This window comes from Macaca mulatta, chromosome 11 (assembly GCF_049350105.2).
Source record: "Macaca mulatta isolate MMU2019108-1 chromosome 11, T2T-MMU8v2.0, whole genome shotgun sequence".
Taxonomy (NCBI): domain Eukaryota; kingdom Metazoa; phylum Chordata; class Mammalia; order Primates; family Cercopithecidae; genus Macaca; species Macaca mulatta.
The window spans coordinates 103,318,655-103,462,833 of NC_133416.1; the positions used below are offsets into that span (position 1 = coordinate 103,318,655).

Genomic DNA, 144,179 nt, shown 5'->3' on the forward strand with positions numbered 1-144,179 from the left:
CTGTTGGGAAGAGAGACACGGTGGCTCACGAAAAACACCCAAACTCATACCCAGAGTCCCTCTCATCCGCTGACAGCTTCCCAGGAAGCACACAAATAGCTACCCTGCCTTGAGCCTTATTGAAACTTGCTCTTCAGCTACCCACACCATTGCTGCACCCTGAAATTTGTCATGACCTGAATTTGACACACTTAAGAAATCTGAGACGGAGTCTCGTTTTTTGTTTTTTGTTTTTGTTTTTGTTTTTGTTTTTGTTTTTTTGAGACGGAGCCTGGGCGACAGAGCGAGACTCCGTCTCAAAAAAAAAAAAAAAAAAAAGAAATCTGAAATTCCAATATTCCACCTTCTGACCACAACCTTCCAGCTGCCCCCTTCCTTTAGTCACCGCCAGCCTTGGACCTGACCTCCAGTCAGTCCCTTCGTCCCTCCACTTCCCACCAGCATCCTTACTTACTTTCCTAGGAAGCTGGTCCCCTAGTTGCTCTCACTGGACCACTCTTTCTTAAGCACTCTGAGATTCCTTTGCATCCCTAAACCTGTGTCTACACTTGGAGTAACACCCATCCCCTTAGTCATCACAAAAAATAGCCATCTCTTGGGAGGATTGCTTAAGCCTAGGAGGCTGACGCTGCAATGAGTTATGATTGTACAACTGTACTCCAGCCTGGACAAGAGCAAGACCCTGTTTAAAATTTAAAAAAGAAACTGCCATATCTGTTCACCCAGGCAGAAGACACTGCTAGAGAAAGTCCTGTGATCATGTAGACTGATGGTATTGCCGTCTTATTCTGTCCACCCCACAGTGACTTTCCAAAATTTTGACCCCTCTGCCAGGACCTTCTCAACATCCACCTCCTCTAATTCTCAGAGGGAGACCTTACCTCCCACATCTGTAAGAAAACTGAGGCCTGCACATGTGAACCATCTTAACCTTCCGTCCCCCTCCATTCATTCCTTGACTCATTTAACAAAGATTTTTTCAACACCTGTTATGTAACAAGCTCTATGCGAGGTGCTGGGGATGAAATAAATAACAAACACACTCTACCTTCATGGTGCTTACTGTCTGGTGATGGATAAAGCTGTATAAAGATGACTAATAAGAGGTCTAACTATCCTCATGCTGCAAGAAAACCCAAACTCCTGTGTGCCCCAGTTGACAGTCACTGCTGAGTCCAGCTTCTGAGTAATTTCAGCCCAGACATCAGACTAGTGAGGGAAGGAGCTTGCAGATGATACCAGCTCCCAGCCATATAAGTCACCCCCAGCAGTTTGAGGATTCTAAACTCAGGCCCTACGCATTGTGGAGCAGAGACTTCCATGTTATTCTTTCTCCGGGAACACACTTTCCAACTTCCTTTGCCTGGCTAGATCTTTCTTACTTCTTACGCCTGTTTAGGCCTTTCTTCTCCAGGAAGCATTCCCTAAATTCTTGGGTTGGGTTAAGTGGCCCTTCTCTGGGATGCCTTGGCATAGCTCTTCTAGAAATTACTTGTCTGTGTTCATCTATAATTACGTATATATCCGACCTGGCACAAAGACACTTAGCAAGTGCTTACTAGCTGAACTGAAGAAATGTGAAATGCACTGAGCTGGCCCGTAGGTAAACCAGCAAGAAGGATTAAGTTTGTCTTTAGCGCCCTCTACCTTCTTCACAGAGCCCTTCCACACTACCCCATCAAGCATCCCTTGTCCCAATTCACTTTCAGTATCACTAAGTGATAACTAAAAATGACATTAACTTAGAGCTTGTCTTGTAAGCTCATAGGGCAGAAGCCTTTAAGAGCAGTATTTGGGTAAATGGATTTGCTCAAGTCTAATCTTAGACTGTGATCTTATGCCAGTGATTGGAGCTGAACTCCGTTCTCTGTATTCCTGACAAGGAAGACAAGTGAGAACAGAGCCTGGAGAAAGAATCACACTGCAGTGTAGATAAGTGACCAAGAGGACAGAACGAGGCGGGCAGATGGCTTGAGCGCAGGAGTTCGAGACCAGCCTGGGCAATGTGGCCAAACTCTTGTCTCTACGAAACAAAACAAAAATTAGCCAGACATGGTGTTGCATGCCTGTAGTCTCAGCTACGCCAGAGGCTGAGGTGGGAGAATGGCTTGAACCCAGGAGGCTGATGCTGCAGTGAGCTGTGGTCATGCCACTGCACTCCAGCCTGGGTGACGGAGTGACACCTTGTCTCAAAACAAAACAAAACTAAACTGCTAGGGAGAGTGAGAGCCAGGGAGAAGTCAGGATTCTGGGAATAGGCAGGAATATGTCTCTTCCATACCTGCCCCACCTTGGGTGTTCCCTCCTATTGTAACTTTAGTGACTGCATTAGCACTTTGAGGGATTGGACACCGCCCCCTGCCCCCACCCCATGCCAACAATTATACTCTTAAGACACCATTCCTCTTACACAATGTATTTGACCGTATCAGTGGACTCAACCTGGGTCAGAGTCTCACCTCTGGGAATTTGGAATTGCGATAGCCTCTCCCTGTCGTCAGAGCTATTTGCAACAGTAAAGCTGGAGAGTGGCCAGCCTGTATGTGGACTAGAGAGGCAGAAGTGAGGGACAATGGTGCTGCAGGCCTGGGCAGACCCCTTCTGTCCATCCCAGGTTCTGATAATCTCCCCGTACCTTGTATCCTTAAAATAATCTTCCTTTTCCCTTTATGACTTCTGGTCACTTAGATTGCTGTTACTTTCAATCAAAGAATTCTAACACAGCTATGGTTCTAATTAATTCTAACTAATAGAGCTAATACACTAATAATTCTACCTAATACAGCTATGTGTGCTGAGGTGCCCTGGGGCACTATGTTGCATTGGCAGGGGCGCTTTGTTATGTTTTTTATTTGGTTCAAGTTATTTTGTTGTCTTTGAACAGACTGTCAGAGGGATGGGAAGGACCGGTGCTCAGGGTGGCCATCTGACCCCTGATGGACAGGAGACCAGGACAAGACCACTGGATGAGCCGGAGGGGTCCAGAAGGAGGGAGTTGAGAGTTCCCACTAAGGTTGACACATTCTGGTAAGGAGTTCATCTGCTGTCCACCAGGTAGGTGGTGTGCAAATACAACTGAGCATTCATGTTTAAGGTTTTTTTTTATTTTTTATTTTTCAACGCAAAGTCTCCCTCTGTTGTCCAGGCTGGAGTGCAATGGCGCCATCTTGCCTCACTACAACCTCAGCCTCCCAGGTTAAAGTGATTCCCCTCCCTCAGCCTCCTGGGTAGCTGGAATTACAGTCGTGCCACCATGCCCAGCTAATTTTTGTATTTTTAGTAGAGACGGGGTTTCACCATGTTGGCCAGGCTGGTCTCAAACTCCTGACCTCAGGTGATCCACCTGCCTCAGCCTCCCAGAGTGTGGGATTACAGGCATGAGCCACCGCATTCAGCCTCATGTTTAAGGTTATTTAAAAAGCAAAGCAAAATCCTAATCATGTTGAATTTTTGAATCTGCAGCAGATTCAAATTAATGAATTTAAATCATATATCAGGTAAAATACTACCTTGACATATTTTGTGATCATACTGGGAGAAAATTAATATAAAGCTAATTTAAAATCTTTAAATTTGTAAATCAAAAGATTAAACCTTGTTAAAATTTACAAAGAATATGCCACTATAAGAAGAAGTACCTCAACTTTATTTTAGTAAAATCACCAACAAAACAATAAAAAGTCAAAACTAAAAAGACAGTTTTAATTGTGAGCCGAAGTTTTATATTTCTTTACGAATTCCATTTAAAAAAGAGAAATCTCTAAAATCATCGATATGCAGGTCTTTAATCCACTTTTAAGTCTTTCCCCACCAGCATTGCAGTCACGGGATGCATGCTTGCTTTGTGCTCTTGGTAGGTTCGGACGGCTTGATCATGGGATTTGTCAAAGGCAGTAAGATCCCTGCCAAAAAAGAAAAAATTGAAAAGAAAGAAAGGCGAGAAAGAGACAGAAGAGGAGAAAGGGAGGGAAGAAAGAAAGGAGGGAAGGGGTTCAGAGGAGGGGAAAAGGAAAGGAGAAAGAGAATAAGAACATAAGTCAATACCCAAGATTAAATTAAAGGATGTCAGCAGGGGTGACAGCCAATGTCACCCAAATAAGGTACCAGTCCCAGCCAATCAGATGGGTATGGTCCTGCCACAGGGTCCCAGAGGCCTCCTTCTGTACCAGAGACTGGCCCTTATACTGGCAGATCAGACATTTTGCAGCGAGTTACAGGGAAGGGCTAGAGTGGCTGGGACCAGTGGCTATTTACCAAGCAGCATGGAAGTATTTTATTATTTGAACAGTGTCCTCTAATCTACTGGCTAAATATCGGCTTTCTTTCTAAAAACTGCTTTAAAAAAATTTTTTTAATCAAGATTTTAAGAGTATGAAAACACTAAATTTATAAATAGAATTTCTGAAAACTTCAAATAATTGAGAGTAAAAATCCTGATCACAGTGAAATAATAAATAATAAATACATAAATAAACAATAAATAATAAATAATAAATACACTAAACAGGACCTACCATACAAAAGGTAGGATTAGTCATTTTTAATGTTAACTACTATAAACATCATAAAACAGAAATATTTATTTTTCCCACAAAAGCTGTATTCTTATTTATTTTATTCATTTTTTTTTTTTTTGAGACAGAGTCTTCCACTGTCACTCGGGCTGGAGGGGATGGAGTGCAATGGCGCAATCTCAGCTCACTGCAACCTCCGCCTCCCAGGTTCAAGCGATTCTCCTGCCTCAGTCTCCCAAGTAACTAGGATTATAGGCACCAGCCACCACACCTGGCTAATTTTTTGTATTTTTAGTGGAGATGGGGTTTCACTATATTGGCCAGGCTGGTCTCAAACTCCTGACCTCGTGATCTGCCTGCCTTGGCCTCCCAAAGTGCTGGGATTACAGGCGTGAGCCACCGCGCCCAGCCCAAGTATACTCTTATTTAAAAACCTATTTAAAGTATACTTGACTCAATTCAAAGCTAGATGGGTTTTAATTATGGAAAGCATATAAAATATACTTAAAAATTAATTTTGTGGTCACATCAAAAAAGAGATAATGACTTATTTTGCCAAGTTTTATGATATTATTATTATATTGCCATCACTTTTGATGGCCAAAACTACAATTACTTTTGCACCAATCTAAATACTTGTGAAGTAAATGAAAAGCAAACAAAAGTAATCATGGATATTTATGGAATGATTTTTTTTCCCAGAATTTGGACAAAATTCATAGATAAAGAACTTCACTGAGATATTCTTTTTTTTTTCTTGAGATATTCTTAACTTGTATCTTGCTGTCAAGATACAACTTATCCCCCCCTTACCAAGCATTCCTTTACTATGTCAAGCAACCTACCTTTGACCTCTATGCAACATTTGAACACAAAACAGTTAGCTTTATTTTTTTTTTTTTTTTTTTTTTTTTTTTTTTTTGAGACGGAGTCTCACGCTGTTGCCCAGGCTAGAGTGCAGTGGCGCGATCTCGGCTCACTGCAAGCTCCGCCTCCCGGGTTCCCGCCATTCTCCTGCCTCAGCCTCCTGAGTAGCTGGGACTACAGGCGCCCGCCACCGCGCCCGGCTAATTTTTTGTATTTTTAGTAGAGACGGGGTTTCACTGTGGTCTCGATCTCCTGACCTTGTGATCCACCCGCCTCGGCCTCCCAAAGTGCTGGGATTACAGGCTTGAGCCACCGCGCCCGGCCAAAACAGTTAGCTTTATCTGCTTATTTCTCCTTACATTTAACTTCAGACTCTCTTTCTTGTCTATACCTACCTACCAACTATCTTCTAGTTGCCTTTAAAAATCTTTGTGTATATAAGCCTATCTTTGATTTATTTCCATTTCATCAGTGTCTAACTCTATTTGGCTCAAAATAGGTAATCCATATATAATGTTTCTACAAAAAGGAATGAAATTATTTCAAATTTCAACTATTTGTAAGTGTGAATCCCTATTCCAAAATTATATTGATAAACTTTAACAAAAAATATCTGCCATATAGATTATGTTTAAACATTTGAGAGTTTTCTTCCTATTTCTTAGATGAATTCAAAGCACAGTCTGAGTGGGTTCTTACTTGAATAAGGGCCGGGTAAACTTCATTCTCCCTTGTTCAGTTGCCATCTTTAGCGCCAAAGGAATTGCGTCCTCCCACTTGGATTGAATGCAGAGCCGCAGCCATCTAAAAGGAGGATTTAGGGGGAGCATGGGGTAGAAAATGAGGAAGGGGCAGGATATGACAGGTATATCTTAATATTACTTCTGTAGTGATGAGTAACCCCACTATAGTTATACTGTACACCACTTTATGGTATGTCTTGATTCTGAGACTCTCAAATCCTTATATATACAATTTAATAATTGGTGAAGAGAAAGAAGAGGAGCCAGTTCTTGAAAAAGATCATATATTTTAAAAGGTCTGGATCAGTAGGTGCTCACATACCTTGTAAATGCAATTTCTGAAGGAATTAAACTTTGGTTTAAGCCTCACATTACAAATTTGAATTAAGAAAGATTAACATATAATAGAATAAAATATTTCTAACTATTCCCATTTCAAAGTAGATTTAGTTGGTTGTGGAGAAAGCCTATTTACCACAGAATCCTTCATTCTAATTTTTTTTTTCTTTTAAGGTAAGAGAGGTTTAGAGCAAAGTCTAATGAAAAGATTAATACTATCAGCTTACACATTGCAACTATTCCTTAAATATCACTATAAGTATTTACACAGAAGCAGTCAGTTTGACAAGGACTTCTCAAGACTCAAGTATGTCTCATACTCTGCATTCCCTTTCTCCACCTTTCAAAGGAATTTTCTGCTTTCTTCCACAGAGACAAGTTAAAATGATGTACCTGAATCGTATTTCAGAATTGTTAATGGCATTGAAGTTGTACACCTCTTGCATTCGCTTTATGTGCCCCAATGGAAGAGGTGCCTAAGAGCAAAATAAAGAAGTATACCGTATCATTTCAACAGGATTCCTTGGAAGAAAGGAGCTGGAGAGAAATGCATAGCCAGATTAAAATCCTAAATATTTCATAATATAGAAATAAATTAGATAAAAATAAAAGAAACAAATTGCACACTAAAGTAAATTCTGTGCAAACTTATTCTGGATGAGGATATTCTACTGGGAGCACAGGGATAATTTACTTTGTGAAGTACTCAGAATTAAATGAGAATTGCTCTTCTTAGACTTTTTAGCATGTATAAATATTATCTTTCAGACTTTTCCTAGACTTTTTCTAGTTATTCTCCATACCTTATATATCTTAAATGCATTCCATTCTCCAGATTAAATCATAGTTCCTTAATTTTTTGCCTGATTCCCCCTAGCTTTATCTTTGTATATTTCCCCTGAAATCCCTCTCAAATTATCTACATCCCTAGCACTTCTTAAATGTTGATATTATAGACCTCTTTGGGAATCTGATGAATAATGTGGACTCTTTCCGTAGGGGTGAAAATACACTTACTACACGAATACAAACTTCTGTATACAATTTCAGGGGTTTCATAAGCATCCTATCCCTACCTTAACTCACCCTAAAAGGGAGGACAAATTTGGGTGAAGGAAAGAAAAAAGATGAGTTCAGTTTGGACAAGCAGAGAGTTTGCAGTGCCTGTGAGTACAGGCAGAGGTGCCTCTAGGTAGATGATAACTCTCCCCTCCAACCACGACCTCCTTACCTTACAGGACTCCACGCTCACTAACCATCTGTGCTCTCATGAACTACTAACCCTGATGCAAATAATTTAGTCCATTAGCCCCTTATGGACACATGCAACTCCAAGTCCACCCTGGTAGACCAACTGGTTAAGGTCATCTCCAAGGCTCCCCGACTTGCCCTAAGTTTTGCCATACCCATTCCAGAATCACCCTACCATGTTCTCTCTGTGACCCTAGGCCACCCACCAGTGGTAGAGCAATTTATGAAACCATGATGATCCGATGCACTAAAAATAGATTCCCTCTTACTTTGATGTGGCCCTTGTTGCCTCAAAATCCTATTCCTAATTTTTGCATCAATTCCACAGGAAATTCCGCTCCAAATCTTCCTTCTCAAGGTGCTTAGACCGAAGACTTCCCTTTCATAGAAGTCTTTAAAATCCAGTCATTGGTTTATCTCAAAATGCAGCATCTCCTTTCGGTTTCTTCTATTCTTTCAATTTTCTAGATTCAAAACCTTAAAATCTGCAGGATTCTTTACTGTTAACCCCTATATCCCATCAGTCATAGAGCTCTGTGCTTTCACCTTATGTAACCTCTTTCTCACGTCTCGTTCTCTCCTCTCCCTGCAACTCACTCTCTCAAGTCCAGTACTCCTGCCAGTCTCCCAACTAGTATCTTCACCACCATGCAGCCTTCATGGCCCCAGATTAGTTTTCACAACCCAGCATTTCATCCTGATCAGTGTAAGATCTAAAATTTCTTAGCTTAGCATTCAAGAGTCATCACATCTGGTTCTACTAGCTTTTCTAGTGTTACCTTCACTGACTTCCTTACTCAGTGCTACTGTTTACTCCAGCAATGCTGCAGACGAATTCCAGCCCTTGCTGATCCTTCCACCTTGAATTTCTACCTCCTGCTAGCCCTAGGGGTGCAAATCAAGTCTCCTCCAAAATTCCCTCTCTGATGCCCCCAGTTGGAAGAGAGTCTTTCACTAATTAAGTTTTTCCAAATGACACCTAAAGTATACCTCCTTTTATTGCTAATTTAAAAAAAAAATTTACGAGATGGAGTTTCACTCTGTTGCTCAGGCTGGAGTAGACGGGTGTGATCTCAGCTCGCTGCAACCTCTGACTCCCAGTCCAAGTGATTCTCCTGCCTCAGCCTCCCAAGTAGCTGGGATTACAGGCACCTGCCACCATGCCCAGCTAATTTTTGTATTTTTAGTAGAGACGAGATTTCACCATGTTGGCCAGGCTGGTCTCGAACTCCTGACTTCAAGTGATCTGCCCGCCTTGGCCTCCCAAAGTGTTGGGATTACAGATGTGAGCCACCGCGCCTGGCTTATTGCTAAATTTTGCATGTGTTCCCCTTCCTACAAGACTATAAGCTATTTGAAGATAAGGTATATCCTTTCTTACATATTTTCATATTTAGCACAATATAAAACACAGTAAGCTTTTTTAAAGAAATGAATGAGTTTTATAAATGATTTTTTCCCCATTAGTTTCCACATTAATAATCTTTTTGCCAAGTTGGGTAGAACATAAATGCTGTGCCTTTCTGTCCATTTTAATTTCTAAGCTTTTGAGCTAGTACTTACCCTCTGGAGCATCTGTGCTAAAAACTCATTCAACTGATGAGAGGACAGATCTTTCAGGTCTGTGGCATTGAATGAATTTAAATCTTCTTCTTTGGCCTAAAATAAATTTAGCTAGTTATTTTTGTTCAAGTACAATTTAGTAATACTTATTGGTTTATCTAACATACAAGTAAAAATTGAGAAAAAGAACCATATGAATGCATAAGATTATTCAAAATAAATTTATGCCTGAGTTACTTAAGTAATCCTGAGATTGAGTTACTATAATTTAAATAGCTGATATGACTCCTAGAATCTATATTACTTAAGAAAAAGTAGATTATGGGTAGGAAGAGTGGAAGAAACTGTTAACATTCATTGTACCATTTGAGGTATAGAAATTTCCAAAGCAAAGAAACATTTCAAAATGTATGCATGTTGACTAATTTATAGACCAATTCAAAAATGTAAAGAATGAAATTGTGTATTTTTAAATATTACATTAATAAATTCATAAGACCATAAACTAATGTTTTCCTCCATCCCCACATATTCTGTTTTCCCCACTCAATCTAGAAACCATCTAAGAAAAACAAAAATGAGTCTGCACTTTTCAAATTTGGATTTACTCTCAAAAATCTTTGAGATGATGATTAAGCAATATTAAATAAAGCTGATCAAAATAAGGATTTTAAAATATTTTAAAACTAGTTTTATATTCTTCTAAAGTAGGGCTTTTGTTACTTTAAAAGAAATACATGCAAATACTAAAAAATCAAATAGGACAGAAGGAAAAATTCTTTTGGTTTTGCTCCCTGTTTCCAAGTACTACTCCTCAGTAACCAATATTCATAGTTTCTATATATCCTTCCACTAAATTTAATGCATAGGCATATACCCTTTTAAAGAAATATTTTGCATCTTCCCCTCTTCAGAATTCTCCTTAATAGCAATACTTCTTTTCCCTTTACAACTTATCCTTAATATGAGAATGTACAGCTCCAGCTCATTTTCTGTGCAAAACCCTGCAAATCTAAACTATATATTAATTAAGGATATGTTTATGTTGTAAAAACATAAAAAGCAAGAGAATGATAAACCAAAATTCAGGACAATGGTTACCTGGATGGGTCAGCAAGGAGGGTGGAGAAGGGAATAAGATGGGGAGGGATGCTACAGAGGTATCGGCAAGATTTGACTTCTTATGCTAGTGATGCGTCACACAGGTCTTGCTTTACATTGTTTTTTACACTTAGAAATATGTTATAAATATTCTTTTGCATGTATTTACTATTTAAGACAAACCATTGAGAAATAAAATACATAAGGAAAAGAGTGCACTAGTGAATACAGTGTCCTGAATCTGTTTCTAACACTGCCTGTTTCTACTAATATTGAAGAGTTGATCATTATCCACCTTAACTGCTGGGCCCAAAGGAATATTTGAGCAGAAATTAGTAGCAGTTTTATCTAGCACCAAATAAGCTGGAATACATTTTTCAAACTAAAACAGAGGATTCGAACACACACTGTTAAAAAATCCTGTTTCCCACAGGAATCTCTTATACTTTTCTTCGTGACAAGTTTGTCAACTACACAAAACATAAAGTTCAAGACACAGGTATTATAGAAGAACAAAGCATTATCTGTGGCAAGATGTGTTACCAGACGTCTCTCTTGGACAGAAATAAGCCTTATTTGAAAAAGCACACAATGAAACCATTCCTCCAATATAAACTCAACACTATTCCAGGCCAAGTATTGACAGGTGAAGTATCTATGGACACAACCAGCCTACCTTTCTGATAGGTAGCTACTAGAAGATTTTATTACTTTCTTCCAAAAAAAAAATTCCGCAACAAACAGACTTGACCTTAGATCCGAATAGTAATTAGTAATGCTCTATCTTTGTTATGATGTTATAAAAGTCTCCAAAAAGATGCTTATATTTTATTTTAAATTGGAGTGTTGCTTCCCTTGGTTTCTGGTTCCATTTTTCCTGATTTGCCTTACTCCTGATTTCGTTTTTCTTCCGTCTTCTGGCTCTAAGGATGTTCTGCCAATACCTGGAGATTTCTACTCCGTTTTCTTCTTCTCCACGTCTAATCAGTTCTCAAGTTCTTAGTTATAAAATTAAACTTCAAAAGTCTCTCAACTCTTTTTTTTTTTTTTTTTTTTTTTTTGAGACGGAGAATTGCTCTGTCACCCAGGCTGGAGTACAATGGTGTGATCTCAGCTCACTGCAACATCTGCCTCGTGGGTCCAAGCAATTCTCGTGCCTCAACCTCCCGAGTAGCTGGGGTTATAGGTGTGCACCACCACACGTGGCTAGTTTTTGTATCTTTAGTAGACATGGGGTTTTGCCATGTTGGCCAGGCTGGTCTCGAACCCCTGGGCTCAGGTGGTCTGCTTTGCATTTGTTATTTCTGTGTGAATCTAATGTCTTAATTAAACAATAGATGCTTCAAAGGTAAGTCCATCTCTGTATTTTTCATAGTGTGTGATGCAGCATTTTGTATATAGAAAGATGTGAAGAAATAATGGTCAAGTAAACTTTAGAAACAAGTTTTAAAAGGCAATTGCTAAACTGATTGCACAGTTGGAGGCCATTATCCAAGCAAATTAACACAGGAACAGAAAACCAAATACAGCATGTTCTCACATATATGTGAGAGCTAAACGACGGTGTACTCACGGAAATAAAAGTGGCAACAATAGATGCTGGGACTACTGGGAGCAGGGCAAAGGCTGAAAAACTATTGGGTACTATGTCAGTACCTGGGTGATGGGATCATCATACCCCAAACCTCAGCAGCACACAATATGCACGTGTGACAAACCTGCACATGTGCCCCCTGAACTCAAAAGTTGATATTACTTAAAACATTATAAATCTGTTGCAAATTAATAGGAATAAAAGTATTCCTAAATTTTCTGTTATTCTTCATTAAAGAATTATCGAGGGCACATTCTTACTTTGGCTTCAGTAAAGGATTATATTTTAGTACATATATGAAGAAGCTCCTCTTTAAGAAGCTTCATAGAAAGTGAACAAAGTTATTGACAGAGCAAAAGTGCCTCGATTCTTTCTACCACTAATAGTCAGCAGTTGGTCACCCAAGATCATTTTAGATGTACCTGGTATGTGAAATTGCTGTATCGGAAGCAGTATCTTATAAATGATTTAAAAGGAAAAGAAGAAAGGTAAGATGCAAATATTTTTGCATACTTTTTTTCAAGAGTTAAGCAGCAAGAAAATCAGGATTAATGCCTTTAACATCTATTTTTTCCCCCCATAAAACTTAATTTTCTAGGTTGGGCACAATGGCTCATGCCTGTAATTCCAGCACTCTGAGAGGCTAAGGTGGGAGGATCACTGGAGACGAGGAGTTTGAGACCAGCCTGTACAACATAGACTCTGTTTGTACAAAAAGTTTTAAATTAGGCAGGCATGGTGGCGGATGCCTGTAGTCCCAGTTACTCAGGAGGCTGAGGTGGGATGACTAACTGAGCCCAGGAGGTTGAGGCTGCAATGAGCCATGATCACGCCACTGTACTCCAGCCTGGGCAACAGAGCAAGACCCTGTCTCAAACCCTTAATTTTCTATATTGAGAGTAGATACAATATCACCTTAGATAAACCTGACTTTCAAATAGCCTTTCCAAATATAACTGTTTGTGATTTAAATACCCTCCCTGCTTCATGAGTAAAGACATATTTGCACAATTCAAAAAGGAATCAAAATCACACATTATTACTTACAGTAATCCATCTTTGACTTAAGGCAATACAAGCATTTGTCAGAGTCATATCATAACTGCAAAGATAAAAGGTAAAGATTAAATTGTATAAAAATGCACATGCTTTTGCAGAAATGCAGTTTTAAAGCTACGGTACATACTTAAATTTCAAAGTCCTTTTTAAATAAGGAAAACAAACTCCAAAGTGATGAAAACAGAAAATACTTTACCTAACTTACATACTACTGGCATCATCCAAGAACTCACAAATCCAAATGGATACCACATTAATGAAACACTCATCTATCTTTTAGAAAGAATGCCAAAGCACCTCAGCAAAAGACTGTCATGTGCTCAAGTAGTCTATGTGAAAGTAGTTGGAATCAGTTGAGCATATTTACTATACGGCAGGAACAGTTCTAGGCACTCAAGACAACAAGACGAACAACACAAAGTCCTTGCTCTCATGGATTTACTGGAGCTCTAGTGTGGAGAGTGGCTGGAAGAAGTCAGAACAGATACAAGTACACAGTTTGGGTGCCAGAACCGCCTTCCAGGGTGTGAAGACGTGATACTGAACTTGAACAGTGGTCGTAGAAATGGAGAGATGTGGATAGACTCAGATATTTAAATCATATACAAATGATGAGAGCATTATCAAAAGAGGATTTTCTGTGGTTTGAGATTTTCTAAGATACTCTTTTACAGAATCCCGGGTACGGGAATGATTCCAGGGTTCCTCCAGCACTTTGGTATTACTTGAAAGTAATCGTAAGGGATCTAGAATGAACCAAGGCCCAAAAAAGATCCCTTAGCAGTGGTGATATCAAAGAAACACTTTTGAAGAACGAATTTTCCACCCAGATTTCTCTAATTTTAAAAGCAACCGTCAGAGACTTCTCCACTCCTAAACTTCCTGGAACTGTCTTTTGACTTTATCAGGCCCCTGAAGTTAGAGTCCTTGAAAGACTCCAAACTCCAAATTCTATGCTTTTATTCTCAGGCTCCTCATAGTTGTACAGCACACCGGACTGCTGACCACTCTCCATACCACTTTTAAATTATTTCTTCCCACAGCTTTCTTAATGAATTAACCTTTGAAAGCTCTTTTTAGTTTTCCATTTATTTTGCTACCTTTCCTCTGTCCCAGCTCTAAAATGAAGATCCTCTAAGGTTCTAAACTTTACTTCTTGTATTCTTCTTTGTAAGTCATCTCCACGACAATGTCCAAATCCATCACCATTAAAATTAATAGTTTCCTCACCTGCAATACTTAATATTTTTTAAAAAAATACTTTTCATTGTATTATAATTACTTGACACATCCAAGTTGGCTCTGTGAGTTCCTTATTCATCATATTAGTGCCTGACAATAAATGTGTGCTGGATTGAGCTGAATCTTTACTACATCTCTGCTCGGTCATTTTTAATTTCTTCTTTTCTCACCACAGCCAATCAGTGGCCAATAGATTCTAGCCCGAAAACGTCTTTCCTCTCAGTTACGCCTTTCTTTTCCCACTGCCTTTTTATTACTTCAGGTCCTCATAATCTCTGGTAAGGCTGTTGTAAGAATTAACGAGATAATGTATGGCACTTCTTAATGAAGTGCTAGGAGCTGCTACCTTTTTTAGACGTTAAAAGGGTTTACTGACGATTTGTGCCACCTGTTTCCAAAACAAAATTCGAAACATTCTATTGTAATCACCCCTCCCTATCTGAGCTCCTGTTTCCCACCACAGCCTATGATAACCAGAACTGCCCAGTCAGTGGGGCACTCTGACCACATCTGTTCCATACTCAAAACTCCCAGTAACTTCTCAACCAAACACTTCTCAGCCTGGCTGTTTAAAGTGCTGTACAAACAAACGTGACCAGGCCTCATCTTGTTTCCTAGCTTCTCTCCTGCTGCTCCCTGCAAATCAATTAAACTGGCCTGTTTAGTGTAAGAGAAGCTGGTAGGCAATTTTGGTGATCCAAAAGAAAGGCAACAAGAGACTGGAACATGCCATGGTCAGTGTCCTCACACAACTCATGAAAGACCAGGGTTCAGGTCCAATTGAAGGAGAGGGTTCAGTATAAAAAAGCAGTATACTGAGGCCAGGCACAGTGGCTCACACCTGTAATCCCAACACTTGGGAGACAAAGGCAGGTGGATCGTTTGAGCTCAGGAGTTTGAGACCAGCCTGGGCAATGTGGTGAAACCCCACCTCTAGCAAAAATACAAAAACTTAGCTGGGTGTGGTAGTGCATATCTGTGGTCCCAGCTACTTGCAAGGCTGAGGTGGGAGGATCACTTGAGCCCAGGAGGCAGAGGTTACAGTGAGTTAAGATCACATCACTGCATGCCAGCTTGGGCCACAGAGTGAGACCCTGTTTCCAAGAAAAAAGAAAAAAGAAAGAAAGCAGTATACCAGAGGCAATTAAGACTGCCAGGGTTTGAATCTCAACTTTTACTACTTACTAGCTGTGCAACCTAGGGCAAGCCACTTTACCTAGTTAATCCTAACTTACCTCCTTGGGAAAAGGGGATAATAACTTATAAGTGTTGTAATTAACATAATACTTATAAAATATTTTTATTGCAGAAGTTTGAAGGAAGATACAATAGCTTATTCTTTTCTAAATCCCTCACCATCCTTGTGCAGAAAGGAGGCACTCAGTTACTTAAAGTAAAAAATCATATTTGCAAACTGTGGAAATTATTCTTTTGGCCTCAGGGTGAAGGCCAAAACACCTAAGAACTCTGCTCTCATCATTAACTAGTAACAGTTTCAGGAAGGCATACTACTCTTTCAGATATTTTGAGGCTCTCTAGGAGTTAGGAGAATGAGAAGGAAAGCATTAGCAGGCAACTACTTACTTGGGTTTTATGGGAGGCAGTCCAGGAGAGTAGAGCCAGGCATTCCAATCAACTTGATTGAGAACATCAACCTATGAATAGTAAGAATTCACAGTTTACAACAGAATGCCCTTTCCTGTTGGAAAAAAAACTTAAACTTATAAGTCCTTAGATATATAATTTTGTCTAATCTGCCAAATCAAGATAATTTCTAAATCACTTTTTTAAACATTAATATTTTAAATGGATATATCATAATTGTGTATACTTATGTGACACAATGCGATGTTTTGATATATATATTCAATATGAACTAAGTCAAGCTAATTAATATATCCATTACCTCTTCTAGCTTTATCTTCTAAAAGTTATATTAATCACTAGTGTGCTGTTAAATAATTAAAACAGGAAAATTAAGCACTTGTAAAAAATCAAATTCTGAACCATACTATTGATGATCTCTCTGAAACAGGAAAATTCTACAGGTAGTTCATGTGGTTAAGATCACATTTAAAACAGAAAAAATAGGCCGGGCGCAGTGGCTCAAGCCTGTAATCCCAGCACTTTGGGAGGCCGAGACGGGCGGATCACGAGGTCAGGAGATCAAGACCATCCTGGCTAACACGGTGAAACCCCATCTCTACTAAAAAAATACAAAAAACTAGCCGAGTGAGGTGGTGGATGCCTGTAGTCCCAGCTACTCGGGAGGCTGAGCCAGCAGAATGGCGAAAACTCAGGAGGCGGAGCTTGCAGTGAGCTGAGATCCGGCCACTGCACTCCAGCCTGGGCGACAGAGCCAGACTCTGTCTCAAAAAAAAAAAAAAAAAAAAAAAAAAACAGAAAAAATATGCAATGAGAGGTTGAGTCCTAAAACAAGTTCTGAACCAATACTACTATTAGATAATTCAAGTTAACCTAATCAGTCAATAAATAGAGATATATTGAGAATGAAAAATAGAAAAGGTTTTTAAATCCAACCTTATCTTTAAAATAGGAATACAGGAAATCCTTCCAGTCATCAGTAGTTATGCTCTTATAGGAAAACTTCTCAACATAAGCTTTTAAGAATCCTAGGAAAAGCTCTAAGAGTAAAAAAGAAAATCAATTCATAGAAAGGTAATTATTTGACATTTTGTGTGTGTGTTTGGCACTGTACTATTAACCACAGAGAACAGAGAACATTCAGAGAATAGGGAAATCTATGAGGACTTTCAGAGTGAAAGAATGTTCAGAAAAGGAGGTGGGACTTAAGTTGGGCCTTGAAGAATATATGTAATTCAGTGGAAGGGAGAAGAGAAATTCTAATTATAGGTAAGGGGATAACATATGAAGACACAGAAAAGGAATGCATAACCCAAGTTCTAAAAGCTATAACCTTCATATGACTAGAAAGAAAAATAAGACTGGACAGGCAGAATGGATTCAGGTGACAGACAGCCTTCCAAGTCAGTCAACCAACCAAGGAGAACACCTCAATGTCTATCAGTGGGGGATGGGTACATAACTCAGCATAGCTTTATCGTGAAATAGTATGATGTCATTAAAAAGTATGAGGCAGATTTATATGTATTGACATAGATGGGTGTATGTGAAATACCGAGCAAAACAAAACACAAATGTTGAGCCAATATATAGCATGATCCATTTTTGTAATTAAAATAACTATATGTATTTATGTGTCTGTTTGTTAATTTACACCTAGAAAATGATCTGGAGCCATATACATTAAACTGCTAACAGTGGTTACCCCTGGGGAATGGAAAGAGGTTGATGGACTTTCACTTGTTACTCTTAAAAACTTCTGTACCATAGAAATGTTTTCAGGGAGTACATACTATTATCCTCATTTCAAAAACTGATGAGATTGTTTAAAAAATGAAGCAGCATAATTTAAACCTTAGAGGTTATTAATGGTTTTAAGTCAAGAGATAACTTAGAAAACAATACAGATTTCTTCAGCAGCTACATCCAGAATGAATTAGAAGTATTAAATGGAACAAAACAATAGTTTACAATTCTTCCTAATTTTCACATTGCCCTCAAAAAGAAAACAAAAATCATAAAATACCAACTACTTACCTGGTCCTCCAAGCAGTTGTTCAAGGTAAAAAAGTAAAGCAAAGCCCTTCTCATAGGGAACTGAAGAATAAGCTACATCAGGGTCTACATCTGTCAGATCAACCACAAGTTTGGTGAAAGGATGTGTCTCCCCAAATGTCTTTACCTGCAAGACATGAAATAACATGGAGAAACATATAGAAAGACTGCTATCACCACACAAATAAGCTAATAAGAAGTATTACTTCACTCAGTGGTGTAACTTTAGGGGAATCTAAAACTTGGAGACTGGAATACTAGGACATGTTGGCATAAACTTCTGGAAGTTTAATAGAATGCTTACTTACACAACATTCTCTGATGTTTCTTGCTCAATAATACAGGCTTTATTCTTATAAAAAGACTAAAAAAATGATTTAATGCCTAGTCAGCAAATTTGGCTTTCAGGAGACAACACTTAAAAATGACATAAATATACCAAATAAAATTCAAACATAGTAAACAGCCATATTAATAGCAAAGGCCCAGTGAGGTCCCATAGCTCCCTATTTAGACCAAGTCATCAAAACTACCTTACATAGAACAATGAATGGTGCAGATCAATACAGTGTTATACCAGCATCGACTTCACTTTCCACACTTGTAAAAATGACTTTTTGGTTGCTACACAGTAAAGATGCTTTCATAAAAACTCAGTTTTTAACACCTATACAACTTCAGATGAAGGTTTTTAAAACTTTGACTCATTTACCGAATTCTGTAGTTCTCCCCATCCTCCCAGAGCATTAAAATGTCTGAACTTTTCACCAAACAATCGTCCGCAAATGTGGCGTTCCAAGTACACAGTATGTCCCTCATTTAACCTGAAAAAAAAATGTTTTTAATAAAAACACGGACACAGCTGAGAAGAAAAGATATTTCAATCAAGATATTTTCTTTTTGGCTTTTCTACAGAGGAAAGCAGTTGTAAGGCATGACCACTACACTCTAAGCCCACTCTGGCTCCCAGGCAGTCAATCCAAAGCAATGGGAAGCCCAGTCCAGCAGATGGCAGCACAGAAAGTTAAGCCCTGGTTCTGCTCTTGCATGTCCATATGTTAAAAGTGTGGAACTTTTCCCCACTTTCATCAGGAACTAGATAAACAACACCTAGACTGAACCTAACACTGTAATAAGTGTTAGAGAATTTTTTAAAACTATCCTTGTTGCCCGGGCACAGTGGCTCATGCCTGTAATCCTAACACTTTGGGAGGCCAAGGCGGGAGAATTATCTGAGGTCAAGAGCTCAAGACCAGCCTGGCCAACATGGTGAAACCCCATCTCTACTAAAAATACAAAAATGAGCTGAGCATGGTGGCGTGCACCTGTAGTCCCAGATACTTGCGGGGCTGAGGCACAAGAATCGCTTGAATAGGAAGGCAGAGAGATTGCCCTACTGCACTCCAGCCTGGATGACAGAGTGAGACTCCATCTCAAAAAAAAAAAAAAAAAAATCCTTGTTGGCTGGGCATGGCAGCTCATGCCTGTAATCTCAGCACTTTGGGAGGCTGAGGTGGGCGGATCACTTGAGCTCAGGAGTTCGAGATCAGCCTGGGCAACATGGTGAAATCCCATCTCTATAAAAAATACAAGAATTAGCCAGGCATAGTGGCATGTGCCGATAGTCTCAGCCACTTTGGAGGCTGAGGAGGGAGGATCGCAACCCTGGAGTTGCAGTTAGTGGAGATCGCACCACTGCACTACAGCCTGGGCAACAGAGTGAGACCTTGTCTCCAATAAAAAAAAAAAAAAATAGCCGGGCGCAGTGGCTCATGCCTGTAATCCTAGCATTTTGGGAGGCCAAGGCGGGTGGATTGTCTGAGCTCAGGAGTTCGAGAACAGCCTGGGCAACATGGTGAAACCCCATTTCTACTAAAATACAAAAAATTAGCTGGGCGTGGTGGCACGTGCCTGTAATCCCAGCTACTCGGGAGGCTGAGACAGGAGAATCACTTGAACTTGGGAGGCAGAGCTTGCAGTGAGCCAAGATCGCACCATTGCACTCTAGCCTGGGTGACAAAGTGAGACTCCATCTCAAAAAAAAAAAAAAAAAATTCTTGCCTACCAAAGAGATGATAACAAAGAAAAACAAGAGATACACACAAAACAATTCAGAGTGGTAGGAGGCAGGGGAAAAAAAAAATCAGTAACAAGAACCAATAAAGACATAATAACAAAAATCTTACCAAAAGTGATCCCAAGTTTTGTTGGTCACTAGATTCCCTGTCCAGCTATGAGATATTTCATGTGCAATGACCTAAAGAAAACAGTGTGATCAATAGTAAGACTGATTATCTTAACCTAAAACAACCCATTCTCTAAACACTCCATGTTATTCAATTTTTTGAAAACATTAGCTGAGGTATTCAGGGAGTTACTCAGTTCAGCAAAATCTTTAACTTAACCAAAGACACACACACATACACTCAAATGTGGCATAAAGTAATTAGAAAACAAAAATTACTTAGAAAATATTAAATAGATACATCACTGCATTAAAAATATTTCATAAATATATGAAAAGATCAAACCATAAATTTTTCTTAAATCTATTAAATATAATTGTTAATATAATAATACGACAAGAGTCCCCAAATTGTCCATTATAACCATCTCTTAAACATAAAAATACAAGGGCTATTTTAAAATCAGTTGAACTAATACTTCTTGAAGATAAGGCCATAATGAAAAAGTTTAACTTACATTGGAGAGTGACTTGTCGCCTGCCTACAAAAAAAAGAAAATTATCTTAGTATTTTAGTAATCAAATTACACACTATCTAAAAGACTGCCTACCTAAACACTTAGCATACTGGCACTGGTGGTCCACTGTATTTCTACTACAGCACTTCAAAGAAGGTAAAAGAGACCTTAATTGAAAAAGCAAAAAAATACGGAACTAAAAATTAGCGTCATTCTTTCTTGCCCTAATTCTAGGGAATTTTTGCAATACAATGAAAGCCAGTCTATTTGTGTCTAACTTCCATGAACATTTCTTCTACTTCCATTTTTACATCTGCTCTTATTTATCCCTCACTTTCTTTCTCACCTATTACCCAAAATATATTTAATAAAACTTTAGAGGGTCCTATGTGTCCTGTGCTGTATTTTATTTATGTTTTTGCTAGTCCATCACTCACTTAGGTTCTAGGAAGAATTTAAAGTAGCTCACAGGCATATTAAACATAGCAGTGTACTATGGCCCTAATCCTTTCCTATACATGGTGTACTGATTTTTTTTTTTAATTGTACCTACACACCAAGTGTAATTGGTATAGTCTGTCTAGATACATAATTTATCAATGAATTGTTACACAGCACCCCCATGCTCAACATCCCCAAATACCGTGAACATAATATTCTCCTTCCCCAAATGGCCAGATTATTTTCCTTTCAAAAACGAGATGGAGGCCTGGTGTGGTGCTTCATGCCTGTAATCCCAGCACTTTGGGAGGCCAAGGCAGGTGGATCACGAGGTCAGGGGATCGAGACCATCCTGGCCAATATGGTGAAACCCCGTCTCTACTAAAAATACAAAAACTTAGCTGGGCATGGTGGTGCGCGCCTGTAGTCCCAGATACTCAGGAGACTGAGGCAGGAGAATCGCTTGAACCCAGGGACAGAGGTTGCAGAGAGCCAAGATTGCACCCCTGCACTCCAACCTGGGCAACAGAGCGAAACTCTGTCTCAAAAAAAACAAAAAAACAAAAAAACGAGATTGTGATAACCACAATAAACAATACAATTAGAAACAAGGGTTACATGAACAAGCGAAAAGATTTATATATATACACATTATTAGGACTCTAAGGTTCTTTACATATATATTCATATTATTAGGACTTTTAAGGTTTTTTCTAGCTAAGTTTATTTTTGAAAGACATCAATTTCAAATGAAGAAATATTTACACTTACCAGTAGAGTAGGAGTTACAAAAGTAAGGCAAGGATTCTCCATGCCACCATAAGGGAAGGACGGTGGCAGGACCAATAGGTCATACTGTCCCCATACATACGGTCCTCCCAGATCTTCTGCAATTTTAAGCATAGATTCAGTCTGAAAAATCAACACATATATTTGTATGTCTTAATTATCACCATTGTACATTTCTTAAAATTGTATATTGCTTTCTATGAAGGTTACAAGTTAATGACTCTAATTTTAAATGAAAATGATAAAAAGAATGTAGCAACTGCACATCTACATAAAAGACAATCTGATTCTTTCCCAGTATCACTTAAAACCATCACATTTCACACTCAAAATCTTCAATCTACTGTCTATCACGGTGACTAAAAGGAAAACTGCATGACCAACCTCAGAAAATTCGTAAGCAGACTTTTCCACCTGCTCTTTCTCAGACCACACCAAAGTTCTTGGGCCAATTTGCCTGCAAGATTAAAAAGCTTAATAAAAAAGAAATTCACAGCAAATGATTCGTCTGGTTCTAAAAAGTATGTAATGTCTTGTAGACAAACCTCTACAGTGAGAGTGCATTTACCATGTGCTTACGGGAAAGGGATGAGGTTACATGGCCTGAGCTGCAAACCTGCTGTTGTATATGCAGCAACAGATATGCAGCTCTCTAAGGAGGTACAGGCTGGGCCAAAGGAAAAAAACCAAGACACAAAGTGTCCCCAATTAGTTTATTGCCTCTTGTAAGACCTCTTGAGGGTCCCATTTCATCTCTCAATTTCATAACTATAGAAACCCAGTCACAACTCATAAGAAACTATTCTATTTTTTTTTTTTCTTTTTGAGATGGAGTCTTGCTCTGTCACCCAGGCTGGAGTGCAGTGGCGTGATCTCGGCTCACTGCAAGCTCCGCCCCCTGGGTTCATGCCATTCTCCTGCCTCAGCCTCCCGAGTAGCTGGGACTACAGGCACCTGCCAGCACGTCCAGCTAATTTTTTCTTTTTTTTGTATTTTTAGAAGAGACGGGGTTTCACCGTGTTAGCCAGGATGGTCTCAATCCCCTGACCTCGTGATCGTGATCTGCCCGCCTCAGCCTCTCAAAGTGCTGGGATTACAGGTGTGCGCCAACGCACCCGGCCTTTTTTTTTTTTTTTTTTTTTTTTTGATACAGGGTCTCATTCTGTTGCCCAGGCTGTGTGCAGAGGGGCCATCACAGCTCACTGCAGCCTCCACCTCCTGGGCTCAAGCAGTCCTCCCACCTTAGCCTCCTGAGTTGCTGGGACTACAGGCATATACTACCATGCCCGACTAATTTTTGATTTTTTTTGTAGAGACATGCTCTCACTTGTGTTGCCCAGGCTGGTCTCGAACTCCTGGGCTCAAGCGATCCTCCCACCTTGGCCTCCCAAAGTGATGGGATTACAGGCGTGAGCCACAGAGCCCAATAATCTTGTTCTACAAGATTATTCTAGAACAGGAATGGGTATAAACTTTGTTATGCACTTAAAGGTTGAATACTCTTATATAAGAAGAAACAAATAGAAAATGAAGGAAATACTATCAGATGCTATAACACGGATAAACCTTAAGGTCATTATACCTTGAATGAAATAAGCCAGACACAAAGAGATAAAATCATACTGTATGATTCTACTTATGTGAGGTATCTAAAGTAGTCAAATTCGTAGGAACAGAAAATAGAATGGGCATTACCAAGGACTGGGGGGTGAGGGAAAAGAGGAGCTATTGTTTAATGGGTACAGAGTTTCACTTTTGCAAAATGAAAAATTTCTGAAGATCTGTTTCACAACAATGTGAATATACTCAACACTACTGAACTGCACATTTAAAAACCGCTAAGTGTGCTTAAAACTGAGAGTGAACAAAAAATTAAGAAGAAGGAAGGGTACTCTACTGGTAAAATATTAATAAAATATATTACATTTATGTAATATTTGTAGGCTTCCAAGTGCTTTAATATATTTTATCTCATTTGTTTCACATAACCACCCTATGAGGTAGAAAGTCAGACATTATAAATTCAAGGATAAGGAAACAGAGATTAAGAGAGTGACCTGTTCAAGCTTACATGAGAATTCAGATCTCTAAAGGTAAGAGCATGCTCATTTTACAATACTTGAAAAATCTAAGGGGTAACTGGTCAAGATTTTTAAATGTAAAATTAATTTGTTGCCTACATTTTATATTTAGATTTGAATTTTTCTAGAGCTTTCAGCTCGATATCTTGAGAAATACGCAAATGATCGACCAATTAACCTTGAGAGAGGTTCAAGATGCCTCAGTTTTGATCTTTCCACAAACCTGAAAATTTTTCCAAAAGCTCACCTGCTTTCTAAAGCTCCAACAACTAAAGCAATCAGGTAGCAGGGTATCGGAACCTAAAGAGGGCAAACACACACACACACCACGTGCTTGCATTAGTGTTCACAAATGTTACACAGTAAGACAATTCATATTTAAGTAAATTCCCTTTCAAATCCCCTAATATTAGTAGTGATAACTTTGCTTTTATACTTCTGAAATAGTTCTCATCTTTAACATATAGCTTGAAATTGTGATACAAAACATTGTTCAAAACATCTATTTGCCTTTTATTCTGCTAGGAACAAAAAGCTTCTCACACGTGAAAAACAAGATCACACATGCTATTAAAAGGTGCATTTTAAGCATTTCTCAAAAAGTAACCTACAGGAAGTGCTTTCCCCATGTGTTTGCCTTTTTCCTCCTGACTTTTAAAAGGTTTTGGTTTTCTTTTTTTATTCCTTTATGTTTCAAAGCACTATTGGCATGTTGCAGAGACACACAGAGTAACCCGGCAATAAGTAGATGCCAAAGTTATGGGAGCTTGGAACCACAGAAGCTGCAGTGGAAGTCAAATTATCCATTGTGAGGTCAATTAAGAAAACACACACACACACACTCTCTCCCGCATGCATACACATTGAAGGTCAAAGATACATGTCTAATGACCAGGACGGTAATTGAGTGGTTTTTTGGTCTTGACTCCTCCCTTTGTAACACTCTCAACAGCCACTTGCCTCCACTGTAGCACCAGGGCAGGTGAATGCGTAAGAACACAAAAGAACAGGAAGCCAGCCCCTGACTGGAGTGAGGGAAAATGAAAACAGGCACACTCCCTACTCTGTCTCTACAGCTCCCTACTCTTCAATACAACAATCTGTAAGTAGAACAAAACCCTTTAGAAGCACAAAAGAAAAAGAAATGAAGACAAAAACCAAAAGCTGTTCTCAAAATTCTGAAATATTTCAAAAGTAAGTTTGCCCTCTGGATGTGTACAAGCTAACTGTAGTTTACCGCCAATAAAAACAAAAATCTAGACCCTAGGATCTTACTTTTTGGATGAATTTGTATATTTTCCTGCTTGGGTCTTCTGGGTCAGGTACTTCTCCATCACGAATAGCACTCATAAGTGCCACCAGCTCTTTAGGGACAGACACCTAATCAAGGAGAAAAATCATTTCTAGTCATAAATAAAAGCTTCTATGTGTCTTAAACTATATACGTAAAATAACCTTTTCCTCCCCTTCTTGATCGTCTAATAAACAGACTATGAACACAAAAGGTATATACATATACAAAAAGTATATATATACACACACACACAGACACAATGTGTATATATGTGTATATATATGCACACATATATATAAACACAAAAAGTATATATATACACACACATTCACACATATACATATCAGTTTTGTAAATAAAATTAGCAATATAGGAAACTGGTTTCTTTAAAAGTGAATGTGAAATTTCTATCCATTCACCCATGCACATTAAGAGCAGAGTTTTGGCAGAAACTGGATTAAAATCCCAGCTCTGCCACCTAATAACTAACTGCACAAACTTGGGCAAATAAATATACCCCCTGAGCCTCAGTTTCCCCATCAAGTACGTGTAAAACTTCAAAGGCTTGTTGCAAGGAATAAATAATATAAGTAAAGTACCCAGCACCATCCCTGGCAATGGCAGCCACCATCCCTGCTCCCCCTACACTCACAAACCAGATTCAAAAGGATGTTATATACTCACTATAGGACAGAATGGTTTTGAACAATTTTGTTTTGAAAACACACACTTGGAGTTACAAATGGAGGAACGCTTTAAAAGTAGTAACTGAAAAACTAAAATTTATTGCTAAAAACTGTCAAATAATTTTCTCTGGAAATCCATATGGAAAAGACCCCTATGGGGCAAACCATATGGTCATTAAACTGTGTATCCTAGCTCCATGATTCTGAAAGTTTGATTTCTGACGAATGCCAGAATTAAGGACTCTCCCAAGTATTAATGATCAAGCAAGAATACATTCCAGCAGGGGCTAGACTTTCATGTTCTTCTTGCATGGCTCAGGACTCAAAGCTATGACTGAGGCAGGCACAGAATTACAAGCTCCTGAACCAGGGCTAAAACAATTATAGATTCTAAAGCATGAAAGTGTTCAGGAAATAATTTGGTTCGGCCACCTCCCTTCATTGAGGTGGTGATACGTTATATACATGTGCCAAATGAGGTTGTGAAGTCATAAAACTTGTTCAAGGGTCACATCATTATTTATTTATATTTTTAGAAATGGGGTCTCACTATGTTGCCCAGGCTGGCCTTGAACTTCTGAGTTCAAGTGATCTTCCCACCTCAGCCTCCCAAGTAGCTGGGACTTCACACAGTTATTAAGTGGTGGACAAGAGCCAGAGCCCTGGGATTCTTTGCCTCCAAGTATAATATATCATTGCACTATCCTAGGTGTAATTTGGTTGTGGAACTATTTGGGAAGCAAGAAGGCCCCATAAATATGGGTTGGTCCTCATTCTATTTGCTCGGTCTAAGTAGGTCTAGCATCTGGGATAGTGATTATTTAGTAATTACAGTCCACCTTTTCCAAAAAGGATTAGCAGTACCCACCAAGGGAATAAGTTGGAATTGCATACAGACAAGTCTGGAATATATGCCCACTAGGCTTATATGGCTACAGAATGCATTTATAGAAACTTGAATCCTGCAAATGTCAACTTTTAAAAGTTAAGTAAAAATTGTTCCTAAGTTCTTATTTTTAAATCCAGGATTCTGAATTCCTTTTTTTTTTCTTTTGTTTTTTGGGGTTTTTCTTTTGAGACAGAGTCTCACTCTGTCTCCCAGGCTGGAGTGCAGTGGTGCAATCTCAGCTCACTGCAAGCTCTGCCTCCTGGGTTCACGCCATTCTCCTGCCTCAGCCTCCTGAGTAGCTGGGACTACAGGCACCCACCACCACGCCCGGCTAATGTTTTGTAATTTTTTTAGTACAGACGGGGTTTCACCATGTTAGCCGGGATGGTCTCCATCTCCTGACCTCGTGATCCGCCCATCTCGGCCTCCCAAAGTGGTGGGATTACAGGCATGAGCAACCGCGCCTGGCCCTGAATTCCTTTTTAAAAGTCAGATTGGTTTCCATTTCCTTTTTTTCACAGTTAAAATGTTTAAAACTGCCTTTAAAGTAGAGATTCAGAATGAGTGCCACAGCCTCTTCTTTTACATATTTCAGGTAGAATTTCATTAAGATAAATAATTCTAGCTCTAGGAATTCAATTATCATCTCTGCTTATCATTTACACCATATTTACTGATATGCATCATTTAATTCAGTTAATAATTTATAATATTTACCTCTGCAGTATAGGTTAATTTCACAGAAGGAGTGTCCTGACAAGGAAGGACTGCTCTGCAGTGGATGGCCTGAAAAAGGGAGAAACAGGAAGAAATAGCTATTTATCTTTCTGATACGGCATTAAGAAATCATTAAAAATTGCAGCATTGTTCTTAGACATATTTTTTTAAAAATAAAAACAGGTCTCATTTCTTGGGAATTTTTTTTTTTTTTTTTTTTTTTGAGACGGAGTTTCACTTTTGTTGCCCAGGCTGGAGTTCAATGGCGCAATCTTGGCTCACTGTAACCTCTGCCTCCCAGGTTCAAGCGATTCTCCTGCCTTAGCCTCCTGAGTAGTTGGGATTACAGGCATGTGCCACCACGCCCAGCTAATTTTGTATTTTGAGTAGAGATGGGGTTTCTCCATGTTGGTCAGGCTGGTCTTGAACTCCCAACCTCAGGTGATCTGCCTACCTCGGCCTCCCAAAGTGCAGGGATTACAGGCGTGAGCCACCGCGCCTGGCCTCTTGGGATCTTTTAAAGTCTAAAAACAGATTCTTGGACTTTTGAAAATCAGATTTTCCACTTTAATCTATGGTTAATCCTCACATTTCAGTTGAAGCATGGAGAAACTGTTAAGCAGTGTTTCCTACTCTATCTTCTGGGCGACAACAGTGCCCAGTGAGAAGCTTTTAGAAACCTGAGAAAAAAGGGCTCTGTAGCAAAACAGACCTGAGAAGTGTGGCATACTGCACCCCTGTCTTGCAGAGCCACGAGAACATTAGCCTCCTGAAGGCTCTGAACAGACCTACAATAAAGAAACCTGTTTGATTTCTTACACTTATTTTAACACAAAACCCATTTCTCTCTGGTTTAACAGCTAATGGGATGCCAGTGTTCTAATGAACACAGCCTGAGAAATGTTGCTGTAGTCTTGACACTTCAATCTTGCAGCAAACCTTGTAAGTACAAACAAAGAAGCAAAGAAAGGAGAAAGAACAGTCTCTCTCAATACCATCTAGACATCTTCATTCATATCATATGCAAAGTGTTTCTCTACTGCCACACCAATCGTTATTAACATTGGTTCCATCCAGTATGACCAGAGGCCGGGTGCCGTGGCTCACTCCTGCAATCCCAGCACTTTGGGAGGCTCAGATGATTGCTTGAGCTCTAGAGTTTGAGACCAGCCTGGGCAACATAGTGAGACCCTACCTCTACACAAAAAAAATTAGCTGGGCATGGTGGTGCACACCTGTAGTCCCAGCTACTCAGGAGGCTGAGGTAAAAGGATCGCTTGAGCCCAGGAGTTCTGGGCTGCAGTGACCCGAATTCACACCATTGCACTACAGCCTGGGCAACACAGCAAGACCCTGTCTCAAAAGTAAAAAAAAAAAAAAAAAGAGCACCTACAATCTTATAACCAGTCTGTGTACAAATAAGTCTGTCTACTGCTGGTGAGCAATGGAATGGAAACCCAGCCTCATTGAGATAGTCTACTAACTCAAAGGAATTCTGATATTAACACCCTTCTCTGAAGCTATTACAAATCCTAAACATACTTCATTCCACCACAAGCTTTCTTAAAACCCCCAAACTCCAGGTCTTTTCATTTTAGTTCCAGAAAGTTCTCCAAAGATATAGGCTCCCAAATGACCTCTAGATGGATTAAATAGGACTAGCAAAGCCACCTGGTTCTCTCTCCCAAAATAGAGTTCCAAGACCATGCCTCCAGAGTTCCTTGATGGTTTCTAGTTAGGTGACATGGCAATACCAAAGGGGTTTTTAAATGCATTTCACTGGATAAGGCCAAACCCAGGCAAATATGCATACAGAACAACCGTAAGCAACTTCATCAAACAAAATCATGTCTACATGTTTTCTATCAGCTGCAATAATTTATTAATTTAGCTGAAATCTGTTTCCCGTATTCCCAACATTGCTGCCAATAAGAAATGGAATAATATATTCAAAATTAACATTTTCATGACTCACAAATCTTGTATTTCTTGCCAACTTTGGTTAATAGACATTCTATTAAGAAATACTGCCTGAAAATCAGATATTCATGAGATAGAGATTGTGCAATTTGTACACTCTTACGTATAACATTTCATGTCTTCTAGATTATTAAACTGAGGGTTTCTTAGATTAAAAAGATGTTTCAAGTGGCCATAGAAAGTAAACAGGTCTGATTCATATGCTAATTCCTTTTTTAAAAGGACTTGTATTGAAATTTGAACCTAACACACAGGAATATTGGGAGGGATGAAACATGTAAAGAATCTAGCACAATGCCTGGAAATAGAGCAAATGCTTAATGAAGTCAGTTCTCTTAATTGTGCATTATTTGATTGCTATGAAAAGTAGGTATTTTTTCTTTCAGAAGACAGTTTGAAAAGCATTATCCTTGTGACAGGTTATCTCTAATCGTATGGCTCTTTACCTTTAGTTTTAAAATGGAAAACAGAGGTACAGTTAATATATTGATATGATATATGTTTGTAAATGTAAGAAAAATATGGAAAAGTTACATTCCAAACTCAGTGGTGGTTACCTCTGGGCAATGGTGTCTGGAAAAGGTTTGGAAATTAAATCTTTCACTTCCCATTTCTTTACTATTAGCATTTTTCATAACCAGTACATATTATTTATTAATTTTTCCTTTCATTTTATGACTATTTACTGAGTACCCACTCTCTGCCAAGTTCTAAGTCAGGCCTAGAAAGTCCAATCTAGGTGGACATATTTCCAAACTGAAAGAAGCTTCTTATTTAAAGTAATGCATGAGTGTATTAATAGTGAAAGATAAAATGAAAATAAATAATTTATCTTATATGTTTTTATAGATCAATTAATATATTATATTAGGTAAAACCCACATAATCCATAAAACCACTGTTCATTTTGCTTCATTCAACCCTGTGTGCTGGGAGTTTTCTGCATCAGAAATCATTCTGGAATCCTTTTTACCTGGCACTGACTAAAGAGATATGGGTGTTCCTTCCCAGAAGTCTGTTCAGGAGTGAGCCACTGGAGAGCAGAAGATTTTGGAGAGGTCTCAAAAGAAATTTCTATAACGATTTCTTGATTTCTGTATGAAACAAATAAATATATTAGTAGAGTATGATTCTATCTAGTGAAAATTTAAACTCGTAATACATACACTGAGTAATATAAATAACATAGTATGCATTCTCATCACTGATTGACAGTAAGCTCTAGGAATGCCGTATCCTCAGTGGGTAAGTCTCCTCTCAGTTTTCCTACCTAATTGCCAGCCTGTGGGTCCTTTTACCTCTCCCAGGCTAACTGCTAGCGAAGGCGTAATGGCAACTAACAGTGGTTGAGTACCCCATTGTGTGTCACGTACTTTGCATCTGTGATACCATTTAATCTTTTATTAGAGTGGAAAAGTGAAAGAAATCATTTTGGAGCTTCAACTACCACAGCAGCAGGTGCCACAGCATGACACAGAGCAGTGCTGGTCTGCAAACTGTTACTGGCCCAGGACAAGACAAGACCAGAAGTTGGGAGTCAGCATTGCAAAACTTTTAGAGTCATTTTTATGTCTGTTGAATCTAATAATAAAAAATGTGTGCTTGTATTTCATCTCTTCTTCCTCATATTTCATTTTTATTGCACTTTATAAAAGTATCAGTCTATGACAGATTGAAGAGGATAAAAATTGGTCCTTTACCCCAGGGAGTTTGAGAAGCACTGATAATAAGGGAACAGCAGAGCTTTAAGACCAGCGTGTTCGAATCCCGACTCTATCACTTACTGGTACCGTAAATTTGGAGAAATTACTTGACCTCCCTATGCCACAGTTTCCTTGTAGAATGGGGTGAATACCATCTACCTCACAAGTTAGACTTAAGCGTTTCCCTTCTCTTAAAGGGAAAGAGAAAGCATGAAAACACTGGCCACTGAACAACTAGGGTAGATCACCCTTGTTCTAGGCCAATAATTTCCACCATTTTTCCCCTCCCCAGTATATCAAGAGGTGACATATACTCCCAATATGACAATTCTGGTTGCCACTTTCTTGAATAAGTTATTTATCTAAGGTTCCCTTTCCTCATCTTTAAGTGTAGATTATACCAGCAGGGTTACTGTAAGGATTAGATACAAGAATGCATTTAAAGCACTTATCCCAAGATTGCTGCACTGTAACAGTTCTATCTTTGGCATTATCATTGTCCCGGTAATAAATGCAGCTGGCCTCTGGGGCAAGGGCAAGGAATGTGTAGCTTGTAAAAGCTGCCCAGGTTATCTTGAAATGCCTTCTTAGGATGGCATGCCCCCACCATACTCTAGATAATAGTAAAAAGATGAATCGTGTAAAAACTAACAGTTCCCCAAGTCCTTGTTGTATTATATACAAACAACATTTTTAGTATCTTAAGTATATATAATTTTAACTGCTGTATCAACTTTAATCTGAACAGAAGATGAGGAGAAGTAGTGTACCAATCGTTACATATTTACAAACTAAAATTTAAAAAGAAAATATATTTTAATTAGTTAAAAATATTTTTCCGGCCGGGCGCGGTGGCTCAAGCCTGTAATCCCAGCACTTTGGGAGGCCGAGACGGGCGGATCACGAGGTCAGGAGATCGAGACCATCCTGGCTAACACGGTGAAACCCCGTCTCTACTAAAAATACAAAAAACTAGCCAGGCGAGGTGGCGGGCGCCTGTAGTCCCAGCTACTCAGGAGGCTGAGGCAGGAGAATGGCGTAAACCTGGGAGGTGGAGCTTGCAGTGAGCTGAGATCCGGCCACTGCACTCCAACCTGGGCGACAGAGCGAGACTCCGTCTCAAAAAAAAAAAAAAAAAAAATTTTCCCCCATTATTTAGCTGTAAAAGAGAAAGATCATAACATTCATACTTGCTCAAAGCGATAGGAAGAGAGATTTCCATTGGCGATCCCTTGTAACTTTGTCTTTCTCCAAGAGCATATTTGACTTCTTGTCCATTGATCACTACTTTTTCTATTATAAGGTCCTTTGTATCCAAAACCTAAAATTAATATTTTTAAATAGTAAGAAAATAGTTTCATTTACCAGAAAAAACTTGTATTAGATATAGGTTACAACAACTAGTTGCTTGTGGAGAGTAAAATACAGAGTGAAATTAGAAGAAGTAAAGAGTTAAAAGCTAGTCTAGGTCTCATTTTTTGAGACTCTAAGCATCCTGAAAATTTTTGGGTTCTAAGACTTGCATACATATTGTTAAGTAACCCTAGGACAGTCACGCAAATTTTGGGCTTTAAGTAAAAGTCAAATCTAAATCAAAATATGTTTGCTTCTGACTCCTAAAATTTTCTCTATTATGAAAAACTTTACCTATAACTTAAGTTTCTTTCACTCTGGCTCCTCAATACATTACACAATATATTTCCTCCTAGAACTCGTGTAGGCCAACTCCCATGTACTTTCAAACTTCATGTTCGTTAAGCAAATCAGCAGACTGTATATCACTATGGTTGTATATCTAGAAAAAGCCCAACCTGTTATGGCAACTCGGACCAAATGATTCTGCAGAGGATTGGGAGGCCATATCTACTTGCCAGGGCCAATTAAGGACAACTGCTTTGGGCATGAAGGAGTGGCAACAAGTGTCAGAGTATTTTCTATCCACAAAATCCTGAGCCCTAGAAATCATACTCTTTAATTATCTCTCAACTAATCTCTTGTCCTAGAATCTTGAACCTTCCTATATCACAAGACTGTTTCCTAACAACATAAACAAAATTCTGCTTGATGGATCTACCCACTAACTATTCTAGTTTTCCTCCTTCCTTCCTTAAACTCCAAGGGAGTTTATGACTGCTATGACTGCTACTTCTACCTCCTCATCCATCATCCTCCCTTTCCCCTTCTTCTATCGGGCTTCCAGCTCCTTTGCTATTGAAAGGGCAGCCCCTACCCTGATCAACAAAGTCTTTTCTGTCCAATAACCTTGACCTCTATCTACTTACAGCCCTTACGGACACGTCATCTGGTTAAAACCCCTTCCTTCTCTTCTTTGCCTTGTCTAATGTTTTCCTTTCCCCTCCTTTATTCCAACTCAAAAATATGGATATGTCCCAGTGTTCCAGCCCTGGTCCTTCGATTTTCTTGCCATATCCTTCACTCCCTAGCTCTTACTCATGCTCACATCTTCAACTAGTATCTCTGTGAAGATGCCTGCCATTCTAGTTCCACAGTTGTATTCCCTCCCCAGGACCTCAGTCTAATTGTCTGCTCAACATTTCCATGGGACATAGCACCACACATTGAATAGGCTTCTAAAAATTCCAAAAATGACTTTTATACTCCCTGAATCAGGTTTCTCCCCAGATTTCTTGATTCTATTCAAAGAACTCTTCCAGTTCCCTAAGGTTTGATCCCATTTCCCAATCCCACACAGCCACTTAAAAGTTGTTCTTTCACAGTGTCTTCATACCTTTCCTTTCTTTCCACTACTAACACAGGTGGGGCCCTGGACTGGTAGAACTGCTTTCTATCAGATCTCCCTACCTCTGGCATTATTTTTTTTCCTTTTCTGAAATCTGGCTTGGCTACATGTAAGGCTAAGAACCAGCCATTTCCCAGCTGCCCCGCTTTTATATTAGTTAACCATGTGTGATAAGCTCAGAAATCATCACAAGGACAATCACTAAACTTTATTCCCACCTCTCTGGAGTCAACAATTTTTGTTTAGGAAGAAATTTCCATCTTGGTTTGTTTTCCTTTTTTTCTTTTACTTTTTTTTAAGAGCAGCCAAATTTGTTATGAGAGTACCATCTTTTTCCCTCCTAATGGCCAATTATTTCAGGCTACTTTCTTTTGGGGGCACGTCATCTGTTATCCTTACTCTGAATTAGTAGAAGATATGGTTTATATCTTATTTAAAATAATACGGTTACTCCTTCATATTCTAGTACCTCTCTAGTCTCTTCACAGTCTAGTACCTAGTTCTGAATAGCTATTCAGAATAGCTAACTTGTTTTAAAAACTTGATTTGAGTATCTTGTGTTTATAACAACACATGCTCATATAGATGAATTAACTGGGTCATTTCCCAGTGGAACATATCCTGTTTTCTATATTGCCTATATTTTCCAAATCTGTTTAGAATCATGAACAGTTTCATGGTGACAACTATTTTTTGTGAAACCTTTTGATATCCCCTGTGTTTGTTACAGCAGTTGGCCCTACCCTTTCCTATAATATTTACTGTACTGCATTATAATGGTTTCTTTTTCCATTAGACTAAGGGTTCTAAAACAGAGAATGTTACTTAAGTCTGTATTCCCAGGGTTTAGCACTCTGCCCCAAAAACACTAGGTGTCAATTAATGCATGAAGCAGGTCCTAGACCAAGAGAAAACAAAAACTGCAATGTTTAAGCTGTATATCTCAAGTCCTAAGCCTCAACTATCATTTGCAAACTACTTTTTAAAATTCCCCTTCTTTCAGTGATGTTATTTTTAAAAAATAACAAAAACTGTAATAAGAAAGAAAAAGAAAACTGGATCGTTGACAAGTTGGATTTAGTACTTTTTAAGAAACGTGGTAAGCATCAACAGCTTTACTAATGGTAGGATATAATTTATTATGTTTCACAGTATCCTCTTTGAACAGTACCTCTATCCCCTCAAAAAACAGTTGTACTTCTCAGTAGCTGGTCAGTTGCCATGGAATAGATATCTGATTCCTTTTTTGCACAGGCCAGTAGGAAGCTCCATGTCAACCTTGTGGCCCACTTCTTTTAAAGTACAGAGGGCTTTATGCCATGGATTTTGTTTCTCCTATCCTTATTCTCTCTTCCTCCGAATTATTTAATTATTTTTAATCTTATACTATATATGTTGCTTCAAGCAGTCTCAATCCTTTCTAGAACAAAGGAGAGTTTTTTTTAAAAAAAAGCTTTATGCCTCATTATGATGTCTGTATTTACATTTTCTACCTGCTATGTGCAAGGATATGATGGAAAAGAAAAAAAAGCATAGGTTTATGTGTGAAACACAAAACTAAAACTAAAAACCCACCTTGATTTGATTCCCAGTTGAGCCATTTACTTAGTGAAGACAAGATGGTTTGCAGTCATAAATACCTATTGTTAACTGCTGGCTTCTGCCTTGGCCATGGCACTAAAACCTCGAGCCACTAATCAAAAGAATACCTAAACATTTCTGAAAGTTTCAGTGAAAAGAAAAAAAATGTTTGAAAGTTATCATAAATTTGGAGGATCAAACTTCAGTGTAAGTAAAACAAAACTTGAAAAGAATTTTAGAAAGCTGAGAATTTGTCCAATTAAAGCTCCTTCAGCATTCCTCAACATCACAGACTCCAAGAATGGAGACGAAGAGAAGACATGATGCCTCTGCTGACTCAGCACTGGCACTGGGTCTTCCCATCTCACCTCTGAAATTCAGCTGGCACTATTACCAATGTAGCCCATGTTAGGCTTAGGCACTGTTTTCTAATCTGTTTTCTAATTGAAATCATCCATTAATCAACCTTTTGAATGTCCTCTACATGCCAGACATAGACTATACTAGTTGAAATACAAAGAGTTATGAAACACAGTCTCTACATTCAAGAGTCCACAATCTACTGGAGGAAAGAAACAAGTTAACTTTAAATAAATATTAATTAACTAATGAATAAGGTTAAGCTCCTGGTCTAAGGCTTTTGTCATAAATAAGCAATTATAAACAGATGTCACTTTGTACTACAAATTGCCTTCCTTGTATAACATCTAACATTATTATAATTCCAGGCTGTAATTTGCTAAACAGACATGCCAACCAGAAATCACAATTTTAAAATCTTACTTTTCTCTAGATTTGGGGAATGTGAAAACAATGAGCAGATTTTTAGATTCGGACATTCTTCTCAAAATTTAAACATCCTGACTCTTGCTTACTTATAGAATAGAGGTAAAGTTTTTATTTTACAAAAGTGATGAGAACACATGGACACACGGGGGGAACACACACGGGGGCCTACTGGAGGGTGGAGGGTAGGAGAAGGGAGAGGATCAGGAAAATAACTAATGGGTACTAGGCTTAATACCTGGGTGACAAAATAATCTGTACAACAAACCCCCATGACACAAGTTTACCTATATAACAAACCTGCACATGTACACCTGAACTTCAAATAATTTTTTTTAAGTTTTTATTTTACAAAACAGAGGTAAGTGTGACGTCATATTAAGCAGCAAAAAGCTATAAAATTTTTCATTTTTTTCAGCATAGTTTATAATTTAATTTTTTAAAATAAAGGTGAAGAGCAAGAATTTTCCAGTCGACTGAGAGCTCTAAGTGGGTTTGGGGCTTAGTCAAGGTTTTATTATATCTTAAACTAACTGGAATATTTCTTCTGAAATATATGTTGCAGCTAAAGATTCAAGGAAGAATTTGCTGTCCATATATTAGAAAAACCTCTTTAAATTTCTTCCACTAGCAACCTCGGTTTTGGTTTGGAATCATTCACATCTGAACACAAGTTTCCTGAATTGCTTAACTTTTAAATCTCTAGTACTTTCGAGTGTAGGACATATAAACACATGTTCAAATATGGCAGTCCCATAGTGCGGTTTTTCTTCTTTTTATTATCATACTTTAAGTTCTGGGGTACACATGCAGAACGTGCAGGTTTGTTACATAAGTATACACATGCCATGGTGGTTTGCTGCGTCCATCAACCTGTCATCGACATTAGGTATTTTTCTTAAAGCTATCCCTCCCCTAGGCCCCTGCCCCCGACAAGCCCTGGTGTGTGATGTTCCCCTCCCTGAGTCCGTGTGTTCTCATTGTTCAACTCCCGCTTATGAGTGAGAACATGCGGTGTTTAGTTTTGAAACTGCAATGAAATAGGACTTCAGCCCTGCCCAGGCAAAGTTGCTACTACAATTAAAGATAGCATGGTACTTCAAGAAGACCAAAGTGCGATCTACAAGGAAATAGATGCCTTCTTGCTTATCTTTCTTTCTTATAGTACTTTTGGTGATTACGTATCAGTACATACAGGAATCGACCTATTTTTCAAATCAATCAGTTTAGCAAAATGTTGAAGGCCAAAGAGTAAGAAAGTTAAGTACTTATTAGTTCATATTAATGAAATCAAAATGCAGATCTTTTCTACACAAGTAGGAAAAAGAGGCCTGAAACCCACCAATTCTTATCTGCCCGATCTGATCTGATTGCTTACTGATGTGCTTTAGTAGATTTCACCATGCTATACTGTGTAAAATACACGTGTAGCATCCCGCCCTGGTGAAGAAGCCGAATTTGGCTGTCTTTTCCTGACCCTCTTATTTCTAAAATGCTCTTCTGTGAAATTCTTCCGGTGAAAGGTACAAACCAAATACTATCGGGCAATTTGAGCAAGAACATTAAATATAGGTTATATGATACAGATAAAATCACTGAATAATATTCCATGAATCTACAACCTTTCTTCATTCCAATGGTTACAGAGTTTGTAGAAGTATGTGTTTTCTAAGTGAAATAACTACTTGGCTCCTTGGAACCAACTATTAATAAAGCGTATTGAATCATCCTTAGAAAACCTGAATGTCCCACCCGTCCTTAAATTACTAGAAGATAAGAAAGTTGATAAGATTAAAAAGTAGAAAGGACCCTGAAGAGAGCTGCGCCTAGAGTTAGCAAGACGGGACTGTTAGTTTCAAAGTAGCGGGGAGAGAAGAGGCCTGCCTGGCAGGGGCTGGGAATCCTAAGGGGCTTGAGAACGACTAGCAGGGAGATCCAGGGAACTGGGAGAGAGACGGATGGGTGGTGCCCTGCAGACCTGTGGATCGAAATAAGGGTTCCTGGGAGGCAACTGTGGGATCAGGGATCGACAGGACATGGGATCTGAGACTTGGGTGAGATTGTTGACTGAGGAAGGTGCGCTGGGGGCTGGGAAAAGTCTGGGGCCCGAGGAAGGGGGTTCTGGGCCGCAGGCCGAGGCAATGGGGAGGCCATGGGGTAATTAAGAGCCGGGAACTAAAATTATGGGGGCTATTGCAAAGATGACACCTAGGGCTGGGTGAGTTGAGAGGTGTGGACGAGGCGCGGGATGTGCCCAGGGACCTCGGAGAGAGGATCGGGCCGAGGGGCGGAGGAGAGAGACGTGTAAGTGCGGGGTGAGGGAAGGGATGCAGAGGCTAAGTGGGGTTGAGAGGGGGTGCTGTGGCAGATCTGGGGGGGCCGAAGAGAAGTGCACAACGTGAGTTGGATGGGGGCTACAGAAGAGCAGACGGGGACGTGGGGCTAGGCAGGGGCCGCGGCGGGCTGAGCCGCAGATCCGCAAGGACTAGGGGCGTGGGGCGGGGAGCCCGGGAGAGGCGGGCACTGGGCAGGCGCCCCACTGTACCAGGCTGCGCAGATTGTCCTCCTGAGACTGGACCGTGAGAGCGGCAGTCCCGGTCAGCGTCCGGCGAGTAAAGTCGACGCTGCAGCGCAGGTGCAGGTGCTTGGTCCGGCAGACGGAAGCCGGAGAGGCCAACGAACAGGTATCCACTACCTCGGGCATGGCTCTGGGGGATCACACCGCACTACGACCTACACCCTAACGCTCAGCTACCAGACTCGCCGATAGAGAACCTGAGGAGGAGGGATAGAGGTAAAGAAGCAGGGGAGGGATTTGCGGTGCACGCCGGGAAAGGAAGTTTCTTAACGTCAGCCGAGCGTTGGGGGATGAGTGAAGGAACTACAAGTTCCATGGTGCCGCGCGGAAGCGGGCGCTTGGCTACCTGGGAGCGTGTGTGTTAGGGGTGTTGAGGGGGACCGAGAGTGCTGCTGGAGCTGGGGAAGAAGAGCAGGGGAGTCCGGACAGTTAGAAGAAGGGTGGCCTGAGGGAAATGATGAGAAGTGGAGGGGGAGATAAAACAGAACACTACCATTTTGGCTCCGTTCAACCTCCGTGGAAGTTGTGGTGGCAAACATAAGAAAATCAGGTCATCGGTGGGTGCATGCAGCGAGGGCCGGGCGGAGCAAAAACGTAGAAAAGGCCTATCAGAAGACAGTCTTTTGTGCAGTTCCTCGTTAGTATAGTGGTGAGTATCCCCGCCTGTCACGCGGGAGACCGGGGTTCGATTCCCCGACGGGGAGGCATAAGAGTTGCTTTTGTTTTAGCAATTCAAGGTTTAAACATGTTTCAAGCAATTCAAGGTTTAAACGGTTGTTTTGTCAGTTTGAATGTTTATTATGTACATCCCTAGACCCTGCAGCTCTCAAACGGAGAAAGCCAACATTCCCATCTTAGAAACTAATGAATTTCTATAAAAGTTATACACTGGCCGCAGTGGGAGTGCAGAGCTGGGACGTCTAGCTCAGCTCTGGGGCCCTTGTGGCAGGTGAAGGAGGATTGAAGGATGCCTTGCCTTTAGGGTGGGGCCTCAAAATTAAAACTGGAAAAATTGGAAGAGGCTAGGTTTCGAAGGACCTTAAACAGGTGGCCTTTTAATCCTGGATGCATTAGTGGGGGACCCATTGAAGAGTTTTCAGCAGGGGACTGATAACGCATGGTTAGACTCATGTCGTAAAATGTGGTATCAAAACCATTAGCAGGAGATTTAGGAAACTATTAAAATGGCTCAATCAGAAGATGCTGGGAGCCTGACATAGGTAAGTAGTAAGTTAGGATAGAGAGGAAGGAATGAATGGTAGGAATACTTAGGTAAGTGGATTCACAGATTGAGAGGAGACTAAGGGGGCCCAGTCTTTCGGCTTCAGTGGCTGGCTAGTCATTAACCAGAGGTAGTAGTCTATAGGAAGAGGACAGTATGTTAGGCTGTACTTCCATTGCTATAAATACCTGAGACTGGGCAATTTATAAGAAAAGAGGTTTAATTGGCTTACAGTTATGCAGGCTGTACAAGAAGCATAGCTCCAGTATTTTTCTGGGTAGGTCTCAGGAAGCTTACAATCATGGCAGAAGGTAAAGAAGGAGCAGGCCTCTACATGGCCAGAGCAGGAGCAAGAGATTGGGGGTCCAGTGCCACGCTCTTAAACAATCAGATCCTACAAGACACTGTGGCAAGGACAGCACCAGGCCATGAGGGATCTGCCCCTGTGACCCAAACACCTCCCACCAGGCCCCACCTCCAACACTGGAGATTATAATTCAACATGAGATTTGGTAGGGACATATATTCAAACTAAATCAGACAGATTTAAGGGGAAGACGCTAAATTCAACGTTGGACAGATGAAATTTGAGAACCTATGAGAGTTGAAGCGGAGATGTCCATGAGTCACTTGGATATTTAAGTCCATAGCTCTGGGGAAGTGTCAGGTAGACATGACCACGTCACAAAACGTGGTGGATCAAATTATGACAGTGGGTAAGCTCAACCCAAGAAGAGTGTGTAAAGATAAGGGTAATGAAAACAGGTTGGAAGGTGAGAGAACACCAGAATTTTTTTTTTTTAAAGGGCTAGAGGAAGAGAAACTTATGAAATAAACCAGGAAGAGCCAGCCATCAATACCAGATGCAGTCCAGAGGACCACCGAAGTGAGAAGTGAAAATTCTCTAGATTTGGCAGTGGGGTGAGAGTGGGCAAGGTGGTGGTTTTGTTGACTGTTGTGATTTGGTTGAAGATGGAAGCCAGAGAGTAGTGGATTGAGCAATGAAGAGAAGAGGGAGGTGGAGCATAAACCACTGTCAAGTTGCTTGGCCAATGTGAGAAGGGAAGATAAAGGGGCAGCTAGAGAGGAATGCAGCATTGAAAAAGCTTTTTTTTTTTTTTGAGACAGTCTCACCCTGTCGCCCAGGCTGAAGTGCAGTGGCGCAATCTCGGCTCACTGCAAGCTCTACCTCCCAAGTTCACACCATTCTCCTGCCTCAGCCTCTCGAGTAGCTAGGACTACAGGTGCCTGCCACCATGCCTGGCTAATTTTTTTGTATTTTTAGTACAGACGGGGTTTCACTGTGTTAGCCGGGATGGTCTCGATCTCCTCACCTGTGATCTGCCCACCTGGGCCTCCCAAAGTGCTGGGATTACAGGCGTGAGCCACCGCGCCCGGCCAAGAAAGTATTTTTTAAATTTTTGCTTTTTAGGGCAAGAGAAATTTTAACATGTTTAGATATAGAGGTGAAAGAGCTTCTGGAGAAGAGGAAAGTTTCTGCAGAAGGATCGACTCAGAGGCAAAAAGGTAGAGAAGAAGACGAAAGTAAAAATTTCAGAGGTGTGAGGGATAGTTGCTGGATTGAGGATGCTGGTATGGCTCAATTCTCTATCAAAACTGATGAAATTTGGCTCCAGCAACAACAACAACAACAACAAAATAAACGGCAGTATTTCTGGATATCCTTGTATTGGCCTCTGCAAGCTAAAGCAAAACAAAATAAAACAAAAACATCCCAAACTATGAATTCTAATACCTTACACCTGCATAGGTCCTAATTCACAGGATGTAAGAATTTGTGATCAACATTTGCATTTTGGGTTTTTTGGGCAAGATTTTGTCCTGTTGCCCAGGCTGGATACAGTGGCGTGATCACAGCTAACTGCACATTCAACCTCCTGGACTCAAGCAATTCTCGTGCCTCAGCCTCCCAAGTAGGTGGGACTACAGGCACCTGCCACCACGCCTGGCTAGTTTTATATTTTTTGTAGAGACGGGGTTTTGCCACGTTGCCCAGGCTGGTCTCAAATTTCTGGGCTCAAGGGATCCACCTGCCTTGGCCTCCCAAAGTGCTGGGATTACAGGTGTAAGCCACCACGCAGAGCCACAAACATTTTTTGAGGTCACCAAATCTAGGGTGACAAATACAATAGATGCCATAGAATTCATTTATTCAAATAATACACAATCAAATCATCTTCTTTATCTAGTATGGAGAAAGGGTAGTTTGTTTTAATAAGAACATCATTATCATCTTCTATCATTGATTACCAGGAACCCACAGAGTTTATGCCACTTGTGTTTAAATGAGAATATCCACAGACAACCACAAATAAATTCCTCCATTAATATATTCATCAAATAATAAATACATAGTAGGAATTGTTTTGTGAGATGCCACTCACCCCAAATATAGAATGTACAAAATTCGCAGTTTACAAGCAATTGGAGTATTATTGATCTCCAATGGGAAATTGAGAATGCTTCAAAAAATGAAGCTTTCCACTGCATCTATAAAAGAAGGGTAAGGCTGGGCACAGTGACCCACACCTGTAATCCCAGCACTTTGGGAAGCTGAGGCAAGCAGATCGCTTGAGCCCAGGAGTTCAAGTTCAGCCTGGGCAATGTGGTGAATCCCTGTCTCTACAAATAATAGTAATAACAATAATAAAAGAAGAGTAATATCAGGGTCTAGTTACCAAAGGAGACTTAAAGATGAAAAGATAATCTATATAAAATATTATGAAAAGAAATAATACCTATATTTATAGAGCCATATGAACAGGAAGAATTCCAGCCCTGTTGTTCACCTGGAAATGTTACTTAATCCCTCAATCCCCTCAGGATAATTGAGGAACCTGTGGCCCATGGAGTTGTTGGAAAGATGAAATGAGATAAAGTATGGGAACTGCTTGGCATTGTGATTGGCACAGATTGGGCATTTGTTACATGTTAGCTAATATGATTATTGCAGTTGGCTTTTATTTTGTCTATTTTAACCACTTTAATGTTACTTTTCCTTGTTGTGTTAGCAAGAGCTTTTAAGACAGCCTGGGAAATGAGAAGCAACCATGGTTTGTACAGCAAAACAAGTCACACCAAATTAGGCCTCTAAAAAGGAATGGCAACATTAGCAAAGATCATATGTTTTGAAATGCATTTACGGGGAATTTCAATTGTTGCACAAATGCTTCCCTTAAAAGGGCAAAAAGACTTTACATTGTTTTCTCCCCTTCCTTTACATATACCTTTCCTTTCTTGAAATAGTCAGTGTAATTTGCAGATATTTATTAAATGCATTCTACTACATTGTGCTACCTAGAAAATAATTGGGGAAGGCTCTGTCTTACCTCTTGGATAATTTATACTCTAGTACCCAGCTATACTAATGACCTAAGACAACATGGTGTTAAGAGGAGACTAAGGCCCAAGGAAAACTATACATGAAATTCTAGAGGGACAAGTTCTATCCCTTTGGGGAAGGTCAAGAATAACGTCATGATTGACATAGCATTTGAGATGGGATTTGAAGGATGAGCAGAATATTAATAGGAAAAATGGTAGGATTGAGTATGGGGAGTGGGAGGTGGGCAGATTTTCAGATGGACTTAGCAGGAATCAAGGCATGGGGCCAGAAGTAGAGATGTGTTTGGAAGAGAACAATTCTGAAGGTACAAAATCCTACAGGTTAATGCAGTGCCCTCACACACTTCTCAGTAATCTGTCTTTCTTCTTTCCTCTCCAGGTTATACATCTGGCGTGACAAAGATCATTAGTTGTCTTCTAATACCTATATATCTTTTCATCCTTAGTAGTAAAACCTTCCATGTTTAGCTGGACACATGGCCACATGGAAGTAGATCTTTCCCTTCTTTGCAATTAGACCATGTCATTAAGTTCTGCCCAATGGGATGTAAGTGGAATTGTCAGTTACAACTCCTGAGAAGTGTCCTTAACAGTAACTTTATTTTTCTTTTTAGCCTTTTCTCTATTCTTTTCCTGGAAGGTAGATAAGATACATTGATGGCTAGAGCTCTAACTACCATGTTGTATCATGAGGTTGGAGCTGTGTGCTGAGAGTGGTGGAGGAGCAAAGTAGAAGGAGCCATGAGCTGGAAATAGCCAGGTCTCTGGGGATCATGGAACCCCCATGTGAACTGCTCTGAATTTCTTATCTTTGAGAAAGAAAGAAATATCTACTTTGTTTAAGACAGTGTTATCTTGGGTTTTCTGTCCTCTACAGGGAACTCAATCTTTCCCAAGACTCCTGGTCTCAGTTGGGTGAGTTTATCAGTTTTGCCCCAGATACTTGCCCTTATCTGTTGGTTTTCCACCACATTATCGTGGACAGATCTTTCTTCCTTCTTGCTTGTGTTATCTGCTAGAGCATTCTTTCTAACGTAATCATCTCACTCCCCTGCTGAAAATCCTTCAAGGTCTTACTAACATTGCCGGTTGATATTATCTACCTTTTTGATTTAAGGCCCATTTTCAAATACTAGAATTTTTGGCGTAAAATCCAAGGGATTAAAAGATGAATGTGGGCTTTTGTTTTTTCAAGAAAGCTTTGGCAAACTTTTTTAAATAACCAGTTATTCACAGTATATTATAATACTATTATATTTGTATGCTTTTATGATTTTTTAAATCTGAAATTACATTAAAATGAAAGATGAGTCTCATTTCTTGTGTAAGTTCACTTTTTTGTTGTTATTTTGGCATTTGTTGTTTGTAAGAGTTGAGAATCCTAATTTTCTGAAAAATGACATGGAAGACTGCAGCACTACTTCTGGACTCCACACTTGGGTGCTCTTCGAGACCATGTTGCCATTTAAACAGAATGGCTTTCTCCCTTTGCTCTGCCTGCTTATGTGGTCTAGCTAGCTCCTGATTAAACTCTGCCTCTTGCCTCCTTTTTGCAGAATTGTGTATCCTCTGCACGCATCAAAACATCACACTATACCCCATAAATACGTACACTTTTTATGTCAATTAAAAAAAAAACAAAAAAAGAAATGTGTATCCCCCTTTACACTAAGTTAAATCATTCAGTTTATTATCTCCAAAGTAGTATAAACCCCCAGTTTTAAATCAAACATTTCTTTTTGTTTTTCTTTTTTTTTTTTCTTTGGTTTTTTTTTTTTGTTTTTTTTTTGTTTTTTTTTTGTTTTGACCAGGTCTTGCTCTGTCACCCAGGCTGAAGTGCAGTGGCATGATCTCAGATCATCGCCACCTCTGTCTCCTGGGCGTGCAAGTGATCCTCCACCTGAGCCTCCTGAGTAGCTGGGACCACAGGCACAAGCCACCACACCCAGCTAATTTTTGCATGTATATATATATATACACACAATTTTTTTTTTTTTTTTGTAGAGACAGGGTTTTGCCATGTTGCCCAGGCTGGTCTCGAGCTCCTGAGCTCAAGAAGTGTGCCCATCTCAGCCTGGTGTGGCAGGCCAGGTCTCATTAATGCAGGCCTCCATAACAACTGTTTCAGTGCTGACCAAGTGGTTAAGTTCGACATTAAAAGCCGGTGCCCCATACAAAGGCTGGGATGTAACAAAAGCCCACCAAGAGTTGTGCCCAGGCCTTTCCTGAACCTTAAAGCATGGTTAAACAAGTTCATTGGGAGTCTGAAGGAACTCCCCAAACCTCCCTGATTTAGCAGGAGACAAGATCAGGGTAATCACCCCAGCATCTGCACACATTCAGATTAAGTAAATTTACTGACGCTCCACAGAAAGGTCTTCAAGACTCAGACCTTAGTCACAGATGAAAAGAAGTTAATCATTTATGTCTTTTGATGAATGCACACTTCCATGTAGACGTATAGCTTAGAAGGTATATAAGCTCTGGAAAACTTTGTCATTTTGAGTTGGTCTGGTGATAATCTCCAGGCCTTCTCCTTAGGAAAAAAATAAAAGTCACTATTCCTGTAACCGGTTACAGGACTGTACCTTCACGTCAGCCTACCTCACAACTCCACGTCTTTCCTTATGTGTTATTTCTCCAGAAATATGTTGCTCCTCTTTGCTTTCTCCACATTTTGCCTGGAAAATTCCCTGACTGGCAACCTGCAGTAGTTGGCAAAGTGAGAACATGTCGGGTAGACCCGGGAGGTGAATTGAAGGGGAAGGCATGTGAGGACTTGAAAGAACCTCACATGCCTTGGGAAGGAGCTTGGAACTTACCTTTAAGGCTGCAGGAAGTCGACAACTCTTAACCAGAATATGCATGGTCGGTACTTGTCTTTTAGAAAGATTGCTCTGTGGCAGCATGGGAGACAGATTAGAGGAGGTGTACACAGGAGGAGAGAAAATAAACTCCCAAGCCCATGCATCCTCTTGCCCTCTTCCTTTGTTGCTTTAAAAGGCAAACATGTAGGTCTTTTCCATTGAGAAAGTTGTATTGGTAATTATTATAGGAAAACAGACTGGAGAGCGAACAAAAGTAGGAGCTGGGAGAGCAATTCTCAGGTGAGAGATGATGGTGGCTTGGACACAGGAGTCAGCAGTAGCATTAGTAAGAAATGATCAAATTCAGCATAAATTTTGAAGGCAGACCTACTAGGATTTCTTGGCAGTTTAGATATGGAGTATGAGGGAAAGCGCAGAGTCAAGGATAATGCCAAGACTTTTGACCTGATAAACCAGGAAAATGTAGTAGGATTAGCTGAGAAGGAGAGATCGTGGGAGAAGCAGACTGGAGTGGGGGAGGGTAAATTCAGGAGTCCAGTCATTTTTTTTTCCCTAATTTTATTTACTTATTTATTTAGAGACAGCGGTCTTGCTATGTTACCCAAGCTGGTCATGAGGTCCTGGCTTCAAACCATCCTCCTGCCTCAGCCTCCCAAAGTGGTGGGATTACAGGTGTGAGCCACTGTGCCCAACTGTCAATCTTTCACATATTCAATCTGAAGTGTCTGTGACTCGAGGGGAGTTGCCGAGTAGGCAGTTGGACATATGAGTCCAGAAGAAAAGCTGGAACTGGGTTGGAGATACACATTTGGGAGTTCAGCATGTGGATGGCACAGGGAGAAAAAGAGACACTAGCCATGTGTCTCTTTTTGGAGACTGGAGACTGGAAAGGAATGGCCTCGATGAAGAAGGAAAACCAAGGAAGTCCGTGTCTTGGATGACAAGTGATATCTGGAAAAATAAAGGAGCGGTGTGGTCAGGAAGCCTGATGAAATTCTGACTATGGATGACTCACTGTTTTGTGTAGAAAGGGGGAAGAGAATTTATTCTAAAAATTTGTTCATAACTTCATAAAATACTTCTGGAGGGATGCTCAAGAAACTCATGGTATTGTTTGCCTGTGTGGACAGAGAAGGAAGGCCAAGGATCTGAGGTGAGAGGTAGATATTTCAACTGAATAATCTTGTAAGCCTTTTGAATTTTAATGTGAATATATTTCTCAGTCAAAAGGTTATTTATTGATATGAAAAAAATAAAGGTCACTGGAGTCCCCAACCACAAACAAAAGCAGCCTTTGCTGACTTCCTGTGGACTACATAGTGTCTACCACTGGCCCCGTGGGGCTCTGCAGCTTCCACTTGAGTGGCTGGACACACCCTGCGTCAGCCATGCTGAATCAAGGTGTTTAAGCTCTCTGCACTCTCTTGCCCTTCCTTGAGCCTGCATGCCCTTCCCGCTCCCACTCTTCCCACAACCTTGGCAGGGTTCTCCTCCTCCCCTTCAGGACTCTGCCCCCCACCCTCCAGTCTGGGCTAGAGTCTAGTAGAATCTCCATCGCCAAGAGAAAAAGGTACATATGACACCCTTCTCTTCCTCCCTTCGGTGTGTAAACAAATAGAAGGAATTATTTCAGCCACCTTTTTAATGTTCACCTTACAACATAGTTGAGGCAATCCTGACCAGTTTCTCCATCCTCTGTGAAATTTCTCCTTCCTTGTGCAGCCATGCACGCGAATTCTATATTTATTGTCACATCTCCAGTCTGTTGTGCTTGTCAAGAAAAGGTTTGGGACAGGGCGTGGCAGCTCATACCTGTAATCCCAGCACTTTGGGAGGCCAAGGTGGGCAGATCACCAGGTCAGGAGATTGAAACCATGTTGGCCAATATGGTGAAAACCCATCGCTACTAAAAATATAAAAATTAGCCAGCCTTGGTGGCATGCACCTGTAGTTCCAGCTATTTGGGAGGCTAAGGCAGGAGAATCGCCTGAACCTAGGAGGCAGAGATTGTAGTGAGCCGAAATCGCACCACTGCACTACAGCCTGGTAACAGAGCAAGACTCCATCTCAAAAACAAAACAAAACAAAACAAGGTTTGGGCAGTTGGAAAAGCCAAAATGAAAGAAGCACGAGAAAAAGTTCTGCAAATTTTGTAAAATAGCGTAAGTGGTCTCCTCCCAGATCCCTTTCTGGCACCCCACCCCACCCCATGGTTGACCACAGACAGTCTGGAAAGCCTCCCCAGCCACCCATGTCTCCTCCCACACAGTTCTGTCTTTTATTTCTCTGTTTGTGTCCTTGGGAGGGACTGGCCTGAACCAAATAGGCTGTCAAGCTGTCCTGAGTTGGAGCCAGACAGTGCCCACCATAGCATGGCCTTCTCTCTTAGGCCTCATAAAGTGTGTTTGAAGAGCAGCAGCGTCTGCGCCTCCTAGAAGCCTCATCGGAAATGCAGATCTTGGCCCGAGGCAGTGGCTCACGCCTGTAATCCCAACACTATGGAAGGCCGTGGTGGGCGGCCTCACTTGAGGTCAGGAGTTCGAGACCAGCCTGACCAACAGAGTGAAACCCCATCTCTACTAAAAATACAAAAATTAGCTGGGCATCGTGGTGTGCATACCTGCAATCCCAGCTACTTGGAAGGCTGAGTCTGAGGCATGGCATGCAACTATAATCCCAGCTCCCTGGGAGGCTGACGCAGGAAAATTGCTTGAACCCAGGAGGTGGAGTTTGCAGTGAGCTGAGATCACACCACTGCACTACAGCCTGGACAACAGAGCAAGACTCCATCTCAAAAAAAAAAAAAATGCAAATCTCAGGCCTGCCCTGACCTACTAGATCAGAATCCACATTTTATCCAGATTCCCAGGTGATCTGTGTGCGTTTTAAATGAGCTCACTGCCTTAGAGGCTCAAGAAATACTTGGGGCATTGGAGAAAATTCAATTCAAGTGTTAATCAAACATGTCAGGACTCCTTCTCTTGGGGTCCACTGCCCTGGACCCCCAAATCAATAGTCTCTTAATACCCTAGTGTTATCCTCAACAAAGAAGTTACCACACTGCATCATTGTCAGTTTACTTGTCAGCCTTCCCTTCTAGATGGTGTGTCTTTAAGATCCTGACTGTATATTCTCCCTCTCAGCACATGACTGCTGTATGAATGAACAAATGTATAAATGAGCAAATGAGATTTCACAGGAGGTTCCAGGCATCCTTTTATTCAGTGTTTCACTGTGTTGACTTTGCGGCAAAGAAAAATCCACCTTCTGCACCTGCCCTTGTCATCTGATGCCACCAGGCAATATGTATGTTTGCGATACAGAATGCCCACCCCCCAACTAATGGTAAACACTTTCAAAAACATTGTTATTGAAGCATACTATGCATTCATAAAAATGCACATAAGTGTATAGCTCACTCAACTTTATAAACTGAGCATGCCAGTGCAATCAGCACGCAGATCAGAAACAGAACATTACCACCACCGCACTAGATGCCTCCCTTAAGTTCCCTTTCAGTCTCTATAAAATCCTGCTTCCTAGGGGTAACTGCTGCCTGACTTCCAATAGCATATTACCTTGACCTGTTTGGCTATTTATCTTTCCTTTGCATAAACAGACACATACAGTATATTCTGTCATGCCTGGCTCCTTGGCTCAACATTCCTTTTGCAAGATTTCTCCATAATGTTGTGTGTACATCTAGGTTGTGCATTCTCACTGCTGTACAGTGTTCTATGTGTGGATATACTATGATTTACTATTCCTTTCAACCATGGATAGACATGTGGGTGATTTCCAGTTCTGAGTTATTATTATGAATGGTGCTGCTCCATAGCAGTACATGTCTTTCGGTAAACAGATTGTAGCCAGGTTTTGACATGCAGCTTTGAAGTTTAGACAGTTGTACCCTGCCAGAAGATTTCCTTTAAGACCCCTGCACCAGTCCGGAAACATTCACTGCATTGCAGCAACCTGGTTCTGTAGTTGTTGACACAAATCCAACACCCTTCTCCCTACCCCAGCTTGAGTAGGAGTTAAAAGTAGATGAAGTAGGGAGGGAAGCTGTTTTCAAGTTACGAGAAAAAGTTCTTTACAACTGCTGGCCTTGGTCATACTTGATTTTCCTCTCATTCACTTCCATTTCTTTTCCAGGTAAGCCTGATTGCAAGCTTTGTTGGACCTGTTTCTTTCTGACTCAGAGATTCCAGCTCAGCTTCCATTTTTCCCACTAAGTAGGCAGTGACATTTCATCACAGCAGGTACTTATACCTTTTGTTCTGTTGACTTAAAGCACAAGCAGGTTTTGATAAGAGTTTGCAGGGTTTCATTTTCAAAAGTCCTATTTCTGTGTCATATTTGTTGGCTTTGAGCCCAGCTTCTCTTGCTCTGCCAACAGAGCAGGTTATCCCCATTTGCCCGTGGAAATAACATTTTCATGAGCAAAGGCCAACCCAAAATGCTTTCCTCCTAAATGTTCTTCTCATCTACAAATCCATGTTTGAGGAACTATTATTTTGTAATTTCTTACAAAAGGCTTCTTTTATTTGAAATTCAGAGTTGAGTAAACCCGTGGAAGAGACTCACATGGTTCACTCACCCTCTGCCCTCTCCGGCACATGTGTCTCAGGATTTCTTAAACCCAGCCGACCACTTCCGCATACCTCTGAGACCTGGCCTCCTCCTCCCTTCCAAGCCGCTTCCCCTTGGCTTCCAAAGTAGCCCCCTTCTCCTTTCTTCCTCACACACACCCTACACCCCGCTCAGTTCTATCCAACCAATGCACAGTCCTGGAAGGCCCTCCATACCTACTTCTCTCACTTCTGCTCACTGCCCCGTTCTCCATAGATATATTCCCAGTGTATTTTTCTCTCATTTGGTCATTAATTGTTCTTGACCATGAATGTCACATACCTATGTATGTATGTAGATGTATATATCATATATATATATGCAGTTAATCCTCATTATTCATGGATTTGGTGTTTACAAGTTTGCCTACTTGCCAAAATTTATTTGTTATCCCAAAATCAATATTTACAGAGCTTTTGTGGTCACTCTTGGACACACTCAGAGCTGTGAAAAATTTGAGTCTCCAGAGGCACACAGTCTCAACTGAGGTTAAACAAAGTGACCCTCTGCCTTCTTGCTTCTGCGCTTATACTGTAAACAAGTGTCCTTTTTGCAGTCTAGTGTCACTTGTTTATACATTTTTGTGCTTTTCGTTGGTGGTTTTGCAGTTTAAAATGTTCGCCAAGTGGGTGCTGAAGTGCTGTCTAGGGTTAAGCACAAGAAGGCAACGATGTGCTTTAGGGAGAAAGTATGTGTGTTAGATAAGCTGCATCAAGCATGAGTTACAGTGCTGTTGGCTGCGATTTCAATGTTAACGAATCAACTACATATTACAAAAGTGTCTTTAAACAGAAAAACATGTACAATGAGATTTTGTATTGATTGATTGACGAAAATGTGAACAGAGGCTCTCAGGAGCCCCCACTTACTGTATTTCCCCTGGGAGCAAAGGTTCAGCATTCACTAATGCAATGTTTATGGTAACTTTCTAGGATGTAGTTACTGCAAATCATGAGAATCGACTGTATATATTTCTTGTCCTTCTGGTTAGTTTGTATTTGTTTTTTTATACCTCTCTCACTCTGTTCCCAAAGAAGTGGAGGGGGCAGTTTCTTCCAGGTATACCTTACAATTCTGTTGTCTCTGTTGCGGCCCCCAGCTCAGTACAAACAACAGAGCGGTCCTCAGAAGATTCAAAAGTAATAAAAGACAGGAATGGAGAAAGGAAGGAACAAAAGAAGGAAAGATGGCAGAACAAAAAGGCACACCATGGAAGCTGAGGGTGCTGCTTATCTAAGCGGGCATGGCTTCCCGGAACTTCTCATCTCTCACTTCTTAAATGTTTTCCTCTTTATTTCATTGAATCATTGAACTAGAATAATACAATATCAGAAATCAAGTTATATTTTGTGATAGATTTGACTTTTTCTGCTGCTCTTTGCAAAGTCTAACAGAACAAACCTTCTAGGTTCTTTGATTTTTTTTTCAACCTTTTCTTCTCCCTCTCCTCATCCTCTACTCCTTGGTCTTCACTTGGAGAGGAACAATTCTAGAACTCCCAAACTCTAGGCCAAAAGGAAGTAGGCGCTCATGGCAGGCATAAACACACTTATGGTGAATTATCACACACCTTTTGTGGGTAGTAAACAGCAGGGACACGCACTTGTCCCTGGGAAGTTTGCAAACGTACTGGGAAAATGGGGACGATAAAATGAAACCACGAAAGATCAGTGTGGGAGACTGAATAATTAAAGGGAATCCAGGTGGACCAGTCACAAATGCTGCAGGAGCTCAATGGAGACATCAGTGGGCATCTTCCTGGAAGCAGTGAGGCTTGCATGGAAATAAAAAACAGGGGGTTCTAATTTTTGTTATTGTTCACCAATATCAGCAAAAAAGGTGGGCACACCCTCAACAAATGTTTGCAAATTCTTTACATGTGCTAATTAATCATATCTCAAGATGCAAAATACATTGAGGGCAAGGTTTACTCTTAACAATGGTCAATGTAAATCCTTACTTTAAATAAGCATCTTATAATTATGATTTGCATGGGGAGCACCTTTTGTCAGATCTTATTTGTCATCATTATTTTGTTTTGTTTTTTTAATGCACTCATCTTATCTTGGAGTAGGAGAATTCTTAGGTCTGCTAATCTTTCTTGTTGCTCACTGTTATTTTGCTATGGCAGCTCAAGCTAAGACAGAAATTGGTACCAGGATGGGTGCTGCTATAACCAATGTATAAAAATAGCAAAGACATGAAATCAACCTAGGTGCCTATCAATAATGGATTGGAAAAGAAAATGTGGTACATATACACAATAGAATACTACACGGTCATAAAAAATCTGTCCTTTGCAGCAACATGGATGCAGCTGGAGGCCATTATCTTAAGTGAATTAACACAGAAACAAAATTAAACACTGCATGTTTTCACTTATAAGTGGGAGGGAGATAAACGTGAGGTACACACGGGCATAAAGATAGAAACAATAGACACTGGGGACTCCAAAAGGGGAAAGGGAAGGAGGGAGGAAAAAGAGCTGAAAAACTACCTATTGGGTACTATGTTCATGTTCACCATTTGGGTGACAGTTCAGCAGAAGCCCAAACCTCAGCATTATGCAATATAGTCATGTAACAAATCTGTACATGTACCTCCTGAATCTCAAATTAAAATAATAATAATAATAAAGGTCAAAGTATTTCAGAGGGAGGAAGAATTTGCATGGTGAAATTTGCATGGTGAAATTGACATCCATATGGTGCATAAGGGATATCTTTGGATCTTCTGAATTACATTATATACTTTTTTAATTAAAATAAATTCTAAAAATGTGGAAGCAGTGATGATGCAGGGTGAGGGGTGAAGGCTAAAAGAGTTTTGAGATACATGCTAGAAAAAGCCAAGGTTGCTGTGAAAAAATTGCTAAAGATGATTCTGGTGAGGACTCAAAAAGAACTTCCGTCTTCTTTCTTTGAGGATGCATAAATAATCATGAACAGAATACTAGCAGAAATATAGGTGGCAAAGGCTATTCTGTGAGGCCTCAGATGGAAATGAGGAACATGTTATTGGACAATGGAGAAAATCCTTTTTATAAAGTGGCAAAGAACTTACTGAATTGCATGTTCTAGTGTTTTGTGTACAGAAGAACTTTCAAGCAATGAAATTGGATAGTTGGCTGAGGCCATTTCTAAGCAGAGTGTTGAAAGAGCAGCTTGGTTCCTCTTGGCTACTGATAGTAAAAATTAAGAAGAGAGAAATGAATTGAAGAAGAAATTGTTAATCAAAAAAGAACTGGCACTTAAAGATTTGGAAAATTCTTAGCCTGTCCTTATTCCAAAAAAAAAGAGAAACCATGTTCAGAAGAGTTAGGCCAGGCATGGTGGCTCATGCCTATAATCCCAGCACTTTGGGATGTCAAGGCAGGCAGATCACTTGAACTCAGGAGTTCAAGACCAGCCTGGGCAACATGGTGAGACCCCATCTCTATTTTTAAAAATAAAAGAAGAAAAGAAAAGAAGATATTATTAAGAGTGTGGCTGGTCACCCACCTGATAAGGAGAGTAGTGTGAGTATGAACCATGGACCTAATCAACCATCTCAACAGAAGCCAGAAATAGAGTTGGGATTATTCCAGGAGAAATAATGCTTTAGTCCCCGCAGTTGGGACTAAAAGGAAAAGAGAAAACAAGATGGAATGAAGTAAGGCTGTGAATATGCAATATCCTTCAGGAAAAGAGAGGAAGGATCCCAAAGGCAATTCAGACATCATCAGGGCTGCTACTGCCACCACAGGCCCAGAGTGCACAGGCCCCTGGGAACAAGGCTGCCTCCATCTTGGTTTCAAAGAGTGGGACTGCTACTCAGCAGTCATGTGGGTGTGGCACTCACAGAGAGCCATGGGGGTAGTGCTACACTGAGCTGAAGAAGCAGGGACACCCCACTGAAAGATGGGGGTAATACCTTCCAGTGGTTCTGGAAGGGAGAACCACCACCTCAGTTGGCCTACACCCAGAGCATTCTTTGAGCTAAAGAGGATTGTATTTCAGTTTTAAGGCCCAATGAAGTTTGCCTTCTAGATTTTGGATTTCCTTGGTGCTTGTCAACCCTTTCTACCTTTCAGTTTCTCCCTTTTGGAATAAGAATATCTATCCTGAGTCTGTTCCATCATTGTATTTTGGAAGCACATAACTTGTCTGGTTTCACAGATTCACGGTTGGAAAGGAATTTTGCTTTAGGGTGAATTTTGAGTCTCATTCATGTTGGATTTAGATGATATTTAGATGAGACTTTAAACTTTGAAGTTGATGCTGGAATGAGTTGACTTTTGAGACTGTTAAGATGGAGTGAATGTATTTTAAATGCAAGGGGAATATGAATTTTGAGAGGGACAAAGAGCAGAATATTATGAACTAAATGTTTAAGTCTCCCCCAAATTCATGTATTGAAACTCTAACCCCAAATGTGAGGGTATTAGGAAGTGAGGTCTGAGAGATAATTAGGTTTGGATGAGGTCATGAGGGTAGATCCCTTGGGATGGATTCAGTGCCCTTATAAGAAGAAGAGAGACTAGAAGAGAGACTTCATCTCTCTGCCATGTGAAGATACAGTAAGAAGGTGGCCATCTGCAAGCCAGGAAAAGGGGCCGCGTCAAACGCTGTATCTTCTCACAGTCTGAACTTGAACTTGTCAGTCTCCAGAACTGTGAGAAACAACTATCTGTTGTTTAAGCCACCCAGTCTATAATATTTTGTTTTGGCAGCCTTAGCTGACTCAGGCACTCACTTATGCTTACATTCTAACTTCTAAATTAAGGCTGCAATGTATGAAACATGATCATAGAACTTGTAATTATCTGAGGATCCAGAAAAATCATGAGACTACACAAGGTTTATCCAGGGGCAGAGGAAATATCAGTTCACTGAGAAAAATTAAAGGGACAGTAGAAGAATAAAATATAGTTGTTTATAATTCTATCTTACAAATTATGCTTGTGAAGCCAAGTACATAAATAATCTTAAAGATTTAGTAGTTTCCACCTGCATCCAAATAATTGCTGTGTGCCTATGTCTACACTACTTTGGAAACCTCTAATGAATGAATGTGTCAAGTTTGGATGGGTATTTGAGAGAGAAAATACTTCTTATGAGGTTGACAGTTATAAGCAAAGTTAGGAACAAAAAGCAAATTCAGAAAAAATCTCATCTTTTGTTACGGGCTAAATGTTTGTGTCACCCCCTAAATTTATATGTTGAAATCCTAACCCCCAAGGTGATGGTATTGGTAGACGGGGCCTTTGATGAATGGAATTAGTGCTCTTACAAAAGGGACCCCAGAGAGCTTGTTTGCCCTTCCACCGTGTGAAGACACAGGAAGAAGGCACCATCTATGAACCAGAAAATAGGCCCTCACCAGACATCGCATCTGCTGGCATCTTTATTGTGGTCTTCTCAGCCCCCAAAATTATGAGAAATAAATTTCTGTTATGCATAAGCTACCCAGTCTATGGTATTTTGTTATAGCAGCCTGAATGGACTAGGACACACTTCTTGAACCCCCAGGTGTTTTCTGAAGAATGAATGCCTCATATTTTACACAAGATGTCTGTGTGCACTGGGGCCGTCTAGTCTACCCTGGCCTGGTTATCAGGGCAGGGAGTCATTGAAGTTTCCCATTCTCTAAAAGTGGAGGAAATGGCAGCCATGGGGAAGTTGCCTTTTGCTAACACAATTGAACCTTGAAAATAATATACAACTATTTTTGTCATGTTCGACTGGTCACACAGAGCAACCCCAATACAATAGGAGGGCACTCCACAAAACCATGAGTACCAGGAGGGGTGATCACTGGGAGACTCCTTGGAAACTGGCTGCTCCTGTCAAGCAGGCATTATCATTATCTCTGTTTTACAGAGGAGAAACAAGCTCTGATAAATAATTGCTCAAGTCACTCAACTTGGAATAGGCAGGTCTGGGGTTCAAACCCAGACAATGAGACCCCAGAACACATCCTTTTAGAGCACTGCCTTATACCCTGGCTTCACCACATGCCTTTCTTTCTAACTTCCTCTCTTCCCCTCACCGCACAAAACATTGCAAATGAGATTTTTCCTTTTGCTTAGACCATTTCAAAAGTCATTGTTACTTAAAGGTGGAGGTTGGAGGATTTCCAAAGAATAAAATATACAGAGAATATCTAACCAAAGTTCCTAACACATACACAATTCAGAAAATGTAACGCACAGACAAGGGGTGACAAGACCATTGACCCAATTTCAGAGCTTGACGTTACAAAATGAACACAAGGCAGTGTGGGTTGCGTGCGTGTTCTGTTCAGTTTCTCTCCTTCGGGGCTGTTTGGGTCAGTCTGTTGTCTCATGAGACTGGGTGGGCTAAATTGAGCAACATTTTGCTATAATAAGGCTGCAAGATTAGACCTTAGGCAACAAAAGCCGGAAAGAGAAACTACATTTCCTATAAAATGTGGAACTGTGGGATAACAGTGTGACAACACTATGACTACAAAGGGGGAAATTTATATGTGAGAAGGAACTGGATTGCATGTTACCTATGTAAATGATCGTGAGAAAGAGAAAGTCGCGTTGTCCTTTTGTTGTGATCTTTTAAACCAAATGTGTAGTGCATTGAACCAAATAATTGTAGGCCATTATTTTAAAGTAGGTTATAGCACAGCATGAATTAATAATCACACCAATTTTATTTTACTTCATTGGATTTATTTAGCAATTGTTTTTAGCACTTCCTATATCCCAGGCCCCCTTCTAAGCACTTTAAATGTATTAACACATTTCAATTAATCCTTGCAAACAGCCTGAGAAGTAGGTACTATTACTGTTCCCATTTTACAAATGGGGAAACTGAAGCTTGGTGCAATGAAGTAACCAACCAAGATTCAACTGGGATTCAAACCAGGCATTCTGGCTCCACAACCTACCTTTTTAATCTAGCTCTCTGCCTTGTACAAAAAGATGGTGAGTTAGTCCATTCTCACACTGCTATAAAGAAATACCTGCTGGGCGTGATGACTCACACCTGTAATCCCAGCGCTTTGGGAGGCCTAGACGGGTGGATCACGAGGTCAGGAATTCAAGGCCAGCCTGGCCAAGATGGTGAAACCCGTCTCTACTAAAAATACAAAATTTAGCCAGGTGTAGTGGTGGGCATCTGCAATCCCAGCTACTCGGGAGGCTGAGGCAGAAAATTGCTTGAACCTGGGAGGCAGAGGTTGCAGTGAGCCGAGATCGTGCCACTGCACTCCAGCCTGGTGACAGAGGGAGACTCCGTCTAAAAAAAAAAAAAGAGGCTGGGCATGGTGACTCACACCTGTAATCCTAGCACTTTGGGAGGCCAAGGTGGGCGGATCACGAGGTCAGGAGTTCAAGACCAGCCTGGCCAACATGGTGAAACCCCATCTCTACTAAAAATACAAAAATTAGCCGAGAGTGGTGGCAGGTGCCTGTAATCCCAGCTACTTGGGAGGCTGAGGCAGAAGAATCACTCGAACCCAGGAGGCAGAGGCAGAGGTTACAGTGAGCCAAGATTGCCCCACCGTACTCCAGTCTGGGTGACAGAGCAAGACTCCATCTCAAAAAAAAAAAAAAGAAAAGAAATACCTGAGAGTGGGTAATTTATAAAGAAAGGAGGTTTAATTGGCTCATGATTCTGCAGGCTTCACAGGCTTCTAATCATGGCGAAAGGCGAAGGGGGTGTGAGGTGTCTCACATAGTGGGAGCAAGAGCAAGAGAGACCTAGAGAGGAGGTGATGTACATTTTTTTAAAACCCAATCTCACAAGCACTCACTCACTATCATGGGAACAGCACCGATGGTATGATGCTAACCCATTCATGGGAAATCCGCCCCGTGATCCAGTCACCTCCCACACAGGCCCCACCTCCAACGCTGGGGACTACAATTCCACATGGAGTTGATGGGAACACACAACCAAACCGTGTCCGATGGACACATAGTTTATTTTCTTTTGTGACTCTGCATAGGCCATTCTTGCCACTGGGACCTCTTCCCTCCCAATCCTCATGGCTTTCCCTGCCTGTCAGCAAACTCCTGCTCCTTTTTCAAGTGTCAACTCGGATTTACCCTCTGCTGTGATGTCTTCTGTGACTCACACACAGATTTAGGCACCTGTTTATTGTGTTCTCAATGTGTCTTACCCATACTATAGAAATATTTGTTGTTGTTTATCTGCCTAGTGTAAAATTAAATAAGCATGAGGCCATTGGCCAGAAGCTCTCTCCATTTTTTGAGTTTCTGTGGAACATACAGCAACCTAATAGCATGTAAACAAACTGAAACCTAATTTAGGAGTATGTTTTTGTAACATATAGCCTGGTTTCAGCCAATCACAGAGGAGCTTCAGCCAATGATAAGCACCCAATTGATGAGGCCGTGCCCAATAAGGCAGATGCCTAGCTGTAGCCAATCAAGTGGTTTCTCTACATTGCTTTTATGTTCAGCCTAAAAAAGCTCACTGCTCACACTGCCAAGTGGAGTTTTCTGAACCTCTTCTGGTTCTGAGTGCTGCCTGATTCATGAATCATTCTTTGCCCAAATAAACTCTGTTAAATTTAATTTGTCTAAAGTGTTTCTTTTAACACTAGCTTCCATTCTGCCTTCTCTGACAACAGTTCAGTAACCCATCCCACCCCCACCCCCTACTTTGGTTGTAGCCCATGTGATTTAAGTCTAGCCAATCAGAGCACTAAGGAGCTACAGTTCAGAGGTGATCATGTGACCCGGGTCCATCTAACTAGAGTGAATCCTGGGACTGGGCATGAGCAGCTGGGAAGAAACACACAAGTTTTTATTGTAAGCCTGGAGCCACCAGCGGACTTCACATACTGCCTGAGCATGAAGCAAAAATAAAGAGAGTGAAAGGAATGACAGGGAGTGGGAAGGAGTCTGCTGGTGACATTATTTGATCCTCTGAATCATGCCTTACTTAAATACAAGATATATTCTTGGATTTTGTGCATTAACAAATTCCCTTTTTGAGCTTAAGCCTGCTTGAGTTATCTGTCATTTGCAACCAAAGGAACATTAACCAATACATACATTTCGCTGTATATCTATGTCTATATAGCTATATGTATTCCATTTTACCAAGGTGTCTCCCTACTAACCATAATTCTTTGAGGGCAGTAGATGCTCAATATTTGTCAAATGATTTCAGCTGAAGGGTGTTTTCAAGGAGACTGACCCTAGAGGAGGGACATTTTAGGGAGGCTAACGGACTTTGCAAGATGTGATCAAGGGACTCAACCAAGTTGAAGAGTAGGATTGAAACAGAAGGGACAAATACCAAAGAAAGATTTAACGGCCGGGCGCGGTGGCTCAAGCCTGTAATCCCAGCACTTTGGGAGGCCGAGACGGGCGGATCACGAGGTCAGGAGATCGAGACCATCCTGGCTAACACGGCGAAACCCCGTCTCTACTAAAAACACAAAAAATTAGCCAGGCGAGGTGGCGGCGCCTGTGGTCCCAGCTACTCGGGAGGCTGAGGCAGGAGAATGGCGTGAACCCGGGAGGCGGAGCTTGCAGTGAGCTGAGATCTGGCCACTGCACTCCAGCCTGGGCGACAGAGCGAGACTCCGTCTCAAAGAAAAAAAAAAAAAGAAAGAAAGATTTAACAAGGCAGTGATACAGAGTGGGGCGGAACAATAGTTAGATTAAAGCCTGAGTGCTACCCTGTTCTGCATATTTGTGTCTTTTGGTGTCACTTTAGCAGCCAGCCTAAATTAAAATTTTATTGTACTGGCTGATTATTGCCTGTCTAAATCGTCCATCTCTGCTAGTTTATCACAAGTGAAAAAATTAATGATAGAGAATCAGAGACTCACATATGAGCAAAAAAGCATGATTATTACAAGAAAGAGCTTTTATTAAACAATACCTTCAGGTCTTCATAAGAATAGGGGTGGAAGTTCAGAGACCCACATAACTCAGTTTGCAGTAAAGGCTGCTTCCTGGGCAACTTAATGGAGCATGAACTACCTGCAACGGTCCCAGTTGAAATGGAGACTGGAAGATGAAGTTGTCCTTCCTTTCTCTAACCACCAGCCAAGAGGACACTTGGAACGTGTGAGTAGCAGCACCCAACAACCAGCTGCAGGACCCAGTGGAAGGGAGGCATAAGGTCACTCTTAAAATCCTATCACCTCACATAGAAAAGTAGCTAAGTCCTAATTAAGCTCAACATCGCCACTCTCAGCTTATCCCTGAGACAGGTCATAAGAAGAGGGACCATTTGCTTTGCTCTGGGATTGTTGCACTTCTGCTCTCTGACTTTGTCAAAAAAAAATTAACTTAAACAGTTGCTACCATGTTGGATAGTGTAGCTCAATGGTTTCTTTCTCTCTCTCTTCCCTCTCCTCTTCTGCCGTCTATGTATTTACCATCCCTCTTGCAGAAATGCTCTTGTGGAATATGGCTTTTTTTTTTTTTTTTTTTTTTTGAGATGGACTCTCGCTCTTGTCGCTCAGGCTGGAGTGCAGTGGCACGATCTCGGCTCACTGCAACCTCCGTCTCCTGGGTTCAAGAGATTCTCCTGTCTCAGGCTCTCAAGTAGCTGGGATTACAGGTGCCTGCCACCATGCCCAGCTAATTTTTATGTTTTTAGTAGAGATGGGATCTCACCATGTTGGCCAGGCTGCTCTTGAACTCCTGACCTCACGTGATCTACCCGCCTCGGCCCCTTAAAGTGCTAGGATTACAGATGTGAGCCACCGTGTTCAGCCGGCTTTCTATTTTGTTTTCTTTTTCTTTTTCTTTCTTTTTTTTTTTTTTTTGAGATGGGGGTCTCACTCTGTTACCCAAGCTGTAGTGCAGTGGCTTGATCATAGCTCTCTGCAGCCTTGAACTCCTGGGCTCAAGCAATCCTCCCATCTCCACCTCCAGAGTAGCTGGGACTAGAAGTGCAAGCCACTGCACTCGGGTAATTCTTTAGTGTTTTGCAGAGATGAGGGTCTTGCTCTGTTTTGGTCTTGAACTCCTAGGGTCTCCCTTTGTTGCCCAGGTTGGTCTCAAACCCCTGGGTTCAAGTGACCCTCCCACTTCAGCCTCCCAAAGTACTGGGATTACAGGTGTAAACCACTGTGCTGGCCAACTTCCTATGTTTTAAAAATCCTCCCAGTCGGGTCCAGTGCCCTAACCTAATGGATGCCAGTTGAATGTGGCCTCTTTTAGTCAAAGGGAAAGATTCTTTTTTTTTTTTCCTCCAATTATTACTTTATTTATATTACTAGGCTTAAGTTACATGAAAAAAGACAACTAAGCGGTTTTGCCCATTTCAGAAAAAGTTTCCAATCAACACCAATTATGTGGCGACAAATAACTAGGAATGGTGACAGCTTTGGGTCAAGACCAACAAGGAAGAATGGACTCTCGTGCTGCAGTACATTTCCAACAAGGATACGGCACACCAGCCAGCACAGCCATGCTAACACTGGGCCTTCAGCGCCAAGCACAGATTCAGATCTATTCTCTGAAGTTAGCAAATCAAGTGAAATAACTGGAATTTTTTTTTAAGTTTAAAATGAAGCCCAAGTAAGTTTAAAACCATACTCTTGTCATATTTTCCTTTCAAAATTCACATGAAACACACTTTTCGTGCCAATAGCCCAGAGATTTCTTCTTACATAACCCACCATGCAGCTGCAGACAGACTCTCCTACCTCAAGATGTAAACATAGGGGAAAAATTAATGGCATTTGTCTAATATTCTCTCTATACACTGCTGTTGGATGGAAAATACAAAAAAAAATTTTAAAGGTTCCATCTCAGATTCTCGCAACCTTCAGGTCATGCATCTGACTCTGATGCTAAGGTGACAGTGATTGTCACCTGATGTTTGTTTTCAGTAAGGAGGACCTGGGAAAGACGAATTTATCTCTTTTTCTTCAAGAATTATCAGATGGTACATGCTCCTCAGAGCCCCCACTCTCTTGAACTAGAGCACTCTGCGGGATCACACAGCCTTCCGTACAACACAGCTATCTCCAGTGACAAATGCATAAATCCATCCCGGTTTGCTATTGCAATTTTTGCAGCTCATATCTGAACCCTGTGGCCGCCAGTGAGCATGACCAGATCTTAAAGTTCACTGCACAGCAGATTAACTACCTTGTTAAAAGGCCAGTGGCACCTGTGAACTGAGCGGAGATGAGTTCTGAGCAGTTGGTCAGGATCCTGTCAGTTTGCACAAGAACACAGACGGGTACCACCGATATGATCAAGGAAAATTCTGCCCGTTTTTATAGCTGAAGTTCTACAATCTCTGAGTGGCGATGAGATCCATGGCTGCCAGATCTCCTCAGCTGGGATGAAGGCCCCAGGATTCTTGACAGTTAATCAAAACCAGAATTGATACTGAAGCAGGAAATTTTCCCTGGCCCCTCACAGGCGGGGGAGTGCAGGTGAGTGAGTGCAGGAGCTGGGGCGAGTGCTTTGGGGCACTGGCAGGAACAAAACTCCATGCAGCCCTGCAGCACGGTCTAGGGGGGTGCCCATGACCCATGAAGCCCCAGAAAGAGTGTTACAGTGCTCTTTTAGCATTGCCATCTGTGGATAGCTTAAGTGTTAACAACTCAGTGGAAAGTCAGTGTGACAGCCTTTTGCACTCGCACCCAAGTTCTCATTCACTATCCAGGAGGAATGAGGTCACACAACAAATTGGAGATGCTATATGTGGGGGATTTTATTGCCAGTGAAAGCGGCTCTCAGCAGAAAGGGGAGCTGAAAAGGGGACGGAGCAGGAAGGTAATCTTCCCCAGCAGCCGTCCCTGCTGGACTCCTCTCCAAAGCTACAACGTCAAGCTGTCCGGTGTCCTTATAAGAAGACAGCCTTGCTGGGCGCAGTGGCTCATGCCTATAATCCCAGCACTTTGGGAGGCCGAGCAAGAGAGAGCTAAGGTGGAGGTGCTGCACACTTTTAAGTCAAGCTGCTTCTCCTCTCTGCTGGCTGAGTTTTGGTGTTATTATAGACACAGGATGCGGGGCAGGGCAGGCTGTGGGTGGTTTTGGAAAACGCAACATTCCAGCAGGCAAACAGGGATGTAAGTTTTCACTTTGGGTCGTGGTATTTTCACTCAAGGTGAAAAACCTCTTCCCAGAATGTTTCTGCATCCTGTCCTTGTCATTACGGAATAAAATGGTACACTGCCATTTCATGTTATTCCTTTTTTAAAATACAAATCCTTTAAGCTGGTCGTTTACCTCTTTTTAAAAGGAAACTGTAAGGTCCTCCAGGGCAGGGAGTATGTCTGTAAAGCCTTCTAGAGCTGGGCTCCTTGCTTCCTGATCTCACTCTCTCACTGTCTGTAGGCTCTTGGGCAGGTTATTTACTTTCTTAGTGTCTCAATTTCCTCCTCTGTAAAACAGAGATAATAGTATTTAGCCCAGAGGGTTGTGGCGAAGTGTGAATCATTTCTCCATGTAAAACACATAGGACAGGCCGGGCAAGGTGGCTCATGCATGTAATCCCAGCACTTTGGGAGGCCTAGGCGGGCAGATCACCTGAGGTCAGGAGTTCAAGACCAGCCTGGGCAACACGGAGAAACCCCATCTCTACTAAAAATATAAAAATTAGCGGTGCATAGTGGCACATGCCTGTAATCCCAGCTACTTGGGAGGCTGAGGCAGGAGAATCGCTTGAACCCGGCAGGTGGAGGTTGCAGTGAGCCGAGATTGAACCATTGCACTCAAGCCTGGGCAACAAGAGTGAAACTCTGTCTCAAAACAAAACAAAACACACATAAGACAGAGCTCAGCACAGAGTAGGTGTTAAGCATGTTCACCACTATTATTTCCTTTGCTTAGCACAATACCTTGCACAGGGCAGACACGCAACAGCTGTCTCTTGAATGAAGGAATGAATGAATGAATGACTGGGTTAAGCATGTTGCCACCAGGTGGCAGAAGAGCCTCACTTATAAAGGCAGAACCCAAACACCAGATTCATGAGAACTCCCTCCTGAAGTCCAGGTACACATTGCCAAATAAAATAAAATAAAATAAAAAGCACTGAACCTCATTTAGGCCTTGAAGTGAAGTTCCTCTTTTCTCTTGCCCTTCCTGTCTCTCCCATCTCTGCTCACTCTCTGAATCATTTCTTTCTTTCCCACTTAATACATATCAGTCAGTTTGGGCTGCCCAACAAAATACCACAGACTCGGTAGTTTAAACAACAGATATTTAACGCATCACAGTTCTGGAGGTTGGAAGTCCATGATCAAAGTGCCGTGATCAAAGGGCTGGTTTCTGGTGAGGCTTCTCTTCCTGGCTTGTAGATGTCCACCTTCCCGCTGTTATTGTCACAGGGCCTCTTCTCTGTGCCACACAGAGAGGAAGGAAAAGGAGTAGGAGAGGGAGAGAGATCAGATTCACACAATGAAGCCCTAACTGCCAGTTTGACTATATTTGCAAATGGGGGGTTTTTTTTGTTTGTTTTTTGTTTTGTTTTTTTTGAGACAGAGTCTTGCTCTGTTGCCCAGGCTGGAATGCAGTGGCCTGATTTCAGCTGACTGCAACTTCTGCCTCCCGGGTTCATGCCGTTCTCCTGCCTCAGCCTCCCAAGTAGCTGAGATTACAGGCACCCGCCACCACACCCGGTAAATTATTTTGTATTTTAGTAGAGACAGTATTTCACCATGTTGGTCAGGCTGGTCTCAAACTCCTGACCTTGTGATCTGCCCGCCTTGGCCTCCCAAAGTGCTGGAATTGCAGGTGTGAGCCACTGCACCTGCCTGCAGATGGGGTTTTTAGGGAGGGAGAGAGAGAGGGAGATCTGGAGTGTCTTCTTATAAGGACACCAGTCCTGTGGGATTAGGCCCCACCCAAGTTACCTCATTTAATCTTAATTACCTCCCTAAAGATCCTGTCTCCAAATACAGTCAAACCAGGGGTTAGAGTTTCATTGTGTGAATCGGGGAGGGACACCCTTCAGTTTATAACACACACCTTTCATTTTTTAATTCCTGATTCTCACATTTCCTACCAATGTGGTTTTTCATTCTTACTCTCTATTATTCCCGCTCCTCCCCCGGCTCCCATCCGCCATCCCTCAATCTTTATATGGCTTTTCTAGGGCTAGTGGTATTTATTGTAAACTGAACAACTCTAGGGGGCACCATTCATACCATAGTCAGCACAGGTTTGCATATGTATTATGACAATGTTGAGGCTGATGGCAGCAACATGTCTTGAGGAAAGGAGTCTTTTTCTTACTCACACAAAGGTGCTGGCCCCTTCATTTTCCTCTGTTGTTGTCCTGTCCTCCTCCCCATCATTCTCTTTCTTCAGCCTTCTCTCTCTTTCCTTACTCTCCTCTTCAGGCTGAACCTGCTCTGTGTCCGTAGAGAGATGATTTAATTCATTGCACCACACCTTCATCCTGTACTTTTGGTCAGCCAGGCCCTTTGTGGGTGCCAGATGGTTCACCCTATTCTTTTTGTTTGTTTGTTTGTTTTGTTTTGTCTTTATTTTTTATGTATTTATTTATTATACTTTAAGTGCTAGGGTACATGTGCACAACGTGCAGGTTTGTTACATATGTATACATGTGCCATGCTGGTGTGCTGCACCCAGTAACTTACATTAGGTATATCTCCTAATGCTATCCATCCCCCCGCCCCTCCCCACAATAGGCCTCGGTGTGTGATGTTCCCCTTCCTGTGTCCAAGTGATCTCATTGTTCAATTCCCACCTATGAGTGAGAACATGCGGTGTGTGGTTTTCTGTTCTTGCGATAGTTTGCTAAGAATGATGATTTCCAGCTGCATCCATGTCCCTACAAAGGACGTGAACTCATCCTTTTTTATGGCTGCATAGTATTCCATGGTGTATATGTGCCACATTTTCTTAATCCAGTCTGTCACTGTTGGACATTTGGGTTGATTCCAAGTCTTTGCTATTGGGTTCACCCTATTCTTGCACCTTTAAAGGAATCAGTCTATTTACACCCTAGAGGTCAATACCCAATGAAATGTGCCTCCAATATCCTTGGATCATTCATCGTCTTCATTTACCTTGGAGCAGACATTAAGACTCAAGCATGGAGGAGAAGAGAAGAGAATATAATCCAATAACATAAACTAATGTTTATTGAACCCTTGTGTGCTGCACACAGTTCTCATCCCTCTCTATGCATAACATTTAATCATCAAAACTGCCTTCTCATTTTGTAGATGAGAAAACTAAGCTGCAGAGAATGAGGCAGAGACCCCTCCTTGGTTTCCTAACTTCCATTTTCTTTTCCTTTATTTAAGTAACAGGATCTCATGAGTTTTGGCTGGGCACATGGCTGCCCAAGGAGAGCAGACATTTCCCAGCCTCCCTTGCAGTTTGATGTGGCCAGGTAACTACATTCTAGACCCCTGAGGTGTGAGTGGAAATGATGTCTGCAATTTCAGAGTTCCGTCCTTAAAAGGAAGCTGCTTGCTTCTATGTCTTTTCCTTGTCCCCAGGCTGGGATAGGGATAGGGGAGTAGTGAGCCAGCTTTGACAGGAGGGTGAGGACAGGAAGCTGGGGAAGAGCAGAGCAACCACTCAAAGGAAGCTTCACATCCACTTCCCACCCACTCACTACTCACCCAGAGCAACTTCCCATCCTGCAAACTCCAATCACAGGAAGTGTCCTATAGAGGGGTATCCTTTTTAAATAAAAAAAACCTTTGATACCATATTTTTACTGTATTTTTTCTATGTTTGTGTATGTTTAGATATACAAATACCTTTGTGCTGCAATTACCTACAGTATTCAGTACAGTAACGTGCTGTACAGATTTGCAGCCTAGAGCAATAGCCTAGGTGTATAGCAGGCTATACCATCTAGGTTTGTGTAAGTACTGAACACTCTATGATGTTTGCACAACGGTCAAATTGACAAGTGACACGTGTCTCAGAACATGTCCCTGTTGTTAAGTGATACATGACTGTATTTCTATTTGGGGGAACAGAGCATTGGGAAAGAAAACAGAAGGACTCATTGCCTTGAAGGAAGGATAGTAGATGGAATGTAATGTCCACCCTGGCCTCCCAAAGACATCCAAGTCCTCATTCCTGGAAATGTGAGTCTGTTACTTTACTTGGCAAACAAGACTTTGCAGATATGCTTCAAGTCAGGAAGTTGAGCTGGGGAGATGGTCCTGGATGATTTGGGTGGACCCCATCAAATCTCAGGGGGCTCTCTAAGGGAAAGTGAGAGCCAGATAAGACACTGTGATGATGGTAGCAGAGGAGAGACAGAAGATGCTACACTGGGGGCCTTAAAGAGAGAGGAAGGGGCCCTGAGCCAAAGAATGCAGCTTCTAGAAGCTGGAAAAGGCAAGGAAATGGAATCTCCCCTAGAACCTCACTAGGAATGAATCGCGGCTGGCACCTTGCTTTCAGCTAAGTTAAACCCATTTTGGACTTCTGACCTCCAGACCTATAAAATACTACACTTGTGTTTTTTTAAGCCATCAAATGTGTAGTAATTTGTTAGAGAAGCAACAGAAAATAATACAGAGTGTGATAGGGTCCCTGTGGGGAACAAGTGGCGCACATATAGGACATAACTGACAAAAGTTAAATGAGACACTGTGTTTTACAGAGGCTTGGCCAGGGTTAAAGGCGCACAAACAGGATGAGACATCACCAAGGCATTAGCAGCAGCAGCGAGCCAGCACCTCTCTGAGGCTTGAAGGGCACGGGGAAAGGAATGGTGTTACTGGAGACTAGGGAGTGGAGTCATGGCAGAGGCCACCCACCAGAAGTAGTGGTCACAAAGGTGGGACTGTGGGTTGCACAGATCCCCCAAAGGTGTCTGTGATGCACAGTAAGCTCCAGTGGTGAAAAATCATTTTATAAAGGGCTGGGGACAGTGGCTTGCACCTGTAATCCCAGCACTTTGGGAGGTCAAGGTGGGCAGATTGCTTAAGCCCAGGAGTTCGAGACCAGTCTGGGCAACATGGCAAAACACCATCTCTACTAAAAATTTAAAAAATTAGGCAGGCTTGGTGGCTGGCACCTGTAGTCACAGCTACTTGGGAGGCTGAGGTAGGAGGATCACTTGAACCCAGAAGTTTGAGGCTGCAGTGAGCTGTAATCATGCCACTGTACTCTAGCTTGGATGACAAAGCGAGACCCTGTCTCAAAAAAAAAAAAAAAAAAAGTTGTAAACGACTTTTGCCTCTAAGAAAATATTCACAATGGCAATGGCTTCCTTACTGAATTTCTGAGGTCAAACCAGAAAATATTAGCAGCCGACTTAATTCAAGAAGAAGGAGCTTGAGTATACCTATTTCTTGGTGTGTCTTCAGCTCTTGTTCTAGATTTTACTTTGTTTTAAATATGTAAAAATGCTTTTAGTGATTACAACTTATGCTTCCCATTTCAACAGGTATTTTAAAGGGTAAAACATATAATTGGATCACAGGATACAGAAAGAAATGCAGTTTTCTAAATGCAAAAGCCTAGCTAATTGATAAAAGCAATAAGTTGAGTCCTGCCACTCACCTTGGGGCAACGACCCGCCTCCCAGGTTCAAACAATTCTCTACCTCAGCCTCCCGAGTAGCTGGGATTACAGGGTGCACCACCACACTCAGCTAATTTTTGTATTTATAGTAGAGATGGGGTTTGACCATCTTGGCCAGGCTGGTCTCGAGCTCCTGACCTCATGGATCCACCCACCTCGGCCTCCCAAAATGCTGGGATACAAGCATGAGCCACTGCGCCGCGCCCAGCCAATGACCCATTTTTTCAGGCAAAGTAGCAACGGGAAAATATAGTTTCTCTAGTTTTAATATAGAAGCGGTTAACCTAATCACACAAGCCATACACAGGATCATTTGGGAGAATGTGCAAGGGGGATTGGGTATTTTTTATCTTTTCATAGTTTTCTTCTTGATAAATAAGCTTCTATTTTCAATCCAAATCTCATCTTGCGATTTCCTGCCAACTTTACTTCTCTACAAAGTTTACCTTTGCTTTTCCCATCTCTGCCCTCAGGCATTTAACAAACTGTGTGCCTTTTCATTTTTCCAGATTTAAGTGACCCATTTTGCAGAAATGAGGAATGTGATAATGGTCACTGAAGCCCTACCCGACAGCATTACATTAATTTGGGCCTCTGTTTTCTCTCATACTTTTCAATTGCTCCCCAGTTTATATTTAATTTATCACAGGATACAAAAAGAAATATTATATTTGATTTATATTAAATACATCTACATTAGGAGAGCTAGAGGTTATCTAAGTGAAAACAGCTTGATTATCTAAAAAAAAAGTCAGAATAAAATAATTACAAGCAAATTGGAAGAACAGCCAATGTTGTTACCAATAATTCTTTAGAGTTTCTTCAATTATTGTTTGTTATATTCTGTTTCCACTTCTTTAGCCAAAATAAGTTCTAAGCAAATTCAAATCTGTTTTTATAGATGAAGTCTATGAATTTAACATGGTAACTTGAAAAAATTTAAACCCTTGGCTAGGCGTGGTGGCTCGCACCTGTAATCCCAGCACTGTGGGAGGCTGTGGCAGGTGGATCACCTAAGGTTGGGAGCTCGAGACCAGCCTGGCCAACATGGTGAAACCCCATCTCTACTAAAAATACAAGCATTAGCCAGGCATGGTGGTGGGCACCTGTAATCCCAGCTACTCAGGAGGCTGAGGCAAGAGAATCGCTTGAACCCGGGAGGCGGAGGTTGCAGTGAGCCAAGATCGCACAATTGCACTCCAGCCTGGGCCACAAGAGCAAAACTCTGTCTCAAAAAAAAAAAAATATTAAAACCCAAAAAAATTCATTTGGATCTTACTCATATTTCCCATTATTTAGATAGGAGTTGGTTTAAAGTTTATTTTTCCACTCAATGGGGGAAAGAGTTTACTAGGAAAATAATGTAAACAATCTATTTAAGAAGTTAAATGGCTTTTAAGCACTTAAAAATCTTTGATATTAGCAATTTATCCATAAATCATTTTTTTAATTACAAAAGTTTTTTTCTTTTTATAAAATATTTCTTCTTTCTTCTTCTCTTGGCTAAGCCTCAGCAGCCAAATTTTTTATTTTACTTTATTTTAGTTTACTTTTTAGAGACAGGGCCTCCCTCTGTTACCCAGGCTGGAGTGCAGTGGTATGATCATAGCTCACAATAACCTCAAACTCCTGGGCTCAAGCCATCCTCCCTCCTCAGCCTCCCGAGTAGCTAGGACTACAGGTATGCACCACCACACCCAGCTAATTTTTGTAATTCTTGTAGAGATGGGGTCTTGTCATGTTGCCCAGGCTGGCCTTGAACTCCTGGGCTCAAGCAATCCTCCTTCCTCAGCCTCCCAAAATGCTGAGATTACAGGATTACAGGCGTGAGCCACAGCACCCAGCCTACCAGGTATGTTTTTAATACATATATATTGAATAAATAAATTAAAGATCATCTGACAAAACCTTCATTGGATAACGTTATTTTTTCTTTTCCTTTTTTTTTTTTTTTAATTTTTTATTTTTAAATCAGACAGAGTCTCACCGTGTTGCCCAGGCAGGTCTTGAACTTCTGGCCTCAAGTGATCCTCCTGCCTCGGCCTCTCAAAGTGCTGAGATTACAAGAGTGAGCCACCGTGTCCAGCCTTCATTGGATAACACGTTATTGAACATTTGTTCTATCATTGTACATTGATGACTGCTGGCTGCCTGCCCAGCAGTCATTGCCCCCGTCACTCCTGTTAGAATAACCCTGATTTTGTGTTTGTCATTTTATTTTATTTTATTTTATTTCATTTCATTTCATTTCATTTTATAGACAGGGTCACACCGTGTCACCCAGGCTGCAATGCAGTGGAGTAATCATAGCTCACTGCAGCCTGGAACGCCTGGGCTCAAGTGATCCTCCCACCTCAGCCTCCTGAGTAGCTGGGACTACAGGTGCGCACCACCACGCCAGGCTAATTATTTTATTTTTTTCAGAGATGGAATCTCACTTCGTTTCCCAGGCTGGTCTGGAACTCCTGGACTCAAGTGATATCCTCCCGCTTCAGCCCCTCAAGCACTGGGATTACAGGAGTGAGCCCACCACGCCCGGCAGTGTCCGTCTTTTAAAAACGACTCAGGGAAGGGGGCATCCTATTCCTGCTCCAGGGCAAAATCCTGGTTGATGTAATGTAGTGATTTTCAACTGAAGGTAATTTGGCAATATTTGGCAGTTTTTGTTGTCACAGAGGGAAGGGGATTGTGCTACTGGCATCTAGCGGGTAGAGGGGAGGGGTGCTGCTAAACATTCTGCAATGCACAGGACAGCCCTCACAACAAAGAGAATCATCCAGTCCAAAATGTCAATGGTGCTGAGGTTGAGAACCCTGATCTAAACCAATCCTGTTGGTCTCATTCCCTAGCTGTTAGTGGTTTAAATCTCATGGTGTTAAGTGATTCTGACTAGTGAAACATAAGCAGGAATTGACAAGGGGAGTATGGCAGAGAATGTTAATTTCTCCCCACATTCACTTTCTTTTCAGCAGAAGTTACATTCAGTGTTGGCCAGGCACATGCCCAGTTATAGACTGTAATTCCCAGCCTCAATCGCTGCAAGGTGTGGCCAAGTTTTGGCTAATGGAATGTGAGAAAAAATGATGAGTCTAATTTCTAGACCATGTTTTTAAGAAAGAGAATGCTTGTTTGTTACTTTCTCTCTTAATTCCTTTCTGCGAATTGGGTCGTACTGCTAATCCAGCTTCAAGCAAGCACATGACTCCAGAGAATGGCAGAGCAAGACAGAAAGACACACACTGGGATTGATACATGAAATGAAAATAAATCCCATCCTGGCTAACACGGTGAAACCCCGTCTCTACTAAAAAAAATACAAAAAATTAGCCGGGCGAGGTGGCAGGCGCCTGTAGTCCCAGCTACTTGGGAGGCTGAGGCAGGAGAATGGCGTGAACCCGGGGGGGCGGAGCTTGCAGTGAGCCGAGATCGCGCCACTGCACTCCAGCCTGGGGCACAGAGCAAGACTCCATCTCAAAAAAAAAAAAAAGAAATGAAAATAAATTGCTTTCTTCTTTGAACCGTCATATTTTTTAGTTTTTTTTTTGTTTTAGTAGTTTCAGCTGCATGTATATGAGGTACTCCTAGGGAAGGTTTTCTTCTGTGATCACACACACACACATACACAGAGGGAATATTCATCTAAAGGATGTTGTAGGATTTGTGTGGGATGACTGGAACCATGGCGGCTATCTTGTGACCATGAGGGGAGGTAGCTGGTGGTTCAAAACTGCCCTGCTAAGTGAAAATGGAATAGGAAGGCTATAAACAGCCCATATCTTTCTTAACCTTGTTGAGCCATTGAATTGACGAACTTTGCATCTATCCTGTCTCAGGACTTCTTGTTAAGAAAGATGGTAAATTTTTCATATCGTTTAAAGATTTGACCTTTAAATTTTCAGTAATAGTCCTTACAGTGATGGCTTCCAAACAGAAAATTAAAATTTTAAAAAATGCTATCCTAACTGATTCTGTCAATGTACTCAAGTGCAAAGAAATTACATGTTTAACCTCTCATAGAATTAGAAGAAAAAAATTTCATGTTATTTTAAGTATGTTCAGTTCTTTTATTAACTCATATTGATTTCCCCCCTCCTCCTTACTCTTGCAACCAAGATAATTTGCATCTAAGAGGTTTTATTTTATTTCCACTGATATGTTTAGAAATTACTATATCTGAGGCAGGTACGTCGGGAAAACATACACTACCACCCCTTTGCAGAAATGAGGGCTTATTGCAGCAGCTACTCGCCCTTGTAATGCTTCCTGCTTGGAGACTCGAAGGACTACACTGAGCAGGTGGAATAAAGTTGGATGGAAGGCTCAACTTCCAAGCAGTCAGGAGTAGGACTGCTCTGAAGCACTGTGCGGACTGGGACCTGCAGCAGGGCTGGGAGCCGAGTGTGGAGGAAATGCCTTTTGCAGGTCAGTGGTGCCCCCTTGCTGTTCTGTGCTGCACAGCCACATGAGGCCATCCCAGATTAGAGGGCGCCCATGTCCAGTATCTTAAACCAATTACTTCCATCTCCATTGCTTCCTCTAAAGCCTCACTCTTAGTTCTACACAGTAACACCGCCTGGAAACTCCCCAAGGCCACCGAGCTCAAACTAACAGGTTTGTGATGTGGGCAAACTCCTTAGATGATCTCAAAATGAAAGAAGAGGCTGTTCACTGGAGGTAATAGCAAATCCCCTTTGTTCCTCTCTTGGCAGATGAGGGCCTTTGCTCTCTCCCTAAGGGTTCCGCCTGTCACCATCTGTGCACCCGCTGTGGAAGGGCCAGCGCTAAGGTAAATTTCCATTTATTTCCTGCCAGCAGATGGCTCCTCCTTTTGGTCTCATCTTGAATTGTTTGCCAGACCAGCCAATTAGTCTCTTCACCCTTCCTGAAGCGTCCCAGGGAAGCAATATCATCACCAGCAACCTATCATTATCCCACTTCTTCTAAGCACTGTGATTCTAAATGGCCGCCATGGAACAGAAGCTCATTTGCACATGGCTCTTTAACCCTTACTTGAAAGACCTCAATTTGACATTCTCTCTCTCTCGCTCTCACACTCATATACAAATGCACACTCATACACAGTACCTGCAACCTGATCCAGGATAGGAAACAAAATGACAGTATGCGGCATTCAAGAATAAATTTAAAAATAAGATATAATTTCAGACAAACTGCAGAAGGAAAAACACAGTAATTATATTTTCTGATCCCCACTGAGGACACAATAAAAACTTTTTTTTAGGCAAGGCACGGTGGCTCACGCCTGTAACCCCAGCACTGTGGGAGGCCGAGGCAGGTGGATCACAAGGTCAGGAGATTGAGACCAGCCTGACCAACATGGTGAAACCCCAACTCTACTAAAAATACAAAAATTAGCCAGATGTGGTGGCGGGTGCCTGTAATCCCAGCTACTTGGGAGGCTGAGACAGGAGAATCTCTTGAACCAGAGAGTCAGAGGTTGCAGTGAGCCGAGATCGCACCATTGCACTCCAGCCTGGCGACAGAGCAAGCAAACAAACAACCACTTTATTTTTATTTTTAATTTTTATTTATTTAATTTTATTTTATTTTTATTTTTATTTATTTATTTATTTTTGAGACAGATTCTTGCTGTGTCGCCAGGCTGGAGTGCAGTGGTGCGATCTCGGCTCACTGCAACCTCCGACTCCCAGGTTCAAGAGATTCTCCTGCCTCAGCCTCCCGAGTAGCTGGGATTACAGGCACCTGCCACCACACCCGGCTAATTTTGTATTTTTAGTAGCGTCAGGGTTTCACCATGTTGGCCAGGCTGGTCTTGATCTCTGGCCTCATGATCCGCCCACCTCCGCCTCCTGAAGTTCTGGGATTACAGGCATGCATCACCGCATCCAGCCAAAAAACATTTTTTGTTTTTTTTTTTACTTTGTGAATTTGTTCGTATGAAAGAAATCTTTTAAGGATATAAAATCAAATTGCATTGAGTTACATTTAATAAAGTATCTTTATCAGAAAAGAGTGTATAGAATGACACTGGCAGGATTCTTCATCCCCCCAGTCCAGGATGAATGATGACCTTCCAGGCTAGGCCAAGGAGATTCTCCCAGCGCTATTCTTAGAAACATCAACAAGGCCCTTGTGCACTTGTTTTAAGGTTTTTCACCTTCAGACATTCCTGCCTGATGCCTAAAGAAGACATGTTATTCAGGGCATCCCATTTGAATACTGTATCTCCTTGGATGCTTAAGCAAAGTGTCTGTAAAGCTAGACGGAGGGGACAGCTGCTTCCATCCATGGAGCAAGGGAGCAATGACGAGATGATGGAGGTTAAAGGTATTTGTGAGGCAGACACAGCATCTGTGCAGAGGGGTAGAGGTATTCGTTTTTCCACTTTTCTGCTCTTGTTACCACAACTTCCTTGTGTCCTGTGATTATTGCACATGAGCTAGAGTAGCAGGGGAGGTTCAGTTCCTCTTGGTGGTTGAGGTGGCAGGTGAGAAGGCATAGACATGGGACGAACCCCACTTTTGGGCAACCCCCACTCTGAGGCAAGGGTGGGAAGAGCTCACTTTCCCATAAATAATCGCTGGGCTGGTGTCCTTCAGTATAAGTGAATATAAGCAAAGTCCCAAGAACAGTGCCTGGCACATAAAATGCAGTAGCTCAGGGTGGGCTATAACCACTTGCATCTTTAGAACAGTGCCGTGTGCCAGCATGCCCTCAACAAACATTTGCTCAATGAAGGACTGTACAGCTCTGTGCCACCTGGCAGCTCCAACTGTCCCAGCAGATCTTCCTCTTCCTTTGTTCTTTTCCTTGCAACCTTTGCAATAAAGGGGGGCATTGGCCCAATAGTTAACTCCCAAATCTTGAACAAAGGGGATTACCCCTGTTCCAAACTGGGAAGCTTCTAGCTTTGTGGTGAGCTAGGGACTGCTGTCAACAACTAGAGATTAAAGGAAGCTGAAACCAGCTGGAGAATAAAGAAAACTGCTGCAAGCAAGTCACTGCAGGAAGTACCAGTGGTCTCCAAAAATGCAGTTGCACCAGATTTTACATACAATAGGGAGGCTTGGTCTCTCTAGAGAGGAGAGAGTCAAGTATTCTTCTGAGAAGGAACCAACTCCTGTAAATCAGGAAACCTCAGGCTCTCACTGGCCAAGGGGCAATGGGACACCTCCCCAAGGTGATTCATTGGCTCCCTCTGAACCCAGAAGTTCAAGCCTATGGTGCACCTTTTTTGGAGCCTCTTCTCTTACCCTAGTCCCCAAGAATGTGCTCTGTGAGCAGGTTACACCCTTCACAAGACCCTTTCATGCCCTGTGACTCCCTTCCCCATTGTTTGCATAGTCTGGCAGCTTCTGCCACTTTCCCTGGTAAGCCATCCCTTAAAGTGAACCCTCTTCTGTCAACCACCAGGGACTCATTTCACACACACACCTGTCTTTCTGGAGCCTTTTAATCCACAGCCTTCAATCCTATAAACCAGTGGGAGATCTGCAATTAGATTTGGGAACCAGTCTTGTCCACTGACTCAACTCGAGAATTGCTCTTTCCATTTCTCTCGTTCCCCTCACTTCAGCCTCACAAGGGGCCGTCTGAGGGAGAGCTCTCTATTTCTAAAGAGACAAGTTTGAAATTAAATTTGCTTAATTAAAAATGTGAAAATTTAAAATTAAATTTAAATTGCTGGCAGCCAACTGCTTCATGGGTACAGGGTTTTCTCTGGGGGTGAAGGAAACGCTTTGTAACCGAATAGAGGTGGAAGTTGCACAATATCATGAATGTACCAAATGCCAATGAATTGTACACTTTAAAATGGTTACTTTGGCCAGGCCTGGTGGCTCACACCTGTAATCCTAGCACTTTGGGAGGCCAAGGTGGGCAGATTGCTTGAGGTCAGGAGTTCGAGGCCAGACTGGCCAACTTGGTAAAACTCCAACTCTACCAAAAATACAAAAATTAGCCTGGCATGGTGGCACACGCTGTAATCTCAGCTACTCGGGAGGCTGAGGCAGGAGAATCACTGGAACCCAGGAGGCAGTGAGCTGAGATCGTGCCACTGCACTCCAGCCTGGGCGACAGAGTGAGTGAGACTCTGTCTCAAAAAAAAAAAAAAAAGTTAACTTTATGTTATGTGAATTTCACCTCAATTAAAAAAATTAAATCACTTTCCCCGCCAAATATTGGCTCAGATGCTCAAGCAAACAGGTTCAGGGAGATGCTCTGAATCGTGGAATGAGGAAATACCAAGGAGGAGCTGATGGGGTTTGGTCTTCTTACAGGCCCATTGCAGAGGCTGAGAGGGCAACAAGGAAGGGAGAGGAAGAATAGGCCGAGCCACCCACCTGGCAACAGATTCTGAACAGGGGAGAAAGGGTGAGTTTCATCAGCTTGCCATTGAGAATGGAACTACCTGACATTTACCTATTACAGAACAACAACATTACTTTTTTTGTGGAGTCCCTTTGGTTGGGTTGATGACAACTGGCCATTCAGGTTCCCTGCATTAAGACATTCATCCCATAAGCAAACAATGCTTTGAGTCTGGCAGCCAGCCCCTAGAAGAGTTCAAAGACTAGTGAATAAGACATCAGCATTCACAGTGGGTTTCCTTTGGCCTCTGCCTTCAGTAGAAACTTCTGGAGGCAGGCCAGGCACGGTGGCTCACGCCTGTAATCCCAGCACTTTGGGAGGCTGAGGCGGACGGACCATGAGGTCAAGAGATCGAGACCATCCTGGCCAACATGGTGAAACCCTGTCTCTACTAAAAATACAAAAAAAATTAGCTGGGCATGGTGGCGCACGCCTGTAGTCAGCTACTCCAGAGGCTGAGGCAGGAGAATTCCTTGAACCGGGGAGGCAGAGGTTGCAGTGAGCTAAGATCAAGCCATTGCACTCCAGCCTGGCAACAGAGTGAGACTCCATCTCAAAAAAAAAAAAAAGAAAAGAAAAAGAAACCTCTAGAGGCATTCTGCAGCTGGGGTGTGGTAGTCAGAGAAAATAGATGAAGATTTGTTAAATGTAAAGTTTAGATAAAGGGCAAGTGCTTTTGAAAATAAATTTTAATTGACCAGTATAAGGGTATATATTTATGGTGTACAACATGATGTTTTGAAATATGTATACATTGTGGAATGGACAAATTGAGATATACATTACCTCACATACTTACTTTTTTGTGGTGAAAACACTGAAAATCGATTCCCTTAGTGATTTTTAAGTATATAATACATTGTTATCAATTATAGTCATTGTTTGTACAACAGATCTCTTGGACTTACTCCTTTTATCTAACTCAAATTTTGTATCCTTTAGCCAACATCTCCCCAAGCCCAGTCTTTGGTAACCACCGTTTGACTCTGCTTTAATGAGTTGGGCTTTTTTAGATTCTACGTAAAAGTGAGATCACATGGTTTTGGTCTTGCTGTGCCTGGCTTATTTTACTTAGCACAATGTCCTCCAGGTTCATTTGTGTCGTCACAGGTGACATAATTTTCCTCTTTTTATTTTAAGGCTGGATAGTATTCTATTGTATACATACATTTCTTTATCCATACATCCATGAAGGACACTTACTTTGATTCCATATCTTGGCTACTGTGAATAATACTGCAATGAACATGAGACGCTGATATCTCTTTGACATACTGACTTCATTTCCTTTGGATATACAATCAGTAGTGCGATAGCTGGATGGCATGTGCCTTCTTCATCCATTTGTCCTGCTACCACAAAATACCTGACACTGGGTAATTGATTAAGAACAGAAATGTATTTTCTTTTCTTTTCTTTTCTTTTTTTTTTTTTTTGAGATGGAGTCTCGCTCAGTCACCCAGGTTGGAGTGTAGTGGCGTGATCTCGGCTCACTGCAAGCTCTGCCTCCCAGGTTCACTCCATTCTCCTGCCTCAGCTTCCTGAGTAGCTGGGACTGCAGGCACCTGCCACCACACCCGGCTAATTTGTGTGTGTGTGTGTTTTTAGTAGGGATGGGGTTTCCCTGTGTTACCCAGGATGATCTTGATCTCCTGACCTCGTGATCCACCTGCCTCGGCCTCCCAAAGTGCTGGGATTATAGGCATGAGCCACTGTGCCTGGCCAGAGATGTATTTTCTCACAGTTGAGGAGGCTTGGAAGTCCAAGATCAAGGCTCCAGCATTTGGCAGCTGATGAGGACTGCTCTCTGTTTCCACGATCACGTCTTGTTGCTGTGTCCTTGTGGCAGAAGGAAGATGAGAGTAAAGCCTCTCTCTCAAGCCGTTTTATAAGGGCCCGAATTTCATCCATGAAGGTGGGGCCCTCATGACTTAATCACTCCCCAAATGGTCCCACCTCTATATATCACCACCATGGGGATGAAGTTTCAACATGAATTTTGGAGGGGGCATATTCAAACCACAGCAATATGCCGCCACAGCAATATGCCAGTTCCAGTTTTAATTTTTTGAGACACCTCCATACTCATTTCCATAATGGCTATACTAATTTACATTCTCACCAACAGCATACAAGGAAGAACAAATACCTTGTAAACATAAGTATATCCTCCCATGCAATATTTGGGACATAGTTATCCTTAAAAAAAAAAAAAAAGTGTTCTTCAAACTTAATGGAACACCCTGAATTTTGATTAGCCAAATCTGGCATTTCTGACGTTTTAGAAATTTCTACTGATAGATTTTCAGACTTTGTGGGTTCATAGAACACTTGGTCTCTTCTGGGACATGCACTGCCCCACCAGCCTTTTCCTCTGTGGAATACTCAGTCTCTTGAATGACTGTGCAGCTTCAAATACCACAAGCCTCAAATTTGTAACAAATGGCCTCAGGCCTGGTTTTATTTGCTGATACCCTGCTGGTGGCAGCGGTAGCCCCTGCAATTTACACCAGGTGGGAAACAGGCTGCAGCATCCCATCGTCCTAATGGAAACAGGCTGTGATCTGATGGCGTGTGAAAGGTGCTGAGCTCCACCCACTCCTCAGCACCACGGTTCCTTAGGAAGAGCTCTCTGCTGGCAGGACCCTGTTCTGGGAGAAAACTTCCCGGAGTCGCTCAGAAGTTGGCCCTTCTGGATTTTTGACATTTCTTCCCACCTTTGTTCTCCTGGGTTTTCTTAGGTCAAGGAGGGCTATGTGAGGAAGGAGTCAGCCCACAGCAGGGAGATCTTTCATAAACAGGAACCCAACAAGGCCGGATTATATTCCCATGGTGTCAAACTGGACTTTTAAATTATTATTATTATTATTATTAGAGACAGGGTCTTGTTCTGTCACCCAGGCTAGAGTGCAGTGGTGCTGTGACGGCTTATTGCAGCCTCAACTTCTTGGCCTCAAGCGATCCTCCCACCTCAGCCTCCTGAGTAGCTGGTACTACAGACACGCGCCACCACACCTGGCTGATTTTTAAATTTTTTGGAGAGAGAGGGTCTTGCTATGTTGCTCAGACTGATCTTGAGCTCTTGGGCTCAAGGGATCCTCCTGCCTCAGCCTCCCAAAGCATTGGCATTACAAGTGTAAGCCACTGCGCCTGGCCTGGACAACTATTATTAATGCCCATTTGCCTCTGTTGAGACCTAAACTCAAATACTGGACGAAAGAAAGAAAAGAGCTCTCTATTGACTTCTAACCCTGGGAAATACCTGGCAAGAATGGTAATAAACTGCCCCTTTCCACTCCTCAAGTCCACCGGTCAGTTCCTTTACTTCATTTGCTTAAAGATGTAGAGGAGTGAAAAAAAAAAAAGGCTTGATCCTCATGGTGAGAACCACACACCCACACCCATCCTATCCTGCAAAGTTCAAACAACTGTGCTATAGGCTGGGATGGCAAGCTCGTTGTGCATGTCTCCCTGGGTGGAGGCAGTCTGCCAGACCCCCAGAAACACACAATACTTTGGCTCTTGGTCAAAAACACCAACATTCATTGCTGACGATATCCCCACCTACCACCCGTCCCTAGCCACCCCTTCCTGGAAAATGTGATGGAGGAGGGAGAGTCGGCCAACTCCAACACCACCTGGCCCTCAGCAGCAGACCTGGACGCTGGCCCGGAAGCAGCCCTGGCCCGTCCGTGGACAGGTCCTCAGGGGTGTGCATGGAGCAGCATATCCTTCTTCTCACAGCTTCAGCTTCCTGCAAGGCTGCGGAGTCACCTCTGTTGGCCTGGGCCTCTCTCTGACCTCAGATGACATGGGAAACGGAGGCCAGTGGGTGAAATTGGGAGGCTGAGCTGTGATCTGTCACTATCCGGCATAGGGTGGGACACATTGTCCCTGAAAAGGGAGGCTAACTTCCCACCCCACCCAGCCACAGCACAGCCTTTCCGGGGGGAGCCAACCCACCCCCGGTCCCCATCTGGCTCTGAAAATGTGTGCCACATACTGTGGCCCAGTTGCTGTCGGAGCCAATCTGAACTCAACCAAGGAGCTGACACTCAGTTCTTCGTCTACTGCTTTAGGAAGTCTTAACTCCCTTTAGAATAGCTGGGTTTTGGAGGCTTGTTGGGGAGGGGACTGGTAGATGTAAAAGCATACTTTCGGAGGTTTTCTCACTAAACAGTGTCATGCTGAACACTCACAGTGATTCCAGCAGCTGCTAACTGAAATCTTACACTTGAATCAATTTTTGCTAATCCAGAAATCTGGCGGCCTTGGCCAGATCCAAAGGAATAAGAATATAAATGAAATTTGGCTCATTCAACACGGTTCTTAAAAAGACTAAACAAAACAACCACTTAAGTAGTAGGAGAACCTAATAATAAGACAGACCTTCCTTCTTTGATAGACTGAGTAACTGAATTTTCCACTTGCATGTAACTGTGTGGGACCGTCAAGATCATCAAAGACAGAGAGAGACACTATTTCTTCTCAGCTTTTCTCAGAACCTTTGTGGAGGGTCTCTTATGTATGAACATACATCTGTCAAATTTCTTCTCAGCCTGGGGCCCCCTTCAGTTTTGCTCTCCCCCCAAGGAACGCTCTAGGCTTCAGGTTAAGTGTTCCTTCTTCAGAAAAACTTTTCCCAACCATCCCCTTCAATCATGGCTTAGCTTCTCCTGTTATGATTTCATTTTTTTTAAAGATGGAGTCTCGGTCTGTCACCCAGGCTGGAGTGCAATGGTGCAATCTCAGCTTACTGCAACCTCCGCCTCCCGGGTTCAAGCGATTCTCCTGCCTCAGCCTCCTGAGTAGCTGGGATTACAGGTGTCCACCACCACGCCCGGCTAATTTTTGTATTTTTAGTAGAGATGGGGTTTCACCATGTTGGTCAGGGTGGTCTTAAACTCCTGACCTTGTGATCCTCCCACCTTGGCCTCCTAAAGTGTTGGAATTACAGGTGTGAGCCACCACGCCAGCCTTCCTTTTTCTTTCTTTTCTTTTCTTTTCTTTTCTTTTTTTTTTTTTTTTTTTTTGAGATAGGGTCTCACTGTGTCGCCCAGACTGGAGGGCAGTGGCACGATCTTGGCTCACTGCAGCCTCAGCCTCCTGGGCTCAAGCGATTCTCTCATCTCAGCCTCGGTAGCACGAACTACAGGCTCACTCCACTATGCCCAGCTAATTTCTGTACTTTCTGTAGACTCAGGATTTCGCCATATTGCCCAGGTTGGTCTCAAGTTCCCAAGCTCAAGAGATTTGCCTGCCTCAGCCTCCCTAAGTGCTGGGATTACAAGTGCAAGCCACCATGTCCAGCCCACCTGTTACAATTTCTTGTTGTTCTCGTTACTATTGGCACTTACTACTAATGACATTTTCATCTTTAATTGTGTGATGATGCCAACCTCCAAAAAAGATGTTAAAATACTAACCCGTAGTACCTCAGAACATAACCTTAGTTGGAAGTAGGGCCATTGCAAATGTAATTAGCTCAGATGAGGTCATACGGCAGAAGAGTGGGCCCCTAGCCCAATGTGACTGGTGTCCTTATAAGAAGACAGCGTTGCTGGGCGCGGTGGCTCATGCCTGTAATCCCAACACTTTGGGAGGCCAAGGCAGGTGGATCACCTGAGGTCAAGAGTTCGAGACCAGCCTGACCAACATGGTGAAACCCCGTCTCTACTAAAAATACAAAAATTAGCTGGGCGTGGTGGCATGCACCTGTAATCTTAGCTACTAAGGAGGCTGAGGCAGGAGAATCGCTTGAACCCGGGAGGCAGAGGTTGCAGTGAGCCAAGATCGCACCACTGCACTCCAGCCTGGGCAACAAGAATGAAACTCCGTCTCAGGGAAACAAACAAACAAACAAACACGACAGCCTTGTGAAGATGCAGACATGTAGGGAGAATGCCATGTGATGACAAAGAACAGAGACTGGGGTTACATAGTTGCAAGACAAGGAACAGCAACAAAAGTTAGGAAGAGGCAGGAAAGATTCTCCTATGGCTTTCAGAGGGAGCATGGCACCGCCAACACCTTAATCTTGTATTTCTAGTCTCCAGAACTGTGAGACAGTACATTTCTGTTGTTTTAAGCCACCCAGTTTATGGTACTTTGTTATAGCAGCTCTAGGAAATTAGGAAAAGCAAGGATGGTGTCTATTTCGGTCACTACTATATCCTCGGCGTCTAACCCAGTGCCTAGCATGCAGTAGGTGCTCAACAAATATTTGTGAATGAATGAACAACAGCCTTGAGGATTCACTGTTGAAAAACAAATCATTTCACTTTGGTTGCTGACTGTTCCTGAGAACCATTCACATGGTCTTAGTTTTTTTGTTTTGTTTTGTTTTGTTTTTTTGAGACGGAGTCTTGCTCTTTCGCCCAGGCTGGAGTGCAGTGGCATGACCTGGGCTCACTGCAAACTCTGCCTGCCAGGTTCAAGCGATTCTCCTGCCTCAGCCTCCTGAGTAGCTGGGATTACAGGCTCGCACCACCACAGCTGGCTAACTTTTCTATTTTTAGTAAAGACAGGGTTTCATCATGTTGGTCAGGCTGGTCTCAAACTCCTGACCTCACGATCTGCCCACCTCGGCCTCCCACAGTGCTGGGATTACAGGCATGAGCCACCGCACCTGGCCGGTCTTGTTTTACATTTGTTGGGACCAAGTGAAGTTCCCCTTCACCCTCAGAAGTTTCACTGAAAATTCAGCTCACAAAAAAAGGCAGATTAATAAGATGAAAGACTTTACAAATTTATTACTATGGTGTACAGAGGGAGAATCACAGAGTGTTTGCCCAATATCCCAAAAGGTACAGATGCTTATGTGCCCTACTTCTTAGGGGAAAGGGAGATGGGGAAGTGTGGATTACTTTAGGGATCTGGTTAATGTTTTTTTAGGGGAATTCAATGGGCTTGAAAAACATACACGAGTCTGGGGCAAAGTCCATTAGACCCATAGAGCAGATGATGGTTTATGATGACAGTCTGTCCAGGTTTCTTGGCAGACTTCCTGTGATATGGGTTCAGTTGATGAAAACTCAGGGAAGGGACTGGAGGTAAATGTTTTCTTCTTTGGTAGGTCCAGATTTTAGGCAGATAAGGGAACTTCAGCCTGTGCTTTGGAGAAGTAAGGGATTGAGAAACAGGAAGTGGGGAGGAAAAACAGTTGTGCTCCTTGGTGGGCCTGTCCAATCTTTATGTAGATAGGGGAAAGTCTCTTCTGGCATCTGTTAGCCTTTGAGAGCCTTTAACTCAAAAATACTCATTGGCCAAGTGCAGTGGCTCACACCTGTAATCCCAGCACTCTGGGAGGCTGAGGTGGGAGGATTGCTTGAGCCCAGGAGTTCAAAACCAGTCTGGACAACGTACGGAGGCCTCGTTTCTACAAAAAATTAAAAAATTAGGCCAGGCATGGTGGCTCACGTCTATAATCCCAGCACTTTGGGAGGACAAGGCGGGCAGATCACTTGAGGTCATAAGTTCAAGACCAGCCTGGCCAACATGGTGAAACCCTATCTCTACCAAAATTAGCCAGGCATGGTGGTGGGCGCTTGTAATCCCAGCTACTCAGGAGACTGAGGCAGGAGAATCTCTTGAACCTGGGAGATGGAGGTTGCAGTGAGCCGAGATTGTGCCATTACACTCCAGTCTGGGCTATAAGAGTGAGACTTCGTCTCAAAAAAAAAAAAAAAAAAAAAATAGCTGGGTGGTAGAAGCTACAGTAAGCTGTTGATCAAGCCACTGTACTACAGCTTGGGTGACAGAGCAAGACCCTGTCTCAACAAGAAAAATACTCATTATCCCACGGAGTCATATTTTGTGGTAAGTTCCCTGCACTCCTTCGCATTCGTCAGTGATATCATAACATCAGCAACAAGCAAAAAAACCAGCAGAACTTCCCTTGCTTTCCTTCCCCTGACACCTATCCATGGGAGGAACACTGCAACTCTTGGAGGAATCCAGCTAGGAGTTGAACAGAACTTTACCTGAAGGTTAACATGTGTCAAGTGTGTGCTTCGTGAGCGAGTCGGTGAGCGGGTGGGTCTGTGTCACCAGCATTTATTAGGAAATATCTAGGACAAGCCACAAGTTAGTGTTGGTGGTCAGGGTGTTATAAAGAATACCGTCTTTATCCTCAAGGGGCTCACACAGCTGAGAGGTGTGTAGGTTGCCAGTATTAGCAAACAAACGACTCTCATGTTGTACAGAATCCATTCAGCACACACAAATGGTGCCTACTCTTGTTTAGTATAATTTAATGTATAATTAGTGGCATGGAACCACAGGTGTGTGTGGGGAAAAAAGAGAGATCAGCCTGTTACTGTGTCTATATAGAATGAAGTAGACATAAGAGACTCCATTTTGTTCTGTATTTGAGATGCTGTTAATCTGTGACCCTACCCCCAACCCTGTCCTTGCAAGAGACATGTGCTGTGGTGACTCAAGGTTTAACGGATTTTGGGCTGTGCAGGGTGTGCTTTGTTAAACAAGCGCCTGAAGGCAGCTTGCTGGTTAAAAGTCATCACCATTCTCTTAATCTCAAATACCCAGGGACACATACACTGCCGAAGTTCACAGGGACCTCTGCCTAGGAAAGCTAGGTATTGTCCAAAGTTTCTCCCCATGTGATAGGCTGAAGTATGGCCTCGTGGGAAGGGAAAGACCTGATCGTCCCCCAGCCTGACACCGTGAAGGGTCTGTGCTGAGGAGGACTAGTACAAGAGGAAAGAAGGCCTCTTGGCAGTTGAGATAGAGAAAAGCATATGTCTCCTGCCCGTCCCTGGGCAATGGAACATCTCAGTGCATCTCGGTGTATCTCGGTGTAAAACCCGATTGTATGTTCTGTTTACTGAGAAAGGAGAAAACTGCCTTAGGGTGAAAGGTGGGACGTGCTAGTGGCAATGCTGCTCTTTATGCACTAAAAAGGTTTATGGAGATGTTTACATATGCATATCAAGGCACAACACTTTTCCTTAAACTTATTCATGTCACAGAGATCTTTATTCATATGTCTTACTGCTGACCTTCTCCCTACGATGATCCTATTATCCTGCCACTTCCGTTTTTCTAAGATGGTAAAGATAATGATCAATACATACTAACGGAACTCAGAGACCGGTGCAGGCGTGAGTCTTCTGTATGCTGAGCGCCGGTCCCCTGGGCCCACTTTTTCTTTCTCTATACTTTGTCTCTGTGTCTCATTTCTTTTCTCAAGTCTCTCGTTCCATCTAACGAGAAATGCCCACAGGTGTGGAGGGGCAGGCCACCCCTTCAGGTGTGAGAACAACAACCCCTTCCTGAGGGAGGCAGTGATGTTTTTACAGAGGTTGTCAGAGGCGTTTGAACCAGAGTAACTCCATCTTGAATAGGGGCTGGGTAAAATAAGGCTGAGACCTACGGGGCTGCATTCCTAGAAGGTTAGTCATTCTTAGTCACAGGATGAGATAGGAAGTTGGCACAAGATACAGGTCACAAAGACCCTGCTGATAAAACAGGATGCAGTAAAGCAGTTGGCCAAAACCCACCAAAACCAAGATGGCAACAAAAGTTACCTATGGTCAACTTCACTGCTCATTATACGCTAATTGTAATGGATTCACATGCTAAAAGACACTCTGACCGGCGCCATGACAGTTTACAAATGCCATGGCAACATCTGGAAGTTACCTTATACAATCTAAAAAGGGTAGGAACCCTCAGTTCTGGGAAATCAATGCCCCCTTCCCAGAAAACTCATCAATAACTCATCCCTTGTTTAGCATATAATTAAGAAATAACTATAAATATACTCAGTTGAGCAGCCCATGCTGCTGCTCTGTCCATGGAGTAGCAATCGTTTTATTCCTTTACTTTCTTAATAAACTTGCTTTTGCTTTACTTTATGGACTCGCCCCAAATTCTTCCTTGCATGAGGTCCAAGAACGCTCTCTTGGGGTCTGGATCGGGCTGACTTTCTGGTAACAAGGTGACTTTTGAACCAGTGTTTCGTGGCACCTTATCTGTCACCCTTAGTACAAGCAGGTTCAGTCAAACGGGAAGGATGGAAACCAAATGGTAACAACCTGAGAAAGTATTTAGTAAGGGTAAATTATACTTTCAAGTAGTTTGGCTTTATAGGAAAAAAAAAATCCAAGATAAATTCCCTTTCCTCAGTCTAAATCTCATTAGTTGGAATATGTGGTCACACCAAACAACTCCAGGGTCTCAGTGGCTTGCTAAAAGAAAGATCTTAGACAAATTAAATTCAATGGAGTTTAATTGAGCAAAGAGTGATTCAAGAATCAGGAAGCCCTAAACCAGATGTTTGAGCAGCAAGGAATTATGGAAACTATGCCTACATTTTCAGAGAATTCAGCCCCCCCTTCCCCCCCCCCCCGCCACCCCCCTGCCCCCTGCTGCCACCACCACAATCTAATTTCATGGACTTTCATTAGTTCGACAAAGGCAGCTTTGGTCCCTGAGCAAGGAGGGGATTCGTTTTAAGGAAGGACTATTACCATCCTTGCTTTAAAGTTAAACCATGAACTAAATTCTTCTCATGTTTAGCTTGATTTATGCCCAGTAATGAGTGAAGACAGCCAACTTGTGAGGCTAGAAGCAAGATGGAGTCAGCCCTGCTAGATTTCTCTCACTGTCATCATCTTTCCAAAAGCAGTTTCAGTTTGATTCTGGAAAGTAACATACAGCATTTCTGCCTAAATCTCATCAGCTGAATCTCACTTGACCCCATCTAGGTGCAAGGGAATCTGGGAAATGTAGTCTTGCTATGTGGCCAGTGAGAAGAGAAGATAGAATTCAGTGAACACATGATATTACTTGCCACATCCTAGGAGCCATCCTGATTCCTTTCTTTTCACCATGGCCCTTCTACAATCCAACCAGAGGAGGTTATAGACTCCTTGCTTTTGGCCTGCAAGAGCAGATTCCACCAGCCTTGCCCACCTCCCCAACCTCACCAACTGCCTTTCCTTTTGTCTGCTTTGCTTTATCCAATGCATCTTCTTTCTCCCTTAAACTCCTTCTGGCCTTTGGTTTGCTCTCCCTTCTGCCTCTGTTTCTTTACCCAGCCCTTCCCATGTCCAACTTATTTGAAGCCCTTACATCTCAGCATAAACATGCCCTCCTCAGAGATTTTCTCTGATCATCCCATCTAAAGAAGCTCTCATGGCCTTCCCTCTCTTATCACCATTTTATTTATTTCATAGCCCTAAGGTTTTTTTTTAAAAAAATAAACTTTACTTTTTAGAATAGTTTTACAGAAAATTTTGGAAGATAGTATACAGAGTTCCCATAGGTCCCCTTCCCCCCACACCCATTCTCCTTTATTATTAGCATCTTACATGAGTATAGTACATTTGTCATGATTAATGAACCAATAGCTCTGTGTTATGGTAACTGAACCATACTTTATTCAGATTTCCTTAGTTTTCACCTAATGTCCTTTCTCTGCTCCAGGATCCCATCCAGGGTGCACACCATGCCTTCTTAGGCTCCTCTTGGCTCTGACAGTGTTTCTGGTGACCTTGACAGTTTTCAGGAGTAGAAGTAAGGTATTTTGCAGAGTATCTCTCAACTGAGATTTGTCTGATGGTTCTTTCATGATTATACTGGAGTTATGGGTTCTAGGGATAAGGACAACAGAGGCAAAGTGCCATTGTCATCACATTGCACCAAAGGTTTGTGATTTATCATTTGATTTATGACTGTTGATGTTGACCTTGAGCACCTGGCTCTGGTTGTGTTTGTCAGGTTCTCCACTTTTTTCCTCCATTTCAATACTGAACTCTTTCAAAGGTTGCCATTTTGTACAGTTCACACTTAGCAAGTGGGGAGTTATGTACTGACTATTTTTTAAAGTTATTGTATTAAATTTTTTTGTTTATGTGTTTAGGAGGACACTGTACCTGAGCTATCAGCCTTCTTCTTTATTTTTTTTTTCCAGGCTGGACTGCAATGGCATGATCTCAGCTCATTGCAACCTCTGCCTCCTGGGTTCAAACCACCCTGCCACCTCAGCCTCCTAAGTAGTTGAGACTACAGTTCATGCCACCACACCCAGCTAATTTTTGATTTCTGTATTTTTAGTAGAGACAGGGTTTTGCCATGTTGCCCAGGCTGATCTTGAACTCCTGAGCTCAAGTAATCCACCCATTTCAGCCTCCCAAAGTGCTAGGATTAGAGGCCTGAGCCACCATGCCCAGCCCAGCCTTCTTCTTAACTGCTGCTTCCGGCAGCAGATGCAGGAATATCAGATGCTGACTTTCCTGGTATCCCTCCTGCCAATGAAACAGAAGAAAGTCAGTCTTCTGGTATGTTTTGATGAACACTTTTGCTTTCCTTGCAAAGGAGGAAGACACTGTTGTTCTCTTGTTTCCTTCTTTCTACCTTGACTGCTGTGACCTTCTTGTGACCATGAGTGACAAAAGTTATGGCATAAAGTCAAGATGCACAGATAACAGAGCAAAAATAGAGAAAGAGCCTGGGTCCCTGATGGCAATTGCTGCCGGAAACCACCCACCTTTGCACTTTATGTCATGTGAGAAAAGTTTAAGCCATGGCTACGATGGCTTCATGCAACTCAAAGCATATATATATATATATATATATATATATATATATATATTTTTTTTTTTTTTTTTTTTTTGAGATGGAGTTTCTCTCTTGTTGCCCAGGCTGGAGTGCAATAGCATGATCTCAGCTCACTACAACCTCCGCCTCCAGGGTTCAAGCGATTCTCCTGTCTCAGCCTCCCGAGTAGCTGGGATTACAGGTGCATGCTACCACGCCCAGCTAATTTTTGTATTTTTAGTAGAGACGAGGTTTCATCATATTGGTCAGGCTGGTCTCAACCGCCTGACCTCAACCTCCTGGTCTTGTTCTGCCCACCTTGGCCTCCCAAAATGCTGGGATTACAGGTGTGAGCCACTGTGCTCAGCCCTAGCATTCTTAACTTATATTTCTTTATATCTTCTCCTTCTAAAAATAAAGTTCCATAAGACAGAGACCTTACCTATTTTTTTACCTCTATATTTTCATTGGGTGACATGGAGTAGACACTAAATTCTTGCTGAATGAATGAAGAGATGACAGTTTAAGGGAGAAGTAGGATCTCAGGAAAGATTCTTTAAGATTTAGGGAGACCAGGGCACATTTTGGAATAACAAAAAGATACAAGAAGAGAGATTGAAGTTATAAAGATATAACTTTTATAACTTTATAAAGTTATAAAGTTATAAAGATTATATATATAAGATATAAAGTTATAAAGATATATATTAAGTTATAAAGATAGAGAGATATATATATATAGAGAGAGAGAAGACAGAGAGAGAGAAAGAGAACACAGAGAAAATAATTAATGAAGAATGGTTTATTAGTCAGAATTCTCTAGAAAAACAACCAATAGGATAGATAGATGACAATAAATAATAGGTAGACAAATACAGATATAAAGTTATTATAAGGAATTGGCTCATGCAGTTATGAAGGCTCAGAAGTCCCAAGATCCACAGTTGGGAAGTTGGAGATCCAAGAGAACCATTCGTGTAGTTCTAGGCCAGTCCAAAGGCCTGAGAGTCAGGAGAACTGGTGGTGTAAATTTCAATTCAAGGTCAGAAAAAGCTGATTCCAGCTCAAGCAGTCAGACAGAAAAAGTTCCTTCTTACTCAGTCTTTTTGTTCAATTCAGGTCCTCAGTTGATTGCATGAGTCTCATCCACATTAGGGAGGGCAATCTGCTTTACTCATTCTACTGGTTTGAGTATTAATCTCATCTAGAGATACCCTCACCCAGACACAAGACCCAGAATAATGTTTGACCAAAGTCTGGGCACCCCATGGCCCAGTTAAGTTGACACACAAAATTAACCATTATAAATGCTATCCTAAAAGGGGAAGGGGATGAGATCCCATGCTCTGGTAGAGGCATATGTTAGATAACGAGAGAGTAAAATCAAATGGGACTCCAAATTTCTTTAATTAGGGTACCTTTGAGAATCAGGCAGGTGGGTAATGAAGCCTCTCACCAGAAAAAAGTATATATAATGGGTTGGATGTGTGTATCCACCCAAATCTCATCTTCAATTGTAATTCCCACGTGTCAAGGGAGCAACCTGGTGAGAGGTGATTGGATCATGGGTTTGGTTTCCTGCACGCTGTTCTCATGATAGGGAGGGAGTTCTCATGAGATCTGATGATTTAAAAGTGGCAGCTTCTCTTGCTCTCTCTCTCTCTCTACTGCCATCATGTAAGATGTGCCTTGCTTCCCCTTTCCCTTCCACCATAGTTGTAAGTTTCTTGAGTCCTCTCCAGCCATGTGCAACTGTGAGTCAATTAAACCTCCTTTCTTTATAAATTACCCAGTCTCGGGTAGTATCTTTATAGGAGTGTGAGAACGAATGAATACAGAGAATTGGTACCAGGAGTGGGGTCCTGTTATAAAGATAACCTGAGAATGTGGAAGTGACTTTGGAACTGGGTAACAGGCAGAGGTTGGAACAGTTGGGAGGGCTCAAAAGAAGACAGGAAGATGTGGGAAAGTTTGGAACTTCCTAGAGACTTGTTGAATGGTTTTGAGCAAAATGCTGATAATGATATGGACAACGAAGTCCAGGCTGAGGTAATCTCAGATGGAGATGAGGAATTTACTGGGAACCGAAATAAAGGTTACTCTTGCTGTGCTTTAGTAAAAAGACTGTTGGTATTTTGCCTCTGCCCTAGAGATCTGTGAAACTTTGAACTTGAGAGAGATGATTTAGGGTATCTGGTGGAATAAAATTTTTGTTTTTTAGATGGAGTTTTGCTGTTGTGGCCCAGGCTGGAGTGCAATGGCACAGTTTTGGCTCACTGCAACCTCCACCTGGTGGAAGAAATTTCCAAGCAGAAAAGCATTCAAGAGGTAACCTGGCTGATTCTTAAAGTGATCAGTCACATGCATTCACAAAGAGATGGCTTGAAACTAGAACTTACATTTAAAAGGGAAGCAGAGCAAAAAGGTTTGGAAAATTTGCAGCCTGACCACATGGTAGAAAAAAAAAACCCATTTTCTAAGGAGGAATTAAAACTGGCTGCAGAAATTTGCATAAGTAATGAGGAACCAGATGTTAATAGGCAAAGCAATGAAGAGAATGGCTCCAGGGCATGTCAGAGATCTGCATGGCAGCCCCTCCATCACAGGCCCAGAAGCCTAGGAGGAAAACATAGTTTTGTGGGCCGGTCCGGGGCCTTCCTGCTGTGTGCAGCCTTGGGACATGGCACCCTCCATCCCAGCCACTCCAGTTCCAGCAGTGGCTAAAAGGGGACAAGGTTCAGCTCAGATCATTGCTTCAGAGGGTGCAAGCCCCAAGCCCTCATGGCTTCCACATGGTGTTGGGCATATGGGTACACAGAAGTCAAGAATTGAGGTTTGGGAACCTCTGCCTAGATTTCAGAGGATGTATGGAAATGCCTGAATGTCCAGGCAGAAGTCTGCTGCAGGGGCAGAGATGTCATGGAGAACCTCTGTTAGGGCAGTGTGGAAGGCAAATGTCGGGTTGGATCTCCAACAGAGTCCCCACTGGGGCAGTGCCTAGTGGAGCTATGAGAAGAGGGCCACTGTCCTCTAGACCCCAGAATGGTAGATCCATCAACAGCTTGCACTGTGTACCTGGAAAAGTTACAGGCACTCAATGCCAGCCCTTGAAAGCAGCCACAGGAGTTGTACCCTGCAGAGCCACAGGGGCAGAGCTGTCCAAGGCCTTGGGAGCTCATCTCTTGCATCAGTGTGCCCTGGATGTGAGACACAGAGTCAAAGGAGATTTTGGAGCTTTAAGATTTAATGGCTGCCTGGCTGGGTTTCAGACTTGCATGGGGCGTGTGGCTCCTTTGTTTTAGCCAATTTCTCCAATTTGGAATGGGAACATTTCCCCAATGCCTGTACCCCCATTGTATCTTGGGAGTAACTAACTTGTTTTTGATTTCACGGTCTCACAGGCAGAAGGGACTTGCCTTGTCTCAGATGAGACTTTGGACTCGGACTTTTGAGTTAATGCTGGAATGAATTAAGACTTTGGGGTACAGTTCCATAAATAATGATCATGCCCAAAGTTCTTTCCTAGACATCATTTATAGTCAGTCCACTGCAGGTATCTTCCACATGGTAATTCAGAGCCTCAGGCTACTGCCATCTTGAGTTCTGCCATGCCCTAGGGCATGGAGTCTTGGCTCCCTCTCTTGAGTTAATGGCAGCTAGCTTGAGCTTTCTGAAATAATAGGCACGGATGGTGCAAAAGACTAAATATGTCCCCCAAAATTCATATGTTGAAATTTTAACCCCTAAGGTGATAGAATTAGGAAGTGGAGCCTTGAAGGGGTGATTAGGTCATGAGGATAGGACCCTCCTGAGTGGGATAAGTTCATTCTTTTCATGAGGCCCTTATAAAAGAGGCCCCAGAGAGCTTTCTCATTCTCTTTCTGTGGTGTGAGAATACTGTGAAAAGATGGAAATCTGTAACCCAGAAGAGAACCTTCTCCAGCCCCTGACCATGCTGGCACTCATATCTCAAACTTCCAGCCTCTTGAACTATGAGAAATAAATTTCTGTTGTTTTCTAGCTGTCTGGTCTATGGTAATTTGTTATAGCAGCCAGAATGGACTAAGACAGATGGGAAGTTCACATTCTTAATCAGATATTTAATAGTCTTAATACATGTTAGTCATAAAGGGCCTTTGTGTTTCAATAATATTTTGTTGCTCTTTGAGGTCCAGAAGTGGTAGGCCTTTATAACACTTGAGGCCCTGTGTTTCTGGGCTCTCTCTAGACTCTTTCACTTCTGTTTGCAAACTGATCTTTCCTATAAATTTCATCTGTCTTGTAATGTCTAGCTAAAAACAGGGTGGTACAAGAGACTGCCTCCTGACTTTTGTATCCTAGGTACCTCACTCAACTCACCCTTGTCCCTGCCCTGGGAAACATCTATCTATCCTATTACTCTGATTCTTTCCAACCACTTTCTCTAGAACTACAGGCTTAGTAGGATGCTATCTGCCATTGAAGGAAATACTTTACTACATGTCTCGCCACTTTACAAATTAAGTTTCCTTTTTCCAGCTTCTTATATTACTTTTCTCACCAACTACCACCCCACTGCTAAGCCAATGCCATATTACTTTAGTTTTTTTTTATTGCAGCACACCACTTCTTGGTACCAATTTTTGTATTGGTTGACATGACACCAGATACTATGACTAACCCTGAAATTTCAGTAGCTTAACCCAATAAAAGTTATTTATTCTCACAGTCAATTCACTGCAGGCATCTTCCACATGGTGATTCAGGGCTTCAGGCTACTGCCACCTTGTGTCTGCCATTCCCTAGGGCATGGAGTCTTTTGCTTCCAGGCAGCAGATCACTAAGGACATGGAGGATTATCCATGGAGGTTTTTAATGTCGAGGCCTAGAAGTGGTGGACATCAGCTCTGTTCACATTCCACTGGCTAGAATTCAGACATGATCACACCTAATGCAAAGGAGGCTGAAGGATATAGTGTAGTTATATGCCCAGTGAGAAGAGCAAACGGGCTTTGGTGAACACGTGACAACCTCTTTAATGAACTTATACAGCACCAAGAAAACTGAGCCACAAACCGGTGAGTCCTTTGTGTCTTCATAGCATTGTGGTCTTCATAAGGTAGTATTCTTCCTTATGAAGTCTAAGCAATCATATCTGAGAGTGAGAGTAGGCCTTTGTTGTTAAATGGTGGGTTACTGCAACCATTTCCTTGGGGGATAATTTCTGTAAGGGTAGCAGAAAACACAGGATTAAACTCCACATGTACCCCACCCATCACCCCCAATTCTTTGCCTCTGCCAATAACCCAAGAATTCCTGTCTCCTCCCCACCACCCCAATCATTGACATATCTGGTGCCAGGGAGCTGGTGATGACAGACCACAGGAAAGGTGTGTCATGATGGGAGGCATGTAGGACTTTGTCAGCCTAAGGGGCTAGACTGCCATTTCTTCGTTTCTTCGGGAAGGTTGAGTGACAATAGCTCCCTCCCAAGCAAGACTTGAGTTTTGGGAAGTGATCCCAGAAGGCACAAGTAAGGAAGTAGGAGAAGTAAGTTAGGGAAAGAGAAAAGCCGAAAGCAGATTACTGTCAGGAGCAACAAGGACTCAGTCCCAGTGCAGACTGTCTGAGAAACGATGTGGAACATGCTTCAGAATTGTCCCTCTAGAAGCCAGGGAGACTGGGGCATTTTTCCAACAACTCCATCCAAATTGGTTGAGAGTTGGCCCCAGGAACATTGAGCACCCTCTCCCTCAACTATGGATTGCACTTATGGGTTGCCTAGCAAGCTTCTGTACCAGACGTAGAAAAAAGGCCTGCACAGGCACTTGGGATAAAAACCATCAGTCTGTCTGTGCCAGGAACTGCCTTCAGCTTCAGGGGCACTCAGGTGGGTCCAGGAAACATGGGGCACCTGCTACAGATAGGAAGAGACATAGGCAGTGAAAAGTAAGGACCTGGACATGTCACAGGCTCTCAAACTCACCTAGCTAACATCATGTGGTATGGCTCTCGTCTGGAGTGGAACTGACTCTGCCTTCCTTGTGTGTGAATGAGCAGTCAGTATGGATTGATCATTCACTATATGCTAAGAACTGTACTAAGAAGTTTATAGAAATTATCTCATTTAAATCTTATTGACCATGTTTCATATACCATGGGAAATGCAAGAGATAAGTAAGACTTACTCCCTGCCTTTAAACAATTTAAACTCCAGCGGAAGGGATAAGATGAGCAAACAAAGATTTTATGCAGCAAAGGCTGTGATGAGGGCCATAAGAGTTACAAATACTTCAGAGGCCTTAGAGGTATGAGACTGACTTCAGGATGGTGGATCAGGCCTCATTGAGCAAGGAGGGGGCATTTGAATCTATCCTTGAAGAACTAGGAGGATTTTGACAGGCATATTAGGGCAAGTACATGTGTGGATAAAGCTATGGAGTGTTGAAAAGCGGGGAGGGGAGCCACACAGGGTAGAAGGCTGGAAGGAGGTCAAGATGGGTGTTGCTAGGAAGCTGTCACAATTTCATCATGCCTGGGAGTGAGACAAAATTCCTAATCCAGATGTGAAGTCAACGTTGGAAGAAGCCAGGTCAAGCTTCAAGTTGGGAAATGAAGAATGTATACAGCGGAAGGCAACAAGCATGTGGGACAGAACAAGTTTGGCAAGGAGTGAGGTACAGAGGAGCAGAGGACAGGCATTCAGGACTAATGCCACAATGGCTGGGTGTCTGTAGCAATTCATTCATTCATTCACTCAATTCATATCCCTTGTTCACTGTTTTCATTCATTCAACAGATATTTATTGAACACTCACTTTGTGCCAAGCACCCATTTACATAATGGGGATATAGTGGAAGACAAACAGGAAAAATCAGTGACCTCATGGAGTGGACACAGACAACATCATATAAATAAAATATCTAGTATGTCAGACAGTAAGCGTATGTAGAAAAATAAGCAGGGAGGGGTGAGAGGGAGTGTTGTCTGGGGAGAGGAAGGTTGTTATTTTAAAGAGAGTGGTCAGGGAAGGCTTCTCTGAGAAAAGAATGTTTGAGCAAAAACCTGAAGGTGGAGGGAGTGAGCCACGTGACTCCCTGAGGGAATCCCGCAATTGCAAAGACTCCAGACAGGAAGGTGACTTGCTGGTCCAAAACAGCAGGGAAGCAGGTGTGGCTGGAGCAAAGTGAGTAAAGTGCCTGAGGGCTGGTGTTTAGTTTAGAGAGAGGAAGGCAGACCAGATGGTAAAGGGCAGTGGTTTTCAATGGGGTGGTGCCATCTGATAGTGGGTGTTTGTGAAATTCGTGGAGATGTTTTTGTCTTCTACTGTAGTTGTGCCTGAATGTTTACGTATTAAAATGCATCTTTTATTGTGGGCTTTCTTTTTATTTCTGCTTTGTATTTTAGATATGACTCTTAAAAATTGTGCATGGGGGGAGGTCACATTATCTCTGAATTCCAATTCTGGATTTCAAAGGTGGTGTTATACCATGTTGCTACTAACAGCTACTAACTTGCATCTAACAAAGCTGAGACTCCAGAGAGAGACCATAAACGACATTGTGAGAACTCTGAATTTGACTCTTTAAGCTGAGTTGTTTGAGTAGAGTTCAGCAGAGGAGTGGTGGGATCAGACTTAGGATTTAAACAGCTCTCCATGTCTACTATATGGAGAACAGAATGCAGGGGCCAGGGGAGAAGCCCGGAGACCAGTTAGGAGGTCGCGGCACTAATGGCGAAAGATGGCAGTGGCAGTGGAGGAGTGAGAAGTGGTCTGATTCTGTGATATATTTCAGAAGGCGGGAGCTATAAGATTTTCTGAAAGATTTGCAGGGTGTGAGAGAAAGAGAGGTGTTGAGAATGACTCCGTATTTTTGACCTGAGCATTGAAGGATGTAGATACCATCAACTGAAATGAAAAGCCTGTAGGTAGAGTTGGTTTGGGGGAAAGACCAGAATTTATTGGACATCCAACTATGTGCCAGGAACTGTTTTAGGCACCAGGAACTTTCATAGGTCTGATACAGAGCATTGTGTAAAGGAGTTCATCAGGCCAGAAGCTGAGGCCAGCAAGGACCAGCCTGTTTGACATGTGGGATTCCAGCGAGACTCTAAGCCTTCTGGGGTCAGTGAGCATGGTATGGTGTCTTGATCAACTCTGTGACCTACTTAGCCTACTTGGGACATGTTCGATGACTGTCTGTGGAATGAATGATGATTCTCTCCTTCTCATTCTCTGAGTGATTCAAATCATGATGACATGAAAGTCTATCCTTATGCACAACCATAAAATTATTAGAAAAACTGTTCTGGGTTTAGGCAAGAATTTCTTTTGGCTCATTTTGGATATTCTTTTAAGACTGTAGCACCTCTAGGACAAAGACAGTGTATTTAATCTTTGAATCTGCAGGGCCTAGTGCCTAGCAGGTTATTTGTTGAATGAAAACATTTCATTGTATTTTCTCAGACTTTTTAAAATTAGGTGTATTTTTATGGTGTTATGATCATAATACCCATTTTATTTGTTTCCTAATTTTTACTTACTCTTTTATTAAAATGATTTTTCCGTATATAGATTCTTCATTAACTACTATTTTTATGACCGCACAATAATTTAAGGTATATGGATAAACTATAATTCCATTACCCATTTCCTCATTATCCAATAAGATTCTTTTAGGCTATCAAAATAATTACTAAAATAATAATATAGTAATATAAAATAATAAAATAATAATAAATAAATAAATATTTTCCTTAAGGAGGCCTCTTATGTACTTCAGGTTATTTTAGTAGAGTGGTAAGATTTCTTGGTCAAGGACGTTAGCAGACATTATTAATATTTACCAACATCTGTGTTTCTCTGCTCCTTTTGGGCATGGCAGAAAGGAGGCTTCAGTTCTCAGCCTCCTTGCCATTGGGTAGGGCCATATGAATAGCTCTGGACAATGAAGTGTGAACGGAAGTGAGGTGTGAATTTCCTGGATGTGGCTGTGGAAAGCCTACGCATGATTTGCCAATCTCTCCTATTTTCTGCAAGGATGACCAATGACATTCCAGATGGTAGAGTCCCTGAGTGACACAGAACAACCTTCCCTCTTCACCAACCTGAGGTGGGTATGTTGGAACTCTTGTTATAGTAAACTACTGGGATTCTGGGGTTAATTTGTTGCCACTAGTAACCTAGTCTTTCCTGACTAATACAGAGATTCTGGGCCTTATGACACATCAGAGTACATATTGGCAAATTGCACAGTGTGTATAGTAGGTACCCAATAAATATCTCTTAAATGAATTAATCAGACTGGTCACCAATATTACATGAAAATACCCATTTCAATACTTATCAACTGCAATGGATTTATTATTTGATAATTCTTGCCAACTTAATAGGCAAAAATATTGTCTTGGCTGTATTTTAATTTGTATTTCTTTGCTTATTGGAATACCTGAACTTTTTTTTCATCTGTTGTTAGCTATTTCCTCTGTTGCGTATTATTTGTTCTAAAGCTTTCATTCACTTTCAGTAACTATATATTGAATGCCTTCACTGTTCTAGATACTGGGGCTGTACTAGTGAATAACTTTGCTATCATGGAACTTTCATTCAGGAGGGGAGAAAAATGACATGTACACAAATACTTAAATATTTTAGGTATGGTAAGTGCTATGAAGAATAAAGCAAGGTATGAGACTTAAAGATTGGCTGGGTGTGTTTTCACCCTGACTGGCCATGCAGGGTCTTTCTGATAATGTCATTTTTGAACAAAGGGGATGAGCCAAGCTGATATTGGAATGAAAGGCATTCAGGCCAAGAGAACAGCACATACAAAGGCCTTAAGGCAGGGGCATTCTTGATATTTTGGGGGATCTAGCAAGAAGCCAATCTGGCTGAAGCAGAGTGAGTGAGACAAGAGTAGCAGGAGATGAGAGTGGACAGGTAACAGGCGAGAGCATGAACAGCCTTGCTTTTTGCTTTCTTTGGATTGATATGAGAGTCACTGAGGGCGTTTGAGCTTAGAAGTGACATGATATGACTTACTATTTAAAAGGATTACTTTGGCTTCTCTGTAGATAAGAGACAGTAGTGGTTAAGTGAGAAGGGGTCAGATTCTAGATATATTTGCATAGAGCTAATTGATGTTGATGATAGGTTGGATATGGGAGAGGAATGTGAGAAATAAAGGAGTCAAGAATGATTTCAAGATTTTTTTTTTTTTTTTTTTTTGAGACAGAGTTTCACTTTTGTTGTCCAGGCGCGATCTCAGCTCACTGCACCTCTGCCTCTGGGGTTCAAGTGATCCTCCTGCCTCAGCCTCCCAAATAGCTGGGATTATAGGCATGCACCGCCACTCTCGGCTAATTTTTGTATTTTTACAAAATACAAAATATATGAAAGTTCACCACCTTGACCAGGCTGGTCTTGAAATCCTGACGTCAGGTGAATCACCTGCCCAAAGTGTTGGGATTACAGGTGTGAGCCACCATGCCCGGCCTGATTCCAAGATTTTGACTTGAGCAATTGGAAAAATGTAGTTGCCATTTACTTTATTGCTCCATTAAATTATATTTGGTATTTTTAATGACTCCAGAAAATTCCATGTCAGAAATCAAAGAAACAGTATACTTCGGTGGATAAAGTACTTGATTTCCAGGCCAGGGGTAGGTCTTGATTGACTTCAACCAGTTATGGTTCACTTGGTGCCATGGCTGCAGGGACTGGTTCAGGGGTGGTCCTATGACCTTAGATGATGCAGTCAGAGGCCCAGGACTTTCATTTAACAATCTGGAGGAGACGCTGCTTCTTCTGCTAGAGATGAGCAAGGAAGCATGCTCCCTGAGGCTTCTGGTAGCCCTCTTGCTCCTTTGAGATAAACCAGCCTTAAGATGAACTTGACATGGAAAGCAGAGAAAAGAGTTAAAAAGAAAGCCAGGTGTTTTGTGACATGGTTGAGTCACTGCATCCATCCATCCTCACCTGAAATCTATCCAGAGACTATTCAGCTACATGAGCCAGTATACTCTCCTTTATTGTTTATGCCATTTGGGGCTGTATTTTCTTTTTTCTTTTTTGTTTTTTTGTTTTTGAGACGGAGTTTCACTCTTGTTGCCCAGGCTGGAGTGCAATGGCATGATATTGGCTCACTGCAACCTCTGCCTCCTGGGTTCAAGTGATTCTCCTGCCTCAGCCTCCTGAGTAGCTGGGATTACAGGCATGCACCACCATGCCCAGCTAATTTTGTATTTTCAGTAGAGACAGGGTTTCTCCATGTTGGTCAGGCTGGTCTTGAACTCCCAACCTCAGATGATCTGCCCGCCTCGGCCTCCCAAGGTGCTGGAATTACAGGCGTGAGCCACTGTGCCCAGCCTTGGGTTGTATTTTCTATTACTTGCCACTAAGCATGTCCTGACCCATATAAGCAGCTTTCACATAAGTGCTGTCCACAGAATGCTGTCACCACCTGTGATCTTAGAACACAGGAAATAGTCACCCTAGAAAATCTACAACCCATTTAAGCCTGAAGATTAGAGGGTTACATCATGCGGTGTAAGAGGAGAGGCCACCTTCAGAACATATGCTGTCCAAAATCCTGGAGGAACGGATCCCAGGAACTGTCAGCACAGCAGACATCACCTGGCATCACAGGATCTCAGCTGCTTCCCTAGCAACAAGGGCCAGTCCTTCTCCCTGAAACACAGCATCATTGGCAAGTTGCTTCTGGAGTGTTTACAGTCATCCTCATCAATTTCTGGAAGCATGGGGTAGAAACTGATTCTGAAGGCAAAGTCTCTAAGAATAGCAACACCCTTCTTCAGCATTTGTTCCTGAAAATGCTTTACCAATGTGTGCTCTTTGGGAGACAGTTTAAGGTCATGGAGAGCAGGACAGATGGTGGAATCAGACTACCTGGACTTCCCTTCTGGCTCCTCCAGGACTGGTAAACCCAAAAGAGGGGTCTCAGGGCTGAGGGCAGTGGGCAGATATGGCCCCCGCATCCCAGTCTTAGCAAATCCTTTGCACAGGGTAGGTCGTTGAGATTTTAGGGATTGCTGTACGGTGGGCTTCCTGGAGCCTGTGCTCTCTAATTGTCTTCGTGGTTAAGAGCATCAGGAGTTTGCAGCCACACTGCTGGGATTTGAGCCTTAGATCTACCACCTACAGATGGCACAAGTTATTTAACCTCTCTATGCCTCAGTTTCCTTCCCTGTAAAATTAAAATAATAAAAAGTTATTTATCTCCTAGAGTTGCTTAGAAGATAAATGAGTTACTACATGTAGTCTGAGAATGATGCCTGGCACTCTCTTAGTCAGTTTGGGCCGCCATAACAAAGACCACGGACTGAGTGGCTGAAACAACAGACCTTTATTTCTCACAGTTCCAGGCGCTGGAAAATCCAAGATCAAGACACCGTCAGATCCCATGAATGGTGAGTGTTGCTTCCTGTTTTGTAGATGGCTGTATTCTCATTGTATCCTCATATGGCAGAGAGCAGACAGAGCTCTCTGGGATCCCTTTTATAGGGGCATTAATCCCGCTCATGAAGGCTCCATTCTCAGGAGCTAATCACCTCCCAAGGGTCCCAGCTCCTAATGCCATTACATTGGGGGTTACGATTTCAACATATGATTTGGCAGCTGGGAGACACAAACATTCAGGTCTATAATGGGCACCTAATAAGTGTTCACTGAGTATTAGCTTTTGGGTTGCCTGTAACTTGCTAAGAAATAATATTACAAAACAAACAAACAAACAAACAAAAACACCAAAGGCAAAAATGAATGGAAAGAAAGGAAGAGAAGTGAGTATACAAAGCAGATACCGTTTGATGTTTGACAGAAAAAGGAATGGCTGGTGTGCCTTTCAGCAAGGTTCAATCTTTTCTCTCCAGCCAGGGTGTAGTTTCTGGGCTGGAACCAGAGAGCAGGAAGAGGAAGCCCAGCGTCCCCTTCCTGTTGCCACCAGCCTTTGCAGTTGGTTGCTGGTGCGTGTTTTTATGTTTTTGTTTTTGTTTTTGAGATGGAGTCTTGTGCAGTCGCCCAGGCTGGAGTGCAGTGGCGCGATCTCGGCTCACTGCAACCTCCGTCTCCCGGTTCAAGAGATTCTCCTGCCTCAACCTCCCGAGTGGCTGGGATTACAAGCATGTGCCACCACGCCTGGCTACTTTTTGTATTTTTACAAGGTTTCTCCATGTTGGCCAGGCTGGTCTCGAACTACTGACTTCAAGTGATCTGTCCGCCTCGGCCTCCCAAAGTGCTGGGATTACAGGCATGAGTCACCACGCCTGGCCTTTTTTTTTTTTTTTCAATGCTGCGTAATCCTCTTCCTAATTACAATAAGCACTCCTCACTATCAAATTTCACTTTATGTTTTCAGAACCGTTTCCCATCTCTTCCCCTCCCATCTGATCCCCACAACAGAACCAGGTAGAGCCTATTGTTTTCCCACTTCACAGATGGGGAAGAGTAGGGCTTGGGCTTGCCATCCAGTTCAGATAAGATCCAAAGGCATGCCAAGATCATGGGTTCTTTTTCTTCTTCTTTTTTTTTTTTTTGAGATGGAGTCTTGCTCTGTTGCCCAGGCTGGAGTGCAATGGCATGTGATCTTGGCTCACTGCAACCTCCACCTCCCAGGTTCAAGTGATTCTCCTGCCTCAGCCTCCTGAGTAGCTGGGATTACAGGCGTGCACCACCACGCCTGGCTCATTTTTGTATTTTTAGTAGAGACAGGGTTTCACCGTGTTGGTTGGGCTGGTCTTGAACTCCTGACCTCGTGATCTGCCTGCCTGGGCCTCTCAAAGTGTTGGAATTACAGACGTGAGCCACCGCGCCTGGCCTCCTTTTCTCCAAATGTTCTTTTTTGTTTGTTCATTTTTTGAGACAGAGTCTGGCTCTGTCGCTCAGGCTAGAATGCAGTGGTGTGATCTCGGCTTACTGCAGCCCCCCAGGTTCAAGTGATTCTCCTGCCTCAGCCTCCCGAGTAGCTAGGATTACAGGCACGCACCACCATGCCCAACTAACTTTTGTATTTGTAGTAGAGGCAGTATTTTTCGAACTCCTGACCTCAAGTGATCTACCCACCTCAGCCTCCCAAAGTGCTGGGATTACAGACATGTGCCACCACACCCAGCTCAAAGTGTTCTTAAATTTTAAAATGTTTTGCTAATTTTCCTTATATTTTAATAGTAAGGAGTAACTCATACTAAGCATCACATGTACCAGGCATTATTTTAAGAGCTGTATCTGTGTTGTAATTTACTTCTCACAACAACCCAATTAGATAGCTGCTATTATTTTTCTCCTTTTACAGATGACATCACTGAGGTACAGTGACCTGCCACTGTTAGGTTTAAACTCAGGTAGTTTGGTTCTAGAACCAACACACTTAACTATTATACTAGTTTACATGTTCATGGTAGAATTTATTTTTATTTTTTTAGAGACAGGGTCTTGCTATGTTGCCCAGGCTGGAGTGCAGTGGCTATTCACCGACACTATCCCACTACTGATCAGCATGGGAGTTTTGACCGGCTCTGTTTCTGACCTGGTCCGATTCACCCCTCCTTAGGCAACCTGGTGGTCCTCTGCTCCTGGAGATTACCATATTGATGCTGAATTTAGTGCGGACATCCGATTGGCATAGCACACTTTAGCCCAGAATTCCTGGCCTCAAGCGATCCTCCCTGCTCAGCCTCCTGAGTAGCTGGGACTATAGGCATGCACCACCACATCTAGCCATGGTAGAATTTTCAAACACCAGCAAAGCAAAAAAAAAAAAAAAAAAAAAAAGAAAGAAGAAGAAGAAGAATATTTAAAATCGTTAAAATCCCAATACTCAGATATAACTACTGTTAACATTTGATGTGGATAAATTAGACATGAGATGTGGAGTGAAAGGGAAGAACATATTTCAGAATTACTTGGGGGAGCTTTTGAAATATGTATATACTTGAAGTACTTTACTCAAGGAGGAAGGACAGGCATGAGGATTTGGGGTGAAACATTCATTTAGTGGATGCTGACAAATAGTGTCCGCTTTTCCCTTCTACTCCCCAATTGCCTCACTGCTGCCCCAGTCGAATGTCACCCGTGTATCTTTCCGGTCTTTCTTCCATGCATAGCTGCATATGCATACATACAAATACACACTTGTAAATGGCAAACCAAACACTGATTAATGGTAGTTTAAAAAAAAAATACTGGCCTCGTATGGCGGCTCATGTCTGTAACCCCAGCACTTTGGGAGGCCGAGGTGGGCGGATCACCTGAGGTCAGGAATTTGAGACCAGCCTGGTCAACATGGCGAAACCCCGCCTCTACCAAAAATACAAAAAAAAAATTAGCCAAGCATGGTGGCAGGTGCCTGTAGTCCCAGCTACTGGAGAGGCTGAGGCAGAATTGCTTGAACCCAAGAGGCGGAGACTGCTGTGAGCTGAGATGGCACCACTGCACTCCAGCCTCGGCAATAGAGCACAACTCCATCCCAAAAAATAAAAATAAAAACCAAGGCAGGCAGGAGCTGCTGGCACATTTTATGATCACATTCTTAACTGCTGTGGATTCTTGTTGCACCTCAAGGGCACACTCGTATGACAAATACAAGTTTCCAGGCTGGAACCTGACGGGTTTTTGGCATCAACATCCCTTGCCGTGAATTTGTTGTTTTGCTATTTGGTAAGTGGAAGTGACCAAGCTATTCCCCTGCCCATGTTCTCCCAGGGGCCTTCTACTTCCAACTGATATGTACTGTACAGTCTTCCAGACACAGCCTTGAGCCAGGGCGCTGGAAAACTGCCTGTGCCCGTGTTATTCCCCATTCAGGCTGGCTCCAGAGCCTGGGAAGAAGAGGCCTAGGGCAAACCCAACAGGATGCCTGGTGTGCTCAGGAAGGAGTAGAACCTGAGCCACAGAAGGGAGAAGAACAAGGTGTTTCCTCTCTCTGCTCCCTGCCACAGCCCACCCTGGTACTTGTCACACGACTCCCCAGGTACTCATGTACTCCTCTGTCCCTCATAATGGACTGTGTGCTCTTTAGGAGCAGGAATCAGACCTGGTTCATTTTTCTTTCTTCCTTTTTGCATCCTGATTGCTTGGAATGGCACCTGGAACGGAGGGAGCAGTAGATTCCTATTGGGATGAAGCCAGGCGTGGTACTTTACACCTGTAATCCCAGTACTTTGGGAGGCCTAGGTGGGCAGATTGCATGAGGTGAGGAGTTCGAGACCAGCCTGGCCAACATGGTGAAACCTCATCTCTAATAAAAATACAAAAAAAAAAAAAAAAAATTAGCTGGCGTAGGAGGCTGAGGCAGGAGAATTGCTTGAACCCAGGAGGTGGAGGTTGTGGTGAGCCGAGATCACGCCATTGCACTCCAGCCTGCAGTCTAGGCAACAGGGCAAGACTCCATCTAAAATATATATATATGTATATACATTCCCTTTGGGATGAATAACAGGCATAACCATAGCTAACACTGATTGATGGCCTTTCTGTGCTCAAAGTCAGATAAATAAGACAGAGCTGTTCTAATCTTTCCAACAACCCCATAAGGTAGAATCTAGATTCTATTATTATCTTCTTTGTAGAGTGAAGGAAGTTAGGCAGAGACACTAATTAATTTGTCCAAGGTGACAGAGATCAGTGGCTGGCTGCAACCCAAACCAGGAAGCTTAGCTCCAAAATTCCAATTCTTAGTCCCTCCTCTATCCCACTTCTACCACCCCCCTCTCTCCTGCAAGTCAGTGACCATAGTGGTCACCTTAGAGGTTCACTTTATTACGTCACTCCCCTGATCAAGAACCTTCCAGGCCAGACTCCCCAGCACAGCATGGAGGCTGTCTAGGGTTGTCCCCAGCCTCCTGAGCAGTGACCTCCTCTTTCAGAGGCAATAGGAGCTTGGTCCCAACTCTACCGTCTACCAGTGTGTTACCATGGCTGTGGGACTTAACCTCTTTCCACCTCGGGCTTCTCCACTGTAGAATGAGGAGTACTGGGGCTGACTTCACATGGCTTATGACGACTTGAGAATCATCAATGTGGGCACTGCCTAGAACAGGGGTTGGAAAACGTTTTCTAAAAAGGGCCAAATGGTAAGTATTTTTGGCTTTGTGGGCCATATGGCCTCTGCAACAACTGCTCAACTCTGCCATTGTAGTCCAAAAGTAGAAGCTCTGGGCCGGGTGTGGTGGCTCATACCTGTAATCCCAGCACTGTGGGAGGCCGAGGCAGGCGGATCACCTGAGGTCAAGAGTTTGAGAACAGCCTGGCCAACATGGAGAAACCCCATCTCTACTAAAAATATAAAAATCAGCCAGGCATGGTGGTGCACGCCTGTAATCCCAGCTACTTGGGAGGCTGAGACAGGAGAATTGTTTGAACCCGGGAGGTGAGGTTGGGGCAGAGGATATGGTCTGAATGTTTGTGTCCCCCCAAATTCGCATGTTGAAATCCTAACCCCCAAGGTGATAGTATCAGGAGATGGGGCTTTGGGGAGGGGATTAGGCTATGAAGGTAAAGCCTTCATGACTGGGACTAATGCCCTTGTAAAAGAGGCCCTAGAGAGCTAGCTAGCCTCTCTCATTACGTGAGGACACAGGGAGAAGGTATCATCTAGAAATGAAGTAGAAATGAATTTTCTATGAACTAGAAAGCCCTCACCCTACACTGAATCTGCTGGGGCCTTGATCTTGGGTTTTCCTACTCCCAGAACTGTGTGACATAAATGTCTGTTGTTTATAAGGTGCTATTTTGTTATAGCAGCCCAAACAGACAAGCAGCCATGGATAATATGAAAAATAATTTGTATGGCTATGTATCAATAAAAGTTTATTTATGGCCGAGTGCAGTGGCTCAGGCCTATAATCTCAGCACTTCAGGAGGTAGAGGCAGGAGGATCACTTCAGCCCAGGAGTTCAAGACCAGCCTAGGCAATATAGCTAAACCCCATCTCTGCAAAATAAGTTTAAAATTAGCCTGGTGTGGTGGCGCACAGGTAGTACCAGCTGCTCAGGAGGCTGAGGTGAGGGGATGGCTTAAGCCCAGGATGTCGAGGCTGCAGTGAGCCATGATCACATCACTACACGCCAGCCTAGGCAACAGAGTGAGAAGCTGTCTCAGAAAAAAAAAAAAAAAGTTTATTTATGGGCACTAAAATTTGAATTTCAAATAATTTTTATGTGGCACGAAATATTATTTCTAGTTTTTTCCTAACCATTTAAAAATGTAAAAACCTTTCTTAGCTCATGGACATTATATACAAAAACAGGTGTGGGGCTAGATTCAGTTCACAGGCTGTAGTCTGCTGACGCCTAGTTTAGAGCAGTATCTGGTACAAAGGAAGAGCTTAATACATCTGAGAGGACAGTGTGAAGTAAGGTAACAAGTAGGAGGTTTCATAAGGTGCTGAGGACCTTGAGTTGGTGGGGACACGTGGATGGAATAGATGTGTTAAATATAGGAGACAGAGTTGAGGACCCACCCTCTGCTGAGCGCTGACTGTGGCCAGGCACCACACTTTCCACATTTCCTCCCATTGAGTCCTCACACCGACCCTGTACCTTACACTTGTTTACAGAGATGGTGAGGCTCAGAGAGGTTAAGTAATATGCCCAGAGTTACATAGCTTTTAAGTGACAGAGTCAGTATCTGAACCCAGCTTTTACAGAACACCAAAGACTGGGCTTTTTCTATTAGACTGTCATTTGCTGAACATGTATTTTATTGAAAACCTAAGATGTGCAAGGTGCTATGCCAGGTTTGGGAACACAGTGGTGTAAAAGATGTACACTCCATGGAGTGTATAGTCTGGTAGGAGAGACCAGGCATCCAAACGAGCAATTGTAACTCAGGGTGACATCTCCAGGATGAGAATGAACAAGGGGGCTCAGAATGTACAGTTATTACCCACATTTGGAAAATCAGAGAAGGCTTCCTGAAGGAAGCAATGTCTACCCAGATGGAAGGTCAAGAAGGAAAGACCCAGGAAGGCACGAAGCAGGGGCTAATGATACTGCATAAGCAGATTGTGGCTGGTGCCCGACCTCTCAGATTCACTGCCCTTGATAGTCCAATCCCTTCTTAGGAGGGTGCCTGCATCTTTTTTTTTTTTTTTTTTTTTGAGACGGAGTCTCGCTCTGTTGCCCAGGCTGGAGTGCAACGGCGTGATCTCAGCTCACTACATACAACCTCTGCCTCCTGGATTCAAGCAATTCTCTGTTTCAGCCTCTCGAGTAGCTGGGATTACAGGTGCCTGCCACCACACCCAGCTAATTTTTGTATTTTTAGTAGAGACGGTGTTTCACCACGTTGGCCAGGCTGGTCTTGAACTCCTGGTCTCGTGATCCACCTGCCTCGGCCTCCCAAAGTGCTGGGATTGCAGGCGTGAGCCACCGCACCCAGCCCGGGGGCCTGTGTCTTTTGTCCTTAGCTGTCCTTTGCCTCCATCCCCTCTCATTCTGAAATGCTACCATGGTTTTGTTCCACAGCTCCCCAGAGACACAACTCAGCCCCTCTCTGCTTTCCTCATTACTTCACGTGTCCCATGAATTCAGTAAACCTGATTCAAGATTTTGGTGGAGGGCGGGGATGGGAGCACGGTATCCACGGGGAGGGGTCATTCCTGGAGCCCTGCTTTTCCGCCCTCTCCTGGCCCCCCACTTCCTCCCTGGAGCTGCAAACAAAATCCTCCCTTTGTCTTGTTGGGAGCGTTCCCGCCCACCTCCGGCCAGAAGGATCTCGGTTCCTACTTGAACTTTGCAAAGTATTTTCTCAGCAAAGACAGCTCTACCCTCCTAAGAGGAATTCTGATACATAAAAAGTTCTCACCTCCATTGTTTCATTCAACTCTCCAAGCAAATCGCTGGAATAGCGATCATCGTCCCCATTTTACGGATGGGGAAACTGGGTAACCCAAGTGATGGTGCTGGGCGTTAAAGGCAGGACTGCCAGAATCCAAAGCCTCCTTCCCAGCCACTGGCTATTCCACTTTCCAACACCATTCTGATGGGGTCTGGGGAAGGCAGCGGAGGGGACAGCCTAGTTGGGGGAGCAGGGAAGATGAAGTCCAGGAACTGAGACCATAGAAGTATAGTTTCATCAGAGCCACTCGTTTCCCATTACTTAAACCTCCACAATCTTCCAGTGAATGTTTCTTACTCTTGTTCTTCCAGAATGAGAGAACTGGACAAGACAGGCTTCAGTCACAGACACCCCAAGCAGCCCAGGATCCTTCCTAAGAGGAACACAATTCCCCTCATGGGTTGGGGTTTGGGTGTTTGTTTCGGGAAGAGCCTGGGACCTGGCTGCGATCACCCAGGACACCCAGCACTGGACCTGAGAACATTTCTGAAAGTAGCACTGCAGTTCCTTGATAACTGAGCAGACTCCAAGGAGACAAGGAGAAAACAGAAAATAAGAAAGGAGGTGACAAAGAGACTATTCTAAATTCAGAAAAGCAATTTTAGATTCAAAGTGAATTTGGCTATTGAAGCCAGAAACTACAGAAGTTCACACGGTGAGGTCTTGGCCTAGCTCTTCAGAGAGCTGGATTCCACGTCGGGGAAATGAAGTTACCGTGAAATCAAAGGTTCAGAGGGTGAATCAAGGAGCCGGCATGTAAGCACCTTGGCTAAGCCTGTGCCCAGAGGAAGGCCAAAGAACAGCAGAGAACAGGAGCCCCACCTTCAGGAAGCCTTGAGCAGGAGCAGCAAAAATCTGCTTCCTCTACAACCCTAAGGTCACTGGAGGCTGACAAACCCTTCCCCCACGCCCTGCTACTTGAGCAGCTCAGCTCCCTGCACCCCGCCCCTGTCCTAACCCCCACCCCCAGCAGAATCACAGAGGCCACTTTCTTTTTCTTTTTCTTTTTTTTTTTTTTGAGACAGAGTCTCCCACAGTCACCCAGACTGGAGTGCAGTGGCGCGATCTCAGCTCACTGCAAGCTCCGCCTCCCAGGTTCACGCCATTCTCCTGCCTCAGCCTCCCCAACAACTGGGACTATAGGCGCACTCCACCACGCCTGGCTAATATTTTTTGTATTTTTAGTAGAGACGGGGTTTCACCGTGTTAGCCAGGATGGTCTCGATCTCCTGACCTCGTGACCCGCCTGCCTCGGCCTCCCAAAGTGTTGGGATTAACAGGCGTGAGCCACCGCGCCCGGCTTTTTTTTTTTTTTTTGAGACGGAGTCTCGCTCTGTTGCCCAGGCTGGAGTGTGATGGCGCGATCTCAGTTCACTGCAACCTCCGCCTCCTGGGCGTCAGTGATTCTCCTACCTCAGCCTCACGAGTAGCTGGGAATACAGGTGCCCGCCATCACGCCTGGCTAATTTTTGTATTTTTAGTAGACAGGGTTTCACCATGTTGGCCAGGCTGACCTCAGGTGATTCGCCCATCTCAGCCTCCCAAAGTGCTGGGATTACAGGCGTGAGCCACCATGCCCAGCCACAGAGGCTGCTTTCTGCCCACCTCTCCCTGGGCTGGGCTCTCTATCCTTGCACTTCTGCTCATGAAGACTAAGGGTTGCCAATATCACAATGGCAGACACTGGCAGGACCCAGTAGGTCTGCTTCTGCTTCATTGGGATAGCCGTGGGTAGCACAGTGGGCAGCCCTGGAAACAAAATCCCCTTTGACATCCAAAACGAAGCTTGCCTAGAGCAGTGTCTGGTCCACAGTAAGTGCTGTAGAGCTGTTAGCTGTTATCCTCTACCCTGGCTTCAGCCCCTCATTGTGCTAAAGTGGGTGAGTGAATGAAGGAGGTGGGAACTGATGACAGTCTTGAAGGATAAGCATTGGAAAGAATTCTTAACCTTCAAGCAAGGTTGGATGGAGCACGTGCATGTGTAAAGATTTAGGAGTAGCGATGATCCAGGTGTCTGTGGAGATATAAGTGGAGCAGATGGAATAGGGTGAAGATTCAAGTAAGTAGTGGGAGCAGGTCTGTGGGGGTTAGATTGTTTAGGGCCTGGGATGCCAGGCTAAGGTGTTTGTTCTTAAGGCTGTAGGCAATGGAGAGTTGGATGACTTAGATTTTTTTTTTTTTTTTTTTTTTTTTTTTGAGTGCAGTGGCATGATCTTGGCTCACTGCAATCTCTGCCTCTCGGGTTCAACAATTCCCGTGCCTCAGCGTCTCCAGTAGCTGGGATTACAGGCGTGTACCACCTTGCCCAGCTAATTTTTGTATCTTTAGTAGAGATAGGTTTCACCATGTTGACCAGGTTGGTCTCAAACTCCTGACCTCAAGTGATCTGCCCGACTTGGCCTACCAAAGTGCTGGGATTACAGGCATGAGCTACCACGCCTGGCCCCGGTGACTTGGATTTGAATGCAGACATCATTTTGCTATCATAGATTAAGACTTGGTATAGGCCGGGCGCGGTGGCTCAAGCCTGTAATCCCAGCACTTTGGGAGGCCGAGGCGGGCGGATCACAAGGTCAGGAGATCGAGACCACAGTGAAACCCCGTCTCTACTAAAAATACAAAAAATTAGCCTGGCGCGGTGGCGGGCGCCTGTAGTCCTAGCTACTCAGGAGGCTGAGGCAGGAGAATGGCGTGAACCCAGGAGGCGGAGCTTGCAGTGAGCCGAGATTGCGCCACTGCACTCCAGCCTGGGCAACAGCGTGAGACTCCGTCTCAAAAAAAAAAAAAAAGACTTGGTATAGTTGAACTCTGACTTTGCATTTTGGTTCTGTGCCATTTCTTTCTTTCCTTCCCTCAATCTCCCTCCCTTCCTTCCTTCTTTCCTTCTTCCTTCCTTCCTTTCCTCTCTCCTGTACCTCTCTCCCTTCCTCCTTTCCTTTTTTCTTCCCTCTCTCCCTTTCTTCCTTCCTTCCTTCTTCCCCTCTTTATATTTCCCTGTGCATTTTCCCAATTCTAACATTCTATGTATTTTATCTTTCATGTTGTTGGCAACTAATTATCATCTCCTGAGAATCTTTACAGCAATTGGTGAGAAGGTTGAAAATGTGACAAGTTCTTCTCCTTTTTTTGTTTAAATGGGATTAGCTAGTTAATTGCCCATTCTATGCAGAAGCAAAGTGTCTAATTTCTCACTTCTGAAGTTGTCATCTCCTGCCCTGGTCTACCAGACTTCATTTATACTGTCAGGGTTACCATGGGAGATTCCATAGGAAGCTCTAACTTGGGTTAGACCTGTGGGTCCCAGTGTTGCTAAGTCTAATAGTTAGACGAATGGTCCTCCACCACGGTCAAATTTGCTCCTCAGGGGACATTTGGCAATGTCAGGAGATATTTCTGATTGTCAAACCTGGGGAGGGAGAAGTGCTACTGGTATCTAGTGGGTAGAAGCCAGAGATGCTGCTAAATATCTTACAATGCAATGCACAGGACAGCCCCACAACTAAGAATTATCCAGCCCAAAATGTCAGTAGTGCTGACACTGAGAAACCTTGGTCTAGACTGAGACCTTTGACCAAGAAAAGATGGTGAAGTGAACTGAGTATCTGCACAGATAGGATTGGAATGAGGTGGGATGATGGACCTGAGGAAGAGGTCTGCTGGAAGCAACTGGAAAGTACTTGGTATCAGAAGGAAAAACCAGAACATTTATGAGCAAATGGCTTGCCTATTTTTAATTAGCTCCCTTGTGCAGATATTGACATTTCAGTATATTGCCCCAATGATACTTATCACCAGAAGCCATGGCTTCTCCAGTTTCTAATTAAACCTGATGTGTTCATTGGTTCTGAAAGCCTACAGCTGTGTTTGGCTTTGCAGCCCTAACTGATAATAGCATTTGAAGTCCCTTGTTGCTCTAACTTTCAGGAAATATAAGTAATATACTTGGAAGGCAGCAGGCACCAGACATCCATTTGTGTGGGGGAAAATGTATCATGAAAGTATTTCCTGGTCCAGAAAGTAAACCATTGAACTTGATCCGACTGGTAAGAGAGTGATCAATTATTAACTAAGTTTGGAGAAGTGAGAATTCCCTCTAATCCCTGTGGTTTGCTGGATTAAATAATGTTGCATACAGATCTAATTGTTTTGGCTCTACGGCGAGCTCTGCCAGCCAGGCTCCATCCTCAACCCTGTCCTCTCCTCTGTCCAAACTCACTCCCTAGTGCTCTCATCCAGTTCCAAGGCTTCAGATAGTCTTCATATACCAAAGGCCCTTCAGGCTAATGGATAATCCCATTACATTTCCCCGATCCTATTACTCTCCCACTTTCCCAAAGGATGATCTCATGCTTTCCCTTTCCTCAAACAATCAATACATCCTTCCCCAACGTGCTGCACTGAGAACCTCACTTCCTATTTTCTGGAGAAAACAGGAGCAATCAGAAGAAACTTGCACCCCTTCCAGCACATCCAGCAGTTCCTGTGTCCTTCTATTCTCCTTTCCCTCCAGTGACCATGGTCAAACGGTTCCTGTGCCTTTCCAAGGTGGGTTCCTTCACTTGGAGGGTAGACTCCAACTCTTCTGCCTACCCAGGAATGTCACTTGCCTCTTTTATCCTGAATTCATCCTTTCCCATCCTATCAACTTATTTATAATATATTCCATTAAAAAAATCTTTCTTGGGGCCAGGTGCAGCGGCTCACGCCTGTAATCCCAGCACTTTGGGAGGCCAAGGCTGGTGGATCACTCAAGATCAGGAGTTCGAGACCAGCCTGGCCAACATAGTGAAACCGCATCTCTACTAAAAATACAAAAAATTAGCCTGGTGTGGTTGCGGGTGCCTGTAATCCCAGCTACTTGGGAGGCTGAGGCAGGAGAATTGCTGGAACCTGGAAGGCGGAGGTTGCAGTGAACTGAGTTCACACCACTGCACTCCAGCCTGGGTGACAGAGCAAGACTCTGTCTCAAAAAAAAAAAAAATCTTTCTTGACCCCACATCTCCCTCCAGCTATTGTCCCAGTTTCCAGCTCCTTTAACAGGAAGAAGACTTGCCTCCTTATCCTCTCCTCTTCTTCTCTCTTGTATTCTTTTTATTTACACCTTCATTTCATCAAACCATCAACACCAGCTCTTGTCAAGGTCCCTATGACCTCCACTTGGCCAAATGCAATGGTTAATTTTCAGTTCTTATCAGACATTCAGCAGCACCAACTCCATTGCTCACTCCCCTTGACACACTCCTTCCCAGCATGGGAGAACATGGGAATTTCTGTAATGGCCAAATGTCTTCAACCCAGGGAAGATTTAGAATTAAATATAAAGGTGATGGAGTATGTCAAATCTATAGTGTTAAGTCTTTTAAAAATATACATAAAATTTGAAAATAATCCATATGTTTGATATTTTAAGCACTTAAATGTTTAAATGAATTTGGCTTATTGAAGAACAACTTGCTATATTAAAAGGTTGTTTTTTTTGGTTTTTTTTTGAGACGGAGTCTCACTCTGTCACCCAGGCTGGAGTGCAGTGGCGTGAACTCGGCTCACTGCAAGCTCCACCTCCCGGGTTCACGCCATTCTCCTGCTTCAGCCTCCCGAGTAGCTGGGACTACAGGCACCCGCCACCACGCTGGGCTAATTTTTTTTTTTTTTTTGTATTTTTAATAGAGACAGGGTTTCACTGTGTTAGCCAGGATGGTCTCAATTTCCTGACCTCGTGATCTACCTGCCTTGGCCTCCCAAAGTGCTGGGATTACAGGCATGAGCCACCGCACCCAGTCAAGAAATTTTTGCAAGAGATTTACAAAAGAATCTGTAGACCAAGTGGGGTGGCTCATGCCTATAAACCCAACACTTTGGTAGGCCAAGGTGGGAAGATTGCCTGAGGCCAGGAGTTGGAGACCAGCCTGAGCAACATAGCAAGACCCTGTTTCTATAAAAAGTATTAAACAGCTGAAATATACACACATGCAAAAATAAAAATAAAAAGTAAGTTTTGGAATATAAAATAATTTGAACCTTTTATGCTTTTTTTGTAAGTATTAGTTTTACAAAAATGACTAAGAAGTCAGGGTTTTTTCTTTTCAGTTAATTTGTAGTCAGCTTCTTAACATAAAAGGTAAGCACGCAAACCTGGAATCTGGGGCACAATCTGTTTTATTGGAGGCTTTGCTTAAAGGTTGGTTCCACTCAGACTTAGTTAATTAAACAACTTGAAGGGTTTTTGTTTTGTTTTGTTTTGTTTTGTTTTTTTTTGAGACGGAGTCTCGCTCTGCCGCCCAGGCTGGAGTGCAGTGGCCGGATCTCAGCTCACTGCAAGCTCCGCCTCCCGGGTTCACGCCATTCTCCTGCCTCAGTCTCCCGAGTAGCTGGGACTACAGGCACCCGCCACCGTGCCCGGCTAGTTTTTTGTATTTTTTAGTAGAGACGGGGTTTCACCGTGTTAGCCAGGATGGTCTCGATCTCCTGACCTCGTGATCCGCCCGTCTCGGCCTCCCAAAGTGCTGGGATTACAGGCTTGAGCCACCGCGCCCGGCCAAGGGTTTTTAACTGTGTTTATAAATTTAATATATTTGATTCGCTTTTCAATGACAGCTAGTTCAAAAAGTAGTCCACATATTATTAGCTATATGACTGTGAGAATTCTTCTGTATACCTCAGTTTCCCTGTATATGAAATGGAGATGATAATAATATAAGATATTCACTAGAATTGATATGAGAATTAAAGGAGTTAATGGTGTAAACTTCTTTTTTTTTAAGGTGGAGTCTAGCTCTGTCACCCAGGCTGCAGTGGTGTGATCTCAGCTCACTGCAACCTCCACCACCCAGGTTCAAGCAATTCTCCTGCCTCAGCCTCCCTAGTAGCTGGGATGACAGCCTGCACCACCATGCCTGGCTAATTTTTGTATTTTTAGTAGAGACAGGGTTTTACCATGTTGTCCAGGCTGGTCTCGAACTCCTGACCTCAGGTAATCTGCCCACCTCGGCCTCCCAGAGTACTGGGATTACACAGGTGAACCACCGTGCCCGGCCAGTTTAGGACAGTGTCTGCCCATGGTAGGGGCTGTAACTGTTAAGTATCACTGAAACACAAATCAAATCAATTTACAAATGCAGTTTAAAACCCTTACAGTTGTTTCATTAAGTCTGAGTGGAACCAACCCTTAAGCAAAGCCTCCCATAAAACAGGCTAGTAAAATTTTCTCTAAAAATAGCCCAAAAAGATTTCTAAAAGTGACTTAAAAGCTTGAAGGAAAACCTAGGATTCTAAATTTGTTACTCCAATAAGTCAAATATTGCTTGGGGAAAAAGTGGTTGCAAAGTAATTTTTTGTTTGTTTGTGTGTTTGTTTGTATACCAAAGTTGTCCTCTGGACATTAGAAAACCCACAAAGGCAAAATTAATTTCCAAGGATCCTTGGCATGTCCTAGTTTCTGGGACTTCTGAGAGGACCGTGGGTGTGGCATGGGGGAGCTTGCTTAATGGATGTGGCCCTGAGCCCAAGTCCCCTCCCACCTACCAGTGAACCTTAGCAATTCCAGTTAGATCAGTTTTCTATATTGGATTTCAACCTAAGATTATAGTTTTTGGAGGGTTGTAGTCCAATAAAGTTTCAAAAATCTTGTTTTATTTGGATGATTGTATAATTTTCTTTCAGTTTTTTTTTTTTAAACCTTAAGCATCATTATTTCAAAGGTAGTATACGGTTTATTATTTATTTATTCATTTATTTATTTTTGAGACAGGGTCTCACTCTGTTGCTGGGGCTGAAGTGCAGTGGCGCAGTCACTGCTTGCTCACTGTAGCCACAACTTCCGGGCTCAAGTGATCCTCCCACCTCAGCCTCCCAAGTAGCTGGGACTACAGGCATGTGCAACCATGCCCGGTTAATTTTTTTTTTTTTTTTCTTTTTTCGTAGGGACAGGGTTTCTTCATGTTGCCCAGGCTGGTCTGGAACTCTTGAGCTCAAGCAATCCACTTCAACCTCCCAAAGTGTTGGGATTACAGGTGTGAGCCACTGTGCCTGGCCAGTAGCATGTCTTTTAACCAAAGCTCACAATATTTAACTCCTTACAGGACAAGAATAGGAAAGTCAGCATATGAATTACAATGACGAGGCTTTGATACAGACCCAAGTGCCAGACCAGAATGGGGTTCTCTCTTACCACACAAGTGATTATTGCAAACTGGGAAGCACTCATTTCTCTGCAGGGATGAGCGGAGAGCATCAAATTAAATCAAATACTCGCTGATCAGCATTCACTAGTGTCTGCGTTATAGAAGGAGCTCATTATTTGATCTGATTTGATGCTGAATTCTCATCAATTCCTAAACTTTTCCTTCTTGAGAGCAGGGGTAGGCCAGGTGCTGTGGTTCACGCCTGTAATCCCAGCACTTTGGGACGCTTAGGCGGGTGGATCACCTGAGGTCAGGAGTTCGAGTCCAGCCTGGTCAACATGACGAAACCTAAAAATACAAAAATTAGCTGGGTGTGGTGGTGGGAACCTGTAATCCCAGCTACTGGGGAGGCTGAGGCAGGAGAAGTGCTTGAACCAGTGAGGCACCTTGTAGTGAGCCAAGATCACGCCATTGCACTCCAGCCTGGGCAACAGAGCAAGACTCAGTCTCAAAAAAAAAAACCAAAAAAAAATAAAAAATAAAATAAAAAAACAGAGGTGGGCAAACTTTTCCTATAAAGGACTAGGTAGTAAATATTTTAGGCTTTGCAGGTCATAGGGTCTCTATTGCAACTGCTCAATCCTGCCATTGTATCACAAAAACAGTCATACATAAATAAACGGGCAAGGCTGGGTTTCAATAAAACTTTATATTGAAAAAAAAGTGGTGGGTCCGACTTGCCCTGCAGGCAGTAGTTTGCTGACTCCTGCTTTAGCGCAATGCTTCTCAAACTCTTTTGACTAGGGCTATTAGATTATTGCTCAACAGATTGTTGTTTTGTTTCTAACTGATGTTGGGCTCAGTCGTGTGACTGGCTTTGATCAGTGAGACTGTGGGAGTGAACTTTTCTGACCTTGTCATTCAGCCAATAGGATGTTAGCAGACAGGAGACAAGCAGAGACTTCAAATGTGCTTAGAGGATTAGGTTTGCCCTTTTGTGCCTTTAACATTATGATAAGAAGAGCTTCCCTCAGGAAGCTGCTATCCTTTAGCCTAGGCCCAAATGGAAGACATGTGGGGCAGACCCAAGCCCAGTGGTGAGGAGCTAAGCTTGGCAAGGCCTGAAGCTTGAAGCAGACCTGCTTGGCCAAGCCCAGCCTAGATTAGCTGATTATCAGCTGATCCACATAGGAGTGAGTGAGCCCAGATGAGATCAGCAGAGCTGCCCAGCCACCCCCAAACTCATGGGAAATAAATGCCTCACACTTTGGGAGGCCGAGGCGGGCAGATCACAAGGCCAAGAGATGGAGACCATCCTGGCCAACACGGTGAAACCCTGTCTCTACTAAAAAAACAAAAAAATTAGCCAGGTGTGGTGGCACACAGCTGTAGTCTCAGTTACTCAGGAGACTGAGGCAGGAGAATCGCTTGAACCCGGGTGGCAGAGGTTGCAGTGAGCTGAGATCACGCCACTGCACTCCAGCCTGGTGACAGAGCGAGACTGTCAAAAAAAAAAAAAAAAAGAGAGAGAGAAATAAATGCCTCATGCTGTGCGCCACCAAGATTTTTATGATCGTTATGTGGCATTATTGTAGCAATCTACTGATACAAACATGGTCAGTAAGAAACAAATCATACCTTGTGATTCAGACTCATAAAACATTATTTTCTTCACAATGGCAGAAATTGTGAGCAAAAATTTTTTGCAGAAGTCGTATAGCAAAATACTTACAAGGTCTTTATCACCTGCCAGGCACTGTTTTAAGTGCTTTTTAGCTTTATTTGTTTATTTATTTTTGAGACAGGATTTGGCTCTGTCACTCAGGCTGGAGTGTCATGGCATGATCTCCACTCACTGCAACCTCCACCTCCGGGGCTCAAGCAATCCTCCCACCTCAGCCTCCTGAGTCGTTGAGACTACAGGCGCATACCACCACCAACGCCTGGCTAATTTTTGTATTTTTTGTAGAGATGGGGTTTTGCCATGTTGTCCAGGCTGGTTTCGAACTCCTGAGCTCAAGTGATCCCCCTGCCTCAGCCTCCCAGAGTGCTAGGATTACAGGCATGAGCCACCATGCCTGATCTTAAGTCCCTTACATATACCAACTCATTTAATTTTTTTTAACCCATTTAATATTTACAATAGCTCTATGAAGAACATAATATTCAGGTATAAAAACTGAGGCACAGAGAAGTGAAGTAATTTGCCAAAGGCCACATAGCTAGTAAGTGGTCACACTGTGGAGGTTCAGTACAGCAGGTCTGGCTTCAGAGTCCATGGTTAACTATACTTTGATACTGTCTATTCTCATGTAGTCTATTACATTGTTTAAATGGGGGAATAGAAAGTGGTGTGACTGAGAATGCCCAGACAATTCAATGGGGTAAAGAATAGTCTTTCACAAAAGGATCTGGGACAATCGGATATCCACATGTAAAAAAACGAAGTTGGACCCTTATCTCATATCATATTCACACATTAACTCAAAACAAATCATAGACCTCCATGTGAGAACTAAAATTATGAAATTCTCAGTAGAAAATATAGGAGTAAGTCTCCATAACCTTGGGTTAGGCAAAGCCTTATTAGGTATGACATCAAAAACATACACAACAGAAGAAAAAATGGATAAATTGGACTAATAAAAATTAGAAATGTTTGCATCAGTGGACACCATCAAAAGTGAAAGGACAATCCACAGAATGGGAGAAAATACTTGCAAATCATATGTCTGATAAGGGTCTAGTCTCCATGACATATAAAGAACTCTCATGACTCAACAACAAAAAGAAGACAACCTGATTTAAAAATGGGTCAATAGGCCAGGCACGATGGCTCATACCTGTAATCCATGCACTTTGGGAGGCCGAGCTAGGTGGATCACTTGAGGTCAAGAGTTCAAGACCAGCCTGGCCAACATAGTGAAACCCCACCTCTACAAAAAATACAAGAATTCACTGGGCGTGGTAGTGGGCAGCTATAGTCCCAGCTACTCGGGAGGCTGAGGCAGGAGAAAGGCGAGATCCCAGGAAGCAGAGGTTGCAGTGAGCCAAGATTGGGCCACTGCATTCCAGCCTGGCAACAGAGCAAGACTCTGTCTCAAAAATAAAAAATAAAAAAAGAAGAAAAAAATGGGTTAAGGATCTGAATAAATATTTTGAGAAAGATACACAAAATGTTCAATAAGCACAACAAGAGATGCACAACATGAGGGAAATTCAAACAAAAACCACAATGAGATGCCATTTCACACCCACTAGAATGACTGTTTTAAAAAAGACAAATAATAATTGTTGATGAGGAATTGGAACCCTGATACTCTGTATTGCTAGTGGGAATGTAAAATGGTTCAACCACTCTGGAAAAGAGTCTGTCAGTCCTCAAAATGTTAACCATAGTGTTATCACAGGATCCAGCAGTTCTAATCCTAGGTGTTTACCCAAGAGAATTGAAGACATATGTCTACCCAAAAACTTACACACAACTGTTCATAGCAACATCACTCATAAAAGGCAAAACATGGAAAAAATCCAAATGTCCATCAATTGAGGAACGGATAAACAAAATGTGGAATACCCATACAATGGAATATTATTCAGCCAAATGAATAAAATTCTGATATATGCTACAGTATGAATGAGCCTCAGAAATACTATGCTAAGTAAGAGAACCCAGGCACAAAAGCCTGTATATGGTATTATCGCATTTAGAAGGAATATTCGAATAAGCAAATCTATAAAGATAGAAAATAGATTAGTGGTAACCTAGGGCTTGCGGTTGGGGAGGGTTGGGTAAATATGGTAAATAAGAGGGATGTTAATGGGTACGGAGTTTCTTTTCAGAGTGATGAAAATGTTCTAAAATTTATTGTGGTGCTAGTTGCACAACTCTAAATATACTAAAAATCATTGAATTGCGTACTTTACATAGGTGATACGGTAGGGTATGTGAATGATATCTCAATAAAGCTGTTATAAAGAAAAAGATGAAAGAGGAGGGGTGGGGAGGGGAGGAAAGGGGAGGGGAGGGAAGGGAGAAAGGTAGGCAGAGAGACAAAAAGGGGAGGGAGGGAGGGAGAGAAAGAAGGAAAGAAGGCAGGGAGGGAGGGAAGGAGGGAGGGAGGGACAGAGGGAGAGAAGCTAAAGCACAGGCTGACCTGGGACTGGATTGTGGGGGATGTGTGGTCAGCAGAAGCAGAAGCAGTGACCACACTGTAGGAGGTCTCCTAGGCCATAGTATAGAGTGGCCCTTTTGTTTTCATTGCCATGGGCAGCCACTGGAGGATTTGAAGCAGAAGCATGGTATGATCTGATTATTAAAAACAGCTCTGGCCCTTCCATGGAGACTGGGCTGGGGGTAGGAGCAAGCTTCTTCTGGGGAATTCTAAGTATCACAAAGGTTCACGTGAGAGATTCTGTGTCTCGGACTCAGTCACAGCAGTGGGGAATGACCCGCTGCAGTCCACAGGCAGGCTCCATCCTTCTTTCCACTTTTGACCCATCCTTACCTCCTCCCAACCCCCTCCAGCTTCATTTCCAAGGGAAGGGGATAACACTAGCCAAGATCATCTTTAAAACTCAGCCTATTTCCTTTGCTGGGTTTAGAAATGGAACTGCCTTACTCTATCCAACACCTCATGACATAGAGCAGAGGAGCACGAGAGGGGCATGTAGGGGATGAGACGTGACTCTCAGACCACAGTCAGTGCACGCAATGCGACTAGACTGTAGCCAGCTGAGGTTTTGAGGCCAGAAAGGTCAAAAGTGAAAGCTCTTTTCTTGACCTTTCAGTTACCATTAGGAAGTAACTGCACATTCATGATATTTGGAACGAGAACTGCAAGGAATCAAAAGGCAACACCGCATTCACTTTCACTACGCCCTGGAGATGAATCACTAATCCTTGTGCAAGGCCCCCGGACCTGTGTATCAATTGATTCTCCACGGATGCTGGAGCTCCTGCTTCTGGGGGCTGATTAATGACGTTGCCCAGAAAGCATCACTCGACATGGTCTGTCAGTCTTCAGCTAAAACACCAACAAGAAAGCATTCTCACTGAAGTAGGTGTAAACTCTCTCCTAGGGGAAAATTCAGCTGTTGTGGGTGTCACGGCTTACCCAATTTCAGAGAGGCTCGTTAAGGAAAAGAGTACAAAATTACAAGTACAAGCTTAGGTATGAAATGAGTATTGACACATTTTTTAAAAAGCTGACAAATACCACAAACACCACAAAATTCATGAAAATAACATAATATTTTCTCTGCTAATTAACTACCTGAGTCACCTCAAGAACACTATTTTTTCCTACAGTTTTGACTGCATTCTGTCTCACCTGTTCACATAACAACAATGTTGTAAAATAGTTATTTTAGAGAATAGAAAGATAATCCTGGCTTTCCTCTTGCATATTTTTTTTCTCCTAATATTGATTTTTATTTATTTATTTATTTTTGAGACAGAGTTTTGCTCTTGTTGCCCAGGCTGGAGTGCAGTGGTGTGATCTCGGCTCACTGCAACCTCCACCTCCCGGGTTCAAGTGATTCTCCTGCTTCAGCCTCCCGAATAGCTGAGATTACAGGTGCTCAACACCATACCTGGCTAATTTTTTATATTTTTAGTAGAGACGGGGTTTCACCATGTTGGTCAGGCTGGTCTTGAACTCCTGACCTTAGGTGATCCACCCCCTTTGGCCTCCCAAAGTGCTGGGATTACAGGCGTGAGCCACCTTGCCTGGCCAATGTTGGTAGTTTAGAAAAATTTCTTTGTGCTTCAGAATTCTTTGTCGGCGATGCTCCTCCTCCAACATCCTCTATGGTTGCTTGCTCAGACAGTGTCTTTTGTTTAGAGACAGGGTCTCGCTCTGTGGCCCAGGCTGCAGTGCAGTAGCACGATCACAGCTCCCTGCAGCTTCGAACTCCTGGGCTCATGAGATCCTCCCGCCTCAGCCTCCAGAGTAGCTGGGGCTACAGGCATGCGCCACCACGTCCGGCCAATCAGACAGTGTCTTTTGACAGCAGCCGGTCCAGCTCAGCCAGCTCCTTGCCACTCCGTGTTCCTGCTAGTCCTGGGGTGGCCATGAAACCTGGCTGCAGTAGCCTCTGAGCAGGGAACAGAACAGCATCTCATTCAAACCTTTCTTCTTAGGATCAGAAATAGCACTTGAATCCTCCTTGAAGTCCACCAACAGCAGGTGGGCACCGGGTGGCTGTGCATATGATGCAAAAAGCCTATCCACCCTGCCTGCAGCCCCGGGACTGGCTCCATGGTCTTTGCAATCCTGGCAAGGAATGCTTGGAGCTTTAGAATGGGCCCAGGCAAATGAAAGGCCCTGAAGGTTAAACTTCATTCATTACTCAGTAAATCCACTTCTCCAAGCCCCCACTGCCATGAGCAGAAATGACTGTGGCCAGCGGAGAGGAGGATAAATTACAGCCTGTCCACAGCAAGGAGAAGCCAGAGATGATGACTCCAGTGAGAAAGACAGAGGGCTGCAGCTATATCTAAACTTTTATTGCTATTGTTCAAACTTCCTTTAAAAATCAATTTACAAAGAGACAATGATATAGTATTTCAGATACTACCTGGAGGATGTACATAAACCAAGATTAGGATTCATTAATAAGGTACTCCAGGCAAAAGTAGACCTTTTTTTTTTCTTTTTTCCTTTTTTAATGTTAGGGACAGGGCTTTGCTGTATCACCCAGGCTGGAGTGCAGTGGTGCAATCATAGCTCATTGTAACTTTAAACTCCTTGGCCAAGTGATCCTTTTGCCTCAGCCTCCTGAGTAGCTGGGATTTTGAGGGCACACCACCATGCCCAGCTAATGCTTTTGGTTTTTGCAGAGACAAGGTCTTGCTATGTTGCCCAGGCTGGTCTTGAACTCCTAGGCTCAAGTGATCCTCCTGCCTTGGCCTCCCAAAATGTGGGATTACAGGCATGAGCCATCATGCCCAGCCAAAAGTAAACATTTTTGACTAGATGTCTTGAATAAGACCATGTCCGATACATACAAATAGATCCAGAGAAGACTAGAATTATTCCATTAGCCACATTTCTGTAGCGTCATTACTGACTAATTATTGTAACTAATAATAATAGTAGTAGCTAATATTTATTCAGTGCTTGGTGTGTGCCAGGCACTAATGTTTGGTTCTAAGCATTTTACCTGTATGATCTCAGGTCATCCTCACAGTACCCGCTTTGTATGGATGGGGCAACCTGGACACTCAGGTTAAGGAACTTGCCCTGGTCATTCAGCTGGTGTGTCTGGCTTCAGAACTTGTGCTCTTTGCCACCTCACTGGAGGTTCATTATCGTCACTCTATAGCCTTTAGAACATTCTATATAAAAAATAAAATGAGGCCGGGTGCAGTGGCTTACACCTGTAATCCCAGTTCCTTGGGAGGCCGAGGCAGGCAAATCATAAGGTCGAGAGAGCAAGACCATCCTGGCCAACCAACATGGCGAAACCTCATCTCCACTAAAAATACAAAAATTAGCTGGACGTGGTGGTGCATGCCTGTAGTCCCAGCTGCTTGGGAGGCCGAGGCAGGAGAATCGCTTGAACTGGGGAGGCGGAGATTGCAGTGGGCCAAGATCATGCCACTGCACTCCAGCCTGGGCGACAGAGCAAGACTCCATCTAAATAAATAAATAAATAAATATAAAATGAGTTGTATATACTTCACATTGTAGAGTGTGGAGTGAGTTCTTTACAACCAGCTCTGCAGTGATTTCAGTAAGTCCCTAGTTAATAAATCTCTCAAGTATTTATATGGGCGTGTGTATTGTCTGTCTATCTGTCTGTCTATCTATCTGGAACAACATATATTTTTTCTACTGGATGAAAAAAACACCTAAATTAGGGCCAGGCACGATGGCTAATGCCTGGAGTCCCAGCACTTTGGGAGGCCAAAGTGGGAGGATGACTTGAGTCCGGAGTTCAAGACCAGCCTGGCCAACATGACAAGACTACTGTCTCTACAAAAAAAAAAAAAAATTTTAACTAAAAATAAAAAAGAACACCTAAATTACTAAAGTTAAGGTTCTGGTCCCCAAAGGGTTAGGATATGAGACTAGTTTGGCTACTGTTGGAAAGGTCAGAATAACAGTAGCTTAAACAAGTGGCAGTTTATCTTCTGTCCTGTAATTCAGTCCAAGCATCAACAGTTGAAGACTCCACAATCATGGAAATTCAAGTTTCTTTCACCTTACTTTTCCATTATCCTCAATAGAAGTCTTCCACCTCAGGGTTGAAGGTTTCTGCTCCAGGTCCTGCCATCATACCTGCATCCCAGCCTGCTGAAAGGGGAGAAGGAAGAAGTAGAGGGTGTTATCCTTTTCCTTTAAGGTCATGGACCAGAAGTGGTACTTATCACTTTTGCCCAGATCACTTCTGCCTACATCAGTTCATATGTATTTCTAACCTCAACCAAGTGCAAGGGAGGCTAGAAAAATAGTCTTTAGTGGAACAGTCATGGATCTGGCTAAGACTCAGAGGCTATGTTATTAAATGAAGAAGTGGAGATCAGCTGTTAGGGGATAACATGCTCTACTGCCGCCGGGACAAAAGTAAAAAGACCTTGTGTAGAATTCTGCCTTAATGAGGCTTATTGCCCTTTGAATATGAACCATTTTGTACTCACATCAAAAATTTTATGATTTTCTGTGCCTTTTAAGAACACAAGGGATCTAGTGGTTATTGGTGTTTACAATGTGAACATTTGCGGGGGAACATTGTTTAACAAAGAAGCTAAACACTTAATGGATAATGATGCCAATCTATGCTCCAGTTCCCACTTAGGTTGTCCACGTAAAAAAGTTAAAATCGATGCACAAGAGAGTCCCAGGAAGCACACAAGCTTGATGCCCCTGCAGCATAGGACATAGGTTTTAATGGATTTAGTCCTTTTTGATCAGCAATTCAGCAAATTCGCTTGAAAATGGAATGGATTGATTTCTGTACAAGGCTAGAAACAGCAAGATCACATCTTCTTTTCCAACACCCACCTGCCACATTCAAACTCAGATGTTTGGCTTCAACATTAATATGATAATATATTCTTGATACAAAGAGCACACCCTTGGAGCAAATTGAAAGCCTGGAACTATTTCTTCACCTTGTTTACTCTGGTCTGAATGACTGGTTCAGATTACATCAGAATGTGTATCAGTCAATTCTTGCACTGCTATAAAGAACTACCTGAGACTGGGTAGTTTAAAAAGGGAAGAGGTTTAATCAGCTCACAGTTCTGCGGGCTGTACGGGCTTCTGCTTCTGGGGAGGCCTCAGGAAACTTGCAATCGTGGTGGAAGGCAAAGTGGAAGCAGGCACATCTTCACATTTCAGGAGAGAGAGAGAGAGCAAAGGGGAAAGGGCTGCAGTGCTGCACACTTTCTTTTTCCTTTTTCTTTTTCTTTTCTTTTTTTTTTGACACGGAGTCTCCCTCTGTTGCCCAGGCTAAAGTGCAGTGGCACAATCTCAGCTCACTGCAACCTCTGCCTGCAGGGTTAAGCGATTCTCCTGCTTCTGCCTCCCAAGTAGCTGAGACTACAGGCGTGCGTCACCACGCCTGGCTAATTTTTGTATTTTTAGTAGAGATGAGGTTTCGCCATGTTGACCAGCCTGGTCTCAAACTCTTGGCCTCAAGAGATCTGCCCACCTCGGCCTCCCAAAGTGCTGGGATTACAGGCATGAGCCATCAGCCACCATGCCCAGCCCCAACACTTTCAAACAAACAGACAGTGAGAGCTCATTTACCATCATGAGTACAGCAAGGGGGAAATCCGCCCCTATGATCCAATCACTTCCCACCAGGACCCTCCTCCGACACTGGGGATTACAATTCAACATGAGATTTGAACAGGGACACAGAGCCAAACCATATCAAGTGTATATTGGTACCAGCATTAAAGAATCTACTGGCTTATAAAACTGAGCTATTTAATATTAAGATCAATACAAGGTCTACTTGATGACCCACAGGCATGAACCTATATAGTTTATAGCCTCATGTCCAAGTTCTGTGGAGTAAAATGAATGTTGTGAAATTATAGGCTCTGTCAACATGGCCTTAAAACAACCAGTCAATTTCATAAATCAATACATGAAAATCTATCAAATGCGTTGTTAGAAAACTATCTTGTATGAGGCCATACAGCAAAACAACTGACTTTTTCACTCATCAGCTAGTGAATTGGGCCTTGTGAAGACATAGGCAGAGAGAGAGTGATAAAACTGGGGGCCCGGGAAGTTATCATGTCCAGTCTTCTGTCTGTGGTCAGGTCAATACTTCATGTATAAAAATACACGAAAATTGCTAAAAAGCAAACTTGTGTAAAGGGAATTGAACCATCTTCCTCTGAAGTCTCTTCCAGGTTCCAATTAGGAATGCTTTCTTATTCATACCCACCCTTCTGCTGCAATCACAGCCGATTTCCTATAATTTGCTTCTCCATGGAGATGGAAAACAGCTGGCCATTTTTCTCTTTGTGATAATCTTTCTCATGCTGAAATCAAGGCACACTTAATCTTCTCTTTCCACGTTGAATAACTCAAACTCTTTTGTCTGTTTTCGGAAGATCTTTTTATTTTCCAGCGATTGTTCTGGCTTTTCTGTGGATTTCTCCATGTCTCTTCTTAAAATGCAAGGTCCCACACTCATTGGGTCTGAGGAATACCGATTCAATCTCAACCTTTGTCTCTCACTGTCTAGACCACCGGCCATGTTTATATTTTAGTCTCTGGTGGCCATCAGATCATTCCTATGACCCTAACGTCTCAACTAGTTTTTCCCCAATAAGGATTTCATTCCGCTCGTGGAAAACCACTTCTCTTGTTTGTCGAGGTAACTTAGGACATGATTTCCTTCCTCCATTGTGCTAACAAGTCCTCCCACCTTGGTGTCCTCTGCGACCAATAAACATATTCTGAATGAATTACTCCAGCCTCAGACAGGGATTGTTAACATCCCTAAGCTAACATCTGAATCACCAACAAATATTTCTCCTTATCGACTGCTTCAGAGCATGAACAACTCTGCATATGCAGTTGGGTCCACTTGGCTTACTGATAGATGCTGTGGGAATGTATTCGTCTGTTTTCATGCTGCTGATACCTGAGACTGGGTAATTTATAAAGAAAAAGAGGTTTAATGGACTCACAGTTCCACGTGGCTGGGGAGGCCTCACGATCATGGTGGAAGGCAAAAGGCACATCTTTTATTTATTTATTTATTTTTTTGAAACGGAGTCTCGCTTTGTCGCGCAGTCTGGAGTGCAACGGCATAATCGTCGCTGACAGCAACCTCTGCCTCCCAGGTCGAGGCGATTCTCCTGCCTCAGACTCCCGAGTAGCTGGGATTACAGGCATGCGCCACACCACCCTGGCTAATTTTTGTATTTTTAATAGAGACGCAGTTTCACCATATTAGCCAGGCTGGTTGCGAACTCCTAACCTCAGGCAATCAGCCTGCCTCGGCCTCCCAAAGTGCTAGAATTACAGGCCTGAGCCACCGCACCCAGCCAAAAGGCATGTCTTAACATGGCAGCAGACAAAAGAGAATGAGAGCCCCAAGGGAAAAGGGAAACCCCTTATAAAATCATCAGATCTCATGAGACTTACTCATTACCATGAGAACAGTATGGGGGAAACCGCCCCCATGATTCAATTGTCTCGCACTGGGGCCCTCCCACAACACATGGGAATTATGGGAGCTACAATTCAAGATGAGATTTGGGTGGGGACACAGCCAACCATATCAGGGAAGAACAACAGAAACTCTGCTTTGGACCAAACCAGGGTTTCTTAGCCCTGACACTATTGAAATTTAGAGCCAGATAATTCTTTATTGTAGAAGGCGGTCCCACACATTGTAGGATGTTTAGCAGCATCTGTGACTTTATCCACTAGATGCCAGTAGCAACTACCCCCAAGCTGTCACAAAAATGTCTCTAGACATTGCCATATGTCCCCAAGGGGAGAAAATCAACCCCAGTTGAGAACCACCATCCCAGATGCATGATTTCCTTCTGATCTTGTCTCTCCAGACAGAAATTAAATTGGTTCCAGAAAATTTTCTCATCACAGAGCTTCATTCTTCACTACTCGGCATCCCAGGAGCTGTTGGACGTGGCATGTATGATACTGAGGAGCCCTGTCTGTGCTGTGCAGCTTCATGTTTTGAGATCAGCCTTATCGCCCCCATTTGATAGGCAGAGAGTGGATGAGCTATGAATTCGGCACCACATAGCTACCAAAGAGCATATATGAACCTAGGTCAGCTAGGATCTGCCTGTGCTCTCTCCATCATCAAATGCAGCCTTTTCTCTAGATGCACGGTAGATTTGTAATTACTTGAGTCATCCTTTCCCCGTTGATGAGATGGAGATTTCATCTTGTAAGAACTCTTCAGCAGTCTTCTTTAAATAAAATCTAACCCGGCCGGGCGCGGTGGCTCACGCCTGTAATCCCAGCACTTTGGGAGGCTGAGGCGGGTGGATCACGAGGTCAGGAGATCGAGACCATCCTGGCAAACACGGTGAAACCCCGTCTCTACTAAAAATACAAAAAAATTAGCCAGGCGTGGTGGCGGGTGCCTATAGTCCCAGCTTCTAGGGAGGCTGAGGCAGGAGAATGGCGTGAACCCGGGAGGCGGCGGAGCTTGCAGTAAGCTGAGATCACGCCACTGCACTCCAGCCTGGGCGACAGAGCGAGACTCCGTCTCAAAAAAAAAATAATAAAATAAAAATAAATAAATAAATAAATAAAAATCTAACCCTGGTCCTGTGAGGTGACCAAGGGAGAAATCCCCAGTGGAGAATCCCCTGACAAGATCTCCCTTGAAAAATCTGCATTTATCAGGTGATGGATACGCTAAAAGCCCTGACTTGACCACTATGCAATCTATGCATGTAAATAATATTGCACATGCACCCCATGAATTTGTACAAATCAAAAAGAAAAGAAAGAAACATCCGGGTTCATGTTATTAATGCAGATGGTAGTTCCTTTGTGCAGCTTTAAAAAACTGTTCCTTGTTTTCCCCCCACCTTCAGCGCTTCACCCTGCTGGGCGGACTCACCATCTTCCTGTCTAGTCCCACATGGCCCTTTTGAACTGAGTGCAGGGGCTGAGAATATTCTTTAGCAGTTCCCACCATTGTCAGTGTCAGTGGCTTACAGTTGCTTAAGGCTTTGCCGTTCCCAAAGCACTTTCCCATGTGCTGTCACATGTGATTCCTGTTACGTCTGCAAGAGAGCCTGGCTGGTGGATTATGGAGGTGAAGAAAACCAACGTGTAGGCCAGGCATGGTGGTACACGCCTATAATCCCAGCACTCTGGGAGGCTGAGGCAGGAGGATCGCTTGAGCCCAGGAGTTTGAGGCTGCAACATGCCACTGCACTCCAGCCTGGGTAGCAAAGCGAGACCCTGCCTCAAAAAACAAACAACAAAAAAAGGTATAGAGAGGCTCTAGATCACTCAGTTGGTGAATAGCAGGGAAAAGCCTGTAAATAGTGGTAAACCTACTGGCCTCACTTCCAGAGTTTCATCAGGAGGGATTTCAGCTCTGTTCAGATGGTCCTGGACTTCTTTTCATAAAATGTCTGTGGTTTTGTCTCAACAATTTCTGGAGAAGGCTGGCTTCTGAGGTCCTCTCTTTTGATCTTACAAACTGAAGACTGGCTTTTTTTCCTTTTTGTCTCACAAACTTTTTGCTAATAGCATCATTTTCTTCTTTCGATGATCGCTATCCATAAAGATGAGTTTATTTCTGTCTACAGGCATGCCCAGGTCTAAGGAAACCTGTTTCAGCTGTGCTTTTCCCATGCAAATGATCTCTCCTGCAGGCACCTTGAGACTCTCTCCGTTCTCTGGCTCCCCCGCTGGCTGCAGCCACTAGGGATATCTTTTCCCTTCTTTCTTTCGGTGCCTGTCCAGCCCCACCCTAGCTCAGTGCCAGCTCCTCCTGGAGTCCCCGAAGCCCCTGCTCACCCACCCAGTCTCACCCCTGCCTATCTCACTGGACCGCAGTGGGAATTGGAAGAAACATTCAATGTGAGCGACGCCTCCCTGTACACGAGAAGGGTAGCATGACAAATTTAGTATAGGATGTGAAAAGGGCATCCTGTTCACTCGGATCCTTTGTCCCTCAGATTTCATTCCCATTGGCGTTTTCTTGCCAAAACCCTGAGTTCATGAAAGTCTACCTTCCTGCAGCCTATTTTTCTTTATCTTGCTGATTTCTCTCTTTCCTTCCTTAGCACCCTGAATGTTATCATTTTGTGGTCATTTCCACCGAAGTTCTTGGGCACTTTTCTTCAAAGATGAGAATAATGTGGATATGTTTATGGTCTGGGCAGGACCCAGGAGAGAGGGTAAAGTTGAAAACATAGGAGACAGAAAGGATTATTGAAAGAGCAAAGTCCTAGGAGAGATAAGAGAAGGTGAGGTCCCGGGAACAGAAGCAAGAACCTTCTGAGATGAGAGGGACGGAAATGAGATGAATGTGGTTGTAGACAAGGTGGAGGTTGTTGTCCCACGGCCATGGAAAACTAGGATGCGAACACACCAGCGTGAGATTAAGAGCGGACGTTTAATAGGCGAAAGAAAGAGAAGAGCACTCTGCAGAGAGGGGTCCCAGAAAAAATGGGTTGCCAGTTCCATGGTGAAATGCAGGAAATTTTACAGATGAGCTTGAGGAGGTGGTGCCTGATTTACATAGAGCATGAAAGATTGGTCAGACCAGGTGTGCTATTTGCATAGCACGGGAAGAACGAGTTAGGACTAGTTGTGCTGTTTGCATAGCACGTGAAAAAGCTGGCTGCCCACCCTAATCTTTTATTATGCAGACAGGTTCTCTACCTGGCCGGCACCAGGTTGCCTGCTTCTTTACTGTATATGTGGTGACAAAGAAAAGGGAAGATGGAGCCTCCATGTCATGTAGCCCTTTTCTATTGGCACAGCTGCCAGCATTCACCCGTGCAAGCTTCCAGCTTGCTTATCTATTCGGAAGCTCGATTTTTCAGGCTGCTCTTTGTTAAAAAGGAAATGATTTGGGGGCTGCTTTTTGTTAAGAGGGAAAACTTGCTGAAGACTCTGTTGCCCTTACTATCTGCCTAAATAATTTCTTTCTAGCTCCTATATCAAAGGCACGGTCAAGGGAGCATTTTAAGGTCCGAATCTCAGTGCAGGAGCAGATTTAGTGATGCTGGGCATGGGGGAGGCATTGGTTGGCTCACGCTGGGCTTGGTGACCCAGTGTTGGGTGAAAAGGCAGTTATCCTGTGAGTGAAGGTTGAAGATTTGGAAGCAGGTGTTGGAAGGGAACTCTGTGAAGGCGCAGAGCACACAGGTGCAAACTGATAACCGGTGGAATCCAGGCTGAGCAGGAAGAAAGTTCATGAAGCAAAGGGGGTTAGTAGACATGGTTCGAATCTTGAACAAGAAAGCAGAAAGGCTACACATCTGTGGTCTGAAGGCTCGATATTAGATTTTTGATGTTCACATAAAATGCGTAAAACTCATAAGCCTCGTCCACGACTTATTCCGGCCTCTGCGAACTCTCCCAGCCGTCGATTTCACCAGCTTCACCTTCGCTTGCCTCCTTCCTCAGATTTCCCGCATGCTGCTTATTTCACTTTCAAGTAATGGCTTTGACTGGGCCCCACAGTGATTCCACCTTTCCATCCCGGTGCGACATCTTCGGGTTCTCTCAGGTGAGTCCTCCTCCCCAGCACCCTCCTTCTTGGACACCACCCCACAGTAGGTTGCTGTCACCCAACTGGCCTTGGCCTCAGGTGGGATGTGGACAGCCCTCATGGACATGAGCTCACCCAGAGGACGGCAGCCATCTGGGTGGAGAGGAGGATTGAAAGGCAGCTTCTCCATGAATGTGAGGAGCTGAAAGCATGTCATTTTTTCCCCACCTTGTACTCACATTCCTACAGGAGGCCAGGCATGGTGGCTCACGCCTGTAATGCCAGCACTTAGGGAGGCCAAGGCGAGCAGATCACTTGAGGTCAGGAGTTCAAGACCAATCTGGCCAACATGGTGAAACCCTGTCTCTACTAAAAAAAAAAAAAAAAAAAAAAATTAGCTGGACATGGTGGCAGGCGCCTGTAATCCTAGCTACTCAGGAGGCTAAGGTGAGGCAGGAGAATCGCTTGAACCTGGGAGGTGGAGGTTGCAGTGAACTGAGATCATGCCACTGCACTCCAGGCTGGGTGACAGAGCGAGACTGGGTCTTCAAAAATAAAAATAAAAAAAATTTCTACAGGAGCCAGGGAGGTAGAAAACAAGTGATAACCACCCAGTGCCATATGCTGGAAACCCCTGGAGCCCAAGGCCACCTGGTGGACACATGTCCCATCTATGTGGAGCAAGAGCGGCTCGGCCTCTAAATTGTTGCCACACAGGAATGTGCCAGAGCTTTTCATCATTTAACAGAAGCTGGAAATCTAGGTTTATACATAAAAACTCCTGGTTTTCAAATGATGACAACTCATTCAAAAGAAAACATCTTTTTGAAGCACCTTTTGACCAAGCTACCTCTGGTGTTTGAATTGTGCCTGAGGGCTGCCAGTTTGCCTGAGTAACGGTGTGGACATGGCAGAGGGAGACTAGGAAAAAGTTCCCCAAAATTGGTAAGTGGGAATGAGGCTGGGGTATGCCAATGAGACGACTTCCTAAGAAGGGCATACTTTTTTCACCCACTTGGATTCAATAAACAGTTAACAAATTTTAAGGATTTATTCTTCTTACTTTTTTTTTTTTTTCCCCCAGACAAGGTTTTACTCTGTCTCCCAGGCTGGAGTGCAGTGGTACAATCATGGCTCACTATAGCCTCTACCTCCCAGGCTCAAGTGATCCTCCCACCTCAGCCTCTCAAGTAGCTGGGAGCACAGACATGTGCCACAACACAGGCTCATTTAAAAAAAAAACTTTTTAGCTGCGTGCAGTGGCTCACACCTGTAATCCCAGCACTTTGGGAGGCTGAGGTGGGCGGATCACCTGAGGATAGGAGTTCACGACCAGCCTGGCCAACATGGTGAAACCCTATCTCCACTAAAAATACAAAATTAGCCAGGCATGATGGTGGGCACCTGTAGTCCCAGTTACTCAGGGAGGCTGAAGCAGGAGAATCGCTTGAACCCAGGAGGCGGAGGCTGCAGTGAGCCGAGATCACACCATCACACTCCAGCCTGGGCGACAGGGCGAGACTCCATTTAAAAAAAAAAAAAAACTTTTTTTTAGAAATGAGGTCTTGCCATGTTGTCTAGGTTCATCTTGAGTGCCTAGACACAAGCAATCCTCCTGCCTCCACCTCCCAAAGTGCTGGGATTACAGGTGTGAGCCATGGAGCACCCCTTTTTCTTTTCTTTTCTTTTCTTTTTTTTTTTTTTTGAGATGGAGTTTTTCTCTTGTTGCCCAGACTGGAGTGCAGTGGCGCAATCTCGGCAACCTCCACCTCGTGGGTTCAAGCAATTATCCTGCCTCAGCCTCCTGAGTAGCTGGGATTACAGGCATGTACCACCATACCCAGCTAATTTTATATTTTTAGTAAAGACAGAGTTTCACCATGTTGGTTAGGCTGGTCTCGAACTCCTGACCTCAGGTGATCTGCCTGCCTTGGCCTCCCAAAGTGCTGGGATTACAGGCATGAGCCACCATGCCAGGCTACTCTTAACCCTTTGGAAAAGTCTGTTAAGTGTGCACAGCCTTGGTTGGTGCTATTTTGGAAAATTGAGAGATAAGCAATGAAAGTAAAACTTCCCTGACTGAGCCTTCCATGGGGGTTAGCATGGTGCAGCTGCCCTTCACCAAGGGATTGCAGACCTGCAGAGCCAGCAAGGGAGCAGCAGGCATGCGAGCAGACATGCTGGGAGAGTGAGAAGCAGCAATCGAGACATGAAAGCATCTGCCGAAAGAGGGGCTGCCCCTACTGAGACCCAGAGCGAATCCTCAGAGAGGGTGACCATGATCCCTGAAGGTGTTGGAGACGGACAAGTGGGAAGCACTTTGCCATAATTTGCTAGGTGAAAAGGCAAGTCATAAGAAACTATTACAGAGGAATCCTTTCTCTGAGAAATAAATACATGTTTTTATGGGGAAAGATCAGAAGAAGATACATGGAATATTAAAGGCAGCTCTTATGAAGTGGTAGATCGTGGGTGAGTTGGTGACACTGGCACAACACAGAGGTGGCTTTTGTGGTCTAGGATAAGCAGAGGTAACACTGTGCCTGCCGCTTTTCTAAGACCTTGATGCGGATTAATTGATTCGCTCTCCATTACAACCTTGTGAAGTTGATATGGTTATTATTCCCTGTATGATTATGGATGAGGAAAGGCTGAGGAAGTTTAATAACTTGCCTTAGGTCAGACAGTAAATGGCATAGCCCTTTCTGGAGTCATATTTTATAATGTGACAATTGCTGCTTTTTAAAAAAAAGGTATTGTCTCCATGTGTGAGTATTTATTTGCAAGTCTATGTCACGTGGCCGGGCACGGTGGCTCACCCCTGTAATCCCAGCACTTTGAGAGGCCAAGGCAGACAGATCATGAGGTCAAGAGATCAAGACCATCCTGACCAACATGGTGAAACCCTGTCTCTACTAAAAATACAAAAATTAGCCAGGCATGGTGGCGTGCGCCTGTAATCTCAGCTACTCGGGAGGCTGAGGCAGGAGAATCGCTTGAACTCGGGAGGCAGAGGTTGCAGTGAGCCGAGATCACGCCACTGCACTCCAGCCTGGTGACAGAATGAGACTCTGTCTCAAAAAAAAAAAAAAAAAAGAAAGAAAAGAAAAGAAAAAAGAGAAGAAAATCTATGTCACACAAGCATCTCCTTTTTCCTGGTGGTAGTTTGAGGGCTCAAAATTTCTCACTTCATCCTGACCCAACTCAAACCAAACGTTTCCTTGGTGAAAATATTCCAGATGACTTCATCAGCTTTCTTCTCTGAGACTGATGGTACCAACTATTCTTCTTCTTTTTTTTTAAAGGAGGGTCTTTCTCTGTCACCCAGGCTGGAGTGCAGTGGTGCAATCATAGCTCATTATAACCTCAAACTTCTGGGCTCAACCAACCCTCCTGTCTTAGCCTCCCAAGTAGCTGGGACTGCAGGTGAGCACCACCACACCTGGCTAATTTTTTTATATTTTTTGTAGAGATGAGGTCTCACTATGTTGGGCAGGCTGGTCTCCAACTCTTGACCTCAAATGGTCCTCCCACCTTGGCCTCCCAAAGTGCTGGGATTACAGTTGTGAGTCACTGTGGCTGGCCCAGACTCTATTTTTAGTCTTCACATCTTCCCCATTCATTCATTCAATACATTTTTATGATACATACAAAATCAGTTTTGACTACTCTCCTACTTCTTTTAGTCTTTCTGGTTTCACCCCAGTACATACTTTGTTATGAAAAAGAATAGGTAAAGACTGAGCTTTGACTCTGTACCAGGCGTTAGATGAAGCACCTTTCAGACTATATCTTACTAAATTCTCACAATCACCCTATCAGTTAGGTGCTCTGATTGGTCTATAGATGAACACTGTGCAGCACCAGGAGGTTAAGTCACTTACCCAAAATCACACAGCAAGTAAATGGAAGAGCCAGGATTTGAACTCCAGGCTGTCCAATTCCAGACCCTGTGCCTTTGAACACTACACTCTATGCCTAGCTGTGCTCATTGGCCAACACGGTAAGGGAACAAACAAGACTCCTTTGTCCTGGATCTCAGAGTACGCACTGACATCCTGGAGGCATAAGGCTGCCTCCTTTCCCTGCCTGGCTCTATTACTTTTGGCTAAAAACCATGGCAACCTGGAATAACCCAGGCCCCCCCAGCCCGAATTCTTGGCATGTTTGCCAGACCACTCTGTCTCACTTATGCTGATTACATCATTACCCTGGTCCTGAGTGGAGAAGTCAGACTCGCCTTCTCTTCACATTTATGTATGAACCTTTTTAGTCAGTCAGTCTGTCAACATGAGTTTTCCTTTTGCTTTCTTCCCCCTTCACTCCCACTCTGGCCCTGCTCTAACTTTCCATGTCTCTTCTGGAGCTTGGTTTCCCTTTGGGCTTGGAAAACTCAGGACTGCCTTTGACTTGAAACCCTCCACTCACTTGGCCCGCCAGCCTGCTCCTGTAGACACTCTTCTCTTTCTTCGAGACACAGGACCCTTTTTCTGAGATCACATGCCTATTGAAAAATTGAAGACATTCTCTTCCACACCACTAGTATGGGGAGACTTGGAGGACATGCCTACGTCTTCTCAGTCCTCCTCAAAGAGCTAACGTTCTTCCTGGTTAACGCAGGTCAGTATCACTTAGGCACATATAGGGCAGAAGCCAGTTCATACTCTGGATAAATATGCCGTCATAACATGGAGCTAGATACTCAGATTCATTGAGTGATGAGATGGCTCATTTTACCCCCCAAACCCTCTGGTTTTTTGTTCCTCTTCTCCGGCAGGAAAAGGCTTGTGCTGTTCAGAGGCTCCTTTTAGTGTACCAGGAAACTTCCTTCTGAGCTACACTGTTCCAGATCCTAAAGACTCCATCTCTAAGCTGAGAACAGTTTGATGCAGTGGGAAGAGTAATGAGCAGGAGACCAAGGTTGTAGATCTGGTTCTGCTGCTTATCTGTGTGTTTTGTGCAGTCACTTAAGCCCGCTGAGGCTGAATTTCTTTTAAAGTTAAATGCCAGTGATACTCTAATGTTGCAAGGTAAAGTGATTGAGACAGCATCAATGACAATGCAGATGCAACGCCGTATTATTCTACCAATTTCCAATCTTGGAGGCTTACACCATAAAACCATCAAAATCGATACCTTAGGTTGGGCCCAGTGACTCATGCCTGTAATCCCAGTGACTCATGCCTGTAATCCCAGTGATTTGGAAGGCCGAAGTGAGAGGACTGCTTGATGCCAGGAGTTCAAGACCAGCCTGGGCAATATAGCAAGACCCCATCTCGCCAAAAAATTTTAAAATTAGCCAGGAGTGGTAGCTTGTGCCTGTAATCCTACCTACTTGGGAGGCAGGAGGATCACTTGAGCCCAGGATTTGAGGCGGAAGTAAGCAATGATCACACTACTACACCAGCATGGGTAACAAAGTGAGACCCTGTTTCTCACTAATAATAATTTATGAAGAAAAAAGACTGAGAAGCACTTAGTTATCCTTGTCATGGGATGGGGGAGTAAAAATGAAATCATTTATGAAAAAAAAAAAGATTGAAAAGCATTTAGTATTCAGTTGACTTTATCACAGGATAGGGAGGAGCAAAGGCAGGTCCACGCAGGAGCCCGGGCTGGAGAACAGTGGCACAATCATAGCTCACTGCAGCCTTAAATTCTGGGCTCAAGCTATCCTTTAGCCTCAGCTTCCTGAGCAGCCGAGACTACAGACGTGCGCCACCATGCCCAGCTCATTTTTTATTTTTTTGTAGAGACAGAGTCTTACCATGTTGTCCAGGCTGATCTTGAATTCCTGGGCTCAAGCCATCCTCCTGCCTCGACCTCCCAAAGTGCTGGGATTACAAGCATGAGCCACTGCACCCAGCCCTCAATCTTAAAAGTACAGAGCAGTTTCAAGACTCCACCCTCACTTCCCACTTAATTGCCACTTCTGAGTCCCTTCTTTTTTTTTTTTTTTTTTTTTTTTGAGACGGAGTCTCGCTCTGTCGCCCAGGCTGGAGTGCAGTGGCGCGATCTCGGCTCACTGCAAGCTCCGCCTCCCGGGTTCACGCCATTCTCCTGCCTCAGCCTCCCGAGTAGCTGGGACTACAGGCGCCCACAACCAAGCCCGGCTAATTTTTTGTATTTTTAGTAGAGACGGGGTTTCACCGTGGTCTCGATCTCCTGACCTTGTGATCCGCCCGCCTCGGCCTCCCAAAGTGCTGGGATTACAGGCGTGAGCCACCGCGCCCGGCCTTCTGAGTCCCTTCTGTATAGAAATTCTAAAACCACACCAGATGGGAGTCTATTAAATTGTAATGTGAAAAAAATGTGAAGTTAGATAACATTAATATATATCAATGAGATTTATATGAATAGTCATAGTATTCTTTCAAGTAGCTATTCATAAAGATCACTTGATAAGAAGAAGCTATAAACAGTGGAGAGTTTATAACAAAGCACAGTGAACATTTAGGCTCTTCCTCAGACCTACTCTCACATCGACACCCAGTAGAATCCCTCCTTTTAGGCAGTAGAAGCATCTCTAGTGTGACAAAGCAAAGGAGTCAGAGTTAAGATCAAAAAGGAGGGGTTATTTGCAGGTCTCACAGGTAGGAATGCTTTTGACTACAAGGAACAGTAAATTCAACAAAATGACTTAAGCCACATGGACACTCATCCCGCACTTAAGATGTCCAGAGTTGATTTCTGTGCTTCAAAAATACCATCAAGGCCGGGCACAGTGGCTCACACCTGTAATCCCAGCACTTTGGGAGGCCAAGGCAGGTGGATCACTTGAGGTCAGGAGTTCGAGACCAGCCTGGTCAATAAGGTGAAACCCCATCTCTACTGAAAATACAAAAATTAGCTGGGCATGGTTGAGTGTGCCTGTAATCCCAGCTACTCAGGAGGCTGAGGCAGGAGAATCGCTTGGACCCTGGAGGCAGAGGTTGCAGTGAGCCGAGATCGTGCCATTGCACTCCAGCCTGGGTGACAGAGCAAGACTCCGTATCAAAAAAAAAAAAAAAAAAAAAAAAAAAAAAAAGTCATCAAGAACCCAAATCTATATTTTAAAAATGTTTTAGTTTTTTTATTTGAATAGGTTTTTGGGGAACAAGTGGTGTTTGGTTACATGAGTAAGTTCTTTAGTGGTGATTTCTGATATTTTGGTGTACCCATCACCTGGGCAGGGTACATTGTACCCAGTGTGTAGTCTTTTAGCCCTCGCCACCCTCAACCCTTTCCTCGACTCCCCAAAGTCCCTTGTATCATTCTTATGCCTTTACATCCTCATAGATTAGCTCCTGCATATGAGTGAGAATGTGTGATGTTTGGTTTTCCATTCCTGAGTTACTTCACTTAGAATAGTCTCCGATTCCATCCAGGATCCTGCAGATGCCATTATTCCATTCTTTTTCTATGGCTGAGTAGTATTCCATGGTATATATGTCTTTATCCACTCATTCATTGATGGGCATTTGGGCTGGTTCCATATTTTCGCAATTGCAAATTGTGCTGCTATAAACATCCATGTGCAAGTATCTTTTTCATATAATGACTTATTTTCCTCTGGGTAGATACCCAGTAGTGGGATTGCTGGATCAAATGGTAGATCTACTTTTAGTTCTTTAAGGAATCTCCATACTGTTTTCCATAGTCGTTGTACTAGTTTACATTCCCACCAGCAGTATAGAAGTGTTCCCATTTCACTACATCCATGCCAACATATAATAATTTTGGTTTATTAGGGCCATTCTTGCAGGAGTGAGGTGGTATTGCACTGTGGTTTTGATTTGCATTTCTCTGATCATTAGTGACGTTGAGCATTTTTTCATATGTTTATTGGCCATTTGTATATCTTCTTTGAGAATTGTCTATTCACATCCTTAGTGCACGTTTCGATGGGATTGTTTTTTTCTTGCTGATTTGTTTGTGTTCTTTGTAGATTCTGGATATTAGTCCTTTGTCGGATGTATAGATTGTGAAGATTTTCCCTTATTCTGTGGGTTGTCTGTTTACTCTGCTGATTATTTCTTTTGTTGTGCCGAAGCTTTTTAGTTTAATTAAGTGCAAAAACCCAGATCTTTATATTCTTCCACCTCAGCCATCCTCTGCATGTTGGCTTTTGTCCCCATGTTTATTACTTCATATTTGCCACAGCTCCAAATATCGTATCCTCACATGTGGGCAACTCCATCAAGAATGAAGAGGAAGGGATAGATACAAAAACCACTTCTCTCCATATGACTCTCTCACTGGGGAGGAAAATCCTTCCAGAAGCCTTCAGCAGACTCTGCATGGTTTCTCATATCCCAGAGCTGGGTTAATCTTACCTCTAGTCTAACCATGGGAAAAGGAGTAAGAGGCTTCCCTTATGATTCATCCCTGGGTCTGAGTGAGTGGCAGCTCTGAGTGGTCACTGGGTAGACAGTGAAGAGCATCAGCCACAACAAAGTCATCCAAGTGTGGGTTTACAGAAAATAAGGAATTTGGGTTCAGTGAAAACATACCTTTTTCAAATGTAAAGTAGACATATGTTTTATTCATGAGCTAGAAAATAAGAAACAAATGTATGAAAAGATGTAGTGGGATATGCTAGGCAGGGAGTGCATACATCATGTCAGGAGGCCCTGAGAGTGCCTGTCTTCTTTGAGCAGCTACTGGGGAGGCTGAGGTGGGAGGATGTGAGTTCGAGCCCAGCCTGGGCAAAATAGGGAGACCTTTTAAGTAGGTGAGACTCATTTAGGTAGAACCCATGGAGACAAGAAAACTGAGTCCATGGACACATTTTACAGAGATTTATCTAGGGAGCAGAATTGCTGTATCCAACGGACAGGTATCTAAGAAAAGTGACCACTATGCTGGAAGGCAGTGGACATCTGCCTGGTAGCCATTTCTTTGATCTACCTCCTACCTTCCATGTGAGGCTCTGCTCTGCAGCCGCTCCCAAGACTCCAACCTCATGGCCTCTAGAGCAGGCACAGGGCGCTCATCTGGGCCAACTAATTCTCTATCCTAGGCATGTAAACCTGGAGCAGAAACACAGGGACAAGTGCAGTTAGTGAAGTCATGGCATGGCAACGCCTCAAAAGATGGTCCAGGAGTTCCTGCTACTGATCTTCCTTATCTCCAATCATTTCCAGGGCTTAACGTTTCAGCTCTTCCTTTCTAGTCATCCCACAAATATTTAGTCATCCCACAAATATTTCTGAGCACACCGTGTGTGCTGGGCACTGTCCTAAGTCTAGTGATAGAGCAATAAGTAAGAATGACAATGTCCCTGCCCTCATGGAGTATGCAGTCTAAGGAGGAAGACTGATGACAAACAAGTGAGCAAGGCAGCTACAGACTACACAAGAGCTGTGAAAGAAATAAGCAAGGTAGGTGATGGAACCCAGCTGGGGAGGCCACACCAGACAGGGTGGTTAGGGAAATCCTCCATGAGCTGCCCATAATCTTCACAAGAATCCTCCTTCTTGCTTTAAGCAGCCAGTTATTTTCTGTCACTTGCCATCAAACCCTCCTAACAGACACATAGAATGAAAGGAATTCATCAGGCCTGATCACAGCCTGGAAACAGCCCCTGGATCATGAGGCCTTGGTGTTCTGAATCTATATGTCCATACAATCTCTTGATAACTCATTTGACTTACCAAGAGGAAAAAAGATCTAGAGAGTATATGAACAGGCATATACCATTAATCTAGGGAAAAGGTGTTCTGGAAAGCATATGAAAGTTTTCCTGCTACTGCATACTAATAAAAGAGCTTTCCGGTACAAATCTGACTTGTCCGAGTCTAGGCAGTATGAGTCAGTTCTCCCAGGGTCTGAGGTCATCCCTGGATGAGATGATGGCTCCAGACAGACAGAACTGGGAGGTCAGTTAGTACCGGGGAAATGCACCAAGGCTCCACAGCCCATGGAGTCTGCCTTGGTGAGTCTGCACATCTTGTCCTTCATCCTTTAATGCTGGAGGGTAATCCTGAAGTCATCTAAGCCTCATGGTATTAATTAGGAAAACTAGGCCTGAAGAAGTGAGGTGACCCACAGGACTGACCACAGCTCACACAGTTAGTATTTGGGATCCTTTGTAATACCCAGATTGACAACTCAGGGCAGCCATGCCTCTGCATTTACCTGGTCAAGAACCAGTGTGTT

General features: G+C 43.0%; 1 protein-coding gene, 1 long non-coding RNA gene, 1 other non-coding gene and 1 pseudogene across 5 annotated transcripts; 2 read left to right on the forward strand and 2 right to left on the reverse strand.

Moving 5' to 3' along the window:
• Positions 1 to 3,625: 3,625 nt before the first annotated feature.
• On the reverse strand, positions 3,626 to 39,106 carry LTA4H (leukotriene A4 hydrolase). 2 transcript variants are annotated; one of them, XM_015152472.2, is made up of 19 exons: positions 38,890 to 39,106; positions 32,407 to 32,537; positions 30,487 to 30,607; positions 27,534 to 27,602; positions 25,223 to 25,327; positions 24,195 to 24,247; positions 22,251 to 22,323; positions 21,849 to 21,989; positions 20,637 to 20,660; positions 20,120 to 20,190; positions 18,646 to 18,757; positions 17,916 to 18,060; positions 16,815 to 16,918; positions 15,858 to 15,928; positions 13,020 to 13,074; positions 9,278 to 9,373; positions 6,857 to 6,939; positions 6,081 to 6,185; positions 3,626 to 3,902 (listed from the first exon to the last, which is right to left on the reverse strand). In XM_015152472.2, the coding sequence occupies exons 1-19, from the start codon at positions 39,046 to 39,048 to the stop codon at positions 3,785 to 3,787; spliced, it is 1,836 nt and encodes a 611-aa protein (XP_015007958.1). In that variant the 5' UTR covers positions 39,049 to 39,106; the 3' UTR covers positions 3,626 to 3,784. The 2 variants fall into 2 exon arrangements, with proteins under 2 accessions (XP_015007958.1, XP_015007959.1); XM_015152473.2 differs by lacking the exon at positions 6,857 to 6,939.
• A 170-nt stretch (positions 39,107 to 39,276) lies between these two features.
• On the forward strand, positions 39,277 to 54,164 carry LOC107000980 (uncharacterized). Of its 2 annotated transcripts, XR_013401273.1 has the most exons (4): positions 39,277 to 39,571; positions 46,917 to 47,491; positions 50,494 to 50,600; positions 52,070 to 54,164. It is a non-coding gene; the product is annotated as an uncharacterized LOC107000980 (long non-coding RNA). The 2 variants fall into 2 exon arrangements; XR_001448158.3 differs by lacking the exon at positions 46,917 to 47,491 and having other exon boundaries at positions 39,281 to 39,571.
• TRNAD-GUC (transfer RNA aspartic acid (anticodon GUC)) lies at positions 39,555 to 39,626 on the forward strand. Its single transcript has one exon. It is a non-coding gene; the product is annotated as a tRNA-Asp (tRNA).
• An 8,575-nt stretch (positions 54,165 to 62,739) lies between the features above and the next one.
• Positions 62,740 to 66,343, reverse strand: LOC100430521 (protein yippee-like 5 pseudogene; annotated as a pseudogene).
• Between the last annotated feature and the right edge of the window lie 77,836 nt (positions 66,344 to 144,179).

Bases quoted from the DNA above. Each gene is read 5' to 3' on its own strand.
- LTA4H (XM_015152472.2), bottom strand. From the start codon at position 39,048: ATGCCCGAGGTAGTGGATACCTGTTCGTTGGCCTCTCCGGCTTCCGTC. The intron at 21,990-22,250 runs GTTGGTCATGCA...TTGATTTTTCAG, and splicing joins CTGCTTACGAATTTTCTGAG to ACTGAATCTATGCTTAAAAT. The intron at 9,374-13,019 runs GTAAGTAATAAT...AATTTATTTTAG, and splicing joins TAAGTCAAAGATGGATTACT to GCCAAAGAAGAAGATTTAAA.